Source organism: Stenella coeruleoalba, assembly GCF_951394435.1.
Source record: "Stenella coeruleoalba genome assembly, chromosome: 1".
In the NCBI taxonomy this organism is placed as follows: Eukaryota; Metazoa; Chordata; class Mammalia; order Artiodactyla; family Delphinidae; genus Stenella; species Stenella coeruleoalba.
The window spans coordinates 21,441,639-21,572,526 of NC_137169.1; the positions used below are offsets into that span (position 1 = coordinate 21,441,639).

Genomic DNA, 130,888 nt, shown 5'->3' on the forward strand with positions numbered 1-130,888 from the left:
ATAGCATTGTCCTTGCTTTCTATCTTTTTTTCTTTTTTAAAATATTTATTTATTTATTTGGCTGCGCCAGTTCTTAGTTGCAGCATGTGGGATCTTAGTTGTGGCAAGTGGATTCTTTAGTTGTGGCCTGTGAACTCCTAGTTGTGGCATGCAGGATCTAGTTCCCTGACCAGGGATGGAACCTGGGCCCCCTGCATTGGGAGTGCAGCATCCTAGCCACTGGACCACCAGGGAAGTCCCTGCCCTTGCTTTCTGACATCCAATCTAGAGCAATCCCTCACTTTCTTAGACCTTCCCCCAAGTCACTCAACCTTAGCCCAGATCCTGTAATAGGTTCTTCCTAACACCCTCTGAGACATCCTATGATTCCCAGTGATGTGTATTCTCCCTCACTGCTGGGAGTTATAAATCCAATTCATTTAACTACAGGTGTGTTTCTGCTGGTCTTTGGCTGAAGGGTACTGACACACCTACAATGTATTTTTCTTGATTTTGTTTCAGCAAAATTACTAATATTTTTTCATAATTAAAAATTTCACATAATTTGTGTTCTCTTGACAGCACTGGAAAACTATAACCTGTGGACCAAATCAGGCCTTTTGCCCGTTTTTGTAAATAAAGTTTTATTAGAACACAGCCACATTAATTCATTTATGTATTGTCTATGGCTGCTTTCATGCTACAATGGCAGAGTAGTTACAACAGAGAATGCAATGACCAACAAAGCCTAAAATATTTAGTATCCCTCCCTTTACAGAAAAGTTTACCAACCTCTGATTTAAAGAATTAAAATTAAAATGTAGGGCTTCCCTGGTGGTGCAGTGGTTGGGAGTCCGCCTGACGATGCAGGGGACACGGGTTCGTGCCCCCGGTCCGGGAGGATCCCACGTGCCGCAGAGCGGCTGCACCCGTGAGCCATGGCCGCTGAGCCTGCGCGTCCGGAGCCTGTGCTCCGCAACGGGAGAGGCCACAGCGGTGAGAGGTCCGCGTACTACAAAAGAAAAAAAAAAAAAAATTAAAATGTAATTGTTTTCAGAATACACAAAATTTGAATATATTTTCATCAAAAGATTAGCTAAAAATTAATATTTTATTATATATTTTAAAATTTAAAAAATTACTTCAAAAGATTTAAATCATATATTACAAATAAAAAAGCAAGCTATACATATTAATATAACATTTTTTTTTTGCGGTACGTGGGCCTCTCACTGTTGTGGCCTCTCCCTCTGTGGAGCGCAGGCTCAGCGGCCATGGCTCACAGGCCCAGCCGCTCCGCAGCACGTGGGATCCTCTCGGACCAGGGCATGAACCCCTGTCCCCTACATCGGCAGGCAGACTCTCAACCACTGCGCCACTAGGGAAGCCCCTAATATAACATTTTAAATCAAAATTTGAAGCTGATATATTTTGTTTTGGTAAAGTTTATCAAATCTTATTTTTTTAAAATAAAACTTTCTACCATTTTAGTATTCAATATCTATCTAAATGCTAATAGAAAGAATTTGCTTCACATATAATCTAGAGCTATACATACCCAGGTGAGTAATAATTGTTTAATTGGAAAACATCCCTTTGCTGCCATGTGCAGCTGTTGTGAATGTTGAGGTAATTTATGGGTACGTCTCATTTGGAATTGAAACTGGAAGAGAAGCAAGAAAATGGATATTGGGCACTACCGGCAAATGATGCTTTGTCATGCAAGGATTTATAACTACATTCATGCTATCGGAGAGGAAGGATTTGGCAGGTCAACCAGTTTGTTGTTTCTCTTACCTAAGCTCTTCCATCTCTCAATCTTCCCCAGACACTGTAGCCGTGTCTGTCCCTGATGTTGGCAGCAACGCAACCTGTAAACTTTTACAGCAATCGACACAGTCAACTTTTGTTTTGAGGACATAGGGCAAGAGATTTTAGAAGCATTCCCCAGGGCCTGAATGGTGCTAGTCCTAGAGCGGATGTTTATGATTACGAGCTGTGCTGTGCCAGTGCTGGGCTTCGGATCCTGGGAGTCAGAGGCACTTGTGTGTTCTTTATTTGATGTGTGTTTGTGATATGCAGGGTCCCCTAAAACACAGGGCCTAGGTGGAAGGCTGGTTGTAGTAGTAAGGGCTCAGATACTGAAGGACTTTTCAAAATAGTTATCTGTGTCTTTTTGGTTTCTGAGTTTGGATAACAGGAGTTCAACTAGTGAGGGATACGTAGCCTTTACTGACTGTCCAGATGTGAGATATGAGAGAAAGAGAGGAGTAAAGGATGACACCAAGATTTTTGGCCCAAACAACTGGAAAAATGGAACTGTTGTTAAAAGAAAGGGGGAGGACTCCAGGACTTTTTCTGCCAGTTCAACTCTACATGAACTAGCCTGTGGAAGGAATCTGGGTGCCTGGATGACAACAGAGAGCACAGCCACCAGACGACTTGAATGTTAGTCCTTAGACCGTGATTGTCAGTTCAGGCTGCTATAGCAGAAGACCATAGACTGGGTGGCTAATCAACAACAGAAATTTATTTCTTACTGTTCTCTAGGCTGTGAAGTCCAAGAGCACGGTGCTGGCAGATTCAGTGTCTGATGAAGACACCTGTTTCCTGGTTCCTGTCTTCTGTGTCCTCACATGGTGGAGGGAGAAAGGGAGCTCTCTAGGGCCTCTTTCGTAAGGGCACTAATCCCACTTGTGAGGGCTTAGCCCTCTTGACCTAATCACCTCTCAAAGGCTCCACCTCCAAATACTATCACACTCAGGATTAGGTTTAAACATATGAATTTTGGGAGGACATATTCAGTCCATTGCAATTATACAAGAGAAAAAGAAGCTTCTATTTCGTTCAAGCCACTGAGTGATTGTTCATTCTCTTTGTAACAGCAGCCTAGCCTTAGGTCCTCACACCCAACCCAGTCCAGGAGCAGTGGAAAAGGAATGGTTGGAGAACGTGACTCCTCATGTTTGAGGGTGGCACCGGGAGCAGTGGAACATTTTCTCCAGTGGCCTTGAGCAGAGTAGGTGTGGCACATATTGCTGGCAGGCATGAAGAGGAGGACACAGTAGCAAGCCACATGGGCAGATGACTTCACACCAGGTAGGAAGGAAGATGTCAGTAAGGACAGATGATCAAGACTAGATATTCCTTACCCTGCTCCATTCCACCTGTGTTTGTGGTTCAGAAGACTCCTAGAACTTAGATGCAGGCCCTGGGAAGTGTGTGGGGAAAACTCTAAATTATTCCTCCTGCTATGCCTATAGGCAACTTTCAACTTATACACTGGATCCCATCCCCACTCACCTACTCAAAGACTTTGCTCCTGCAAGTTTCTCCTCCTTCTCCTGTATCACTAATTTCCCCTTTACTGTCATAACCCCTATTTGAGAGAAAGAGGTCAAACTTCCCTTGACCCCCAGGCCCCCCTTCAATTATTATCCTGTTTTTGTTTTCCACTTTTTCTAAATGCTTCTCTATACTCCCTGACTCCACTGCCTCACCTCTCATTCTCTCTCTTTCTCCTCTTCTCCCCCCATTCTGTCTTTAACCCATCCCAAGCAGGCTTTTCTTCCTGCCAACCCAGTGAAACTGGTCATGTCAGGCTCACCAAACACTCTTTACCACAGGTGATCACTTCTTTCTTGAAGCCATTTCTTCACTTGGCTTCTGAGACTCAAAACTCTCCTGGTTTATGGGGCTTTCCTGGTGGCGCAGTGGTTGAGAGTCCGCCTGCTGATGTAGGGGACACGGGTTCATGCCCCGGTCCGAGAAGATCCCACATGCCGCGGAGCGGCTGGGCCTGTGAGCCATGGCCGCTGAGCCTGCGCGTCCGGAGCCTGTGCTCCGCAACGGGAGAGGCCACAACAGTAAGAGGCCCGCGTACCACACCAAAAAAAACCAAAACAAAACAACTCTCCTGGTTTTCTTTCTTCCTAACTGGTTGTACCTTCTCAGTCTCATTTGCTTATTACCACTCTCTCCTTCCTTCATCCCATCCTCAGTTCCCAATCTATTGTTTGGAGCTCCAGGCCTGTCTTTGGAATTCTTTCTTCACTCTTCCCAGATGATCTCACGGCTTTTGAAACCATCTACATGTTCATGACTTCCAGGTTACACTTGCAGCCCTCGCTGATACTCTACACCCCAGGTCTGTATCTCTAACTGCCTATTCATCTTATAATCATCTCAAAATTATGGCCAAAATGGAAGCTTTGATTTTCCCTTCCAAATTAGCACCTCCATGACTCTTCCCATCTCAGTAAATGCCATCACTTTTTACCCAGTTGCTCAAGCCAAAAACATAGGACACACATCCATCATTCCTCTCTATTGTTCACACCAATGTCCAATTCCTTGGCTGGCCATTTAAGTTCTAGTCTCGAAACTTATCCCATCTTCATGATCTTGGATTTGGTAATAGTTTCTTAAGTGTCACAACAAAAGCACGGGCAACAAAAGGAAAAAATAGACAAATTGGATCGCACCAAAATTAAAAACTTTTATGCATCAAAAGACATTATCTTATTACTCAGCCATAAAAGAGAATGAAATAATGCCATTTGCAGCAACATAGGTGGACCTAGAGATTACCATATTAAGTGAAGTAAGTCAGACAAAGGCAAATATCATATGATATCACTTATATGTAGAATCTAAAAAAATGATACAAATGGACTTGTTTACAAAACAGAAGTAGACTCACAGACATAGCAAACAAACTTATGGTTACCAAAGGGAAATGGGGGGAGGGATAAATCAGGAGTTTTGGATTAACATATACACACTACTATATATAAAATAAACAATGACTTACTGTATAGCACAGGGGACTATACTCAATATCTTGTAATAACTTATAATGGAAAAGAATCTGAAAAAGAATATACATATATACATATATATTATATATATATATATATATATAACTGGATCACTTTGCTGTACACTTGAAACTAACACAATATTGTAAATTAACAATACTTCGATTTTTAAAAATGTTTTAAAAAGACACTATCCAGAGAGTGAGAAAAAAAAACCCACAGAATGGGAGAAAATATTTGTAAATTATATATCTGGGGCTTCCCTGGTGGCGCAGTGGTTGAGAATCTGCCTGCCAATGCAGGGGACACGGGTTCGAGCCCTGGTCTGGGAAGATCCCACATGCCATGGAGCAGCTGGGCCCGTGAGCCACAACTACTGAGCCTGCGCATCTGGAACCTGTGCTCCACAACAAGGGAGGCTGCGATAGTGAGAGGCCCGCGTACCGCAATGAAGAGTGGCCCCCGCTTGCCGCAAGTTGAGAAAGCCCTCGCGCAGAAACGAAGACCCAACGCAGCCAAAAAATAAGTAAATAAATAAATTAAAAAAAAAAAAAGAACTACTACACGTTAACAACAAAAAACAATCGAATTTAAAATTGGGCAAAGGATTTGAACAGACGTTTCTCCAAAGAAGATGTACAAATGACCAATAAGCACATGCAAAGGTACCCATCATTAATCATTAGGGAAATACAAATCAAAACCACAATGAGAAGAGCTCTTCAGACCCACTAGAATGACTATTAAGAAAAATAATAGGAAATAAGTGTTGGCAAGGATGTGGAGAAGCTGGAACCCTTATTCATTGCTAGTGGGAATGTACAATGGTGTAGCTATTGTGGAAAACAATTTGGAGGTTCCTCAAAAAGTTAAACATAGAATTGCCATATGATCCAGCAATTCCACTCCTAGGTATGTATCGCAAATAATTGAAAGCGAGGACTCGAACAGGTACTTGAACATCGATATTCATAGCAGCATTATTCACAGTAGCCAAAAGGTGGACAAAACCCAAATGTCCAACAATAGATGAAAGGATAAACAAAATGTGATATAGACATACAATGGAATATTATTCAGCCATTGAAAGGAATGAGGTTCTGATACATTCTTCAATATGGATGAACCTTGAAAATAAGCCAGACACAAAGGGACAAATTTGTATGATTTCACTTATTTGAGATATCTTGAATAGGCAAATTCATGCAGACAGGGGTTAGAATAAAGGTTACTGGGGCTGGAGGGAGGGGGAATTGGGGAGTTATTGCTTAACGGGTACAGAGTTTCTGTTTGGGATGATGAAAATGTTCTGGATATAAATATATAGATGCGTGGATATAAATAGTGATAGTTGCATAACACTGTGAATATATTTAATGCCACTGAATTATAGATCTAAAACTGGTTAAACTGGCAAATTATACATATTTTACCACAATGAAAGAAAAAAAACTTATCCCAAATCTGGCCACCTTTCACCATCTCTACCTTTTTCTCCTGAGTCCCAGGCATCATCACCTCTGGTCATCTAACTGGTCTCCCTGCTGCCATTCTCATCTCAGATCAGCCAGAGTGATCTTTTAAAACGTAAATCAGATCGCACACTCTGCAGTTCAAAACCGTCCAATGACTTAGCATAACCCTCGAACAACATCCAAACTCCTTATCATGGCCCATAAACCCTGGAGGATATGGCTGCTGGCTGCCTCTCTAACCTATCTCCTACCATTCTCCCTTTCACTGGTCTTGTTACTCGGACATGCCCAGCGCTCCTAGCCTCAGGCCCTTTGCACTTACTGTCCCCTTCCTCTGGAATTCTTTCCCCCAGATCTTCACATGCTTGACACCTTCACTTCATTTAGGTGTCTGCTCATGTGCCACCTCCTCAGGGAAGCCTTCTTGACCATTCTATCTAAAATAGAGCCTTTCCCATCATTCTCTGTCCCTTTCTCCCACTTTATTTTATTTATTTTATTATTTCCCCCACTTTATTTTTTATCAGAGCACTTAGCATCACTTGAAATTATGTTATACGTTTGTTTACTCGTATTATCGCCTGTCTCTCCCCTCTCTGGAATGGAAACTTCACAAGAGCAGGGACTTTGTCATATTCATTGCTGTCCTTCCAAGGCCTAGCACTAGATACTAGATGTGCAATTCATGTTTACTGGATAAATAATATAGAAATTAAATTCAGTTATATGTCAATTATATCTCAATAAAGCTGGGGAAATAATTAACTTTAAAAAAATTAATTAATTTATTTTTGGCTGCATTGCATCTTCAATGCTGCATGCGGGCTTTCCCTAGTTGCGCTGAGTGGGAGCTAGTCTTTGTTGAGGTGCGCGGGCTTCTCACTGTGGTGGCTTCTCTTGTTGTGGAGCACGGGCTCTAGGTGTGCGGGCTTCAGTAGTTGTGGCACGCAGGCTCAGTAGTTATGGTGCATGGGCTTAGTTGCTCTGCAGCATGCGAGATCTTCCCGGGCTGGGGCTCGACCCCGTGTCCCCTGCATTGGCAGGTGGATTCTTAACCACTGCGCCCCCAGGGAAGTCCAATAATTAACTTTTTTAAAAAGAAATTGAATTCAGTTTTTTTTAAGTGTGTTGGTATTTGTTTTCACACACACACTGTATTTTATTTTTACAAGAGATAAATAAACTGACACCAAGCATTGTAAATGGATGACCACAACAAAAGCAACAATGATTGCAATTACCAAACACGAAACACACTCATACTATGTCATAATATTGACATTCACTCCAGTAATCCTCCACTGTAACAGGTCCTTTACTTTGCAGTGAAAATTGATTTGAATATTTTTTTGCCTCTCAGCCCTTGTAGGATTTTTCTTTTATTCAAAAAGAAAGTCACAAAAATTATAATCATCCTCATCAGTTTGCTCAGACCCATGTAATTAATTTTTTTTATCTTGATCTTTTGTTAGCACTTTTATGAATTCATCAGTTTTCCATTAGAGTTCTGAAAATGCTTATTCATTCAGTTCAGCAGTATAGTCAGTTACCAGAAATCTGTACTTGTCAGAGTCTTTTCCATGAATTCCTTGAAGATGAAACCCTTTTATAGGAACATTTTTGCAAAAGCATCAGAGTACACCCAGAACTGTCTGTAAATGACAAAAGACTTTAAAATGACCACGTTAAAGATTTGATGAAAGTTCATAATAATGCAATTGACAAGGAAATTTAGTTATTTCTTAGATATACATTTTAAAGTAATAACTAGAATTATGACTTATAACATTATACCAGAACATATAAGATTTTTAGAAATTTCATGTAATGTCTGAAACATTTATATTAACATATTTCCATACAAATAACCCAAGGAAAGTTTAGTATGTTTTTTTGTTTGTTTTTTTATACTGCAGGTTCTTATTAGTCATCAATTTTATACACATCAGTGTGTACATGTCAACCCCAATCACCCAATTCAGCACACCACCATCCCCACCCCACTGCAGTTATCCCCCCTTGGTGTCCATACGTTTGTTCCCTACATCTGTGTCTCAACTTCTGCCCTGCAAACCGGTTCATCTGTACCATTTTTCTAGGTTCCACATACATGCGTTAATACACGATATTTGTTTTTCTCTTTCTGACTTACTTCACTCTGTATGACAGTCTCTAGATCCATCCACGTCTCAACAAATGACTCAATTTTGTTCCTTTTAGGTCTGAGTAATATTCCATTGTATATATATATCACATCTTCTTTATCCATTCGTCTGTCGAAGGGCATTTAGGTTGTTTCCATGACCTGGCTATTGTAAACGGTGCTGCAATGAACATTGGGGTGCATGTGTCTTTTTGAATTATGGTTTTCTCTGGGTATATGCCCAGTAGTGGGATTGCTGGATCATATGGTAATTCTATTTTTAGTTTTTTAAGGAACCTCTGTACTGTTCTCCATAGTGGCTGTATCAATTTACATTCCCAGCAACAGTGCAAGAGAGTTCCCTTTTCTCCACACCCTCTCCAGCATTTGTGGTTTGTAGATTTCTGATGATGCCCATTCTAACTGGTGTGAGGTGATACCTCATTGTACTTTTGATTTGCATTTCTCTAATAATTAGTGATGTTGAGCAGCTTTTCATGTGCTTCTTGGCCATCTATATGTCATCTTTGGAGAAATGACTATTTAGGTCTTCTGCCCATTTTTGGATTGGGTTGTTTATTTCTTTAATATTGAGCTGTATGAGCTGTTTATATGTTTTGGAAATTAATCCTTTGTCCATTGATTCGTTTGCAAATATTTTCTCCCATTCTGAGGGTTGTCTTTTCGTCTTGTTTATGGTTTCCTTTGCTGTGCAAAAGCTCTGAAGTTTCATTAGGTCGCATTTGTTTATTTTTGTTTTTATTTCCATTACTCTAGGAGGTGGATCAAAAAAGATCTTGCTGTGATTTATGTCAAAGAGTGTTCTTCCTATGTTTTCCTCTAAGAGTTTTATAGTGTCTGTCCTTACATTTAGGTCTTTAATCCATTTTGAGTTTATTTTTGTGTATGGTGTTAGGGAGTGTTCTAATTTCATTCTTTTACATGTAGCTGTCCAGTTTTCCCAGCACCACTTATTGAACAGACTGTCTTTTCTCCATTGTATATCTTTGTCTCCTTTGTCATAGATTAGTTGACCATAGGTGTGTGGGTTTATCTCTGGGCTTTCTTGTTCCATTGATCTATGTTTCTGTTTTTGTGCCAGTACCATATTGTCTTGATTACTGTAGCTTTGTAGTATAGTCTGAAGTCAGGGAGTCTGATTCCTCCAGCTCCATTTTTTTCCCTCAAGACTGCTTTGGCTATTCAGGGTCTTTTGTGTCTCCATACAAATTTTAAGATGATTTGTTCTAGTCCCATAAAAAATGCCATTGGTAATTTGATAGGGATTGCATTGAATCTGTAGATTGCTTTGGGTAGTATAGTCATTTTCACAATATTGATTCTTCCAATCCAAGAACATGGTATATCTCTTCATCTGTTGGTATCATCTTTAATTTCTTTCATCAGTGTCTTGTAGTTTTCTGCATACAGGTCTTTTGTCTCCCTAGACAGGTTTATTCTTAGGTATTTTATTATTTTTGTTGCAATGGTAAATGGGAGTGTTTCCATAAGTTCTCTTTCAGATTTTTCATCATTAGTGTATAGGAATGCAAGAGATTTCTGTGCATTAATTTTGTATCCTGCAACTTTACCAAATTCATTGATTAGCGCTAGTAGTTTTCTGGTGGCATCTTTAGGATTCTGTCTATATAGTATCATGTCATCTGCAAACAGTGACAGTTTTACTTCTTCTTTTATAATTTGTATACCTTTTTCTTCTCAGATTGCCATGGCTAGGACTTCCAAAACTATGTTGAATAATAGTGGTGAGAGTGGACATCTTGTCTTGTTCCTGATCTTAGAGGAAACGCTTTCAGTTTTTCACCATTGAGAATGATGTTTGCTGTGGGTTTGTCGTATATGGCCTTTATTATGTTGAGGTAGGTTCCCTCTATGCCCACTTTCTGGAGAGATTTTATCATAAATGGGTGTTGAATTTTGTCAAAAGCTTTTTCTGCATCTATTGAGATGATCATATGTTTTTTATTCTTCAATTTGTTAATATGGTGTATCACATTGATTGATTTGGGTATATTGAAGAATCCTTCCATCCCTGGGATAAATCCCACCTGATCATGGTGTATGATCCTTTTAATGTGTTGTTGGATTCTGTTTGCTAGTATTTTGTTGAGAATTTTTGCATCTCTATTCATGAGTGATATTGGTCTGTAATTTTCTTTTTTTGTAGTATCTTTGTCTGGTTTGGGTATCAGGGTGATGGTAGCCTCATAGAATGAGTTTGGGAGTGTTCCTTCCTCTGCAATTTTTTGGTAGAGTTTGAGAAGGATGGGTGTCAGCTCTTCTCTAAATGTTTGATAGAATTCACCTGTGAAGCCATCTGGTCCTGGACTTTTGTTTGTTGGAAGATTTTTAATCACAGTTTCAATTTCATTACTTGTGATTGATCTGTTCATATTTTCTATTTCTTCCTGGTTCAGTCTTGGAAGGTTATACCTTTCTAAGAATTTGTCCATTTCTTCCAGGTTGTCCATTTTGTTGGCATAGAGTTGCTTGTAGTAGTCTCTTAGGATGCTTTGTATTTCTGCGGTGTCTGTTGTAACTTCTCCTTTTTCATTTCTAATTTTATTGATTTGAGTCCTCTCCCTCTTTTTCTTGATGAGTCTGGCTAATGGTTTATCAATTGTGTTTATCTTCTCAAAGAACCAGCTTTTAGTTTTATTGATCTTTGTGATTGTTTTCTTTGTTTCTATTTCATTTATTTCTGCTCTGATCTTTATGATTTCTTTCCTTCTGCTAACTTTGGGTTTTGTTTGTTCTTCTTTCTCTAGTTCCTATAGGTGTAAGGTTAGATTGTTTACTTGAGTTTTTTCTTGTTTCTTGAGGTAGGCTTGTAGAGCTATAAACTTCCCTCTTAGAACTGCTTTTGCTGCATCCCATAGGTTTTGGATCATCGTGTTTTCATTGTCATTTGTCTCTAGGTATTTTTTGATTTCCTGTTTGATTTTTTCAGTGATCTCTTGGTTGTTTTGTAACGTATTGTTTAGCCTCCATGTGTTTGTGTTTTTTACGTTTATTTCCCTGTAATTCATTTCTAATTTCATAGCGTTGTGGTCAGAAAAGAAGCTTGATATGATTTCAATATTCTTAAATTTACTGAGGCTTGATTTGTGACCCAAGATGTGATCTATCCTGGAGAATGTTCCATGCGCACTTGAGAAGAAAGTGTAATCTGCTGTTTTTGGATGGAATGTCCTATAAATATCAATTAAACCTATCTGGTGTATTGTGTCATTTAAAATTCGTGTTTCCTTATTTATTTTCATTTTGGATGATCTGTCCATTGGTGTAAGTGAGGTGTTAAATCCCCCACTATTATTGTGTTACTGTCGATTTCCTCCTTTTTAGCTGTTAGCAGTTGCCTTATGTATTGAGGTGCTCTTATGTTGAGTGCATATAGATTTATAATTGTTATATCTTCTTCTTTGATTGATCCCTTGATTATGTAGTGTCCTTCCTTGTCTCTTGTAATATTCTTTATTTTAAAGTCTATTTTATCTGATATGAGTATTGCTACTCCAGCTTTCTTTTGATTTCCATTTGCATGGAATATCTTTTTCCATCACCTCACTTTCAGTATGTATGTGTCCCTAGGTCTGAAGTGGGTCTCTTGTAGACGGAATATATATGGGTCTTGTTTTTGTATCCATTCAGCAAGCCTGTGTCTTTTGGTTGGAGCATTTAATCCATTCACGTTTAAGGTAATTATCGATATGTATGTTCCTATAACCATTTTCTTAATTGTTTTGGGTTTGTTTTTGTAGATCCTTTTCTTCTCTTGTGTTTCCCACTTAGAGAAGTTCCTTTAGCATTTGTTATAGAGCTGGTTTGGTGGTGCTGAATTCTCTTAGCTTTTGCTTGTCTGTAAAGCTTTTGATTTCTCCATCAAATCTGAATGAGACCCTTGCCGGGTAGAGTAATCTTGGTTGTAAGTTCTTCCCTTTCATCACTTTAAGTATATCATGCCACTCCCTTCTGGCTTGTCGAGTTTCTGCTGAGAAATCAGCTGTTAACCTTATGGGAGTTTCCTTATACATTATTTTTCATTTTTCCTTTTCTGCTTTCAATAATTTTTCTTAGTCTTTAATTTTTGCCAGTTTGATTACTATGTGTCTTGGCGTGTTTCTCCTTGGATTTATCCTGTATGAGACTCGCTGTGCTTCCTGGATTTGGGTGGCTACTTCCTTTCCCATGTTAGGGAAGTTTTTCACTATAATGTCTTCAAATATTTTCTCTGGTCCTTTCTCTCTCTCTTCTCCTTCTGGGACCCCTATGTGAATGATGTTACGTTTAATGTTGTCCCAGAGGTCTCTTAGGCTGTCTTCATTTCTTTTCATTCTTTTTTCTTTATTCTGTTCCACAGCAGTGAATTCCACCATTCTGACTTCCAGGTCACTTATCCGTTCTCCTCCTCAGTTATTCTGCTATTGATTCCTTCTAGTGTAGTTTTCATTTCAATTATTGTATTGTTCATCTCTGTTTGTTTGTTCTTTAATCCTACTAGGTCTTTGTTAAACATTTCTGGCATTTTCTCGATCTTTGCCCCAATTCTTTTTCCAAGGTCCTGGATCATCTTCACTATCATTATTCTGAATTATTTTTCTGTAAGGTTGCCTATCTCCACTTCATTTAGTTGTTTTTCTGGGGTTTTTATCTTGTTCCTTCATCTGGTACATAGCCCTCTGCCTTTTCATCTTGTCTATCTTTCTGTGACTGTGGTTTTTGTTCCACAGGCTGCAGGACTGTCTGAATTCAGTTTTTTAAAGTTTTATTTCTGAGTTTGCAGATCAAGAATTTACACCTGCCAATAGAAGGCAGTTTCGATTTTTATCAACTCCCCCCTTCCACCCTGGACCTATACCATCCTCCTTAGCATGAAGATTTTTCTGGAGATTGTGAACAGGAGGCAAGCAGTGACACTCTGGGAGAGCTGACCCCGTTGAAGCTAAGTGTCCCCTCCGTGTACTTCCACGATACTCTAAGCACAGCACAATTCAGTCATCCATTATTCTGTCCATGGTTATTCCCTTTTTGTCCCCCTTTTCTTTTGCTACCATGAACAATCCTGCTAGAAATACCCTTTTTTCCTACTGTTCCCACAGGGACACACCCAACTGCTGTTGCCGAAGACACATGGAAGGAAACTTGATAAAGGGAAGGAGGGATAAGGTTTGACAGGCTAGACATTCAGCAAACAGGTGTGTGTTCAGATCAGTTCAGGAAACATCAGTCACTGTCATCACTTTAGTCTCCCAGTAGCTGATGCCACTGTTGACTGATGTCTCCTGCTCTTCTCTTGGCTTCTGTGAAACTACTCTCCTCTCTGAACTCTCTTGCTCACGGCTCCTTTGCAGGCATCTCCTCATGACAAGATCTCTGTTGGATGGACTTTCTCTTGACTCAGGAAGGGGCACTGCTATCTTCTCTCTCTAGGCTTCCAAGGTAATATCGTCCAGTCTCAGGGCATATATGCTGATCATTTCCCCAGAAACTCTCTTCATCCCAGACCTCTCCTCTAAGAGATATACAGACTAGAGCCGCCACCTACATAATGTCTCCCTCTGGAGGTGTCCCATAGGCATTTAGAACTTACTATGTCAAAAATAAAACTCTTGGGGATTCCCTGGTTGTCCAGTGGTTAGGACTTCATGCTTCTACTGCCAAGGGCCCAGGTTTGATCCCTGATCGGAGAACTAAGATCCCACAAGCCATGTGGCGTGGCCAAAAAAAAAGCAAAGAAATAAAACTCTTGGTTTTGTCTCTGAAACCCGTCCTTCTAGTCTTCCCTTTTGCTGGAAATGATACCATCATCTGCACACAGCTGGGCACATAGACCATAATTTCTTTCTTTCCCTCACCACCCCCTAAATCCACTCCACCCCTAAGTCCTGTTGACTCTATCTTTAAAATATATCCTGACTCTTTCCACTTCTCTCCACTGCAAACTTGTCATCATCACCTCTCACCTGGATGACTGCAATAGCCTCCTCACTGATCTCTGTGCATTTATGCTGGCCCCCTACAGTCTATTCTCCTCGTAGCAGCCAAGTAAATTGTTAAAAAAATTTATATCTGTCACTTGACTGCTTAAAAACTGCCTATGGCTTCTTTCCCATTATACTTCATACGCTGTACTTTGAAAAAAAAATCATATGCGCATCAGGGTCTACAGGCTTTGCACATCTGCCCCTGCTGACTCCTGCCAACCTCTCCACTTGCCCTCTGTCCAACTAAGCCCCAGCTATACTGGCCTCTCCTCCATTTCTTGAAGATGCCAAGAAATATTCCACCTCAAGGTCATCACCTTTCCCTCTGCCCAGAACATTCTTGGCTAAGTCATATGTCTAAGTCCTTCTCAACCTTCAGGCCTTGGCATCCCCTGGCCTTCTCTCTACCCAAGTGACTCCCCCTACCTTCTCCCTATCCCAACTTTGTTGTTTATCCCTGCAGCATGTTTATTCATTCATAGTCTTTGCTATTTAACTGTCTTTGCCACTAGACTGTTGGCTTCACAAGGGCAGGGATCACATCTGTTTTACACACCAGCGTATGCCCAGCGCCTAAGCCAGAGCCTGGCACATAGTAAATATGTAAATATTTGTTGAATGAATGGGTTAATTAGCCCTGCACTGGATGAATAGGATACAGAGGACCCAGATATGGTCTTTCTGTTCCATAATGCCATAATCTGATGCATGAAAAAGAAGTAGATAGGTAATTGCAAAACTGGTAAATAATAGAGACCAGAACTGGAGGCAGTAGAAACATAGAGGGGCCCATACCCCAGTGTGGAGTATGCATGTGAGCAGAGAGGAGGCTGTGTTTCCACGATCGATGGCACCAGCATCTCCCTAGAAGAAATTCAGTTTCACCTAATAGCATTTATTTAGTGTACCAAGTTCCATGTACTGTTTCTTGTTTGTTTGTTTTTAATAGGCCCAAAGTCATACAACTTCTAAGTGATAGAATTGGGATTCAAAGCCAGGCAGTCTGGTTCCCAAACCTGCATCTTTTAAACATTTTTTTAAATTAAATTGTTTATTTATTTATTTTGGCTGAGCCACGTGGCGGCTTGCGGGATCTTAGCTCCCCAACCAGGGATCGAACCCAGACCCCCCTGCAGTGGAAGCGCAGAATTCAAACCACTGGACTGCCAGGGAATTCCCTGCATCCTTTTTTTTAAAAAAATAATTTGAGGTGAAATTCACATAATATAAAATTCATCATTTTAAAGTGAACAATTCAGTGGCAGTTAGTACATTCACAATGTTGTGCAACCATCTATCTAGTTCCAAAACATTTCCATCATTCCAAAGTAAAACCCCTTATCCAGGAAGCAGTTTCCCATTACCCTCCATGTACTGTTTCTGATCCCCACAATGACCCAATTGTACAATTGAGGAAAGAGGCTCTGAGAAATTCAGCTATAGTGAGAAGTTCAGAAGTTCAAGGTTACCTAGCTAGTAGAAATGGAGAAGTGATTTTTGAACCTTTGTTTTCTGACCCCAGAGTCTAAATCTTTGATTAATACGGGTCTTTGGGCAAAGTCACAAGTAGCGGGCTGGATTTGGGTATCAAAGAGAGTAAATTGGGGGGGGCACGGATTTATAAGCCATAAATGCGCCCTCGGTTGTTAAAAAACGCACGTTTAGGTAAAACTGCAATTAGCATCGCTCAGGCGAGCACAGTCAAAAGTAAGAGCAGGGTCTTCCCTGGTGGCGCAGTGGTTGAGAGTCCGCCTGCTGATGCAGGGGACACGGGTTCGTGCCCCGGTCTGGGAGGATCCCACATGCCGCGGAGCTGCTGGGCCCGCGCGTCCGGAGCCTGTGCTCCGCAACGGGAGAGGTCACAACAGTGAGAGGTCCGCGTACCGCAAAAAAAAAAAAAAAGTAAGAGCGGCTATAGGGCAGAGACCTGGAAAGGTCAGCACTGCCGGAAGCTTTGCCAAAGCCTCAACAACAAGTTTGTAATTCCTTGGACAGCCCCTAGATGCACCACGCTGGGACCTGAAGAGGCAGAGTAGCTGGGAGGGTGTGGCTTGCCTTCCTGTGGCCGGACCTAACCAGGAAATGCCAGGGAGTTGTTCGACAGAGAAGCTGAGGGTGCAACTGGATTAGGCACAGTAGGAAGCAGTCCTCAGGCCAATTGCATCCCACTCAGAGTGGGCCTCCTGGGCACGAGTACTCTCAGGGGTGGAGGGCCTCGCCTTAGTACCCGTCTTCTCCTTCCGGGAGGAGCTGTCATCACTCTAGCACCCCTCTTCCACAAAATAGGGGTGCTCTCTCTGGGGCTTCTTTCTTCCTCTCGGGAAGTCAGGGACCCTGGAGGTCCCTCTTTTTTAGGGATCTCAGACAGAGGGCTTCCCTCTAAGTTGCCTCTCACGTTTCCTCTCCTCCCTCGAGTGACAGGGCTGTGCGGGCCCCTCCTACTCCGACGTTGGAGGCGTTTTCTCAGAAGCCCCCATCTCCTTCAGGCTCCGGGTGGCGGCCGAGTTCTAGTTCAACAATGCACCGCGCTCGGCTCAACCAGCTGCGAGAGGGCAACTCCATGGAAACCAAAACATCACAACTCCGTGGAGATATCGCGAGAAGCACGGTGGCTCCAGCGCTGAGAGAGGAGGAGCGAGGGCGGGAACAGAGAGCGAAGTGGGAGGAGCCTAGGCACTTCAGAGTCCCCCGCGGGAGACCTTCCCTCCCAGCGGCGCCCCCTCGTGACTGCGCTTTACATAATCGAGGCCGCGCGCGTCATAAGTGGCGTACTCTAGTCCAGACCGAATCAGAGTCGTAAGAAGCTCCGTGTTCCGCCCCTTCCTCCTTGATAGACGTCAAAATGAACCAGTGAACGGGCGTCCAGCGCCGCCGCGCCAGCCCTGGTCCGCTCGCACACGAGAACCCGCCCGCCTGCCGCAGCCCGCAGCCTGCCGCCGCCAGGTTGTGCTTCAGACTGTCAGATAAAGCGGCGGGCCGGGCCGGTAGGGTTGTGAGCACGGCCCGGGCCGGACATGGCGGCGCTCTACGCCTGCACCAAGTGCCACCAGCGCTTCCCCTTCGAGGCGCTGTCTCAGGGGCAGCAGCTGTGCAAGGTGCGCGGGCTGGGGCGGCAGCCGGGAACTGGGACGCTGGAGGCGCGGCCCAGAGCTCCCGGTTCTGTGGGAACGCCCGGCGGGGTCCCCCGGGCAGGGCGTGGCAGGCCCGCCTAGCTGCGGAACCGCACCCGCTCCGCCGGGGGCTGGCGGGGCACGTGGGGGAGACCCGGGCCGTGTCCAGGCCCCAGCGGCCGGCGTGTCCGGGTGCTTAGCAACAGCGAGGGATTGTTCTCGGACCCCGTGAGGTCGGGGGAGGGGACAGCTGGTCCCCCGCTCGCCCTCGACCAGCCGCGGCGGAGATCCCTTTTGGGCTGGCTTCCTCCCGCGTCGGGGTCTGCCGGGTTTCAAGCTTAGGAACCTCCTGCCCCGCCTGGGACAGAACTCCAGAGTTGGGTGCTGTCTGGGACGATCGTGTCGAACTGGGCGCTTCACGGGCACTTTTCAGCCAGTTCCAGAGTCGGAGGTAGCCAGGCTTTATAATAAAGCCCCACAGTCAAACGCACGAAGCAAAAGGATGATATTTCAGCTTCTAGTTAGTGACCTTCTGTCGTCGCAGTAACCAGCTGCTGATCAGTTTTTACCCCTGAAGGTCCAAGTTCTCTTTTTTTCTTTTAAGTTGTTTCATCTTGCTTTGCCTATATAAATGAATAGAGGGGCTGTGAAGCGACAGTTAAAAGTCACCAAGCCGGCTGGAGAGTGATGTTGAGATATCTCCAGATAATCCAGAGTTTGTGTCTCTGGTATGGCTAACTCATAATTGTGTGTCATCAATGCTTTCAGTGGCCATGACTTTGTCTCTTTTGTTTACTAGGTATGAGAGAACTCAAAAAGTCAAATGTCTGAATGCCTTTTTGGCCTTAAAAAATACATATTTGATTATATGTTTGTATATGTATATATTTATTGATTTTAAGGGAGTTTTATATATGTAAGCAATAATGATTTTAATTCAGTACTTTGATTTCACAAGTGAACCTGCTCAAAAATCACACAGTGGCGGAGGCAGAACTGGACTAGAATCCAGGGCTTCTCATTCCCTAGGTCTGAGGCTTATTCATACCTTTGTTTTACAATTTATGACTAGTTCCATATAAATTCTTACTTAACTCCCACATCAATGCAGGGTGGTGGTGCCAGTTTTACAGACAAAAAAAATTAGTCCCAGAAAGTTTAAGTGACTCACTCAAGCACAGTGGCTATGCTTGGAATAGTACCCAGGTCTTCTGCCTCCTACTGAAGACTTTCCATTTCTGACTGCCTTTTAAAATTATATCCTCATTTCATTTCAGGAATGTCGGATTGCACACCCTGTTGTGAAGTGTACCTACTGTAGGACTGAGTACCAGCAGGAGAGGTACAGTTTTCGTTGACCATGAGCTTTTCCTTTGAAAATCTGTAATCGATTGCATTTCAATATACAGATTTGTAATCAGTTGCATTGTAATATATAGATTTGTAATCAATTGCATTATACACAGATTCTGCCATTTCCTGTTATAACACAATGGAAGTAAAATACACATATTTTTCCCTAGTTATTCATTAATTGCTTAAATTATTAGTTACTTATTTTTCACATCCTTGATAATTTTATATTGTGGGGTTTTTAAAATAAATTTATTTATTTATTTATTTATTTTTGGCTGCATCGGGTCTTCGTTGCTGTGTGCGGGCTTCTCATTGTGGTGGCTTCTCTTGTTGTGGAGCACGGTCTCTGGGCACGCGGGCTTCAGTAGTTGGGGCTCGCTGGCTTCAGTAGTTGGGGCTCACTGGCTTCAGTAGTTGGGGCTCGCGGGCTCTAGAGCGCAGGCTCAGTAGTTGTGGCCCATGGGCTTAGTTGCTCCGCGGCATGTGGCATCTTCCTGGACCAGGGATCAAACCCGTGTCCCAGGGAAGCCCTGTATTATGGTTTTGACATTTTTGACACTAAGAAACCAATCCCACAACAGTAAAACATGAGCCTTGTGCTCTAGTATATTTATATGCAGAGTTTGGAGAACTTATAAGCCAAAAGAAGATACTTTTGAAAATGTGACAATCTGATAAAGAGTTTGTTAGCCCTAGTCACATTTGAAAAAACTCACTTGCCTTTACACTTGCCTTGTGTGAATCTCATTTTGAAAAGTGTGAAAAATATTTAGGTGTGAATGAACACACATCTTTGGGGGACTTTTTAATAGCAGCAAAGTGGTTTATTGGTATAGTAAGTTAAACTTTTGGGGAACCGTGGCTGTAGGTAATATTGCCTTAAGCAGGATGGGGTCTGTTTGCCAGCTCACACATGGACCCAGAAGCCTAATTTTGGTCAGCTTCATTTCAATTCTAGGAATATTTTCCCTGATATTTCGTTATGTATATTTTCAAAGAAAAAAAAGCTAAAAAAACTAGATAGTAAACACTCATCTACCCACTACTTAGATTCTACAATTTACACTTACTACTTTTGCATCTATCCATCTCTCTATCCATCAGTGTATTAATCCATCTTATTTGTGATGCAGTTTAAAGTTGGGGACATCAGTGTACTTGACCCTAAACACTTCAGCATGCATATCATTAACTTAGAGTTCAATATTTGTTTATGGTTTTTAAATTTTTTTAGAGGTAAAATTTGCACACATTGAAATGCTCAAATCTTAAGTGCATCATTCAATGAGTTTTACAAACAGTATATATCTGTGTAACCCTAAACCCCATCAAAATATAAAACATTTCTATCACCCCAGAGATTCTAACCCCAACCCAGTCAGTCCCCACCCTCCTTGCTTTTTCCAAGCAACTACTGTTCTGATTTTCCTTTCCACCATAGATTAGTTTTACCTGTTCTAGAACTTCATGTAAATGGAGACACACAGAATATACTCTGGAAGGTTTATATTTTAGCTTTTACATTTAGGCCTATGATCCCTTTCAAATTTATTTCTGTGTGTAGGGTGAGCTTTGAAGTATAACCCTTAATTCACACCATACATAAAAATTAATTCAAGATGGATTATAGAAATAGGTTTTTTTGCATTTTTTCTAAAATGTCAAGAGCATTTGTATATATTGATATATATGTCCCACTCCTTGAGTAATAAATCTAAAATAAACCCAAATGTTCAACATCACAGAATCACTGATGCTAATCCTCTTTCTAGAGGTCTCTTTCAATGTACTTCACTTCCTGAACTGCCTTTTTTTTTTCTTTTTGGCCACCCCGTGGCTTGTTGGATCTTAGTTCCCCACTAGGGATTGAACCCGGGCCACGGCAGTGGAAGTGCTGAGACCTAACCACTAGACCCCACTGGACCACCAGGGAAGTCCCTGAACTGCCTTTTTAAAATGGCAGAAAATTGCCCTGGGAAATATTTTGTTTGAATATCTCATTTTAATTTAATGATTTTTACTTTGAGGTTTTTCTTTTGTCTTTTAAGTTTGTAGTCACTTTGATAGGAACTGTATGGGAAAAAAATCACAAAGTAACAATATACTGGATTTTTATGTGATTTTGTTTTTAGCCCCCAAATATTGTTTAAACTGTTGTTAAACATGAAGCATTCGTTTGTACCTCCCTTTGTGAAGGGTTAGACTTTATTTGAAGATAATATTTTTTCCCCAAGGCAGTTTATCAGTTTAGGCATGTAGGTAATATTATGACTTGGATCTTCACAAGGGAAAGGGCGTGTTTATTTTTGTCAGTGCTTAGCTCTTAGAGAAATTGGAAATATTGAAAAAATATTTGGTGTTAGCATCTATTTCCCCACATCAGGGATTTTCACATACTTTTACTTATAGAGGAGAACATAGAGTAAGGTCAACATGGATAGAGTCTCTGAGCTTATATCCCAAACACAAATACTTTACTCCTCATCTCGAATTTCTCAGCTGCTCATCTGAATTGAGGAGAATTAATTTCTTTTTTGCTAGTCCATTTTGGTCTAACATAATATTCTTTTCAGGGTCCTTTGCATATCTGATAATTTTACTTAGTGGTACTTGGAGATGTCATAATCATAAATAACTCACTCTTCATTTTAACCAAAGCCTCCTTGTATTTGAGCTAATAAAATTTATAACTACAGAATAATTAAAAGAGTTACTGGCCAGATACTCACCCTTCAGTTAATCAAATGTCCAAACCATATTCCACCTTGGCACTTAGTAAGGAACAAATTCCTTGGACTTAAGGAAGAATCAGTTTTCAAATGTTGTAGGTAAAACGATTTTTTTCTTATAAAGCCTTGTGTCTCTTTCTTCCTTAACAGTAAAACCAATACAATATGCAAGAAATGTGCTCAGAATGTGCAGTTGTATGGAACGGTAAGTAGGGTTTCTCTGTACCTAACAGTCAGGTCTCTTGGGACCGTACATTCTGTGGACTATTAATATAATTACAATATTTTTATTAGAAGACCTAGTTATGCGTAAAAATGTTCTCAGAAAAATTTATGTAGTGTTTTAGCTTTCAAACTTAGCTAATACTTAGTATTAAGGAGTTCTGTGTTTATAGTCACTGTGGCAGGATTGTGATTATAATTTTCCTTGAGAAGCTTCAGTAACCAGTATGTAAAGAGAAGGGGAATGATGAATCCTATGACGTGACCTCTTTGTTTGGTAACAGTTGACTATTCATTTTGATGAATGATTTTTTTTCTTTCAGTGTTAGGGTTCAGCATACTGTGTCCTTGCAGGCATTCTCCCCACATGTTTATACACTGATAATGTCAAAGAGGCCTTTTCAGAAATTTGGACGCACTTGCTCATTTCTCCAAGAGCTGGTTCTGTTGAATTGGTTAGAGAAGTCCCAGCATATATGCTAATGGGTTTTTGTTATTTGTTTATTTATTTAAAAATCAATAGTCCTGTGCAGAAAAACACTTTACATGGTGTTAGGAATTGGGCTTTATTGGATCAGTGTAAAAGGAAATTTATGAAGTTGGGAATGCATTTTTACCATGACTAATGAACTGTGTATAATAGAAATCATTGCTTTAAAAAATGCACTGGAAAAAAAATTGCACTGGTATTTTACAACATACTTACTTGACACTTTTTTTTTTCTCTTTAAGCCCAAACCTTGTCAGTATTGCAACATAATTGCAGCATTTATTGGCAACAAATGCCAACGCTGCACAAATTCAGAGAAGAAGTATGGACCACCATATTCTTGTGAACAGTGCAAGCAGCAGTGTGCATTTGACAGGAAAGATGATAGAAAGAAGGTAAATCTCTGTGTTTTTCTGGATATTTTTTTCTTTCAGAGAAATTCAGGTGGGCCAATTGTGTTAAAAAGACATATAACCAAGATTGATTTCTCAGTTCCTCTCCAAATTCTGTTATTGACTTTGAAGAAGATATTCAGCCTTTGTTTTCTTCATTTATCAAATGTGGACCATTATATTATAACATTTCATAGGTTAGTATTTCATGAGAATTTGAATTACAGTGTTCAACATCCCTTATAAGTGAAGTGGTGATTGGCAAAATTCTACAAAACTCTTTAAAGGAGAGATTGTGACTTAAGCAGGATATAGTCTGTTACCAGTTTTACTATCTGGCTCTTTAAATGTTTCTATCTGTTGAAGTTAAAGACCACAAGAAGATGATATAGATAAACCTCTATGTGGAATGATGGTACCTTGGTGGAATTAAAATGATTTAGATTTGGTCTGTTTAAAACCCTCAACTGGCTTCCAGTTGCACTTAGAATGAAACCCAAACTCCTTCCATAGCCTGCAAGGCCCATACCTGACTCTCAGTCTCATCTTCCATCACACTCCCCTCCTCCTCCCTTGGTCCAGCCACACTGGCCACCTTTCAGTCCTTCAGATATACCAGTCTCATTTCCACCTTTGTGCCGGCTGGATTTGCCTGATACACAGCCTTCTCCAGAGTGTCATAACTTGTTCCTTGCGTCAAGTCTCAGCTCAATTGCCAGCTTCTCACAGAGACCTTCTTTACTAACTCCCCCGATCACTCTATCATAGTACCCTGTTTATTGTCTTCATAGCATGTAATGTTATGAGAAATTATCTTGTTTGTTTACATGTTTGTCCACCCCCACTAAAGTATGAGTTCTTTGTCCATCTGTTTTCATGCTGTATTACCAGCAGCCTGGCACATAGTAGGTACTTGATAAATTTTTTTTGAATGAAAGAATGTAGTACAGAAACTCTCAGTTTCCAGAGATGCTTTTCAGAGATGCTTAGGCTCTCAAAAGCTGATTCGTGGTAACCAAATTCATTAATTTACAATGGGAGGAAGTAACTTTCCAGTGACTAGAATACTCCTGCCTGCCAACCAGGGCACCTCTTCCCTGAATCAAGATACTAGAGAAGCTGAATTAGTAATCAGAAGGTAACATATAATAATAGTTGGAGCACAAGCTTTTTAGTCCCATAGATCTGGGTTCCAGCCCACTTCTGGCTTAGCTGAATGATCCTGGGCAAATTATTTACTCCTGTTATGCATCAGTTTTGTCATCTTTACTGTGGGAATAACCGTAGCCACTTCACAAGGGCATAGGGAGATTTAATTGAGATAGGTATATAAAACAATTTTGAGCCTAGCATATACTATACTTCATTAAATGGTACCTATATTATTATTATTTGGATTACACTAGAATTCATTGTTTCTACTTTCTAGTTACAATCCTATCATAAGAGTTTGCGTATTTGTAGGCATCCTCAATCATCTATTTATAAACTTTAGGAGGACCAAGCTTAGGGATTGAGAGTGGATGATCTGGACTCAGAGTGCCTGGATTGAAATCTTTGTCTGTCACTTATTTGTTGTGTGACTTCAGGTGAGTTAATCTATCAGTGCCTCAGTTTCCTCATCCGTAAATGAGGCTGCTCAGACCTCATCGTTGTTATGAAGGTCAAGTGTAAACCCCTTCAGAAGGAATCCGGCACATGATAAGTACTCAGTGTTATCTATGGTTATTTCTTTATGATAGTTTAATTCTGAGAGGGTGATTTTATATTTTTAAAGTTTGTGAAGGAGAGATCTGAAATAAAGTGTCCTGTGGTTCAGTGTGTGATTTTCATGTTTAATGTTGGCTCTCTTTCAGTGTAGTTGCTTTGTTTTCAAACCCTTCTTCAGTGAAAGCTCTTTCGTGGAGAAGGTCTCCTATTTTTTTTTTTTTTGGCTGCATTGGGTCTTTGTTGCTGGGCGCAGGCTTTCTCTAGTTGCGGCGAGTGGGGGCTACTCTTTGTTGCAGTGTGTGGGCTTCTCATTGCGGTGGCTTCTCATTGCAGAGCATGGGCTCTAGGCATGCGGGCTCAGTAGTTGTGGCTTGCGAGCTCTAGAGCGCAGGCTCAGTAGCTGTGGCGTACGGGGCTTAGTTGCTCTGCAGCATGTGGGATCTTCCCGGACCAGGGATCAAACCCGTGTCTCCTGCATTGGCAGGTGGATTCTTAACCATTACGCCACCAGGGAAGTCCTCCTAAAGTCAGACCTTCAGGCCATATCCCATAACCATGAAATGCAGCAAATTGAAGTTTGGTTTCAAAATTCATTTATACATTCGTTAACAAATAATTAGATGCTTATCATGTCTCAGACACTGCTCTGGGTGTTGGAAATACACTGATGAACTAAGCAGAAGAGACCTTATTCTCTCAGAGCTTTTATTTATGTGTGTAAGAGATGGATGAGAACAAGGAAATAAATGAACACAGATTTTAGGTGTAAGTGCTATAAGGAAATAGGGTATATGGTAGAGAGTGACTGGGGAGGCCAGTTTTGATTGGGCAATCAGGAGGACCTGCATGGAGATAAAATCTGAGCTGAAACAGGAAAGATGAGAAGGAAGCAGCCATGGGAAGCCCTGGAGGGCAAAGATCCTGGAAAGAGAGACCAGCTATGAAAAGACCCAGAGGCAAGAATGAGCTTGGCAGATGGGAAGAACAGAAAGAAGGCAGAGTGAACGGAGAATGAGATTATAAAGGCAGGCAGAGGCTACATTTAAGTCAACATAGGCTATGGTAAAAAGTTTAGATTTTATATTTTAAGGCGAGGAGAGACATAATCAGATTTACATTTAAGGAGCCCTCTTTGGCAGCTATGTGGAAATGGTTGATCTGGAGAAAAATAGATCATTTGGGTGGGTCTTGCAGTTGTGACAAGTAAGAATGGCTTTGCTTGGGTGGAAGCAGTGGAGTTGGAAAGAAGTGGGTAGATTCGGACGGATGACTTGCTAATAGGTTAGGAGAATAAGGTGCAAAGAAGCTTTTGCTAACAAGACAAATACTTTAGGTAAATGATGGTCTGGCTTACCCATGTTCAAGATGGGGCAGAAGATGTAATTTAGAGGCAAGACATGAAAACTAAGATTCCATGAAATATCAGCACACTCCCTCCTCAACCTGAGTAACTGCAACCAGCTCTGCTGCCCTGCCACTTGTACCAGGCCACCCCACAAACTTACTTTTGCCATCTGAGTGCTGTACAGAGGCACCCCAGCTTCAGAGGATTGTGGAAGCCCCATTCTGCTTTCCTAGCCCTGTGCCCTGCACCCTGGTACAGAGCTGCTTCTGCCCAAAGTGATCAACTTTTTCTAAATCAAACAAAGTGCCATGGTAGGCCACGACCAGGGATTGGGGCCCTGGAAGCTACTTGCCCATCAGTCTTTTTCTGGAGACATTTTTTTTTTTTTTAACAGAAGATATTGGGGGTAGGAGTTTATTAATTAATTAATTGATTTTTGCTGTGTTGCATCTTTGTTTCTGTGCGAGGGCTTTCTCTAGTTGTGGCAAGCGGGGGCCACTCTTCATCGCGGTGTGCGGGCGTCTCACTATCGCGGCCTCTCGTTGCGGAGCACAGGCTCCAGACGCGCAGGCTCAGTAGTTGTCGCTCACGGGCCTAGTTGCTCCACGGCATGTGGGATCCTCCCAGACCAGGGCTTGAACTCGTGTCCCCTGCATTAGCAGACAGATTCTCAACCACTGCGCCACCAGGGAAGCCCTCTGGAGACATTTATTTCCATCTGAGAAAAGATATCCAGCATACCATTTTATGAGCCATTTATAAGGTATTAAAGCTAAAGTATAGGGCTTCCCTGGTGGCACAGTGGTTAAGAATCCGCCTGCCAAGGCAGGGGACACAGGTTCGAGCCCTGGTCTGGGAAGATCCCACATGCTGCGGAGCAACTAAGCCCATGCACCACAACTACTGAGCCTACGCTCTAGAGTCTGCGAGCCACAACTACTGAGCCCATGTGCCACAACTACTGAAGCCTGCGCGCCTAGAGCCCGTGCTCCACAACAAGAGAAGCCACCGCAATAAGAAGCCCATGCACCGCAACAAAGAGTAGCCCTCACTCACCACAACTAAAGACAGCCCATGCACAGCAACAAAGACCCAATGCAGCCAAAGATAAATAAATAAAATAAATTTTAAAAAAAAGGAAAAGGAAAAGCTAAATTAGAAATTTTATGTTTCATCTTCTGTCTTCTCTTTTCCCTGCTGTGTTTTCCTTGATGAGCACCATAGAGATATTTGTGTCTTTTGAAATTCTTATGGGAACTTTGCTCTGGTCTGTGTTAAGTTGAAGAAAAACAAAATTAAAAAATATATAAAATTAGCAGCTCATTTTTATTTTATTTATTTATTTAAAAAATTTTTTGGCCATACCACACAGCATGTGGGATCTTAGTTCCCCACCAGGAATCAAACATGTGCCCCCTGCAGTGGAAGTGTGGAGCCCTAACCACTGGACCGCCAGGGAAATCCCCAGCTCCTATTTTATTGAGCAATTTTTATGTACCTTGCACCATGCTTTACCTACATTATGTCACTAGATCCTTGCACCAGCCCTCTGAAGTAGGTTCTATTATCCTTCATTTTATAGATGAAGAAATTGACCCCATGAGTACCCAGCTGACTTCCGTAAGGTCACACAGCTTGTAAGTGGCAGATCTGGACTTAACCAGAGGTTCTAGCTCCTAATACCCATGTTCTCAGCCACTGCACTAGCACATTCCTTCTTTATCTTTGTCTCCTCATCTTCCAGGTAGATGGGAAATTGCTATGCTGGCTGTGCACACTTTCATACAAACGGGTCCTTCAGAAGACCAAAGAGCAGAGGAAGCACCTGAGCAGTTCTTCCCGTGCCAGCCACCAGGAGAAGGAGCAGTACAGTCGACTGAGTGGTGGCAGCCATTATAACAGGTAACCCCGAGATGCATGAGATAGGACTAGAGGTGCTGGGAGGTCAGATGTAATACTCACACAATTAGCCGTGGAAGATAACATTTTGTCTAAATTTTCCTATTTTCTCTCTAGTTATTAGTCTATAGAGGGAATCTCCTTTGTCGTAGTTTGTAATTCATGTATCATCCAAGGGCCAGAGAGACTTCCATAAGGCATCAGGATTTTCTGACTTGGTTTCTGTTGTGTCTTAAAAGTTTGTGGAACTTACTCCACTTCAACATGTAACGTTTTCCCCTCCGTTAGAGTGGGTTATCTCCCTAGAAGATTGGACATTTCACAGTCTGAGGGATGCAGCTTTTTTATGCATATTGGCTAGGAGATTGATAGATATTCTAGGTTTGTCCTTGTGAGATCCAGTCAAAATGATGTCCTTTCATTATTGTCTTAAGCTTCTTTTCAGAGTATCTGTAGAATTGTTAAGAGTTCTGGCTTTGGATTGAATCCTGGGTCTGCCAAGTTTTCTGTATGGGATATTGGGCAAGTTTTTTCATCTGTGAAATGAGGGAAATAATAATATTACCTCATGGAGTTGTTGCAGAAATAAATTATATAGTATGTATATAGTGATTAGTTTTATAACCGGCATATAGGAAGCTTCAATACATTTTAGTTATTCGTGTTATTATTACCATTGTGACTTTCTTTGTTCATTGTTAAGTACTTTCATGAGCCAGGTTCTCTGCAAGGAATGCAGAGATAAGTAAAAGACTCACGCTGCTATCCAAGAGTATGCAGTCTGGTAGGGAAGACAGACCTGTAATCAAATCATTGCAGGATAATTCGATGGGCATCACAGTGGAAACATGTCAAAATACAGGCATAAGAGGCAGTGGTAATTAACTGCCTCGGGAGGTTAGGGAACGAAAGATCAGAGAAATGCTGGTGTTGGAGCTAGATCTTAGGATGGGTCAGAATCATCAGATAAGGAATGGGCAGAGACATTCTAGGCTGAGGGAATAGCATTTGCAAAGACATGGAGGGCATGAGACCACACGGAACTTGGAAACAGCAAGTCCTTTTATTTTGCTGGAGCTTATGATTGGGAGCTGGAAAATGGGAGGAAAAGGAATCCAGCAGACCTGGTAAGGAACATGAACTTGATCTTAGTGATCTTAACGGGAAGCCACTGAAAGGATCTATGCAGGGGAGGGGCCAAATCTGCATTTAAAAAAAAATTAACCCAGACTACTGGGGAGAATGCATTGGAGGAAAAAGAGGCTGGGGCCTAGTTAAGAAGCTTTTTTGGTAAGAGTCCAGATAAGAGATGTTAATAGAGAACCTCAACTTGAGGCAGTGACACTGAAGAGGCAGATTCAGGAAGATACTTTAGAAGGAGATTTTTGAGTAAATTAGATAATGTGATGAACAGATAGATGGGCAGGAGCTGGGTGAGTAAAGGACAATTCTCAAATTTCTTACTTGGGTGAATGGGTAGATCCTTATCTGAGAGAGAGTATAGGAAGGGGGAAAAAGAAGTTCAGTTTTGGAAAGTTGAGTTTAAAGCATCAAGAAGAATTATTTAGCTCTTTTCCGTAGCACCTTGGAGGTGAACGGCTGCTTCAGGATGAAGCTGAACATCTTTCCCAGCCACTGTCTGCCAGAAACTCACTGAAGTGAACTATGAACGCAAACTTTGTACCATCTGTGAGAAGTTTATGGCCATGGAAATTGCTGCTGATGCTCCAGGTGAAGAATGGACGGGTTATGTGGTCCAAATCAGTGGTGAGAGTGACAAACAAGGGACCATGAAGCCGGGTGGCACGACCCACAGCCGCGTCTGCTTGCTACTGAGTAAACAGCATTCCTGTCACAGGCCAAGGAGGACTGGAGAAAGAAAGTGCAGATCTGTACAGGGTTGCATTGTGGATGCCAATCTGAGTGTCCTGAATTTGGTCATTTTGAAAAAAGGTGAGAAGGATATTTCTAGATTTGCTGATACAACTGTGCTGCATTGCCTGGGGCCCAAGAGCTAGAATCCGCAAACTTTTTAAGCTCTCTAAAGAGGATGATGGGGCTTCCCTGGTGGCTCAGTGGTTAAGAATCTGCCTGCTAATGCAGGGGACACGGGTTCGAGCCCTGCTCCGGGAAGATCCCACATGCCGTGGAGCAACTAAGCCCGTGCGCCACAACTACTGAGCCTGCGCTCCAGAGCCCATGAGCCACAACTACTGAAGCCCGCGCACCTAGAGCCCGCGCTCTGCAACAAGAGAAGCCACCACAATGAGGAGCCCAAGCACCGCAACGAAGGGTAGCCCCTGCTCACCCCAACTAGAGAAAAGCCCGCGCGCAGCAACAAAGACCCAAGGCAGCCCAAAATAAAAATAAATAAATTTATTAAAAAATAAATTAAAAAAAATAAAGAAGATGATGTCTACCATTATGTTGTGAGAAGGCCCTTAAACAAAGAAGGTAAGAAACGTAGGACTGAAGCACCCAAAATTCAGCGTCTTGTTGCTCCACATGTTCTGCAACACAAACATCGGCATATTGCTCTGAAGAAACAGCATGCTAAGAAAAATAAGGAAGAGACTGCAGAATATGCTACACTTTTGGTCAAGAGAATGAAGGAGGCCAAAGAAAAATGCAAGGAACAGATTGTCAAGAGACAGAAGCTGTCCTTGGTCAAAAAGAAGATGTTCTAAGAGTAACAAATAAATAGATACGACATCCAAAAAAAAAAAAGAATTATTTAGTGGAAGTTTAGCCTAAACTCACAAGAGAGGTTTGAACATGAGCCATTGGTAGCACATAAGAGTCAGTGGTAGCAGAGATTAGTTTAAAATGTGGATTTCTGTGGCCCTACCTCAGAGTTTAATTCAGTAGAATCTAGGATAGAGTCCAGGAATCTACTTTGTTTTATAAACATCTCAGATGATTCTGATGCAGGTGATCTGGGGAACATCATTTCTAACCACTATGATAGATAGTTGTTAAAACCATGCTCTTGAATGACACGACTCAGGTTGGAGGCTGAGAACAGATTCTAGAAGCACTCAAGAAGGATGGAGTGAATATTTGAAAACCAAATATCTGATCAGGGTTAATATCCAAAATATATAAAGGACTCAACAGTATGGTGTTTCCTGAAAAAATTAAAAATAAAACTATCATATGATCCAGCAGTCACTCCTGGGTATATATCTGAAGGAACTGAAATCAGTATCTCATATTCATTATAACTTTATTCATAATACCTAAGATATGGAAGCAACCTAAATGTCCTTCGAGGGATGAATGGCTAAAGAAAATGTGTATATATATACAATGGAATATCCAGCCATAAAAAAAGAAGGAAATCCTGCTATTTGCTACAATAGATAAACCTGGAAGGCATATGCTAAGTGAAGTGAGCCAGAGAGAGAAAGACAAACACCATGTGGTATGACTTTTATGTGGAATCTTAAAAAAAATAAAGCTGATTTCATAGAAATAGAGAATAGAATGGTGGTTGCCAGGGGCAGGGGGAGAGGGAAATGGGGAGGTGTAGGTCAAAGGGTACAAACTTTATAAGAAGAAGTAGTTCTGAGGATCTAATGTGTAGCTTAGTGACGATAGTTAATAATACCATGTTGTATGCTTGAAAGTTGCTGAGAGTAGATCTTAAGCATTCTCACCATTAAAAAAAATAAAAGAGGGAATTCCCTGGGAGTCCAGTGATTAGGACTCTGTGCTTCCACTGCAGAGGGCATGGGTTCAGTCTCTTGTCGGGGAACTAATATCCTGCAAGCCACATGGTGCAGCCAAAAAATAAAGTAAAAGAATTAAGTATTCGAGGTGATGGGTGTATTAATTATCTTGATCTTGGTAATCATTCTATAATGTACATGTATATCAAATTGTCACCTTGTACACTTTAAATATGTACAATTATATTTGTCAGTTATTCCTCAATAAAGTCAGGGGGGGAAATGGATGGCATGGTCAGTGGTATCAAATATTGAAAAGAGGCCAAGTAAGAAAAGGTCTGAAACATCCTTTGGGCTTGGCGATTGGACATCCATCAAAGTAAAAGGGTTGCAGACTAGTTTTAGGGGGTCAACTTATTGGGGCTAAAACTGATCTTTAGTGTTGTTGTGGGACTCAGACACCAGAAGATTCACAGAAATAGAGTGAGGAAGAACTGGACTTGGAGTTCAAATATGTCAGCCTGGTGTCTAGTCCCAGCTTCACTGCTAACTAGCTGTATATCCCTGGGTAGGTCAGTTAACCTTGATGAGCCTCAGTTTATGCAAAATAGAAACAATCCCTTGTATATACCTCACGGTATTATAAGATACATGTGAGACAATGAATGTGAAAGTACTTTTTAAATTGTAAGATAGATTATACTTCTGAGGTTTTATTGACTCTATTCTCATAGTTATTAATAAAGCAGATAATATTTAATCAGGCCAAGAATTTGGGGGAGGACTGTAGAAACGAGCTACCCATGCATCCAGGACCTATGAAATCAAGACTTTGGTGGATTTTGATGATCAAGAATAATTAGCTCTTAGATCTTAGATCAGGCCACCTGGACATTTGTGCTTGTTGTCTGTTTCATGCGGACAGCGTGCCCCACCTGACCTCAGAATTGAAAGCTTTACCCCCTTTAAGTAACAACACAGCTTCATGTGTGTTCCTTGTGTTATGCTGTATTTTTTTAAGTAAAATAAATGAAAGAGAAAAAAAATAATAATTAGCTCTTGCATAGAATGGGTACAGTATTACATTGGTCCCATTTGACAAGACTTTCATTGTGATGTTTTATTAATCTTTGATTTCTAAAGTGTGTGTGTCTCTCTCTCTCTCTCCTTTTTTTTTGCCACTAAAAGTCAGAAAACACTTTCTACATCTTCAATTCAAAATGAAATCCCAAAGAAAAAATCCAAGTTTGAGTCGATCACAACCAATGGAGATAGGTAAGCCAATTCAAGTGTGTGTGCATGTTCCTGTTTGAAATGCATACACAGTTCCTGAAACAGGAATACATTTTAGGGTGTGTCATGGAGCTAGTCTGTGGTTGTCAATGAACTTCTCAGGTTCGCTACACTAGCCACTTGATATCTTATAAATAAACAGTACTGATATTTGTTTATAAATCTAATCTTGTCTAGAACATATAACTGGATTTCATAGCAATTGAATTCTGCAGTCCACAAATAACTTCCTCACACGAATTCAAAGAAGTCAATAGCTAGATGCTTTTTATTGTGATCTGTGCCTGTAGCCTCCTCCAGGCAGGGCAGGAGTTGGTCTCCAGAGGCAAAGCAGAGACAAGTTGGGATTTTTTTTTTTTTTGGCTGCACTGCACAGCTTGTGGGATCTTAGTTCCCCGACCAGGGATTGAATCTGGGCTACGGCAGTGAAAGCGCTGAGTCTTAACCACTGGACCGCCAGGGAATTCCCGACAAGTTGGAATTAAGGCAGTATTGCTCAGTCTGTGAGGGATAATCCATGCTTCCTTAGCATTAACAGAGATAGCCCAATGCAGATGCTGGCTCAGGAGAGAAGGAGATGTGTTTAAATATTTTTGTTTCATTTTAAGCCTTTCTAAATGCATTTTTATTCCTCACTTTCCCCTCTCCTTCTCAGTGATGCTTCGCTTACGAGCTACTTTCTCCTCATATCCAGGGTGCCCCAGCCATGTTGGTGCAGTGGGCGGCTTCTCAGCAGAGTCTTGGGGCCACCTGTTTTCCTGTTCCTCCAGGCCTGGGCATCCTGAAGTGAGACCACCTGACACACTGTTCCCTAAAATCCTTGGAATCATCTCCGTTCTGAAAACTTCCATTCTTGGTTCTCCCTCCCAGGCAGTGGTGGGTATGGGAGCAGACCAGCATATAGGCTTACCAGCGCTGAATTTTATTTATTTAGCTGGTTACACAGCGTCTATGAAGTTGGCTTTTTCATTAACTTGATTTGAGACTCTGCAAGCTGTCTTCTTAATGCTAGTATTAGTGACTTTAAACTTCTTGAATTGATCCTTCTAGAAATGTTTAATTTAGATATTCTGATTACATAGGGGAAGGAACCATAAAGACCATCTTTCTGGTCAGCTTTATTGTTTATTCTCTGAGCAGCTAGTTTGACCATTCTGAAGAAAATAGATGTGGCACTGATTGTCCCATCACCTCTGCCAGGATTCATGATCCTGTAAAAACTACTTTTTAAAAGAGTGAACCATTCTGAATGCCCTGCTTTATAAAGGCCTAAGCCAAGACCTACAGCCTTTAGATTCATCATTTCTGTTTTGTGCTATTTGTGACGCAGGCTATGTTTGAATGACCCAGAAAAGCTCATTTAGTTTAACTTTTAGTTTAACCAACAGTCCTTAAAGTTTGCCTTCTATTAGCTCATTTTGTTCTTGAGATACTGCCACTATTCTTTCTGACTATTGTTATGGATACACCAAGCCAAAGACTTAAACTTTCTGCTCTGTTTTATTGCATCCGGTTACCAGCAATGATTGTTTTCCTCAAGTAGGATGCCGATCCTTAACTTAGGTCTGTAGTCTTTCATAATGTCCTCTGGGAAAGATCTTTAAAAATAATTTTTCCTTTAAATGTACATGGTAATTAAAAAAATAACTTATCCTAATAACCTGAAAATTTGGAAAAAAATTTTCTGCTGCCAAAAAAATTATTTTCATATACAAGTTCCATTTGAATGTTCCTGTATTAGCAATCTTAACAATCTATTCCACTTGTTTACATTTCTGTCTTTTAAAAGTTCATATACAAGGTAAATTACATTTTTCCTTTTCTTTTTACTTTTTGTGTTTTTTTCCCTTGCTTTTCCTTCACTTAGAAAACATTCTGACAAGACTTTTTTTTAACAGTCCTTTTTTTAATGTCATGCAAACCAAAAATTTTTTCCTGAGTATCCATTTTGAATTCAGTTCTGTAGTAAATGTTACCGGTTTTGTTTCCTAACTATCTATTGTGACTGCCTCCCAGTTTTTAATTAATCACAATCCACTTTGCTTGTCCCACTCTTAAAATATCCATATACTTTTTATTTTACTACAGTAAAGTTGCTTTACAATGTTGTATTAGTTTCTGCTGTACAGCAGAGTGAATCAGCCACACGTAAGATACATATACTTTTAAATTTATGCTTTTATTCTTTCATTTTTATCCCTTCATGTCTTCTGCAGGTTGCTCTCTAACAGTTTTCCATTGACCTTTCTATACTACCATATTCTCCTCTTTTTTTTTTTTTGGCCGTGCTGCACGGCATTTGGGATCTTAGTTCCCCAACCAGGGATCAAACCCGCGCCCCCTGCAGTGGAAGTGTGGAGTTGTAACCACTGGACCATCAGGGAAGTCCTCTTTTTTATTTTTTAAATATCGAGGAATATTTGATTATTTTTTCTCGTCTTTTTCTTTTTTTTTTTTTTGCGGTACGCGGGCCTCTCACTGTCGTGGGCTCTCCCGTTGCGGAGCACAGGCTCCGGACGCGCAGGCTCAGCGGCCATGGCTCACGGGCCTAGCCGCTCCGTGGCATGTGGGATCTTCCTGCACCGGGGCACGAACCCGTGTTCCCTGCATCGGACTCTCAACCACTGCGCCACCAGGGAAGCCCTCTTCTTTTTCTTTATTCATTAGCCTTCCATATCATAGAGAACCCATTACTTTAGGGGTTTTTTTTAAAAAATAAAACCATTCTTCTCATGGTTTTATACTTATAAAATGCCTTAGTCTTTTTATTTTTTAGTATCCTATAAAATTCACAGCCTCCATCTCAATATTTTATAGTTTGTCAAAACTGTAACGGAAACTCTTCAATTTGAAGAAAATCGGAGTTCATTTCTAGCTTTCCTTCCCTGAGAAATGCACTTTTTGATCATATTTGTTTATTGTTCTATGGGCAGTAAAAGCAGTGGGTGGCCTCCAGGCACACCTTGTGGTTTATTGTTTCTAAAGGACATTCTTTTCCTTTCCTTATAGTTTTATTTTATTCTCCCTCTGAAATATGCCTGAAAGATCAGACTTACTCTGTGTGGCCTTTGAGGACAGACCCAGGACTAATGGATGGGACTGATAGGGAGGCAGGTTTTGGCTCAACCTGAGGAAAGGTGTTCTCTTAAGCTTTTGGAAAAGACAAGAAGATTCCTGGAGAAATAGTGAGTTCCCTGTCTTTGGAGGTATTTAGAAAGAGACTGGATTTGATTTTCTGCCTTGGTAACCTATTATCTTTTTTCATTTTGATACCCAGCAGTTCTTATTAATCAGGAGTTACAGAGTTAGAGAGGTCAGGACCTAACACAAGAAAGACACAACTAGTTTTGTCAACGATCTATTGGTATAGGAAGACTCCTTCCTCAAGAAGCAGGTAGAGCCAAAGCAATCTTGAGAATGAAGAACAAAGTTGGAGGTGTCATGCTTTCTGATTTCAAACTGTACTACAAATCTGCAGTAATCAAAACAGTATGGGATTGGCACAAAAACAGACACATGGACTGATGGAACAGAATAGAGAGCCCAGAAATAAACCCACACTTATATGAGCAATTAATCTACAACAAAAGAGGCAAGAATATACAGTGGGGAAAAGACAGCCTTTTCACTAAATGGTGTTGGGAAAATTAGACAGCTACATGCAGAAGAATCAAACTGGACTACTTTCTCACACTACTTACAAAAATAACTCAAAATAGATTAAAGACTTAAATGTAAGACCTGAAAGCATTAAACTCCTAGAAGAAAACATTGACAGTATGCTCTTTGACATTGGTCTTAGCAATGTTTTTTGGATATGTATCCTCAGGCAAGGGAAACAAAAGCAAAAGTAAACAAATAGGACTACCTCAGACTGAAAAGCTTTTGCACAATGAAGGAAACTATCCATAAGGTGAAAAGGCAACCCACTGAATGGGAGAAGATATTTGCAAACGATATATCCGATAAGGGGTTAATATCCAAAATGTGCAAAAAAATCATATATCTCAACATCAAAAAAGCAAACAGTTCTATTTAAAAATGGGCAGAGGGGACTTCCCTGGTGGTGCACTGGTTAAGAATCAGCCTGGCAATGCAGGGGACATGGGTTCAAGCCCTGGTCTAGGAAGATCCCACATGCTGTGGAGCAACTAAGCCCGTGCACAACTACTGAACCTGCACTCTAGAGCCCGCGAGCCACAGCTACTGAGCCCGTGTGCCACAACTACTGAAGCCCGCCCGCCACAGAGCCTGTGCTCCACAACAAGAAAAGCCACCGCAATGAGAAGCCCACGCACCGCAACTAAGAGTAGCCCCCGCTTGACACAACTAGAGAAAGCCCGCACGCAGCAACGAAGACCCAATGCAGCTATAAATAAATGAAGTTTATCAAAAAAAATAAAATGGGCCAAGGACCTGAATAGATGTTTTTCCAAAGAAGACATACAGATGGCCTACAGTCACATGAAAAAATGTTCAACATCACTAATCATCAGGGAAATGCAAATCAAAACCACAATGAGATACCACCTCACACCTGTCAGAATGGCTATCAAAAAGACAACAAACAACAAGCGTTGATGAGGATGTGGAGAAAATAGAACCTTGTGCACTGTTGGTGGGATTGTAAGTTGGTGTAGCCACTAGTATGGAGGTTCCTCAAAGAATTAAAAATAGTACTGCCGTATGATCCAGCAATTTCACTTCTAAGTATTTATCCAAAGAAAACAAAAATACTAATTCAAAAAGATAGGGCTTCCCTGGTGGCGCAGTGGTTGAGAGTCCGCCTGCCGATGCAGGGGACACAGGTTCGTGCCCCGGTCCGGGAAGATCCCACATGCCGCGGAGCGGCTGGGCCCGTGAGCCATGGCCGCTGAGCCTGCGCGTCCGGAGCCTGTGCTCCGCAACGGGAGAGGCCACAACAGTGAGAGGCCCGCGTACCGCAAAACAAAAACAAAAACAACAAAAAGATATATAGACCCCAATGTTCATTGTAGCATTAGTTACAATAGCCAAAATAATGAAAGCAACCTAAGTGACCATTAATGGACAAGTGGATAAAGAAGCTATGATGTGTGTGTGTGTGTGTGTGTGTGTGTATGTATACACACACATACACACACACACACACACACACACACACAGTGGAATATTACTCATCCATAAAAAATGAAATCTTGCTGTTTGCAACAACATGGATGGATCTAGAGGGTATTATGCTAAATGAAATAAGTTGGAGAAAGACCAGTACTGCATGATCTCACGTATATGTGAATCTAAAAAACAAACAAAGCAAAATAAAAACATGCTCATAGGTACAGAGAACAAACAGGTAGTTGTCAGAAGGGTGGGGGTAGGGGATGGGCAAAATAGGTTGAAGGAGATTAAGAGGTATAGACCTCCAGTTATATAATCAGTAAGTCATGGAGATGTAATATACAGCATAAAGAATATGGTCAATAATATAATAATGTTATATGGGGACAGATGTTTACTAGACTTCCGGTGATCATGATATATGCAAATGTCAAATCATTATGTATGAAACTAACATAATATTGTACGTCAACTATATTTCAGTTTAAAAAAAAGAAGAAGCAGGTAGAGCAGAGTATTAGGAGCTGTGAGGACAAGAAGAAGTTATTTATACTAGCCCATTACTCTATTTCATTTGTTGCTCTGCTTATGGGTTTACCTAGATTCTGTTGGGTTGAGGGAAGACAGTCCCTTGGTGAGCATGAAAACCGGTGGAGACAATGATGGGTCCTTTCAATATTTTCTCCTGCATGCCTTGTTTTATTATTTTACATTTACTTTTTGTTACCCAGTAATTCTGCATGTTTATCAGTTAGAAAAGCAGTGATCCATTCTTCCTCTGACATTCTTCTCATATGCTTCGTGTAGACAGAGGGGGAACATTCTTATCAATGGAGTGTGTCTTCCCATTCTAGCCATAGAAATGTTTGACTTGGTAACTATGAGGAAGTTTGTCCAGTGGTTCACCTTGTTATTTGGAGTTTCTACCTGTGTAGAGAATTATTAGTTATTAGATGTTGTTTAAGATGTAGGAAAGAACCAACAGCAGGGGGTATCTAGAGTAGTTGCTATATTGATATAGGGAGTTGGGAATCAGCATTGCAGTATCTGTTAGGAGAAACAGGTTTGTGTTTTACTTTAAAGGTTGCCCTGGGAAAAGTAAAGAGCTTCCTTTGGGAAGTCTGTAGAGAAGGGCAGGATTTGACTCTCTTGGCCGTGATTCCTTAACTTGTTTGGGTCTAAGACACCTCTGACCAGCCTTAGAAAGCTATGGATCCTCACCCTAGAAACCATCCATTGTATGTATACATAGAATTGTACATACAATTTCAGAGCTTTACAGATTCCCTGAACGTGTCCTGGTTACTCTACTAAAAGGATGGAGTTCACCTGGCACTTTGACAGAGTGTAGTGCTCAGAGACTATTACTGGGAGGAATCTGTTGAAAACCCCAGGTTGTGGTGTGGCTTTGCAGTTTGCCACCTCTTTGTTCTTTTCCTAACTAAATATTGCAGAATTCTTGATATTGGAAGTGACAATGAATAGGCCAGTTGTAGTGGGGGAAGTTGGCTTCTTTCCTATTAATTTCATCTTCTTTCTATCACTTTTTAAAAAAGACTGACTGCTCCTGGGGCAGAACACAGCAGCTGCACCACATCGTGGGCTTTGGAGCAGAAAACAAAGAGTCAAAAACTCTATGGGTAGCTTTAAAGAAAAACGCATGAACTTACAATTGATAATTTATCCAGATTCTAGGGAAATTATCTAATCACAAAAAAATTATGACTCTCACCCATAAATAATCGGAGATCTTCAGTGAACCTGGAACAGAATATCCTTGGCTGTTGTGAGAAGGCATTTATTTTAGTCCTGAATGTGAGCAAAGATGCTGCAGGAATGCTGTGGGTTGTGGCTTTGGTTGGTATAATTATCTGATGGCTACCTTACCTGTGCAGTTTAGCAAATACTCTCAAGTCAGGTGTGTATTTTGCTTAATGCTGGGAATTCACGTAGTTGCTCCTGCTCTTGCACTTGCAGTCAAGTGGCCTACGATGTGTACTCAGGTAGAAAAAAGTTTATCAATCCAACTGATTTTCTCCCCCTCCATTTTTCCACTCAGCTTTTCCCCAGACCTGGCTCTGGACTCACCAGGCACTGACCACTTTGTCATCATTGCCCAACTGAAGGAAGAAGTAGCCACTCTAAAGAAGATGCTGCATCAAAAGGATCAAATGATTTTAGAGAAAGAGAAGAAGGTACTGTTTAGTTAGTGCTTCCCAGGTCAGAATGAGACAGGCGGGTAAGATATGTGGTGCAGGGCATGATGCTGTTTTTTTGGTTTTGTTTTTTATAAATTTATTTATTTATCTTTGGCTGCGTTGGGTCTTCGTTGCTGTGCACGGGCTTTCTCTAGTTGCGGTGAGCGGGGGCTACTCTTTGTTGCGGTACATGGGCTTCTCATTGCAGTGGCTTCTCTCCTGTTGTGCGGTTTCTCTCTTGCACCTGGGCTTCAGTAGTTGTGGCATATGGACTCAGTAGTTGTGGCTCGCAGGCTCTAGAACGCAGGCTCTCAGTATTCGTGGCGCATGGGCTTAGTTGCTCCGTGGCATGTGGGATCTTCCCGGACCAGGGCTCGAACCTGTGTCCCCTGCATTGGCAGGCGGATTCTTAACCACTGTGCCACCAGGGAAGTCCCGAAAGTTGATTTTTCTTTCTTGCATTTGGAGGAAGCTTCCACTTCTAAGGGAGGACCGATGTTGACCAAGCTTACAGAGATGATGTGTAAAACTATAATGTCTGCCTCTTAATTCACAACTATAATGTCTGCCTCTTAATATAACAGAGTACTACTCTTTTCAGCATAAGCTGTCTAGGAAGCTTGTAATCAGAGGGTGCTGAATGAGCACGGAGTTGGGACAAGAGGAAGTAGTTACATAATTGGAATTTTTAGTGCTCTCAGGCTAGGAGAACCTGATGCCTCCGTCTCTATTATTGGGATGGCTGTGTCCAGGGGACAGTAATACTCAAAATATGTGGACCAGGTCTCTCTCCTCCCTGGACAGTGTTCAGGTAGGCCTTCCTCTGTAACTGCATCACTTTGTTTCTATTGCTGATAACTCCCTTCCTGAGTGACCTACTCTTTGAGCTCATTAATATCTTCAGTAAAGCCTTACTCTGGTCTAAGAGCCATCTCCCCCTCTTGCGGGGAATTTTTTATGTCCTTGTTCTGATTCATATCTATTGTTTCTTATTTTCAGATTGTTAGAGAATATCTCATTTTTGCCTTAATATTTTAATAACAATAAAAATAATAGCTAACTTTTTTGGAGGCTTACTGTGTGCCTGACGCCATTCTAAGTGCTTATATATATTAACTCATTTATCCCCATAACAACACTTGGAGGTAGGAATTATTATTTTCATCATTTCATAGATAAACAGTACCTTCAGTATTTTTCCCCTTAGGGTTCCAGTCCCTTCCTCTAGCTCTGTTTTCTTCCGGAGGCTGTTATGTTGTTTTGCACTGTGTTCGGAATGCTATGATTCATTCTGAATGGCTAACAAAGACATTTATAATGTTAAAATCTTTACGTGCATTCTTTGCATCTGATTTCTACCTCATCTTACAGATGAGGAAGTGGACCCAAGAGGATTAAACGACCAAATTAAATGTCCGAATCACACAGCTGATAAATGACAGAACAAAGGAATGAACCCAAATCTTCCTGACCCTACTGTGCTGTGTTTCTACTCTGCCAGTAAGGTGGAGATTCATGGGAAGAGACCAATGTTCTTTCCAATTTACTACATGACTGTCAGATGAAAGCAGACCCAAGTATATTTTCTTCATGAACTAGATCAGAATGACACATAAAAGGATTTTTGCAAAATAGAGACAAAATGAACACTTGTTTCTAATGCTTTGCAATTGCGGGATCTTAGTTCCCTCACCAGGGATTGAACCTGGACCAGGGCAGTGAAAGCGCTGAGTCCTAACCACTGGACCGCCAGGGAATTCCCACAAAGTTAAGGTTTTAGAAAGAGCAAAAACAAGTAGTAGATTAGTTCCCATAACTTTCAGGATCAAGGTCACACTCTTTGGTTGGAACACAGGCTCTTCCACATCATGCCTGCCTATCAGTAGCCTCATCTCCTGACACTGTCATCAGTCATTTGAACACGCTCTCAATTATCTCGCACTCTGCCTGTGCCCATACTGTTCCCTTTGCTCGGATGGCCTTTTCCTTACCTCATCTGCCAGTTGCTGCTTGTACCTCAAAACTCAGCTCATACATCACTTCTCTGATTTAGATACCTCTTCTGTGTGTTCCTTGAATAGCATAGTCAATAGAAGGCCTGGAGTTTGAATTCTAGCTCTGCTACTTGCTAACATGTATGATCTTGGCCACTTTACTTAACCTTTTCTAAGGCTTTGATGTTCCCATCTATAAAATGGGAAGAGTAACATTACTGTCCCACAGGGTTGTCATAGGATTGAATGAAATAATATAATCAAACAGTTTGCCTGGAACAAGGTAAAAATTCAGTAAATGGCAGCAGCTGTTATTCTCATGGCTTCTCTCAAACTGTCAGTCATATTTGTTATAATCGCTGATTTATTTGGAGGTATTTGAAAGATTATTGCATATATTAAATACATGAAATATCTAAAACCTTCTAGTAAGTGGTTCAGTATCAAACATGCTATTTCAGGATTTTGTGTAATTTTCAGGAAATCATTAGAAAGAATAGGATACACAGTTCCCTGGCTTTGATTTAGGTATGAATCTTTAGGAGAGCCCTGGATTTCATTAATTTGGGGGACCATTTAGCACTCTGGTACCAAAACATTTCTCATTGCACAGAGATTTCTTCTGGTCACTCTGCCTTTTTTTCCCTCAGATCACAGAGCTGAAGGCTGATTTTCAATACCAAGAATCTCAGATGAGAGCCAAAATGAACCAGATGGAGAAAACCCACAAAGAAGTTACAGAACAATTGCAGGTGACTCTTCCTATTTAATATGGTAACTCTGGTTTATTTAGCTGATGGTATTTTAAGTGGTCATCTCTTAGATTTCTTTTTTCTCAGAGAATTGACAAATCACATTAATCCACCTTATAGATGTCTTTTAATATTTTCTCTTGGATGTGTTCTGATCTTTTTCTCTCAAAAACAGTGGAATTAATAAATGTATTCTTTGATTTTTGGGTAAACCAGATGTGATTCCAGATGTCTGAATTGTAAATTCTGTTTATCCAGCACATTAAGGCACTCCACGGTTCGTTTGTGTTGCATAAAGCATCCTTTTGTGATAGTGGATCCCAGGAGATTGAAGTACACTGATTAATCTCCAGCAAATACTTTCTTCCCTCTGAACCAAACCCTAGAGCTTTCTGTTGTTTTCTGCCTCTAGAATTTGTTCACCTCTTCCTGACCTCTGCATTGTCTCCCTTAGCATCTGCATGAAAAACATAGCCTATCCTGCTAAAACGTCTTGTGTGCACTGATTTTTTTTTTTTTTTTTAAAAGGCCAAAAACCGAGAGCTCCTGAAGCAGGCAGCTGCCTTGTCCAAGAGCAAGAAGTCAGAGAAGTCAGGAGCTATAACCTCTCCATGAGAGACCACAAGGACGCTCCTGGCAATAGCAATGGATTCCTGGGTTAGGGTGGCAACGTAGCTGTTCTCTGGGAATTGCAAGCTTTCTTAAGAAATCTCTATTTTACTATAGTTATCCTTCTTTGTGCGATTGCAGTGAGGCTGAGTGGAAACACCTGGTTTGTGCTATATTATGACTGCATGCTTGAATGTTTGGGGTTTCAGGCTCTCTCTCTCTCTCTCCCCCACTCTCTCTCACTCTCCCTCACTCCCCTCTCTACCCCCAACCCTCCTCTCAGTACTACTGTCTCTCTGTCTGTCTCTATTTTGTTACTTTTTTATGTGTGTGTGGTGTTCACTGCTCAGTGTTATGTGCAGAATGGTTTGGTTTTTTTTGTTTGGTCCATCATGGCATCCTGCCATACCCATGAGCAAATAGTTGGCATTAATTACATATCACTGCCACCCTCTGAACTTTGAAAACTGCCACCTTAAGACTTGGTACAGTGGAAGAGAATTTTTCTCTCCAGTAAACCTTTTGCTTCAGGGTATACTCTTGGGTTTTTTTCCAGGTGTATTATGTACTTTGTACTATGTATAGCCAGAGTTTTATTTATTTTTTAAAAAAAGAAACTTTTTCTTGATAAAGGAGTAATGGTAGCCTAGCGTGTTCTTCTTGTAAAAGTGATGCCTCTTAAAAAAAAGTCCTACTCTCTAGCGTTTAGTAAAAGAATCAGATCTTTTCTTTCTTGTTACCTTGGAGTCTTAAAAACTGATTGCTAAGGTGAAACAATTCAATATATAAGTATGGAGTTAAGTGCCTTTTGGAGGATTTCTTGGAAGACCATGTAAGAAGATACTTAAGGGAGGTAGCAAAGATTTGGGCAGTCTGTCTTTCTAAGTAAAGGCAGAAAGAAGGGTTGTCCAGGTTGTACTGGACACTTCTCTCCCCCACCCCTTTCTTGATTGTTTTACGTGACTGATTTTAAATTCTCACACTGCCACCTCTTTTTTAAAAAATGCCCTTTACTTATATCAGTTGTCATACTGGGCCATTTTCAGGTAACTTTTTTTTTTACATGATTCAAAATGGGATAATACTCAGACTACAGAGCATTTTGGAGGTTAGTATGAGCTGCTCAAGTATGGACTGTAAGTCCTGGGAGAATGATATCACTGTACCTTTTCCCCACTCCTCCTCACCCACCCCAGCCTGTACACTCCCTGCCTTTAATGGAAATGTGTTGAAAACAGCTGCTTCTCAAAAGCAGCTTGGCCGCAGCCTGAACTGTGTCCTGTTTTCCCTTCTTGACCCAATAGGCACATGGATTCTCTTTTCCAGGTGAGAGGATAGATTTGCATTTCTAGCTGTACTCTCAGGTCCTCTAGATGATGTTTGTGAAAGGAACTAGAGATGTGTAGTGTGCCATGAAACAGTAAAACCAGCTACCTTGGAATCATTGATGCAGGGGGTGGTACTAGAGTTAGAGGTAATCATAAGGGCAGATGACATTTGTACCTCAGTCTACCAAAAGTGTAGCAGTAAGTTTAACTTGCTAGGCATTTCCTAGGAGCAAATGCTTCTAATCTGTGAGCATTCTCACAAGTGGAGCCATGCACATAATTGGACAGAGATGTGGCAATGAGTGGCTTCCTTCTGGTAAGAGGAACAATGGACCATGTTACTTATCTATCACTCTAGTAGAGGATGTAATTTTCCCTTCTAAGCAAGGGAAATGGCGTGCTAAACAGTTTTGTAACTTTTTGAATGAGAAACTTTTAGGTAAAGATAAACTGTCAGATAATATTTTCAGCTGCATTTACATTGACTATGGGGAAAAGATTGTGAAAATAGTTACAGTCATTTTTTTTTTTTAATTTTAAAGACTTGAGAAATTCTGTTACGTGAAGTGACAATGTAAAAACACATTTAGTTTTATACTAAATCTTTTTTTAAGGTCTTGGCATTTAATATAAAGCAAATCCACACATTTTCTAACTTTCCACAAGTTCCAAAAAGGGAAGGAAGAAACCTCAGTCTTGAAATTTTGGTTTTTAAAAATCATGACACTGTTTTACCGTGAAATTGAGTAGCTAACTTTTGGTAACACCTTTTGTTTATTTGTATGTTTGTAATAATGGACCTTTTAAAACACAGGAATGTTTTGGTTTGTACAGACTTTGAAAAATGTGTGTTAATAAAAATTCATATTGACTTAAGTATAATTGTTTCTTTTTTCATTTCTTGCTGGTTCACCAATAGACATATCTCATAATCCCCTTCAACCTAGAAAAGAGTCAGTTTGTCTTGCTTGTAGAATTTAAACAATTAAAAACCTAACAGTGCTAATAGGGAGTTTTGTGTCCATAAAATCATTCTCTTTCTTCTTTGAGTTTATTTATTCAGTTTAAGTGCTTGCTTTGTTATAAGCACTGGTAGGCAATGAGGATACAGCAGTGAAGATAATTGACAAAGTTACTCTCCTCATGAGGCTCCCATTTAATGGAATATTGGACTACACCATTGTTCCTTGATTTTATATTTACCATTATTACTCAAAATTAATACGGGATGAATCTTTATAAGGTATGAGTGAAAGGTTTTTGAGATGTCATCTCAAGGAGGAAATGTATTGGTTTGAAACATTGGTGCTAGTAGGTTTCTAAATAACAGGTGCCTTTCAGACATTATTACTGTCACATCCTGGTCATTCTGTTCTATAGGTGCAATGACAACTTACTTTCTCTAAATAAAGATAGTTTTATAGGTGCTATGGTCTGAATGTTTATTGCCCCTCTCCTCTCTGCCAGATTCATATGTTGAGATCCTAACGCTTAGAGATGGTAGTGTTAGGAGGTGAGGACTTTAGGAGGGGGCTTAGGTTCTGCCCTCATGAATGGGATTAGTGCCCTCATAAAGGATGCTCCAAATAAATCCCTTGCCCCTTCTACCATATGCCAGCTATGAATCTGGAAGAGGGCCCTCATCAGAATGCTGACCCCTTGATCTTGAACCTCCCAGCTGCCAGAAATGTGAAAAATAAATTTCTGTTGTTTATAAGCTACCCAGTCTGTGATATGTTGTTATAGCAGCCCAAACAGACTACAACAGTAGGTTATGTTTATGACCGCATTTATTGTGTGAATTACCTTAATTTACCCATTTACACAGCCGTATGAACGGCTGTAGGGGAAGGATATAGTATAAACAGAGAAAGATATCTAGTTCTTCAGGAAGTTCTTCAACCACTCTAACTAACCTTAAAAGCAACTTAGCAGGATTTTGGTTGCATCCTTTTCAGTTTAAGACCGTATGTTACCTGCAGTATAGCTATCTTCAGCTAACGGTCAGTTCGAGGATTTGGGGGGAGGGGCCATTTTCGGGAAGGTCCAAACTGTCAGGACCTACAGAGTGTTGTGGTTATTATTCCTGCATAACAAATTACCCCCAAATTTAGGTGTTTTGTTTTTGTTTTGTTTTTTGGCTGTGCCGGGGGCTTGCGGGATCTTAGCTCCCTGACCAAGGCAGTGAAAGCACTGAGTCCTAACCACTGGACCGCCAGGGAACTCCCCAAAATTTAGTGTTTGAAAACAACCATTTTAATATGCCCACAAACTCTGTTGATCAAGAATTTGGACAGGGCACTGTGGGGACGACTGGTCTTTGTTCTTTAATGTCTGGGTCCTCAGCTGGGAAGATTCAAAAGCTGAAGGAAACTTATTGGAACTGAAATCATCTCTCTGAAGGCTCTTCTTACTTGTGTATCTAGTGCCTGGACTGAGATGACAAAGTCTAGTAATGCTGACTGAAGCACCTATGTAGGGCTCCTCCATATATACCTTGCCTTCTCCAGCATGATGGGCTCAAGGTAATCAGACTTCTTCCATGGTGGATCAAGACTCCAAGCACAAGTGGACAAATCTGAAGCTGTGTTTCATCATCTGACCTGTCCTCAGAAGTCACATTACCTCACTTCTGCAGCATTTTATTGGTCAAAGCAGTCAGGAGTCCATCCAGGCTCAAGGGGAGGGGACATAGATCCCTTCTCTTGATGAGAAGGTGACAAAGTAGAAGAGCATGTGTGATGGAAGCTACTGTGGAGGCTATTTTAAAAAATATAATCTGCCAGACTTCCCTGGTGGTGCAGTGGTTAAGAATGCGCCTGCCAATGCAGGGGACACGGGTTCGAGCCCTGGTCTGGGAAGATCCCACATGCCGCGGAGCAACTAAGCCTGTGTGCCACAACTACTGAGCCTGCTCTCTAGAGCCCGCGAGCCACAACTACTGAGCCTATGTTCCACAACTACTGAAGCCCGTGTGCCTAGAGCCTGAGCTCCGGAACAAGAGAAGCCACCACAATGAGAAGGCCACGCACCACAGCGAAGAGAAGCCCCTGGTCGCTGCAACTAGAGAAAGCCTGCACACAGCAACAAAGACCCAACGCAACCAAAAATAAGTAAATAAATTTTTTAAAAAATTACTGACACTATTCAATGTGGAATGGGACTACCCATGTGCATTCATATCAGGAGGCGGAACCACTGGGGTCCATCTTGGAGACTGGCTACCACATTGACCTTTGACCAATAAGATTGATTAACAACTATGTGAATCTCTGGATTTTGAAGGCAGGAATGACAGTTGGCATTTGGGGGAAAGGAGTTCATATTTCTTAGTTATGACTGGAGTCAAATAACCACTTTGCCTGCCAGTGCTTGTCAGGCTGTCACTGAAGCAGATTATCAACTCTACTTGAAAAGTGAGACTGTGTCAGGCTGTGGTTAGCTCTAAAGTCAGACTGCCTGTGTGTGAGTTCTATCTCTGCTTAGGGTTGTTGTGAGGATTAAATAATGTATGTAGAAGTCTCTAAAACAGTGCTTGGCACATAGTAGGCACTCGATTTTTCAAGCTATTATTATCACAGAATCTACATTTTCTGTTTCTTGAGAGAGAAAACAGTGACAAAATAGAGTGAACATATATGTTCACTTTTTTAAAATTTATTTTATTTATTTTTACTTTTTTGGCTGCATTGGGTCTTCGTTGCAGCGCACGGGCCTTCTCCAGTTGCGGCAAGCGGGGGCTACTCTTCGTTGCAGTGCGCAGTCTTCTCATTGCGGCGGCTTCTCTTGTCGCGGAGCATGGGCTCTAGGTGCGCGGGCTCAGTAGTTGTGGCTCACGGGCCTAGCTCCATGGCATGTGGGATCCTCTCAGACCAGGGCTTGAACCCGTGTCCCCTGCATTGGCAGGCGGACTCCCAACCACTGCGCCACCAGGGAAGCCCTGTTCACTTGTTTTTTGTTTCCAAAGTTACTTTATCTCCAGATCACTTTATCCCCAGATTCACGCAAGACACAACTTTTATATCTTTTTTTCAACTCCACATTACCCACCTCATGCGTGCCACTTCATTACACTGATCCTTAGAGTGCCATTTTTCTTTACGTTTAATAAGATATAACTTGCATATGGTAAAATTTATCCTTCTCAGTGTATAGATCAAAAAGATTTTGATGGATGTATGCAGTCGTGTAGTCACCACAATCAAGACATGGAACATTTCCATCAGCACGAAAACTTCCCTTGTGCCCCTTGGCAGTCAGTTCCCTCCCCCAGCTCCAGCCCCTGGCAACCATTAATCTGATTTCTATCCTTATAGCCTTGCCTCTTCCAGAATGTCATATAAATGGAATCAAACAGTATGTAGACTTTCATGTCTGACTTCTTTCATTTAGCATATGCGTTTGAGATTCATCCACGTTGTTTCACGTCCCAGTAAATTTATTCCGTGTTTCAGTAGTTTGTTCCTTCTTATAGCTGAAAAGTTTTCCATTGATAGATGTACCACAATTTGTTTATCTATTCAGCAGCTGACGGATATTTGAGTTATTTCTAATTTTTGGTTACTATGAATAAAGCTAACACATTTGCATATACATCTTTATATGAACATGTGCTTTCATTTCTCTTGGGTAAATACCTGGCAGTGGGATTGCTGGATTGCGTGATAAATTTATGTTTAATTTTCTGAGAAACTGACAAACTTTTCCAAGTGGTTGTACAAGTTTGCATTCTCACTGGCAATATATGATGAGTGCTAATTTTAACACAGTCTTCTTTGCAAACTTCTTTGAATTTCTCCACTGACTCTTCCCTACGTTTCCCAGAAAGCTTGTTATATTGGTGATAATGATACTTTATTTTTAAAATATGAGATGTATTTACTGAAGTGTAGCATATATACAGAAGAGGACACACATCACAAATGTATGACTTGATGAATTTTCACAAAGTAAACACAGTTATATAATCACCATCCGGATCAAGAAAGACTGCTACCAGCACCCTAGCCCATCTCATGTGCCCATTCCTAGTCACTCCCTCTCTTCCTCAAAACTGAGAGTTCCATGGTGGCCTAATGCTTAGGATTCCAGGTTTTCATTGCCGTGGCCCGGGTTCAATCCCTGGTCGGGGGACTGAGATCCTGTATAGCTGCACAGTAAGGCAAAAAACCAAACAAAACCAAAAAACTAACTACATGCTACTCTGAATTTTAATAATATAGATTCATCTTGCTGGTTTTGAACCTAATAAATATGGGATAATACAGAGTGTACTCATCTTTGTCTGCTTCTTTTGCTAGACGTTATGTTGGACAAGGTCACCCACATTGCTCACATAGCAGTGGGCCATGAATTTTCATGCTCTATGATACTACAATTTATCCATCCTACTGTCGATGTACATTTGGGCTGTTTCCAGTTTGGAACTTGTGAAAATAAATGCTGCTCTGGCCATCTTCATAATAGCTTCGAACTGGAAACTATCCAAATGCCCATAAATAAGAGAATGGATAATCAAATTGTAGTAAGATCATATGATAAAATACTACTCAGCAATAAAGACCAAACCACTGACATATGCAATATCATGGATAAATCTCAAAAACATTATGTTAATTGAAATAAGCCAACACTAAAGAATACATAACGTATGATCTCTTCTTGATGGAGCCTGAGAATAGGCAAAACTAATCTGTAATGATAAAAATCAGACAGTGATTTCTGGGGATGAGGAGAATTGATTAGAAAGGAACACAGCCTGGACTTCCCTGGTGGCGCAGTGGTTAAGAATCCAACTGCCAATGCAGGGGACACGGGGTCGAGCCCTGGTCCGGGAAGATCCCATATGCCGCGGAGCAACTAAGCCCGTGTGCCACAACTACTGAGCCTGCTCTCTAGAGCCCGCGAGCCACAACTACTGAGCCCATGTGCCACAACTACTGAAGCCTGCGCACCTAGAGCCCATGCTCCACAACAAGAGAAGCCACTGCAATGAGAAGCCTGTGCACTGCGACGAAGAGTAGCTCCTGCTCGCTGCAACTAGAGAAGCCTGCGTGCAGCAACGAAGACCCAACAGAGCCAAAAATAAATAAATTTAAATAAATAAATAAAAATAAAAAAGACATTGGTGACTTACAAAAGAAAAGCATCTCTTAAAAGAAAAAAAAGAAAGGAACACAGCCTGAGGAAACTTCCTTGGGTAACAGTGAAAGTGTTTTATTTCTCAGTTTGGATGGTTGTCACGTGGGTATATACAAATGTCAAAATTCATTGAAATGAACACTTAATACCTGTGTACTCTATTGTGTGTTAATTATGATGAAATAAAAATTAATACAGAGAAATGCTGCTTAGTCGTAAAAAATGCTGTCATGAACTTTCTGATACTTGGTTTTTGGAACACATATGGATGCACATCTGTTGAGTATACAGGTAGGAGTAGAATTGCTGGGTCATAGAATATGTATGAATCATGGCTCTGCAATTTAATAGCTGGATGACATTGGGCAAGTGCCCAGAACCTCTAGAGAACACCAGTTTCCTTATCTGTTACCAAGGAGCTAATCTCACCTTGATGGGTTCGAACCATGAAAACTGTTTTTGTCAGTTAGCAAAAAGACATAATGCTGAGAAACCTCATTTTCTAAAAGCACTGCTTTTTCAGAAAATTTGCTATTTGAAATATCAGTAAGAACGGAATATTCCACTCTCGCCTGGAGGATCTGAGTAACTTTGACACAGAGAAGCAGCCTCAATTTCCAACCCAGGTGCAGAGCTTCAGATAAGGGGTTTCCAGATACAGCATTCCACATTTATCTTCACGGGGTAGTTTCCAAGGAAACAGGATTCTGAATCTTCTTGTTAGCTCAGGCCTGACGATAATCCCTTTACACATAGCCTGGTGTGCTTTGAGGCTATCAAAAACACTGCTTCTTTTAAATTTTACCTACACTCCATCTTTCCAAATCCTGGAATAATTCTCTCTCTCCTGTGCTTGGTGAGATACCCCATGATTCCTCTGGTGTGTAGTCCCCCTTGCAGCAGTAAGTTAATAAACCTAACTTTGTCAGACCATATAAAGATAAAGCCACTTTATCAGATGGGCTTTATCTTGGGTATTACCAATAACTTCGTAAAATGTGTTCACATTACCTGGATGGACATTAAGAAATGATAGTTATTTTTTATTATTCATGTATAAATTCAATATATGTTCATTTGACATCTAGTATTTGCGAGGCACAAATGTATTGCTATGAGAGATAGCACAAGATAGCCATGGCACAGATGGAAAACCACTTTTTATTTTAGCTGGAGAAAGAAACCAACAATAACAACCACCACTATGTTTTCAATCCTAGGAGAAAAATACCTTTACTGAACTTCACTTTAAATAGAATCAAATGTAAATGAAAACATTCTCAAGACTATTTTATAGGTAAAAAAGTACAATGTACACGATTTACTATAAGATAGGACATAAAACTATGGATTCTAAGAAATCGTATGGTTTTAATAACCAGAATGAGAGGACCCAAATGTCGTCTGACCTTTTCTAAAGAGAAAAAATTGCTCTTATAAACGCTCCAACGAAAAATAGAGACAGCATTGCTTACAAAAGCTCTAAGGCTGAATGCAGGCTCATTCACCCATTTAGGGTCCCCTCCTACACAGGCAAGCAGCTTCCTCTCTTGGTCATTCCCCAGAGATTGCAAAGCAGACTGGAGTGAAGTGGGGTGGAGAATACAGGAAACAAACACTGCCAGTTCCCCTTCACTTCTCTCTATCTTGATCTCCTCCCAAAGCAAAATCCTACTCTTGTCTTTCCATCTAACATACGCTCACAAAATGCAGTCTTCTATGGGAACATTGAGGTCATACACTCCAAATTACTTAAGAGAATGATTTTAAAAATTTGACAGTCTAGTTCTCCAAGAAATCCTGGTTTGGGATATAGATGAAGAAGTTATTTGGGAGGGATTTAGATGGAGAATGAATTTGGTAATATGAGAATGCGTTTTAGGGACATAGCAAGATGACAATACAATTAGCTTAGTGTTTGGGTTTTGCAGTCAAATCTCAGAAAAACAAATTAACCTCTATGGTCTTAACTTTCTCAACTGTAAAAGGGAAAATAATAATGCTTGCTCTGTCGAGTTACTTTACTTCAACATTAAAAAAAATCGATTGTCCGTTATCTAGTCTGAAGGTAAAAATATAGTTAGAACATCGTCCCTTGCTGTGAAAGAGCTTATGAACAACTGAATTGCAGTGAGGGGATCACAAATAATACGTGCTCAAGAAATCTTATTATTATCATTTTATTGTTTAGACTAGAAGAGGGGTGGAGGGAGAAATGAAAGTAATTTGTAAACCATAAAAGTGCACTCCGATAAAGATGTAAAAAAATAATAATAGTAAAAAAAAGTGCTCCACAAATCCTAACAAAGCCCTAGAGGATGGAAGCAGAGTGAGGAATTTCAGGAGTTTGGTTACGGATCTGGGTTTCAAGGCTGTCGAATTCTCCATATTTGGGCCTGAATGCTCAGAATAGAACAGAATAGGATGTTAGGGCTGAGATCATCTGGTACAATTTTATGCTAATCGAAAAATTCTTGCCTTCTGTCACCGTGCCCTGGCGATAAACAACACCGCCACCTCAGATTCTCCAATCCGAGCCCCAATGGTATGATGTCATCGCCCCGCCCCGCATCCCCAAGCTCCAGGGCGTCACGTCTCTAAGCTACCGTGCCTACACCAGTTCCAGAGGCGCCTGCGCAATGTGGGGGAGCCAGGGCGGACGTGTGCGCGCTGCGAGGGGGCGGGGCTAGCGCTCACGCAGCTTTAGCCCCTTCCCCGCCCTTTCTCTTCCCGGTTTCCCTGTCAGCCTGCTGGTCGGGTCTGGCGGCTGCTTCCGGTAGGAGCGCGGTGCAGGGCGAGTCGGTCTCGGCTCCTCGTCATGTCCTACGGTCCCTTAGATATGTACCGGAACCCGGGGGCCTCGGGGCCCCCGCTCCGGGACTTCAACAGCATCATCCAGACGTGCAGCGGCAACATCCAGCGGATCAGCCAAGCCAGTGAGCCGGGGTACCGGGCTGGAGGGCGGGGGCCGTCCCGGGGACAGGCCCGGGTGAGGCTGCCGGGACGCGGAGCCCGGCTAGGGCTACGGCCAGGGCCACACCTGAGGCCGTCTTGGGTGCTCTACTCTGGGTACGGCGGGCTGCTATCCCCGAGTCTGCCAGGCCCAGGCACCCCGAGGGTCCGGAGCCCCAGCTGCAGCTCGAGTTTCTTAGGAGTTCTGCTCTTACCGTGTTGGGGCCAAGACAGCAGTCCTGACAGCCGCAGGGTGGGAGGGTGTGTGTGTGTGTCCCCTCCAGGCAGTGAATGAGTCGACTGGCTCCAGTGGTCAGCCTAGTTTTTCCTGTCATCTGCCTCCCTCCACCCACCTCTCTTTCCTCTTTGGCCAGCTTGGATCGGGAGCTGTTTACTGGTTTAGACTTTACATTCTGCTGAGCTTCTGGCTTCTTGGAAGTCAGAACCTTTCAATTAAGGGAAGTGGAGAGTGCATGTGTTTTGGTGACTTTAATACAGTTCTTCCTGTAAGGAATTTGGAAATCAGATACAATGACTTGGATTCGAGGGGTGAGATGACTTCTACTTTAATAAAGAGAATTCACCAAAAACATTTTAGTTTACATTCTTTTGTCTTTTGTAGCAAAAGATTTGCATATATTTTTGGATTTCAAGCCAATGAGGCTTTTGTTTTCCTTCCCCACCTAGTTACTCTTTTGAACAAGCATGATACACAGAGAAGCTCAGGGACATGGCCACAATCACATAGCAAGTAAGACATGGTAGAGGTGGTGGTGGATTTCAGAATGTCATTGCTTGTCTTAAAACTCCCTCCCCACCATTAGGGTCTGAATGATACTATAGTTGAATGAGTCAAATACACGTTATTCCTTGTGCCTGAAAATTAGCTCAGAGCCTTATAAACAGGAGGTCAGCAGCAGCAACTACTTGGAAAGAATGGTATCATGATCCTTGTTGTTTATTATTGTGTTTTTGTGAGCTTGGCTGTACCCTGTTAATAGGTACAACTAGTTGGTCCTGAATTACAATTATGTTCTATATTTTAAAGAACAATCTATCACTTAGCTTTTAAATTTAAATATATAATGAGAGAGGGAAGTTTCTGATGGAAAGCGTTTGAATCTGGGCACTTTGGAAGTGGAAAGAAGAATATGTGGTCTGTTAAATCCAGAAATTTGAAACAAAAATTAATGTGACCACTGGTTAGAAAGTATAGTACTTTGTGTTCCAGTTTCCTTTGTGAGGGAGCTGTAATACAGGTTAGATCAGAATATTCTGGTTCAATACTGAAAGTTTCTTATTGAGACCAAATATAATTTTAATGTCTATTTGTGAAATTTTCATTCTGCATGTATTTGAGTATGAGGCATGTAGTATGTATAGGAACTGACACGGATTCCTTCAACAGGGAACCTGTGGCGTACATAATGACTGAAAGCGATCGCTACTATAGAAGAGATATAATAAAATTATAGATATTCAGGAGAGAAAGACACCTTTTTCACTTGGGAGAGGCCAGGGAAATGCATTATTGGCATTTGAGCTAGGTCTGGAAAGATGGTGGAAAGTATTTGAACTTTCGAGAGTAAAGAAGGGAAGAGCATTCCAGGAGGGAATAAAATGAACAAGGCATGGTAGTGGGAAAGCATGTGGTGTGTATAGAAAAGTAGAGTGATTTAATCTGGCTAGACTGGTGGAGTCCAGAAAGTAGTGGAAAATAGGATTGGAAAGGTAAGTTGGGGCCCAAACATGAAGTGCTTTAAGTGCTACACTAAGGGGGTTTGGATATAATTCTTTAGAAATGTGTAAATTGAGTTGGAAGGGAGAGAGACTGGAATCAGAGACACCAGTTAGGATCTGAAAATGAAAAGAAGGAAAGGATAGGAGAGGTGTCTGGTGATAGAATTGTTAAGGTTTAGCTGTTGATTAGGCATCAGGCTCAAGGGATAGTTGGATTCATTTCATTAATAACATTAATAGCTAACATTTGAGTACATACTGTATGCCAGGCAATATAAGTGCTTTACATGCATTCTCTTAATTTTGTAACAAACCTGTGAAGTAATTACCAATATTATTTCTTTTTACGGGTTAGGAAACAGGCTGAGAAAGGTTAAATAATTACCCAGCTTACAAATGGCAATACCTAAATTTGAAACCAGATCTGTCTCTTATGACCAGCATTCAGCCTTTTTATAATTTTTAATTAATATTACAGTTTTATAACAGTTAACACTTCAAGTTACAAGTGACTTTTCTTTCTTTTTTTTTTTACTCTTCATAGGAAGCTATGGGGAATACCTGAGGCTGTGGAACTTTCTCTTCTTGTGGTGTGTCTGCCTCTCCTGCTAGATTGTTAGTTCCTTTGAAGAAATGGGACATGACTTATTCATCTTTATATTTCTAGTACTTATCTCAGACCCAAGTATGTGTTAGATTCATTCATTCACTGTTCAACAAATATTCTATGAGCACCTGCTGAGCACTGGGGCTGGAGTGATGAGCAGGACAGACAAAACCCTGCCCTGATTGTGTGTATGTGTGTGTGTTTGTGTATGTGTACGTATACACACATATGCATACATGCACATATATAAACAATATTGAGAAATAATAAGTGCTATGAAGAAAAAAATAAGGGGACAGAGAGTGAGGAGAGCAAGAGGGTGGGTGTGCTATTTTATATTTTTACATCAGTTGGTCAAGGAAGGCCTCTCTGAGGGGGTGATGTTTGAGTAGACACCTGAATGAAGTGAGGGAGGGAACCTCGTGAGTAGCTGGGGGAAGGCATCCTAGGCAGAGAGAATAGCAGGAGCGAAGACCTCAGTGCTTTCAAGAATAGCAAGGAGACTAGTGTGGCTGGACTGCAGTTAGAGAAGGGGAGCGTAGTAGGAAAAGAGGCCAGGGAGGTAGCCAGGGATCATATCATTTAGGGTCTTGATGCTTAGTAAATTGTATTTAGTAGATTTGAATGAACGAGGTTTCTCTACCATCTTGGAACTCTTCCTGACTCATTTACCTTGTGCTGTGTGGTTCCTACCACATCTTATGACCCTAGTCAGTGTGAGTTGGAATTCTCCCCTTGGGATTGTTTACTGAGGCACTGGGAATTTGAAATTGGTAGGGTGACATTGCTTCTACCCACTTATCAGGCTGGTGCCCATCCCCCAGACGTGGCCAGCATACCTAAGTATACAGTCTGAATGTGACCTCCCAGACATATGCCCACATCCATAAAGTCCTGCAAGGACCTGTATCTATTGAAAATTTGAGAGAATAGCTATTCTTTTTTTCTCAACTGTGGGTTTTTTCACATACGTGGGTTTGGAATTGCTGAGCATATCAGCCTGAAATACGGCAGGCCACTGCATGGGTTGTTATAGGTACAGCTAAGGTTGACTGCCTGGTACAAGGGGTTGTTACCAGTATGTGTGGGCTACAGAAGAAAACTGCTTGACTCTGTCTATTGTGAAACAAAGGGTCTGGGCAAGTATTGCTGAGGCAGATATAAGGAAATAACCTTAACAGGCGCCAAGTTATCTCTGAAGAGATTTAAAGAACATCATTTCTGTTCTTTAACGTTGCTAATTTTTTTAAAAAATTTATTTATTTATTTATTTTTGGCTGTGTTGGATCTTCGTTGCTGCGCGCGGGCTTTCTCTAGTTGCGGCGAGCGGGGGCTACTCTTCGTTGCTGTGTGCAGGCTTCTTATTGTGGTGGCTTCTCTTGTTGCGGAGCACAGGCTCTGGCGTGCGGGCTTCAGTAGTTGTGGCACGCGGGCTCAGTAGTTGTGGCTCACGGGCTCTAGAGCGCAGGCTCAGTAGTTGTGGTGCATGGGCTTAGTTGCTCTGCAGCATGTGGGATCTTCCTGGACCAGGGCTTGAACCGATGTTCCCGGCATTGGCAGGTGGATTCATAACCACTGCACCACCAGGGAAGCCCAACGTTGCTAATTTATTGATATGGTTCTGTTTACTAAAAAGATGAAAAGCAGTTGAACTTTTAAAACTGATTATCGTGTGCAATCCTCTGGGTTGTTCTTTCAGAGTTATTTTCATATTGGCCCCTTGCTCTTTATTTCATTGTCCTCCTCATAAGTCTTCATGATCTCAGCCTCTGTCGTCCAGCAGCATAGTCTCAGTGTCTCTGTTCCCATTCTAGTTCATCCTGATAAGGCTATCAGCAGTTTGTCTAAAGTCCTGTTTTCATTATACCACTCACCTCCTCAAGAGCCTATGGCTCTTGTCTCTGTTGTCTGCTGTATCAGATCTTAACATTCCACCTTGCTTTCACTGTCTCTGTCATCTTAACCCAAATTAGCCATATTTTCTACTTCTCTTTGTTACAGGCAGGCTGTTTTTCTTAACATCCCTAAACACGGGGTTTTGCTGCAAGTTTTTGCTCTTTCTGTTCCTCCTTTCTTTAATCTTTCCCTATCTCACTAGCTACCTAAATTATAAAAATGCTTTGAGTTGCGCTTAAATCCTGCCCCTTGTAACTAAGCCTTCCTTTGCTTTTGAAAGAGTGAAGTCAGGAAGAGCCTGCGTCTTAAGCTCAGTAGATCTGTGACTGAGTCCTTGCTCCTCTGTGTTGTACTGTTCACCTTGGGCAGGCTAGTTCCCCTTTCTGTCTGTTACCCCATATGTAAAATGAATGGTGTTGTTAAAGTGGGATGTTTGAAAGTGCCTAGTCTAGTGCCCGGTACATAGTAGACATTCAGTAAATGGTGATATCATTGGTTGAGCCCCCTGCTCCACTATAGTTTAGTAGTTAAGTGAGCAGGCTCAGGAGTCAGACTGCCTGGGTTTGAGTCCTAGATCTGCTTCTTACTAACTATGTAAACATATTGCTGTACCTCTCTATTTCACAGCTTCCTCATCTATAAGATGGAGTTAGTGATAGACTCTACTTCACAGGATTGTGAGAATTAAGTGAGGTAATTTATATAAAGTGCTTAAAGCAGTGCCTGCAACATTGTTTAAGAAATGTTAGCTATCATTTTGGTTTTTTCCTTTGAACTTGCAAGCTTAGCACTTACTTTATTCTGTAGTCTTTAATTCATGCTTTTTGACCTTGTTATTCCAACTGAGAGATTACTATTAGTTTTGCTGTGGGGATAGTGATCACACATTGTACAGCTGTCTTTAACTTCAGTGCCTGGCACAGCAGTGGATATGTAGTTAGCATTCGATATGTACTTAATTGATTTTATCATTGCTAAGTACATTTTTCTTGGTCTCGAGTTTGATAATAATAGCTATCCTTAATTGAGTTCTTTTAAGTGCCAGACGTGTTATAAATTTAGCTTCATATTATCTTAGGTCATCCTCACAACAACCATATGAGGGTTCTCTTGTTTTTCCCATTTTTTAGGTGAGGAAACTGAGGCACAGGGGAATAGAAACTTTTGCTAGGAAGTGGTGGAACCAGGAATAGCACACAGCAGTCTTAACTGAGAGTCTGTGCTCCTAACGAGTTCGTGTCCTGTCATGGGTATGGTAAATAGAAGATTATACCTTTGAGGTTTAGTATTCATGTTCAGTTTAGTTTAGAGCTTTACTATTGTAGTATAGTGGCTACTTTTTTTTTTTAGTTGTTTTAATTTTTTAGCTGCATTGGGTCTTCGTTGCTGTGCGCGGGCTTTCCCTAGTTGAGGTGAGCAGGGGCTACTCTTTGTTGCGGTGCGCGGGCTTCTCGTTGCTGTGGCTTCTGTTGTTGCGAAGCACGGGCTGTAGGCGCATGGCTTCAGTAGTGCGGCACACGAGCTCAGTAGTTGTGGCACGTGGGCTCAGTAGTTGTGGCTCGTGGGCTCTAGAGTGCAGGCTTAGTAGTTGTGGCACACAGGCTTAGTTGCTCTGTGGCATGTGGGATCTTCCTGGACCAGGGTTCGAACCCATGTCACCTGTTTTGGCAGGCGGATTCTTTTTTGTTGTTGTTGTTGCTAGAAATCTCTCCTGTCTTAGGAAGTTGACAGAGAGATGCTACTTTTTTTTTTCTTGAATTTTATTTACTTATTTATACAGCAGGTTCTTATTAGTTATCCATTTTATACATATTAGTGTATATATGTCAATCCCAATCTCCCAATTCATCACACCACCACCCCGTGGCAGGCGGATTCTTAACCCCTGCGCCACCAGTGAAGTCCTATAGTGGCTACTTTTAAAAAGTCAGGTCATTTTCATCGTAGCTTTGCAAAAGCAGTGCAAACCTAATTTTCAAAGACACTGAGATGACTTCATTGTAATAATGACCACATAGGCTATCACTTTCTCATTTAATGTAAATATTGCTCTTTCTTTTTTTTCTTTTCTTTTTTTTTTTTTAATGCTCTTTCTTTGAATTTATATTTGCTTGTTTAATATACTGAATTAGAGCATTCGAGTCTCTCAGATGAAGAAATTTTTACCTGTATGGTAGTTGCTTTTGATATGACTAGACGTTGATTTGGATTAAGGTTCATTTGGAGATTCACATTCTGCCTATATCAGCTAAAAGCACACGAAGAGTGTTCAGTTTAGAGTAGTTCCTAGTGTGGATGTTAGCTGTAATGTGCAATAAATTGATTTGCTTCGTAGTCTTTTAAAAATTTTAGCCAGGACATGCTTTTAAAAGTGAGAGGTCAGTGATAGGAGAAATTGAGGCCTAGTTTTAAAAATAACAAAATTGCTTACACGGAACTGAGGCCTAGTCATCTGGTTTCCAGGATTATGTAGCATTTCATAGAGAATAGATACCCAATTATTTTCATCCAAAATATTGTGACAAATCAATCTAAAGTAAAACTTTTATTTACTAGAATGCTTAGAAAAGGAGTTTTCTCATTAACCAAGCTGACCAGAAAACCCTTTTAGATGTAGCCCATTTTGGTAAAAATTGTTCCAAGAAGTATCACTGTACTTTTTGACATTTTAAGTACATTCAAGTGAAAATAAGCATGTATGTAAACATTCACACTATTCTATTTCTTTTTGTGCTTTAGGTTTAAGGGATACATTTCTTAGTTGTAAAACAGATGGGTCATTAAGTCACTATTTTCAAATAAACCTCTGATGTTGGTGGTTATGGAGGGCGGTATACAAAACAATGATACTTCCAGTAGATGTAGACACCACTGTCTTTATCGTTTGAGTTTTGGGGCATCTGATACCTGAGTCTTGCTGGAAACTTTTAGGAAAATATCAATATGCAGGAATTTAGATAGAATTGATGGAGGCTTGGATTCATTCTGGTGCTAAACTAGTAAGTGACCCTATAAAGTCCTCCTCCGCCCCACCCCCCATCCCAATTCAGGTAATCTCTGCAAACAAAAGAAGTCAGAAAAGTCTAGATAAATAAAAGTTCTCAGCTGAGAATATACAAAGAGCAGCTGAATTTCAATTGATTTTTTCCCCCCAAAGTCTGTAAAGTCCCCTTTGCTCTCTAGGGCATTTAATATGGTTTGATAGATGATTAACAACTTGAAACTTTGACATACCTGTAGAGTTTCTAAGGAGAATGCTCTATATAAAGACAGTCAGTAAGATGAAATGTTTCCTTGAACTGCCATACCAGTAACATTTCCCTTTATATGTCGCCCTGTAACCAACTATTTTCTGGAGGGGTATGTATGTGTGTGTGGTTATGCAAAAATGAGTAGAATGTGGTCAGTGCCATCAGAGGCATATAGTCAATCCAGTCCCATTTGTACACAGGCAGAGTCTCTCTAAGCCAAACTCTGGCTTAAAAACACTGCTTGGTTACACAGCATCATTCTGGGACTAGAGCTTCTTCATTATTGCTGAATTTTAGCATTGAGCAGTGGTGGGAGTACTTAGAGATCATTTAGTCCTTACATAGTTGTAATAATTTAATGAATACAAAGCCCCACACAAATAGTAAGTACTGTGACAAATAGTAAGTACTCAATATATGTTAGTTAAACCTGAATATCATATACAATTGGTGAAAGAGACCCAGCAACATGAAATGACTTGTCTGGTGCCATACATGTAGTTAGTGGTCGAACCTGGCTTAGAGTTTAGGTCTCATTATTCCTAGCTCATGTTTATTCATATCTTCTGCCTTGAAAGTGGCATGACATAAAACAGAGGCTAACTCAATTAATCAGCAGTTACTTATTACCCGCTGGGTGCTGGCACTCTGCTGAACTCTGGTGAGTACACAGGAACCTTACCAAAGGTGGGAGGGAGTCCGGGAAGGGAGCAGGTTAGAGCAAGGGCATCAGCCTACCTGGAGCAGAGAGCTATTAAGTTAGGAAGCTATCAGATAAGCAGGTGGGGCGAAGTGGAACACTGGGAAACGGAGGCCTGCCCTAAGTCACTAGTTCTGTGTATTTCCTTTAAGCGTCAGCCTTTTGAGAGAACCTAGTGTGGCATAAAATATATAGTCATTGGGGGCTTCCCTGGTGGCGCAGTGGTTGAGAGTCCGCCTGCCGATGCAGGGGACACGGGTTCGTGCCCTGGTCCGGGAAGATCCCACATGCCGCGGAGCGGCTGGGCCCGTGAGCCATGGCCGCTGAGCCTGCGTGTCCAGAGCCTGTGCTCCGCAAGGGGAGAGGCCACAACAGTGAGAGGCCCGCATACCGCAAGCAAAAAAAAAAAAAAAAAAAATATATATATATATATATATATATGGTTATTGGAATTAGCCCTCCTGGGTTTGAATTCTGGTTTTTATGACACTCTGCTCAAAACCATCAGTGGCCTCACATTTCTTTAAAATTCGAAGTCCTTGCTCTAGTTTACGAGGCCCTATGTAATCTGGCTCCCCTCTCTCTCTTACCTCTCTTTTGCTCCCTGTAGGCCTCCTGTGCCTCCATCACAAGTGCTCTTGCCTTGGGGATTTTGTGCTTAATGCTCTCTGCTACAGAGCTCCCCCAGAAATTTCGCATGGCTTGATCTTTCACTTCCTTTAGGTCTCTGCTCTGTGTCACCTTATCAGAGAAGTCTCTGACCGCCCGTGTAAACTAGTACCCCCTCCCTACCAGCCTTTATCTGAATTTATTTTTCTTTATAGCACTTATCACCACCTGATATATGCTTATTATCTCTTTTCCTTAAAATGTAAGCTTCTCGAAAGCAATATCTTATAGAGCATATAACAGTGTAGAGCAGGTATTCTAAATGAATGAATGAATGAGTTTTGTAACACTCAGTGTGAGCCTCAGTGTGCCCATCTGTAATAATGCTTATTTAATAAGATAATACTTATCAAGTGTGAAGGAAACACACTTCTGTGTTTCCTCCACTGTCAATACTTCTGACACCAGATGTGTGGATTTACCATACACCAAGCAATTATCATATTCTCTGGACTTCAGTTGGGTGTCCTCCAATTTAACTCAATTCTGACACTACCTGGAGTTAGCATCAGATTCCACAAATTAAGGACTTAGTCCCACAAGACTCCCCCCACCCCACCCCCTTCAGATGCCAATTGTAAGTCCAAGTTCTTATCTGTGCTTCTGACCAGTGAGCCATATTGGAGGTTCCCATGAGCCCCTCCTCAGGTTCAGCTAGTTTGCTAGCTCAGCTCACATAACTCAGGAAAACATTTACTTACTAGATTACTGGTTTATTATAAAAGGATATAATTCAGGAGCAGCCAGATAGAAGAGATGCATAGGGCAAGGTATGTGGGAAGAGCTCAGAACTTCCTTGCTCTCTCTGAGCGCTGACACCCTCCCCGCATCTCCGCCCCCCCCCCCCCCCCCCCCCGCCCCCCGCCTTTCCAGAGGTTGATGGGTGGAACTGAAAGTTCCAACCTGATAATCACTTGATCTTTCTGGTGACTAACCCCACCCAACCTGAGCCTATCAGGAGCCCTACCCTAAGTCACTTCAATAGGTAAACTCAGTGTGCTCCAAAGGAACCCTTTATGAATAACAAAAGACACTACTATCACTCAGGAAATTCCAAGGGTTTTAGGAGCTTTATGCCAAGAACTGGGGACAAAGACCAAATATATTTTTTATTATACCACATCAAGTATGTAGCCCAGTGTCTGGCACATGGTGAATGCTCAGTAAATGCTAACGTCTGTCCTCTTTCTTAAATTATTTGTTTGGCCACCCAGTAGATAGCTTTGACTCTGATTCCCATTTGACTTAGGTAAGAAGGACATTATACATCTTAGTGATGAAAAATGATTATTTATATCTTACATAGTGTTTTTTTTAGCAGAATGCAGTATTTTATAGTGCTTACATTTTCCAATGGAACCAATAAGCTAAAAACCCTCATTTAATAGAATAGATATATTTTAGGAAAGTTTGTCAAAAGGCAACTTTTTAATCAAGTGAATTCTATATTTCTATTGTAAAAGTGGAGTTATAGTTTTACTTAAAAAATGGCCTCAAAATAAGATAAAATCATAATTTGAAGTGTTAAAAACCAATATATTCTTGACTTTGCAAAATTTTGCTTTGTTACACCCATGATGACACAGAGATTTGGGCTAGCGAGTGTTGACCTAAAACAGAGACTGCCAGATATTTCTTCAGCAAAGAGGGGTTTATTCACGGTCAGCAGAGAGTTGCAGTTTGGGGTCTGCAATCATGGCTAGCCAAGTGGAATCCCCCTCCTGGCAAGGGAAGGGGAAAAGGAAGTTGGGAGGGGTATAGCAAACAAAGAGTCCATGGCTTTTCATTGGCTGAGAGGAGTCTTCTTCATAGCAGTTGGGCTTGGCTGTTGTGGCAGGGTGTGCGAGCTCCCCCTTCTGGTCTCCCAACTCTGTTTAACTGAAGTTTCTGTTTATTAATTTTTTACAGGAGAAATAACTTGTACATGCTGCTAAGGACTAAGTTGTTCAGTTTCTACTTAGGAGAAGAGTCACTCAGCAATCACCTGGAAGATTTTGCTTAATTATTGTTTCTTAACAGACTTAGAGGCTATTAACACATCTGTGTTTTTGTAAGGTAACTGGTACTTAATAAACTTCGGCTTGCCTTTTTACTACCCTTGGTGACCGAATAAGGGCCAAGGTTATGACTCTGACCCCCAAATTTTGTTATTTAAGAAGCATCTTATCATAAGAAACAGTTAATTTTTATTTATTAATTTAAAAAAATATTTATTTATTTTGGTTGTGCTGGGTCTTAGTTGTGGCAGGTGGGCTCCTTAGCTGCAGCTCACGGGCTCCTTAATTGTGGCACGTGGGCTCCTTAGTTGCGGCAGGTGGGCTCCTTAGTTGTGGCACGTGGGCTCCTTAGTTCTGGCGTGCGAACTCTTAGTTGCGGCATGCGTGTGGGATCTAGTTCCCTGACCAGGGATCGAACCTGGGCCCCCTGCATTGGGAACACAGAGCCTTAACCCCTGTGCCACCAGGGAAGTCCCAGGAACAATTAAGTTTTAAAATTTAAAATTCTAATAAGTGCAATTTCGTTTTCATTGGACATTGAAGCTTTGTTTATATATTGTTACTATGAGATATATACAAATGATACAGTATACAGTGGTTTCCTCATCTTCTTCCACTAAGCCAGTCATTTAGCAGTCTGGTGTTTCACAGGTGAAACTTGGGCATTAATCCTGAGAGGGTAGGAAAGGCCCTCACAAAGGACACTGTCTTTTGGCTAGAGGAGCCATATATTACCTATTGTGTTATAGTATCTCTTGAAGTTCTAGTGAAACTTGAAGATAATTAATTGTGTTTCCCCTGGGCAAAAAGTACTCTATTATTGTGTTCTGTATTCCAGCTACTTGCAATAGAAGACAGGGAATGCTCTTAAAATGCAAGCGTGTAAACAAACAAAAAAGTCGTACAATAAAATTCCAAGCTCTGCAAATGAATGAATGAATGAATCTCCTTCGTCCTCCCTACCAACCAGAAAAAGAAAATAGAAAGCAGGACATGGGAAATCAGGGACTCTATTCCTGTTGCAGAGGTCAGTGAGGGACAAGGGTGTTCAGATTCCCAGGCAGGCTGGTGTTTCTCCTTATTGAGAGATAATCCATTCCTCTGCTTTCCTAGTCCAGGACTAGGGGCTTAAACATCTAGGATTCAAACATGACCATTCCAAATCTTAGCACAATATCTAGGTAGAGTAATCTGAACAAAACAATACACTGTCTACAGACAGCGTAGTTAAAATATAGGCATTGCAGTCTGATGTACCTGGGATTGATTTTTTTGCCCTGCTACTTTTTGTGTGCCCTTATATAAGATATTTAACTTCTTTAAATACATTTCCTCATCTGCACAGTGGAGATACATCTGCTTCAGACTGTTGCTGTGAAAATTAATAAGATTATGTATACAAAGCTCCTAATATAGTACTTGGCACATAGAGGTGCTCAGTTAGTGGTAACTTAATAATAAGGGTACATTGTCTTTCCGAAAATGTTTGCCATATAAAATATTGTGTATGAGTGAATTTAAATTTTTATTGTTGTGAATTGATATTTGGTATCAAGGCCATTCCAAAAGCAATGAACATTTTAACCAGTGCCATGGGAAATCTGGCAAAATGTGGGAGTTCTTTGGGAGTGACGAACAAAACCACCACCCTCTACTTAGTGGCACAGTTACTCTAGAGGAGAAAGGCGGACCTTATAAGTAACTTTAGACGGGAATATATATGCCAAGGTCTTGATCATAGCATGCTTTCTATTAGTTGTATGTACTTATTCAGGATGTGGAGAGAGACCAGTGATCTGAGAATTAGGATGCTCGTGATGAATGTATTTTTCTTTTTTTAAAAAATTTATTTATTTTATTTATTTATTTTTGGCTGTGTTGGGTCTTCGTTGCTGAGCGGGGGCTACTCTTCGTTGCGGTGCACAGGCTTCTCATTGCGGTGGCTTCTCTTGTTGTGGAACACGGGCTCTAGACGCGTGGGCTTCAGTAGTTGTGGCACGCAGGCTTCAGTAGTTGTGGCTCACGGGCTCTAGAGCGCAGGCTCAGTAGTTGTGGCGCACAGGCTTAGTTGCTCCACGGCATGTGGAATCTTCCTGGACCAGGGCTCGAACCCGTGTCTGCTGCATTGGCAGGTGGGTTCTTAACCACTGTGCCACCAGGGAAGCCCTGTGTTTTTCTTTTCAATAAATCTTTTTTTCTTCTCTCCCCAGCTGCTCAGATAAAGAATTTGATGAGCCAACTAGGAACTAAGCAAGATTCAAGCAAGCTACAGGAAAATCTGTGAGTAGCTTCCTAACAAGGTTGGGATTTGTGAGGACCTTTTGGGGACACACTTAATACCCTTGCTGCCTGGCAGCTGAGGTTTCAGGCCTGTGATATCAGAATGAGAGGCAGTGGGATATGAGGTCATAGCTGGATCTAGAAGGGGAGCAACAAAATATATTAATGGGTTGTGATCTCCGTTGCCTCGCAGAGTCCTTGAACGCTGCTTCTTTCCTCCCTTGGGCAGTTTAGCAGAACAATTTAGGGAAGCAGAGAGGGAATCCCTACCACTCTTAAACTACATTCTGCCTAAATGAGCTTCCTTGTTGGCAGAGGCCTCCTGATGAGCTACAGCGCTCGTCTAATCTGGTTGGATTTCCAACTGTCTATCATATTAGAAAAATGTATTCAGAATGACCCGAGGAGAGTCTGAGGGAGAGAATAGTGGAATAGATTCTTTTTATTATGTCCTTCTTGACTCCATCTCTGCTTTTAGAAGTTCTAGTTTTCATCTTTAACACGCACTGAACAATATTCTTTGTTTCCTGACCTAGACATTGTGAAGTGAGAGAATGACTTACTACTTTGAGCTTTTTCCAGGGAGATGTGAGATAGCTCTGGGTATGTTAGTACTGTCTACGATGCTCAGGCTTCTGATTGACTTCCCTCTTGGGGTTTTTTTGTTTGTTTGTTTGTTTTGTCTCCCTCTTGGTTTTGACTCCTTTGTTTTATTTATTTTTTTATTTTTATTATCTTGGAGGCCCCTTTGCAGTGAAAAAAAATTAGTAATTAGTGGTGTGGTTTCCCTGTCCTCCCTTAAACCCTTTGTACAAATGGCCAGATAGTAGAGGAAACCATGACTAAAGGAGCCTTTTTTTTTTTTTTTTTTTTTTTGCGGTACGCGGGTCTCTCGCTGCTGTGGCCTCTCCCACTGCGGAGCACAGGCTCCTGACACTCAGGCTCAGCGGCCATGGCTCACAGGCCCAGCTGCTCTGCAGCACGTGGGATCCTCCCGGACCGGGGCACGAACCCGCGTCCCCTGCATCGGCAGGCGGACTCTCAACCACTGCGCCATCAGGGAAGCCCTAAAGGAGCCTTTTTTGTATTTCTACTACCTTTCAATCCCACTTAATATAGCACACATTCTTCCCTCTTTAATTTCCTTCCCCCTCTGCTCGTTACATTTTTTTACACAGTATAGGGCTTCTTTGTTTTGGAGGGAAGAGCCAGAAAGTCAGGCCTAAGGGACAGGTAGGGAGCCAAGGATAAAGCTGAAAAAGCATGAGCTTTAAGCAAGAGCGTGGGAGTAGATCTTTGGAGGTTGTTCCCTAGGGTGGACGCTGTGCTTCTAATGCACATTTCGTCCAACCTCCAGTGCCTGGATTCTGTCACTGGTCAGTGGACTGTGACAGACAGTACCCATGCAGAACTCCTGGGCAAATCAATACGAGAGTTTTGAGAGAGCGTTCAGTGTGTTAAAACTCTTAGATTGAGGTGTGGGGGCAGCTTCTCCTTCCTCCCCGAGGAGTTAAAATACCCAGTCAGCAGGTTTCCTTGAGGCAGGTTCTTTCTACTCAGTAACTTGAAGACGACTTGAGGTGAGTATGACTGGGTAGTATTTCCGGAATTTTGTTGTGAACCTGGGCATCTAGGAACCCATTTCTTCAAGTGCCCTTTCATTCCCTGCGTTGTGAGACACTGAGAATGAACTGATACCAACAGCTCTCAAGAAGTGAGAATATCCTAAAACATATCTTTTCTCTCTTAGGCAACAGTTACAGCACTCTACAAATCAGCTTGCCAAGGAAACAAATGAATTACTGAAGGAATTAGGGTCCTTGCCCCTTCCTTTATCTACTTCAGAACAGGTTGGTATTTTGTGGGGTTTTGGCTTGTTTTTTAATAAGAAAGGACTTTGTTTTTGTGGAGAGGCAGTGTGTGAAACAAAAATAACTTGGCCTTTGGTTCTAGATAGACCTTCTCTGAACCTCAGTTTCCTTATTCATAAAATGGATAAGTGTCTTTTGTGACAACAGAAAGAACGCATGCACCAGATCTTGCAAAGTGCCTAGCATTTAGTAGGTACTCAATATGGGTAGTGGCTGCTGTTATTAGTAATAATATATTAGTAAAATGGGTTTAACTGGAGAAGAATGTCCATGTTTGCATCTTGTTGGGGTTTGACCTGCAGCTTTATGCTTTCGGGCTTGATCCTAGTTTTCTTGTATCCTGTATCTATAAATTTCAAGCAGACGTCTTCTATATTTTGTGGTCACTTTCATGTCGCATCATGAATCATTTATAGGTCTCAGGTTGAGGAAATGCTCAGGGAAATAGATTCCTCTATTTAAGTCATTTTCTTCAGTGGCCATTTAAATCCTTTAAAAACACACAATTTTTACTGGAATTCATTGTTCCCTTGATATGCGTGCCTTTTCTTCAGACGTTCCTGAAGTCAGATGTGCCCCCTCCATTGTGACTTGACTTTTTAATCTATTATTCATGGTCTGCCTCAGGCCTCAGATCCTCTCTCTTCCAGGGCAAAAACCTTCTCCATCTATCTTAGCCTATTATGATTCTATTTTGCTTTTAGTTTCTGTACCATTCATGGGAGCACTTAACTTACATTTCTTTTTATTATTGAATTTTTTTAAATGATGGTATCCTATCTCTGATGGCTCTTAAAGATGAAGCTTACCACCTCCCTATCCCGGGTTGTCTGTGCATTGTGACTATTGGAACATAAAACAATTTTGGTGTGTTGTGATCATCATTTATAAAAATGAAACCAAGTAGAAATATCAGAGTGTGTAACCATGTAATAAGGGTAAATACTGTTAATGAAACTTTCATACATATGTATATATATGGTGCTAGGTCAAGATGTCACATTCTTATTCTGTGTCTCCATCAAAAAAGTTTGAAAATCATCAGTTTAACCCATTCCTGGCAAGTCATTTAATGAAGTATACGTTCAGTCTTTGGAGTTTTGGCATCCCCTTGCACAAAAGAAAAGAACCAAAACTAGGTGCTTTTGTCATCCTGCTACAAAGTAGTAACCTTAATGTAATCACCCTTTGACTATCCGCATGTGCTGTTTGTTTTGTTACTCATCCTGATATTTCACCTATGGACCAGTTCCCCCTTGCCATTCATTATCTCAAATTGTTCCCAAATCACCCCTTTCCTCCTCCCAGCTGTGCACTTAGGGAATACACACTTGCAGATAGTTTTAGCAGTAATAAAAAGGGAGTCTAAGAGTCTGATGTAAACAGAGTATTGAAAGTACTTAAGTGTTAAATAGTAGCCTAAGCAAAATATAAAGTTCAATCTGCTTAAAAATAAATCTAACGTATTCCAAAATCAAATAGAATTTAGTTTTGGATTATGCATGCTCTTGTTCCCTTACGTTATCTTGGATCATTAAGAACATGAAATAAATCTACAGACATATTCTCTCTGGTGAAATACAAATCCTTGATTCCCTTCCTCCTATTGTGCTGAATATTCTTTGCACTTTCAATTGTTTCTTTAATTAATGTTAGCCCTGTCACCCATCTTTTTGTTACTGGACTATCAAACCATACATCCTACTCTCAGCATTTTTCTCATACTTACGTGCTATCATCAGTAACCTTCTAGTTGCTAAATCCAGTGGGCTTTTTTGAGTTTATTCACTTTTCTTTGTTTCATTTGATCCTCTTGCCCATCCTGTCTTCGCTGAAACTTTCTTCTTTCCATGATCTCTGTAGTAAAGCCTACAAAGTAGTTTTCATGTCTCCCAACTCTGGTGATCCCTTTCTGGCCTATTTTCTCTTACCCCAGGTTGAGTCTCAGCCTCCTTCTCTGACTTTATATCTTCCTAGAAGTGGGTGTGCCCCAAGGCTCTGCCATTGATCCTGTAATTTTATTACTCTATGCTTTCTCCCTCAGGAGTCTTTTCTACTGTACTTTTATGAGCTTCCTGTCACCTTTATGAATGTGATCCCCAGATCTTTTTCAAGCCCTAGCCCCTAAACCTCTAAGTATTTGGCCCATATTGCCAATTCCTGCTCTAACATCTCCTCTTGAATATGCTGCCTTCATCTAAAATTTAATGTGTTGTCTTATACTGAATTCCTCCTGTTTCACCCAAACCCCTTAACTAAGCTGATTAACAATGCTTATTGTCATAAAAACGTTTGTGCCTTTTGACCTAATGTTCCCACTCATGCAAATGTGTCTGCGTTCTAAGAAAAAGAAACCAACTATATACTCTGGAGCCAAATTTCCTGGATTTAAATTCTACCCCTGCCATTTACTGTGTGATCATAGGCAAATTGCTTAACCTCTCTGTGCCTCATTTGTCTGATCTGTAAAATAGGTACTATAATAGTACCTAATTTATAGGTTGATGGATGGATCAAATGAGTTATTATATAAGGTACTTATAACAGTACTGGTACATGATAAGCACTGTATAAATATTAGCTGTTACAATGGGGCTCACTTTAGCTTTATTTATAATGGTTAAAAATGGAACAGTCTAGAAGGAATATTTACCTAAAATTTACTAGATCAACTTGATGGAGTATTATATAACAAAGACCATAATTGTGAAGAGTATGGTAACATGGAAAATGTTAATGATATACTTAAAAGATAGTACTTTTGTATAGTGAGATTGGGGAGTGATGGGTTTTTTTCCCCCTATTGTTATAATGTTTATGTAAAAATTAAAATCCAAGAAAAGGGATAAAAAGTCCCTTATCTAAATTTGCTTTTCAGTATTACCATCGCTCTCCCAGGTGTGAAATTTGAGTCATCCCTTGACTTTATACCCCTTTCCCCACAGCCAGTCACATAATATTCCTTAGATTCATTTCTTTGTGTTCCCATTACTGATACCACGTCTTCCTAACCTTAAACCTAGATTATTGCAGTCATCTTTTTGACTTGTTTCTTTTTCCCATTCCATCGCCATCACAGACTAATTTTTCTAAGTTATCATTTTGTACCCATCGTGTTCTCCACACAGAAATCTTCGTTGCTCTTTGTTCTGTAGAGGTTGAATCCCAAACTCATTATCTTGGCATTTAAAACCTGCCGTGGCCACCCCCTTTCCTCCTTTTCCAATTTTATCTTTTAGCTATGCTCATGAAAAAGCCTTTGGTTCAAGCCAAACTATCTTTTTCTAGATCCTCTGCAAATTTCTGCCACCATGCCTTTGCTCACACTGTTGCCTTGCCTGGATTCGCCTTACCCCTTCTCTCTGCTCTTCACGGCTTACTCTTCCTTCAGTGCCCACCTCCTCTGGAGGCCTTCTGATCACTTAGATTCTTACTGATCATACTTGCCTCTGTATAATGTGTACAGTACTCTGTATAGTACTAATTGAATATAGCAATTATTTGTATTGATTTGTTATTTGTATATCTAAATTCTTTATCTCCAAATAGATGATAAGCTGTTTGAGGTCAGGGGTGACTTTTTACTTCTGTGTTCTCAGCACCCAGCAAGTGCTCTCAGTATGTGTTTTTTGAGATGTAGCATCAGTAAGCTTAGTAAAGGTAGCTTGTAACTCTACAAAGTAGTTTTCAGGTTCTCAAAGATTTTGAACCTCACTACAGCGTGAAGGAAAATGATTCCATGGTTTTCAGGTAAGCTGCGAACTCAGTATAGATGAATACAGTTTTAACATTTTAGCAAGAAAACAATCTCTGTTGGGTATTCTGCTTTTAGATTCTCCTGGGAGCTAACATTTTGAATTGTGGTTCCCTCTGAGATTCCCTTACCAGGTAAATGATACCCAATTCCCAGGTTTGTCAGAATGAAAGAAGGAAAACTCTGACTTGGCCTATAGTATTAACCAGGGATTTGAGTTAGAAAAGGACAAATTTATTAATTTAAGGAAGAGCCTATTTCATAGTAATTTTCCTAGTTGGAACTCTTTAGGAGGTATAATTTTGCTTTTAATGGGAATTAAAACCAAATGATTCTGGGTTAATGTGAAATTTCAAGTTCTTATTTAATTTCCTTAGCGCCAGCAGAAACTTCAGAAGGAACGTCTCATGAATGACTTCTCTGCAGCCTTAAACAATTTCCAGGCTGTGCAGAGAAGGGTATCTGAAAAGGAAAAGGAGAGTATTGCCAGAGCAAGAGCTGGATCTCGTCTTTCTGTAAGTTTATTTCCAAAAGAAGACCTTTGCAAATTTCAGGATGTTCTTTCCTAAGTTTTTAAAAATTTTTTGACCATTTTCTTTGCTTACTATCCCTCCAAATAATAAACATAGACATTAGCTGCTGTGAAAATGTCAGATTGGTTTACCCTTTGTTTAAAAAAAAAAAGTGTACATATGGTCACTTTGTACACTAGACTAGAAAAGAATGTGCCCAAAGATTTACAAAAGTGACAGGTAGAATTGTGTGTAATTTTCTTTTTCCTTTTTTCTTGTCATGTTGATCTTATGTTAAAAACTTAAAAAAAGAAAAAAGAATACATCTGTTTCCTAGAATATCGCAGGCTAGGTTATTTGGACAAGCCTTCTCTTTGAAAAGAATTAACAAATACTAGACTTTAACAACCCAATTTCTTAAAAATATTAAGAGCCATGAAAATATTAAGGTCAAAGTCTAAGAGAAGGTGTGAACCCATAGACATGAGCAGAGCACTGAAACTGCTTTTCCACTGAGTGCATTTACTGAGGGCCAACTTCAGTTTTGATGTCCTCATGGCATGAAGGGGGACAAAAGTCAAAGCCAAGGATCCATGCATGGTGGATAATCTAAAACAAGGTGCTCCTCAAATTAAACTGGGCCCTAAAAACTGAAAAGTAAGCCCTCCTTTCCCCTAGCAGACTGCAAAAAAGGTCGCATTAGCACTGAGGATGGCAGGAGGGAGGGGAAATCCAGACAGTAAGTTGTACCACAAAGTAACCTTCAGGCAGATTTACTGCCCAAATTCTACCTGAATGGTCCAAAAGCCTAAAGCTTCAAGTAGTCCTGGTCTGGTTGAGTACCTACATGCCAGACAGAAGCAAATAGAAATCCTTTCTGTTTAGAGGCCTTTATCCTAGCCCTAAAAGAATACCCTCAAATAATTTTTGAAGTGTAATGAGCAGCCCAGGGTACACAAATAAACAAATAACCCCGGACAAAAACTAGTAGAAACAAAAGTGAGGTGAAATAGACCTATAAAGACTTAATGTATTAGAATTATAAGCTAACTATACTTATTGGGTTTAAAGAAATAGAAGATCTTGAACACATCTACAGGAAGAAGGAAACTACAAAAAGCTTTGTAAAGAGTCAAAAGATTTTCTAGAATTGAAAAATATAATGTGGAAATTAAAAACTTAACGGGTGTGTGGTTTAACTGGAAAATAGGTTAGAAGATATTATCCAGCATGTAGGACAGAGGGTTAAGAAGTTAAATAGGGAAGAAAGGTTATGAGAAATGGAGACTGAAGTAAAAGGATCTAAAATAGTTTTTTTTTAAATAAATTTATTTATTTATTTATTTATATTTGGCTGCGTTGGGTCTTTGTTGCACATGGGCTTTCTCTAGTTGTGGCGAGTGGGGGCTACTCATTGTGGTGTGCGGGCTTCTCATCGTGGTGGCTTCTCTTGTTGCAGAGCATGGGCTCTAGGCACACGGGCTTCAGTAGTTGTGGCACACGGGCTCAGTAGTTGTGGCTCACGGGCTCTAGAGCGCAGGCTCAGTAGTTGTGGCGAACGGGCTTAGTTGCTCCGCGGCATGTGGGATCTTACTGGACCAGGGCTCGAACCCGTGTCCCCTGCACTGGCAGGCAGATTCTTAACCACTGTGCCACCAGGGAAGTCCCTATAATAGTTTTAATTAGAGTTACAGAATGAGAGTAGAGCAGACATAGATCAGAAGTCATATTTGAAGAGATAATGGCTGGTAATATTTCAGAACTGATGAAAGTCACTACTCTACAGTTTCAAGAACCCCAACAAATCCCAAGAAGGATAAATTTAAAAACTCTCATTCTATATCAAAGAGAAACTTCAGAACACCGAAGACAAAGAGAAAATCATAAAAATAGCCAGGGAGGGCTTCCCTGGTGGCGCAGTGGTTGAGAGTCCGCCTGCCGTTGCAGGGGACACGGGTTCGTGCCCCGGTCCGGGAAGATCCCACATGCTGCAGAGCGGCTGGGCCCGTGAGCCATGGCCACTGAGCCTGCACGTCCAGAGCCTGTGCTCCGCAACGGGAGAGGCCACGGCAATGAGAGGCCCGTGTACCGCAAAAACAAAACAGCAACAACAACAACAAAAAATAGCCAGGGAAACAATAGAATATCTTCAAAGATGCAATAGACAGACTTCTCAACAGCAACACTTGAAGCCAGTAGAGTGTTGTCTTTAATGTTATGAAGGACGATAATTGCCTCCCTAGGATTCTAAACCCAGTGAAAATAGATAACCAGAATGAGGGCTAATTAAAGACGTTTTCAGTCAAAAGAGAGTTTGCTATCAGCACACCTTACTTAAGAACATTCTAAAGAATGAACTTCAGGCAGAAGGAAGGTGATCGCAGATAGTAAGCCTGAAAAGCAGAAAGGAGTAAGAATAAAGAAAGTAGTAAATATGTGAAAAGACAAATCACAAACAGGGAGAAGATACTGCTGTTTGTACAACTGTTTGTACAACAATATATAAAGAATTCTCAGGAATCAATATGAAAAAGACACAACCCAACAGAACAATAGTTTCTTAAACTTTTTGATTTCAGGGCCCCATTATACTCTTAAAAATTATTAAGGACCCCAAAGAGCTTTTGCTTGTATGAATGATATCTATTGATATATATTGTATTAGAAATTAAAACTGAGAAGTTTTAAAAATGTTTATTATTTCATTTACAAATAATAATAAACCCATTACCTACTAACATAAAAATATAAATGAGATTTTAATTAATACTACTTTTCCAAAACAATAAAAAAAGTTTTAATGAGAAGAGTGGCATTGTTTTCATTTTTGCAAATCTCTTTAATATCTGGCTTGACAGAAGGAAGCTAGATATTCATACCTGCTTCTGTATTCAGTCTGTTACGATATGTTGTTTTGGTTGAGGTATCTGAAGAAAATCCAGCCTCACAAAGGTAAGTAACTGGAAAAGGAAGGAGTATTTTAATTAACCTCTTCAGATCATTGTTGATATTTTTCCTTGATACTACATCAAAACTGGACAAAACTTAGTTGCATTGTGGAATCGAAAACCATTGTCAATGACTTGTTCATACTCTGACGCATTAAAATCTTGGTCTGTCTTATGCTTTTATTGGATCTTTTATCCGTGTATGATTTTTATAACATCATGTATTTATCATTTGGAAAATATTGGTTCCCTGACTTATGCAGGTCTTCTAAATGTTGATATATTTCATTTTACAATATCAAAAAATCATGTATTATCTTCAGCTTGACCAGAAAAGTCTTTAAATATTGAGAATCTCTCAAGTTCACAAGCAGTAGATACAAGTTTTCCAGAATTATTTTTTTTTTTCTATTTGAAAGCTAGATTTTTATCACTGGCAACAAACACTGTGCATTATTTTCCTTGAAGTGACAGGCTCACATTGTTTATCTTGAAGACCTTGTCTTTTGAATACCCATCTGAGTAACCATAGATTGTTAGTTATTCTTTTATATATATCATATATAATATATGTTTGTGTATAATATATATGTGTATATATATATACACAAATTGTATTAAAAGTTTATATATTTTAAAAGTTTTATATATAAGTATAAACTATATTGAATAAGCAAAAATGCTATTCCCTAAAAAAAGTAGCTAGTTCACCCAGCAACTCAATTACACAAGTGCTTTTCCTGGAGACAAACATCGTATTGCTGTTTGTAGCAGGAGGGCTTTATGTATACTTCCCATTTCATCATACAGAATATTAAAAAGACGTACTAAAAAAAAAAAACGAGACATGTACTGAGATTTAGTTAATTAATACATTTAATGGCTTCATTAAGGACGAACTGGCTTTTATCCCCCTATGTGTGGTGATAAAGAATAGAAAACTAGTATGGTTTGGTGCCACTGCCTTGATTTGTGTTAAAGTGCAAGTGGTAGTTTTGTCCACCTTTGTTTTTGTCAACACAGTGAAAAAAGCAAATAACATCTTAGTATTGCTTTGAATAATGGTCAAATGGACCATTTTTAGTAGTCATGGAATTACAGATTAAAACCACCCTGAGATACTATTTCATGTCCAAAATAAGGGCAGAAAAAAAAAAAGGCAGAAATTTTAAATTCTGTGAACAAGGAGGGTTGTTGCCATGGATATGATGCACAGGAACTTTCCTATCTGGCCAGTGGTAGTATGAGTTGGAACAACCACTGGAAAACATTCTGGCTGCAACTTCAGAACACATGCACACCTTATGACCCAGCAGTTCTATGCTAGAGAACACTGTAAGTCTGTACCAGGGTATATGTACAGGAATGTTCATAGCAGCATTATTTGTAGTACTCAAAAATCGGAAACATCCAAATGTCAATTAACAGTAGAAGAGATAGGGCTTCCCTGGTGGTGCAGTGGTTAAGAATCCACCTGCCAATGAAGGGAACACGGGTTCGAGTCCTGGTCCGGGAAGATCCCACATGCTGCGGAGCAACTAAACCCATGCGCACAACTACTGAGCCTGCTCTCTAGAGCCCGTGAACCGCAACTACTGAAGCCTACGTGCCTAGCGCCCATGCTTTGCAACAAGAGAAGTCACTGCAATGAGAAGCCCGCGCGCTGCAATGAAGAATAGCTCCTGCTCGCCGCAGCTAGAGAAAGCTCGTTGCACAGCAACGAAGACCCAAGGCAACCAAAAATAAATAAATACATTAATTAATTTTAAAAAACATAAAAAATACAAGAAAATGATGATCACAAAGTCAGGATGATGGTTACTCTAAAGGAGAGGGAGGTGGTTGTAACTGGAGGAGGGCACATAGGTAGGCTTTAGGACACTAGCAGTGTTCTGTTTCTTTTTTTTTTAAATTTATTAAATTTATTTATTTTTGGCTGCATTGGGTCTTTGTTGCTGCGCGTGGGCTTTCTCTCATTGTGGCGAGTGGGGGCAACTCTTCATTGCTGTGCACAGGCTTCTCATTGCGGTGCCTTCTCTTGTTGCGGAGCATGGGCTCTAGGCGTGCGGGCTTCAGTAGTTGTGGCTCATGGGCTCTGGAGCGCAGGCTCAGTAGTTGTGGCTTGTGGGCTCTAGAGCTCAGGCTCAGTAGTTGTGGCGCACGGGCTTAGTTGCTCCGCAGCATGTGGGATCTTCCTGGACCAGGGCTCAAACACGTGTCCCCTGCCTTGGCAGGCAGATTCTTAACCACTGTGCCACCAGGGAAGCCCTTGTTTTGTTTCTTGATATGGGGAAAGAGTAAAAATGTTTTTTAAAAAAACCCACAGTGTTCCTCTGGGTGGGAAGAATTTTGAAATTTTCTTTATTTTGCTTATCTTTTTAATTATTGTTATCATAAAAAGGGACGGCTTTTTAAAAATAGGAAAAGATTGCTCTTTTAACATTTTTTCTTGGTTGTTAAATTACAAAAGTAATACATAATTAGACTGATTTTTTTAAGTCAGTTTGCCACTTTAGTACCTAATATGCTTTAAATGTCCATTTAAAAAAATCTTCACATATTCTGAAAATTTGTTTCCTAGCAAATTTTCAACTCCTTCCCTTAATCCACCTGCCTCCAAATTTTAAGATAGGTTATCATTATTATTAATTTTTATTCCTTTCTCCTATCCATGTTTTCTCCGTCCTACTTATTATGGTTTCTGTTCTGAATCCAAATTGGAATGCAGATTTGCTTTCAACTACTTCACACCCATTTCCTGGTCCAGTCAGATTGCCAGAGCCCTGTGTCATCTTACAGAGTCTGTTGGAGCCAAGGGATGTTACTTCTTTATACTGTAGCTAAAGGAAGCCATTTTGTGTGTGTGTGTGTGTGTGTGTGTGTGTGTGTGTGTGTGTGTGTGTGTCTGTGTCTGTCTGTCTGTGACATGTTTCTGGATAACAGCAGCAATAATACCATCTGCTTTCTAGGTGGAGGAGAGGCAAAGAGAGGAGCAGCTCGTCTCATTTGACAGGTAAAGGAATTATTCTAATGTAGAGAATCGAGATGGGATTTTATACTTAATTTTAATTTTAAAAATCAATGAGAAAAAAGGAGGAAAAAGAAAGGGAGTCCTGGAGTAGGTAATTTATAATCCATCAAATAAAAAAGTCAAAACTGTGGGCTTTTCCAAGATCTTTGAATTATGGAAGGAATAATTTCAAAGTGAATAAAAAACTTACAAGAAATCTCTGATGTCTATGTGTTGAGGAGAGGGTGTGGCTCAATAAGAATAAGTATGAGCCCCCAAATCTACGGATTCGGAGGTCTAAATAATTTTACCTCAAATTCAGATTTAAATTATTCAAAGTTCTTGGGTCTGTGTTTACTCATCCCTAAAATGGAGGCAACCCATCCTTCTAGGAGTATTAAAAGAAGAAGCAAATAATTTGTATCTGAAGAACACCTCCTTTCTTAACTTCTCCAAACTGAATTAACTAATTCCATAAAAATGTACTGATGGTATTAGTTGAGAACATAAAATGTTTTCTTATAGGTATGTATCTATCTCCCCCCCACTATACTGTGAGCACCTCAAAGGCCTGGGGTGCTGTCTTATTCAGTTTTGTATCTCCAGCACATGGAGGAAATTCTTTAAATATTGTGGAGATGATTTGTGATTTATGTGTACTGTTGGAAAATGCTTCATACTGAATTTTCAAAGTGTTACATTTCTAGTATAAGATGTTGTATGCGTTTCTTTTAAATATGGTACCTGAAAAGAAGAGTTATAACATTTCACTAGCTTTTTACTTTGGCTTTCTGTTAAGAGACATTTAACCTAAAGCATAACCTCAAAGAGATTCTCGAAAACCAGGGGGTGTGATTCTATCGGACTAATTGGTGAAGCACTGACTGGTCACTTAACCTGCTCTCCTCCACCTGTCTAGTATCTGAGATACCAATACAGCTTGCACTTTGAGAGTGCCCTGGGAGAGAATGGGCCAGTGTACTTTGTTGATTTCAAACCTCTGTCCACTTCTGTCTAGCAAGCCCTAGCAAGATTGTAGAGTGTACCCCTGAAGGGAAACAGCAAGGAGTCCCATCCCTTATAATTCTGCTTCCTCTTAGTTTTGCCCAGGAAAGCTGAGACTTTGTTTTCTTGGTATTACCAACTCTTTGTCTCTGGATGTGAAGAATGTGGCCTCTGACACTTGTATTGATACCAGAGGAGTTGGAGCCCTGGTACTGTCTTTGGGCAGGCTCTGCTGGCAGCAGAGGTGATGAAGGTATGTCTTATGCACACCTTAGAGAGGAGGAATCAACTAGTGTGCTTGTCTCCCTGCAGCCATGAGGAGTGGAACCAGATGCAGAGCCAGGAGGATGAGGTGGCCATCACTGAACAGGATTTGGAACTTATTAAAGAGAGGGAAACGGCAATTCGGCAGCTGGAGGTGAGAGCCAAGTCATGTTTTTTGTTTAACTCAATGTAGATGCAGTCTCTTAATTCACTTGGTTTTTCTCGCAGTGATTATGAAAAAGGATGAAATGAGTTGTTGTATGGCTAATGAGACATATTATGTCTCAGTGTAATCACAGTGAATTTGAACTACTCTTATGTTGATATTGGCCATGGCACCTGAGAATACCCGAATCCTCTCCTCAGTTACTATATCTTATGTGGTCTCCATGAGACTATGCATAGAGAACAGAGCAAGGCCAACAAATATTTTATTGCTCATTAAGACTTTGTCCCCAAACCTCAATGCCAACCTCTAGGTTAGGTAGGGCTCTATGGAGAGCCCTTTGCTTAGTCTGAACAGCCCAGAATAAAGATAGGCCAAAAAGGTTTGCTCCATTTTTGTGTATCCCAAAGTCCACTCCCAAGTTTTGGATATCACGTCAGTGAGTCAGAGAAACAGGAAGAGTTTTTGAGGTGGGGGTTGAGAGAGCGGTCTCGAGGCCTCTCTTCCCTGAGTTCCCAACTTTAATCTTGCACAGTGACCAGTAAGATATCCTTAAACCTGAGTACTTTTCCCCTCCATGGAGGTAGAAAACTGCCATCCCTGGGGGCAGTGGGGAGGGGAGGCTTGAGAGAGGAGAAACTTGGAGCTCCTCCTTGACCTTCATCTGTGGCAGTTGTTCTGAACCATGACTGCACTTTAGAATCACTTGGAGATTTTTTTAAAATTCCCCAGCTCTCCTCCTCCACTACCAATTACTATGTTTGGACTATATGATTTGCCTATTTTTCGTAGATTAAAAATGGGCAAACATCCACAAGAGGCCCTGGCCGTGGACACTTTTCGCCTTACAAACTTCGCAGGTGATTACAATGTGCATCGAGGTTGAGCCCCACTGCCCGAGAGCCCATCAGTGTCAGTTTTTTTGATGGGACAGCTCATCCTCAAGTTTGATTATTACCTTCAAAAATGTCATGTCTTTTCTCTGTTTCACCTATTGCTACTAATCATTGACTTGGTTCTTTAACATGAGAAATCCTGTTATAGCAGGGAGTAGAGTGAGATACGTGGAGCTAAGGAGAAGAATGTAATGTAGTAGATGTCAGGAGTGTAATGGGCACTTCATTCAACAGAATTAAGGCCAAATTCCTTAGCCGGGGCTGGATTTTCATATCCAGTCATTTCCTGCATCTAACATACAAACCCCATTCTAACGGTGAAGCATCACACTCCTGTGTGTCTCTTCTACTGTTACACTACACTTCTGACACTTCTGGCCCCTAGATGTGTGGGCTTATTCCCACATCAAGCAGTTCTGCCACACCATCGGGATGTCCTACAGTTCAACTCCATTCTGGCACTATCTCCCTGGAGTTAGCCTCAGATCCCACAAGACTGACCCCCCTCCCTGTGACTTCAGATGCCACTCCCAAATGCAGGTCGTCACCTGTGCTTCTGACTGACAGGCTGGAAACTGGAGGTTCTCACGACCCCGTCCTTGGGTTTGATTAATTTGCTAGAGCTGCTCACAGAACTCAAGAAAACAGTTTACTCACTAGATTACCGGTATATTATAAAAGGATACAGCTCAGGAACAGCCATATGGAAGAGATGTATGGGGCAAAGTATGTGGGAAGGGGTACAGAGCTTCCATACCCTCTCCAGGCGCACCACTCTCCCCAAATCTCCATGTGTTCACCACCCAAGAAGCTCTCTGAACCCTGTGGTTGCATGAGCATGATTGATTAAATAATTGGCCCTTGGTGGTTGATTTAACCTTGAGCCCTCCTCTCCTCCCCAGAGGTCAGGATTGGGGCTGAAAGTTCCAACCATCTAATCACCAAGTTGGTTCCCCTGGCAACCAGCCCCCATCCTTACTGGTTTTCCAAAAGTCAAGCCATTAACATAAACTTAGCAGTGGTTGAAAAGGGCTTGTTACGAATAAAAAAAGACATCTTTATCTCTTTTATCACTTAGAAAATTCTAAGGTTTTTAGAAGCTCTGTGCTGGGAATGGGACAAAGACCAAATATATATTTCTTATTATGCATCACAATATCACACCTTATGTTATAGCCAAACTGGGCTGTTTGTTCTTTAACCCAGTTACCTTTCTGTGTATATGGCTTCTCTTTTGCTGTAAGGCACAACTCAAGTCCTACGTCTTCTGCCATAGTCTTCCTCCTCTGCTAGACTTCCTATACCATTTATTAGTCATTTACCATGTAACACCCTTTCTTGTTATTTATCTTATTGTATACTGATCCCTCCCCGCCCGCCCCCCCCCCCACGTTAGCTATTATTAAGCCCTTTTATATTCACAGCAATTAGCAGACTCTCCCAACTATAGTAGACTCTTAGCAAGTAATTGAGGTTCTGGCAAGAACTATTCTTGCAAGTTATGATTAGGAAGTCATTGCTTTGAAGACATCATTTTTTATTATAGCATTCTGAGAGGCAGTACACTTTGAAAGAGCGTGGGCTTTAGGGATATAATCCTGGCTGCAATGCTTAGTTTCCTCACTGACGAGTTGTATGACTAGACAAGTTACATAACCTCTCTGAGCCTCATTATCCTCAAAGATACTTAATTCATAGAGTTACTGAATGATTAATTCAAGTATCAAGGAGGCATAGTAACAAAAGATCATGAACTTTTAATTCTCAGTTCTGCCACTTGCTAGCTGTGAGACCTTGGGACAAGTCATTAAACCTCTTTGAGCCGTGATTTTCTCTTCTGTAGAATGGGGATAATACATGTCTCATTGGGTTGTCATGAGGGCCAATTAAGTAATAGTTAATAATAGCTGACCCTTATGAAGTGGTTATTTCACAGTTCTAAGAACTTTTTATTTAGTACTTCTGAAAACCCTATGAGATGGGTACTGTCATTGTCCACATTTTAGAGGGGAGGTCCAGAGAAGTTCTTAATTTAAGGTTGGACAACAAAACTGGAGGATTAACAGTCCTCTGTAGCTGACAGGCTCCAAGAGACTGTGCTTTTAATTACCTACCTGGTATAGTACTTGGCACATAGTAGTCATTTAGTAAATGTTAATAATTAACTATTTTTCATTTTCTGTTCATGGAGAAAACATGATTTATAAGCTTTAAAAACACATGTGTTGTTACTAGACAAAACTTTAGGTAAGTAGAGGAAATGAATCTTCTAACATGTTGCTTAATGTTAATTGTTTTTTTGTGTTCCTTAGGCTGATATTTTGGATGTCAATCAGATATTTAAAGATTTGGCGATGATGATCCATGACCAAGGTGATCTCATTGGTATGTATTACTGATACCTTTAACATGAAGGTGAGTTGACAGTATTTGTGTGCAAAGAAGTCAGTAAGATGTGTCTTAGGAATTTTGGAATACCATTTAAAAATCATTAAATTCATTTTCTTAGCAATTTTCTTATGTTGTCAAATGTGTAAGTTAAAATGAGGCTTCCGTGAATAGTCAGCTCCATTCACTTGCCATAGCCTCTTGGTAAGTCTTTGGCTGTTTAGGGAAATATTAGCTGTCAGCTTCCCAGTTTTTATCTCCAGAAACTTGCACAACTATGGGCTTAGAAACCCTTTTTTTTAAAGCTTTTTATTTGGAAATAGTTTCAAGTTTATAAAAAGTTGCAAAAATGAAAATAATAAGGAACTCCTTGGGCTTCACTGGTGGCTCAGTGGTTAAGAATCCACCTGCCAATGCAGGGGACATGGGTTCGAGCCCTTGTCTGGGAAGATCCCATGTGCTGTGGAGCAACTAAGCCTGTGTGCCACAACTACTGAACCTGCGCTCTAGAGCCCGCGAGCCACAACTACTGAGCCCATGAGCCACAACTACTGAAGCCCACGCGCCTAGAGCGCCTGCTCCGCAACAAGAGAAGCCACCACAGTGAGAAGCTTGTGCAACGAAGAGTAGCCCTCGCTCGCCACAATTAGGAAAAGCCTGTGCACAGCAACAAAGACCCAACACAGCCAAAAATAAATAAATTAAATAAATAAAAAATAAGGAACTCCTTTATAAACTTTACCCAGATTTACCTCTTGTTAACGTTCTACCCCACTTGCTTTTTATTTGTACTCACTCTTTCTCACTCTATGTATATACCTGATTTTTTTCTGAACCATTTGTGGGTAAGTTATATACTTCATAACCCTCCACCCCAGTATTTATTTCCAAAGAATAGGGCTATTCTCTTACGGAGTTAGTAACTTTTGATTTCATGCCTGGATAGTTGGAATGATGATGGTGAACCAAGACCCATAGCATCATAATTGTCTTCAGTTTGCAGTCTTGAGACATCTGAGTGTGGTAAAACATCCACTGCCCTTCTTTTTTGCAGACAGCATAGAAGCCAATGTGGAAAGCTCAGAGGTGCATGTAGAAAGAGCCACTGATCAGTTACAGCGAGCTGCTTACTATCAGGTAAAAGCAGGTACTAAAGAAAGTCACTGTGTGCTGTAGACTTTTTGAGAGCAAGCTGCAGCCTTTTGCTTAGACTTAAGCTGGAGACAGGTAGTCATAATTGCAGTCCCAGCTCCATTTTTAGTATTTTTCTTTGCAGAGAGATCTACAAAAAGGCATCAAACTTTGAATAAACTGACATAGAAGCCTCTTAGCTGCAAAGCTAACCACGTAAGCTAGCATGATACCTAATCTGGTATAAGGCTACGTTTATAACCTAAACAGCTGAAGTTTGTTTCAATTAGGATAGTAATAGGTACAAAGTAGAACTTTGCAGATGGTTTATGTTGACCTTTGCCACAGAGGATGGACAAAGAATCAACTCCGACAGCTATTTATGAATTAATAGGGGCTTATCATTTTGGGGTTATTTCGTATGAATAAATAGGGGTTAATCGTTCCACTTTCTGTAAAGTGATATTTTTCTACATATGAGTTGAAACCCTAGTTTTATGACTTTTATTTGGGTCTTTACCTCAGTTTACAAATATTGTGAATGAGGTCCCTCTCATTTCTCCTCAATTTGGTGTTGCATGGCTTTTTAGAAATAAATAGCATTCAGTCAGTTACATGTTCCTAAGATAGCTGTATTTCACCTGGGACTGTTCTTAAAGAAATTCATATTTAATAATAGTGTTTCCCTTTAAAACTGAATGATGACTTTAATATCCAACAGTAAAGGAACAATTAAGTAAATTATATACATCCACTCAATGTTATGTGGGAATTAAAAGAGATGTTTATGAAGAGTTTATAATATCAAAATTTTTATGCTAAAATATTAAGTGATAAAAACATCAAACATCATACAATATGGTCCCAATTATGTCAGATAACAATATGCATGGATAAAAGATCAGAAGGAAATACAATCAAAATGTCAACTGTTTTATTATCTGTGGGTGATTATTTTCTCTTCTGCTCGTGTGTATTTTTTACAGTGAACAAAATTTTATACTAGGTATAAAACCTTTATTAAAATACACATGTACGGATAACTTATTTTATTGCAAATAATGCCTAGCAACATAGGTATAAACAGTTCCTTTGCAAAATTGTATTTGGGAGCCTGGAATTAGAACTTGCGCTGCTGCCTAGCACTGGTAATTAGAGATTTTTGAGAAGGTGTCCGCATAGTCATACATGGATAGAGTTAATTTTGAATTACCAGGAGGCAGATTGATGAAGCACTCTTGGGGTCTTAGACTGAAACATTTTTTACTTGTTTCATGAGTGTCTTCTTTACATATTTCTCTCCTCAGAAAAAATCTCGCAAGAAGATCTGTATCCTGGTGCTTGTCCTGTCAGTGATTATTGTAATCTTGGGACTTATTTTGTGGCTAGTTAATAAATGAAGTGATTGCCTCCGAGCCTTCTCCTGCTGAGATGTTTTCAAGGGCAAGTGCTTGCTGGAGTCTTGCCAGAACAAACTGATCACAAGAAGACAGAATACACCAGAATGTCCTGTAATAATTTAGTTAGAAACTAACTACTAACTAGTCCTTGGAATTAGTGACCTGTGGAGACAGTATTTATCAATTTATGTGTACATTTTATTGATTTCTCAAATTAAGAATTAATTTATGTGGATTTTGCTTTCTCTTATACTCTGATTGCCCTTCGTCCCAAGTGTTTACTGAAAATTACATTCTAGATATTCTTGTTTTGGTAGGTAACACTATAGTCTTGTAATAATTGTCTTTCTATGTACATACAAGATTTACCTTTTTACTAGCAACTGAGATAGAATTACTTTCTGTCACCCAGCATATTGGAGTCTGTCAGAAACTGTATAATAAGCCAGCAATTTTTATTATTTAATATTTGTTTGAATTTCTAAGAAGCCTGCCCCCTATATGCTTTGGAAGGTTTTGGCAATGTATTTAACTAGAGAATAAAAAATTGCACAGGTGATCCAGATTAAATGAGAAGTAACTATTTGAGCTGGTCAGCTGTTGGGGTGTGTGTTAATCTGGGTTTAAGTTTATTATCTGCTAGTGTCATCGACTGCAATTCATCCATATATACACTAAATGATCTTGTTCACTTTTTGAAGAGTTTCATTTAATTAACATTATGATTCTCTGTGGGGTTCCTCTCCCACCTGTCTGTATAGAAGGGGAGAATTAGACAAAGCGTTCTTCTGGAGAGCAAATAGGAATTGTTTGGAATGATTTAATCTTTTGTTGTTGTTGCTCAGTTGTGGTTCTGCATTCCTGGTAAATGATGAATGTTGCCATCAAAAGGCTGCCCCCTACCCTAATAAGGTTTGCTGGGCATTTGATGGCAGGAAGATTTTAAAAGCTAGACTGAAGTTGGTTTAAAATTTAGTCCTGTGAACCTGGCGATAAAGCAAAGGTTCTTTTTTGTAAATAATACTGGTTTGGAATAGTGATGTTAGACTTATCCTAATTTATGAACAAGAGATTAATCTCTCCATGAATAGTTTTAGACAAAAAATGTTTCAATAAAAGATTGCTGTCTTGTAACATAAATGTTGTCCACTCCCCTTTTTCACAAGTGTAGGGAAGTTAAAGGGAAAGTAATTTCTCTAGGCTCTCACATAAATGTGAATTGGGCCGACGATTTCAGTTCATCCTTTAGTGAATCAGAGGATCTCACTACCCTGGATATATTTATACTTATTTCTTCCATTCCCTTTAATGTTACTTAATCTTCTTTTACTAAACTAATGTGAACAGCAGGGAAACAGGGCTAAATGCATAAGTTTCTTTGCACTCTTGCAGCATTCCACCCACATAAGACAAATAAACACTTGAAAAGCTTTTGTAGTAAGTTTTTATGAGTTAACATCCTAATGCAGTAGATATTGGGTAATGTGCTGTCCAGAGAAAAATTGAGACCTGCAAGAAGACTGGAGATCAGGTGAGGATTGGTTTAGGGGTGGAATAGGTCCTTTCCTTGAGGAACAGGATAGAGCTATTGGGGCATCAAGTGGCCCAAGCAGCAGCTTCAGAGGTAATTCCTTGGTTATACAATCACTGCCCCTTCAGCTCTAAATTATGGTTGGACTTGAATACATCATTTGTAACATTCCAGGCAAGAAAAAAGTCTTGACTGTAAAAAAATACCAAACAAACAACAAAAAAAACACGAAACCTTTCAGTTTGGGTAAAATGAAGCCACCATAGTTCTGTTCTGTGTTATCCAATGGTGGTGGTAATAGTAGTCATGGATAGCAAATATGACCTTGGCCTAGAATTTCAATGGCCTGGAATTTGTAGTAGTCACCAAGAGGTTCTGCTAAGTGGTCCTAACAAACCTGTTCACAGAATCCTCCTTGACTGTGCTTTGTCCACCTTTAGGGCACCATGGTTTAGGGCAGTGGCTCTTAACCATGGCTTCACATTAGAAACTAAAAAAATACTGATACCTAGGTGACCGTGCCACAAGATTCTAATTTAGTTAGTTTGGGTTATAGCCTGGGTATAGAGACTTCTAAAAGCTCCAGATAATTCTCAGGTATAACCATGGTTGAAAACCATTGGTTTGGAGGTCAGAAACTAGACTGGGGTACAGAAGGCCTGGGGAATCTTAGCTCTGTCATTAACTTGCTGTAGGTATTTGGACAAGTTATTTAACGCATAGGCCCCTAGTTTCCTCAGTAGTTCTCTTAAAGCTATAAAATTCTTTGATTATAAAGACCATAGGGATGTGGTCTGAACATACCAACTGTATGTTTGTCTCTGTATTCCTTTCCTTTTCTCTTTCTTTCTCCTTTCTTTATAGAATATTTTCTCTTCAAGTGAATTAAAACAGTAGTACTGTAGTATAGGGTAAAGTAGAGGTGTCATGCTGTCCACTTCCTCTGCGAATGTTCCAGAACAAGAACTTGCTAGCTGCTAGACCAATGCTCCCTGGGTAGGTTTTGTTTTGTTTTGTTAAGGGGTGGTGATACACTGCCTTGCACCACTGGGGAAAAAATACCAAAATGAAATCATGCTTCAGTCAGTGCAAACTAAAACATACCGAGCCTCCTCCATTCAGTGTTTTTGTTTTTTGGGTTTTTCCCCCTTCTTTTGTTCAGGGGCAGTTCTTAGTCATGGGAATGAAGCTTTTGCTTTTGGTCACTAAATGCAGACCAGAACCTCACTCAGATTTCATTCTATCCTGTTTCCTAGGGCTAGAAATCTGCTTCCTCCCTTTTCTAAGCATGTTTAGCGTATCCCTAGGTTTCAAGGAATTTTTCAGTATTGCTTTCCAGTACTATGAATTACATCTACTACTTTAGAATCTCCATTTAGCCAGGAAATAGCTTGAAAGGTTTTAATTCCAACCCTTGATCCTGCTTTTAGGCCAACTGAGTAGTTCATTTTAATACGTATCCAAAATGAAATTTGATTAACAATATACTACTTAATTTTTAAAAGATAAACTTGAAATAATAGAATTTTTAATGTGGGACTCTGATTAAGGACCAAGTTTTTACAGTCCATGGAGAAATGAGAAAAATAACATAGTGGGCTTTTTAAAGTACCATCTTTGAATCTGAGCTAATGGCCTTCTCACTTTTTAAAAAAATTATGAAAAGGTGGTGATGTTAGGTGACAGTCTTCATTTAAAAATCTCAGTTGGCAAAATAAAAGTTGACACCCCTATAATACTTATTTTCCCCTGGTCCATGACATCTCGAATATCTGAACCACTCATCTATAGACTAGCTGCATCGCTTTACAACTGAAGAAGCTGAGGCCAGGAATGGCAGTACACTGCAGGAATTTAGAGGCTTGAGGAAGTACTCTGTATGTGAATGGTCATTTGTGGGGTAATACTGGAGCCCTCACTACAAGCAATTTACTATGCTGAATGTTTTACATTTATCATCTTACACTCACAAAACTATCGAGGAGATATATTTTTCTCGCCCTCTTTTTATGGATTAGGAAACCGAGGCATAGTAAGTAAGTGACCTGGCCAAGGGCACACAGTTTAGGAGCAGTGGAGCCAGGATTTGATCTCAAGCACACAGACTTCAAAACCACACCTTTAGACACTATACACTGTCTCCATTCATCACTGATACAAACTATCCTGCTCACCACGTCTTTCATGAAGCTTTAACAATGCGGAGTAGTGGCAATTTCTATTCAGTTTTCATGAATATCTTTTCTTTTGTTGGCACCTTGTAAACTTTTCATTCACCACCCTGCTAAATGAAGTCTCCTGCTGTACCATCTCTACACAAACACACAATTTTTTCAGTGTCTCCATTTGATCACTCATATATAAAAGATGTTCTAAGAAGGTTTTTGATATCAATATGCTCCTTATGTCTTTAGATTCTATTCTAAGGAAGTCTCAAAGTCTAAGAAATTAATGTCTTTGTTGAGATACCAAAATCCAAAGGCAGCTAGCCCATCAGTCTTTACATTTCAAAAGGTTCATGTCCTAGACTGCTGTCCTCCAGTTTGCTGATCTCTATTGACATCATTGGTGCCCAAAGAGCATTTTGCTTTATAAGGCCCAGGAAAGTGTAAGGTGCCATTACATCAGAGGTCAGTGTGAATATCAGCTATGCTGGAAACAGGGAACATGGCCAAGGAATAAAACATTATAAGGGTAAGAATATAGCTTAGGTTTCTTGGGTGTACATTCAGCATTATAAGGGATTAAATAATAGACCACCCACAGAAGCTGAGAAATTGAAAGGCAAAGCTGACATAAGATGGTATTAGGTCCCTGATAGTTAGACATGGCTTCAATACCTCTTCATGCCTGGAAAGGGCATGGGACCTTAAAGGCCCACACAACTCTGTAGATACAAGCACCTTGCTCCTTTCTGTTACACTCAAATGAAACTATTTAATTCTTTCTTAAGAATCAAGTCCTTGTGCTCAAAGGAGGAAGCTATAGCCTGGTTTCCTGAAACCAAGTTTAGAGCTATCAGCCTAGTCTATTTTTGGAATCACAAAGCTGGAAAGTAGGATATTAACCAGTTTGTGGGATAAGTGATCTGAGGGAATTCCCTGACAGTCCAGTGGTTAGGACTCGGCGCTTTCACTGCCGAGGGCTGGGTTCAATCACTGGTCCGGGAACAAAGATTTGCAAGCCCCGAGGCACAGCCAAAAAAAAAAAAGTGATCTGATCAGTTAACATCCTTGCTGGATGAGTTCACTGTGCATTTGAAGACCAGGAGAAAATGTGATCCTCCTGCCTAAGAGTTGATGATTTTAAATTCTAAGTTAATATTATGCTGCAGCTAAATCTTGATGCCTAGAGATGTCACCAAGGGCAAACTCTTTTGAACAGGCTGATGTTCGATTTAAAATCTAGAGGAACAGTAGCAAGCAATCAAGAAAAGAAATAACTCCACCATAGAAGGAGATAACTTGCTGTGCAGTCAGTGCCTCTTTATGGGTGAACAATAATTTTGCATTCGGTTTCCTTAAAAGAAAGAAAAAAAAAGGTCAGATAATCCTCCCATGTTTTCTACAAAAGTGAAAAAGTGTTGGGCTTTAGTTGCATGCTAATATGATCACACCAACATCAAAATGTGACAGATAGCGATGATTAAACAGCATGGCCTTTGGCATCACACTGATTTAGATTTGAATCCCACTCACCACTTGTTCTAGGGTGAGGCTGGGTAGCTCAATCTCTCTGACCCACCCCTCAGGAATCATAATACCTATTTCAAGAGAGTTGTGAGAATTAAATGAGATGATTCATAGAAACTATATACTTGCACAGATAAGTAAGCACTCAATAGACATAAGCCATTACAACCAGAGGACCTGCTGCTGGTCTCTTTCACCCAGCTGTTGGCCTAAAGCATGCCTGAATCCTCATTCTTCCTTACACTATCTAGTCACTGTGACCAAAGTTTTAAAATCCAAAGGGGCCTCAACTTGATTAACCATTTCATTCATGCACACTGAAGATCTGGACGCCTGCCATCTGGTTGGATCCGTCCCTGGCTCCTGTTTGTCCAGAGTTTAGATGACCCCCAAAGGTAGCTTCCCAGATAAACTACAGAAGCTCTCAAGTGCCGGATTTGGGTTACAATGGGGAAGGGAGTACGGTGCATGCAGCTCTACGCAGAAGGACCGGAAGAAGAGAAACAGAAAAGTTGGAGTTTTTCCAATCTCTGAGCTCTACCCTCTAGCTTCTCTCCAGACTGGGGTCGAAAGGCTGAGGGGGCAGGCCCAGAGCAAGGGTGGAGTCGCAACATTTTAGAGCCTGGGAGCGTGTTTGCAGAAAGAACGTAGAGGGAAACCGAACCCCTCCTTACGAGCCCATTTTCCTCAAACAACTCCCGGCCAAGGAAAACCCTGACCTCTGTAAATAGCGAACTATCAAGCACTGAAAAAGACCTCAAAACCCTATCCCTGTTCCCCCCGCTACTAGAAGCGCCCTGTGCGTCTGCGCGTCCATGCGTCCGTGGGTGGGCGCGCGCGCGCATACGCACAGGCTGCTGGGAAGCCGCCTCTCTCCTCTGGGTCTTCCAGTTTCCCGGCGTGCTTCAGGCCCGCCAAATGGGAGGGGGAGAAGCAAGATGGCAGCAGCCGCGAACTCCGGCTCTAGCCTCCCGCTGTTTGACTGCCCGACCTGGTGAGTGGCGGGGCGACCAGCGCTGGAGTGGCCTAGCCTACGCTGGCCAGGGCTGGCCGGGCGGCTCGTTTCTCGTAGCGAGCCGAGCGGCCCAAGGATCCTGGGACTGACTGAGGGAGAACTGTCTGTAGGGCCGGGCGGCGTGTGGAGGAACCGGGAACCCGGAGCCCGGGCCCAGGAACTGGGGAAACCCAGAGTTGGGGGCTCTGAGGCGCTCGCTTAGGCAGCCCCTCGGGCAATCAGCTGGTTGCCGGGGCGCTTCGGGGCCTTGACCCCGAACTTACCCCAACTCCTGTCTGGTGCTCTTATGGAGCATCGTATCTGCCCCCCTGCTCTCTGTCCCGAGCGCGCACGAGCTAGCTTCCCGGCCCCGGCGCCCCGCTCAGAGCCCCGCATCCCGCGGTTGTTGATGCAGCCTGGGTGCGGCACTTGCCTGTCTCTCGCAGACTGGGAGCTCCCTGAGGGCAGGAACGGCTCTGACCTACCCCCAAGCTCGCCTCAGCGACCAGCGCGAAGCCGGGCAGCAGAGGGCATCATTGCTTGTTAGGATGAACCCCTTTCCTCCTTTCGCAAGTTCTTGGGAATAATGGAATAATTTTAGTCTTTGAGTAGAGTACACGATGAATACGTATGAATTGCCTTGCAAGGAGACCCATCCGAGTTGGGGCTATTTCTGCTCATCACAGTGTATTGTTTGTGTTACTCTCTGGCCCTCGTTATATAGAGATCCTCAAAGGCAAGGGCTGCCTAACGCATCTTTATATTCCGAGTTCCTAGACCTGAGCCTGGCACGTAGTAGGAGTTCAGAAAGCATGTTTTAGACATAACTTGGCTTTCCCTGTTTTCCAGACAAAATGGGCTTTTGTCCAATGCACTTGTCTTACTGACAACCTCCATAGAGGAGTTGGGTCAGGATTGTGAGATGACTGTGTTGCATCTTAAGTTAGATGTAAACAGGTGCATTTTTGTGTGTGCATATGTAGGGACTCTGGCAAGATTGTTCATCCTTCAAACTTCAAAGGAGCAAACACAGGAAGCAAGTGAATGTGTGGCTATTTTCTGGGTCCCTCTGCACTTTTGTAACACCCAGTTGCTTCAGTCTACAAATTCTGTGTCCATTTTGGTTCCTTGCTGCATTGATTTCAGAAGTTGGGCCAGGACAGTAAACTTATAGTTAGAAGAGGCTGTATAAGATCACCTACCATTTCCTCAGCGTCTGTTAGGCACCGGGCACTGTGTTAGGTGCTTTGACATACATGTATCTCCCTTGGATGGTGTGGTTACAGGAGTGTAGAGAAAAGTTCCCTTACCCATGCCATTGTAGAATGACCTGTTCAAGGTTAACAAATATGTCTTGTATTTATTGGTACCTGGTTTCATGGGCATAGTTTTGGATTGCCTTAGCTCCCTAATTACACTTCTCTGATTTGGACTCAGAGCTCAGGACAGTACCCTCTGCTTATTCTGTGATGAGTCTAGTCTTGATCAGCCCCAGACACCAACTGATTTATTCTGCCTTTATATGGTATTAATTAATGGTAGTGGCAAATCTTAGATTCAGACTCCAAGTGACCAGACAACCCCAGCTATAGTACTTGCAGTCTTTGTGCTGCTTTCTCTCCAAGGTGGATAATCCAGTGCTAAAATATGGGTTTCTTTGGTGCTGCTCTAAATACAGATCCACTAAAATATGTTTCAGAGCAGTTGAATCACTGGGGAAGTAAGTGTCAAATGTAGAAAGGAGCTATAATAACAGTGAAGTAGATGGCATTTCTGCTTGAACGTGAACTAATTATAGGCTAGTAAGAGAGCTACAGTGTTGAATGGGATAATGATTGTAAATAGCATCTACAAACTCATCCTGAAAATGTTTTTTCACACTTATTTTTCAGGGCAGGTAAACCCCCTCCTGGTTTACATCTGGATGTAGTCAAAGGAGACAAGCTAATTGAGGTATGGAAGTAACATGTCTTCCCTTTTTTTCCCACCACACTAAAGATTTTTGCCAGTGACTCACTTTTCCACCTCCTCTCCTGTGCTTTGTTTTACAGAAATGCTACTTTCGTTCATCCTGATTTTTTTTTTCTATTAAAAGCACATGGTGATATAACACATTAAAACCATGTATCTCCACAGACACTCAGTTTTTTGTGACTCCTCTCACCTTCCAAATGAAGGGTTTTAGTAGATCATGGCCTTGTAGGCCTCAGTCAAACTGGATGCCCTATAACTTGGTGAATTCCTTCTCTCTGAGTATGTGGAGTTGTATGGAAGGTGCAAGATCTGTAGTAATTGAAGAAGACAGTGAATGATGTAGATTGAATTTAACTTTTAAGTTGCTTTTATGAGATTCAAGCCAAAACTCTTCAAAGAAGATAGTAAACTACGATACTTGCTCAAAAAAGAGAATGGAAATGGTGACAAAATTCATTCATTCATTCAAAACATTTACTGAGTACTTACTATGTGCCAGTCATTGTGCTCGGCATAGGACTATAGCAGTGAACAGAACAAATGTGGTTCCTGTCCTCAAAGGAATCATCTGATGGGAACAACAGAATCAAACAAAAATTTGCATGATTATAATTGAAATAAGTACTATAAAGGACAAGTTGAGCAGAATTCCAGCTTTTCTACAAGTCTCTAGAATGAAAACCACATAGAACTTCAAGAGAACATGAATTTTGATTAGCTGTTAGGTTGTGTACTTTTTTTAAATCCTTATGTTACCATTTATTTACCAAGAGATGGAGATTAAGCCCACTCTGACTGTGGAGTTGTGAGTCTCTGTGTCTTCAACCAATTTTATGTTTGCTTGCTCAGATAGAATTTAAGTTCAAGGCCCTATTATTGAGTGCAGTTATTTTTCTTTGGTATATATAGTAAAAACATTGCACTCCATAATGAAAAGCTGTCTTTGAGGTCTCCTGCAGGATGTTCTATAAATACAGTGTTTTCACTTTCAGGATGTTGTAGAGATACCCACGTATTTTGCAAAGTATTAAGGCATGAGTTGTGATGAATTCTCTTATTAATTCATCAAGCCCTGAGCCAGTCACTTAGAGCCCCTTTGTCATGTGTTCTTCTGTCTTAAAGATTACAGAGTACCAAGATTATTCAAGGGAATAAGTTAGCTAAAATATTTTTTGTTTTGTTTTGTTTTGTTACACTGTAGACTGTTCCACACATATAAAATATTGTTGCTAAATAGACATATAGGAGTCTTTTTTTATATATAACCAGAATTTAGTAAATCTTTACTTTACTACAGGAAGAAACAGACAAGGAGGGCTAGCTTTAATGATAATGTCATATTCCTCTGCGAAATAATTTATACTTTCAAAGCACTCTGACTTGTCAAACATCCTTCTAATTACTGGTTTCCATTAAGTGATAATGTTCTCTTTCAGTGCTCTTAGGTGTGCTGAGTTGCCACGGAACTGTCATGTTACAATACTTAGACATCACTGTATTGTTTCCGAGAGGAATAGACACGAGATGTGCTTATTTTTTAAGGATTTAGGCAGCACTTGATACTAACCGAGCTATCTATGTCCTAGCCTTATGTCAGAGGCTTGTGATGTGTTGTGATAGCTGGGTTTAAGAAGTGCAATATTAAAACAAAAGCCATGAGTCTTTTAAGCCCAGTGTGTAAAGATACACTCTGAGTTATAACTCAGAGGCACAACTGAATAATGGTACTAGCCATAGCTAGTTAAGAAATTGTGGCTTAGTGGCTATTGAAAGACCAATGCATTATTTCATTCACTTGGACAGAAGAAGCATATTGTCTAAGAATTCACACATTTTCTTGCTTCTGAGGCATACTTTTTTTCCCCCTACATTTTCACATTTCTATAATTGAGATGCCTTTAATAGTGAATGTATATATTTAATTTGGAGGCCCTTTCTTTTTTTTCCCCTCTAAACACCTAAATCGCTGGTACTGGCAGCTTAGAATCATAGAAATGTGGTCAATTTTATATTAGAGCCCAAGTGCTGGTGATCTTATGTACTGTTTCTTTAAGTCTAGCCTGTGAACACTTTGGTTAGCAAATTTAAGCTTATGAGGACATAATCTATGTGCACATAAATATGAATGAGAAATGCAGTGAGATTCAACCTGCATAGATATTATCTAGAGAGAATAAGATGCTGAAATTTCAGGGCTCTCTCAATTCTGAAGCATTGTCTTATTTTTAACCCAAATCTTAATACTTGGGTCTGAGCAGACATGGGGATGCTTGTGTGACTGAGCTGTCAGGCTGTTGTTGAATCTTGGTGCTCCCTAGCACTAGGGGCCTGGGACAAGCTCTGCCAGCAGCAGGTGGGCACTGTTGGACAGGGTTTCCCAGAGGTGACCCCCATACCTATTTTGAGCCTTAAAGGCTAAGCTGGGAAGGAACTGGGTAAGTGATTGTTTAAAAAACAATTAAGAGTGTGACCCATAGTACTTGTTCATTCCTTAAAATGTTTTTTGCCATATGGTGGATTTTTTGACGCAGGAAGAGTGAAGAAAATATATAATGTAGTGGTTTAAAAAGCTTAGACTCTGAAGTCAGACAAACCTGAAATTTCTAATCCAGTTTATAAATATCTAGCTGTGTGAACTTGCGTATATTAATTAATTTCTTTGTGCCTCACTTTTCCTATCTATAAAAATAGGAATAATAGTGCCTGCCTACTTCACAGAGTGGTTGTGAGGATGGAATGACATAGCATAAAACTCATAGCACATAGGCACATAAGTACTCAGCAGTTGTTAACAGTTATTAGTACGTGAGGTGTATTTCTGGTTTTGTAAGAACCAGAACCAGCTACATAAAGCATAGGGGAGAATTGTAGCCCACTGTGGATTCAATGACATAGCCAGGAATGAAATATAAGCCTCTTGATTCCTAGCCTGGTACATCCTAGTTTGACTATACTTCCCTACTCAACTTTGTGTTGTCTTCTCTCAGGGATTTTAGAAGGAGCATAGTGTGAAATGTGAACTAGAGCTTAGTGAGACCTTGTGTTTAAAGGAAAAACAGGGAATTCCCTGGCGGTCCAGTGGTTAGGACTCGGCACTTTCACTGCCGAGGGCACTGGTTCAGTCCTTGGTGGGGGAACTGAAATCCCTGCAAGCCGCGTGGCACAGCCAAAGAAAACCCCCAAAACTTAAAGGAACAACATAATGTATATGAATGAGGGTTATTCTTCAAGTACTCATATTGTAGACTTTAAGAACTGAAAGCAGTGTTAGCGAAAATTTATCCAGAGTCCTTCATCTATGATGGCCCAGTCTACAACCAGTCTGTGGCAAAGGCTTTACTGATCATGGGCTAAAAGAAAAATAAAGACAGTGTAGTGAGTTTTTCATAAATTCAGCACGAAGAGTGGTCCTTTATCCCTCTTCTTACTTATTTGTTAAAATGACCTATCTTTCATAAAATGATTATAATACTGATTGGTGACAATTAAAAAAATAGTTCTCATATGGCAAAAGAAAAGTTAACAATACTGTGTCACCCCCTACAATTTTTAAAATAATAGATTGCTGGTCTGCGAAATCCTCTTTTCTGCTATTATATTGGGGCCTTATACAGTTTTGTTTTTTCCAGTACCACAGCAGTGGCTAGAAACATTTTGGACCTCTTCTCAGAATTGTTTCAGACCCATGGCACTGTTGTTTAGAATGTTAGCATTGCAGGTCATTTCACACCTGAGTTTAAACCCCAGATCTGCTACTTAACCAGCTGGACTGCCTTGGATACGTGGCTTCATCTCTCTGAATCTATTTTCTTATGTTTAACAGTAAAGGTGATACTTGGTTCACAGAGTTGTTTTGAGGATTAGATGACATAATACTTAAAAATGCCTAGCAATAGTAGTTCTTCAATAAATGTTTAATCCCTACATCCCCTAACCCCCAAACCTGGAAAATCTTTGCCCTGTGAGGTTGTTCCGTATTTGGACACAGCAAATACTCATTTAGAGTTAACTTTGAGTAATGCTTTTTTGTGGGCAAAATGAAATGGGACAATAAAGTTAGATTTAGAGGCTCATACAATGATGTCTAATGTAATTCTAGTTTCTAAAGAGGGTTCCAGAAATACTCTGGGTCTCTGGCAGCATGATTAGAATATAGATAGGTGTTTCTATCCCCTTCCTTTTTGAACCAATTGATAATCTTCATTTGAATATATATTTTTCTAAAAAGCGGTCTTATTACTTTATAGGCATGCTTTGTGTTTCCTGCTTGACCTAAAATTAAGATTCAGTGAAATCTTAAATTTCCAATGGTCAGAAGACAACCACTCTTGCATGCCATTTACATCTAATACGATTAGGAAAGTTCTTTTCATATCAACACTAAACATTTGACCACTACATTTGGGGAGATTAATTGCCATCCATCCCCCAATGTTCGTAAATTATTCTGAGCTCTTTATCTTGAAGAATAATAGTAAATATAAATACTTCCTTTGACAAGGAATTTTATCTTAAGATGCTCTACTTAGTTTATTGGAAGAATTTTTGCTAAACCCTGTTGAAACAAGCTTTAAGTAATATTTAATTTAATTTATTTAGAAACTGATCATTGATGAGAAGAAGTATTACTTATTTGGGAGAAACCCTGATTTGTGTGACTTTACCATTGACCACCAGTCTTGCTCTCGGGTCCACGCTGCCTTGGTCTACCATAAGCATCTGAAGAGAGTTTTCCTAATAGATCTCAACAGTAGTAAGTAACTCATATCCCATCCTATTTCACACATTGTCTTTTGGGCAGTGTGAAAATGCTCTTTGGGTTCTTCAGTTTTGAAATTGTGTTTTGTTGCTTATCAAGGAAGTTTATGTTTGGTTTTTAAATTAGTTGTTCTCCATTCCTGTGATATTTCCTATTTTACTGGAATAATTGATGACTGGAGAGAGAAGAGGGTTTTGGGGAGCACTTTCCTGGAGAGAGCAATAAGTATATACAGAGAACAGAAAAAGCATCCAGGAACTAAGGAATGTGTTTATAGGCCCATGATAGATTGTGGTCCAATTTAAGCAGAAGCTGTGATTAGCTCCATTAATGTAGTAGAGTTGTAGTACAGTAGGACATTAAAAAAAAAACAAAACTTGTTTTGACCAAAAGTTAATTTTTTATAATGGGCTCTTTATCCCAGCTACATTTTGCTGTGATATTAATAATATCAATTTTAATTCTATGAGCATACTCCAACTAATAAGATTTTCAAGTTTGTCAAAGATAATCCCAGAAATGCAGTTGAGACTTGACTGCATGGGGCCTTGAAATTTGTTCATTTTTGCCTATGTATAATTACAGCTTGAAATGTAAAGGATCTGCTTCCTGGGTTGATCGTGTTTTACTCCTTTCCCCGCTCCCCATACACACGCACACATCACCCCAGTATGCTTATATAATGGTTTTGGAGAGCATTGTCTCATAAGTACTTACTTGCAAATTTATCTCATCTTTTCTCTCCATTTCATAATATGCAGAATGCAGACATGGAAAGATATCCAGACTCTCCAGTAGGATTTTGGCTTGCCTTGCCATTGATATTGCACCTGTTTCAGCCAACCTCATTTCTTATCCTGGGGAAACCCCAAACATAACTGCCACCAGGCCAGCAATTTCTATGTTCCTTAGACTTGGGGCTGGAGAGGTCAGACCATAGCAATTCCTGTCTCCTGCCTTAGCGGGCATGCCTATTGCTGGGTTGGAACCATTCCTGCTGGACCCAGAATGGAGCCAAGCCTGTCTGGCAGCAGAGAGCAAGCAGTGGTATTTGTTATGTGGGGTAACAGCAGGTCTGAAGATGTGTAAGAAATCCACTGAAGAGATTCAAGATTCAGTGAAGGAGTTTCCTTTTCATTGTGACCCATGACAAGGGATGCAAAGTGGACCCAGTGCCATTTCCATTTTAAAAAGCAAAACTGATGTGCTGGCAGGAGCTACATTCCCTTCTACAACTCAGGTTTGTTTGTTTGTTTGTTTGTTTTCCTCTCTTACATTTCTGATTTGGTTATTCCCAGCACACGGCACTTTCTTGGGTCACATTCGGTTGGAGCCTCACAAGCCTCAGCAAATTCCCATCGATTCCACGGTCTCATTTGGTGCATCCACAAGGGCATACACTCTGCGTGAGAAGCCTCAGACATTGCCATCGGCTGTGAAAGGAGATGAGAAGATGGGTGGAGAGGATGATGAACTCAAGGGCTTACTGGGGCTTCCAGAGGAAGAAACAGAGCTTGATGTAATTCCATTGTCTATGTCATTGTTATGTCTTTTGGGACGCTGGCTTTTGCAGTGTGTAGCTGTTCTGTGTAGTTTGAAATGCCAGTGACTTAGCAACTGGAGGTTTTCTTGAGCCCAGTGATAAGCCTTTGCCACTTTGGCAGTGTGGTGTGGCCCTTGGAGAGCTGCATTGTGTGGGTTTGGTTATGTATAACCAGGGCTAACTAGGAGACTGGGTCTCCTGCCAGTAGACCTTTATGGTTGTCTTGTGCACTTTCAGTGGATGTTAGAAGCCAAGGCTGGGAGTTACATTTCTCTAGAGCTGCACTGTCCAATGCAGTAGCCACTAACCACATTCCAAGTTCTCAGTAATCACATTTGGCTAGTGACTAACCATATTGAATAGCACTGATAGAAAACATTTCTATCATCCAGAAAGTTTGTTTGAACAACACTAGCTCACAGAGATTGAAGCTTTCATTCATTTATGTAGCTGTTTTTGATATTGTCCAGTCAGCCCAAGAATCTTCTGAGTAGAACTTGATTACTTTTGCTCTGGGCCTGGCTGCCCTGAAGGCCATGAATTTTACAAGATGTAATTTTAATGTGCTAAGGTTTTCTTTTCTAGAGCTGACCCCAGTAGTTTGTGATGTAGCTTTTGTCTTCACGTGTCTATCACTGCATTGGTGTGGCTGGTCTATCCAGGTAGATCAAACGCCAGCCTGTCCTTAACCACCCACATGCATTTACTATTCTTGTATACCGAGACAGTTTCCCAGCCCTTAGGAAGAAAAGCACAGTAGCAGTCTTACAACTTAGAAGTTATTTTGTTCTAAAGAAGTAGCCTGATAGCCAGGGACCTGGTTGGCAGTCACTCTTGCACATTCTCTTCCAGGCTGCTTCCATGCCTTCCTGTCTTTTAGTTCAGTATGTTAGGTCATCTCTGGGTCCTTGTTCTCAAGACATTTGGGATGTCTCAAACTGCAGTACAGATTGGAATAAGTCCAGGTGATTGGGAAGAGGCAGGCAGCAGTGATGAGGCCAAGTTAATCACTGAGATGGATAGATAGTTATGAGTAGAAATGGGGCCAGATGAAGGGATGGGGAGTGACAAAACATTAATGCCAGATATTCAGTGCACTGGTAACGTCCTTACAAGTTTTAAAGGAGAGAGCTACTGGGAAAGAAGCTGTCAGTTGTCCTTTCTCGTCTCTGTTACTTAAAAACAATTCTTGGATTTCTTCCCAGTTGTATTCTTTTAATTCTCAGCATGAAGACATGATAAACTTTATTCAGAAAAACCCAAAACCTCAACTCAAGGGTTTTTGCACAGATGACCTGTCTTCATCTCAAGGTCCTTCACTCCCTTTTGAATATCACTGCCGCACTAGTCAATGAAGATGTTCCACATTCTGTCAAATTGAGGCTTGCTGGTATTAGCTGTCTAGGGACGGTAATGAATCTTTTCTGAATGCAGAAAAGAATCTCATCTGTGTGGAGAGGTCAAGGTTAGCTCCTAATATCTTCCTGCCCTTTATTTGGTAATATTCTCCTTCAAATTCCTTGTGTACTTATTCCTGTCTTTCCTGTGTGAACCCTGTCCCAGAACCTGACGGAGTTCAACACTGCCCACAACAAGCGGATTTCCACTCTCACCATTGAGGAGGGGAATCTGGACATTCAGAGACCAAAGAGGAAGAGGAAGAACTCACGGGTGACCTTTAGTGAGGATGATGAGATCATCAACCCAGGTGAGGTATCTTCCTAGTTTTTTCTGATGAAAAAGCTGTGATGTCAGAGAGTAGTGTACACAGCCTGTAGGTCAGTTGTAATGTTTCTGTACAAGGTTTAGGATAACAGGTGCTATGTTGAGGGGAGATATTTTTGTACAGAACAGGCATACCTTGGAGATATTTTGGGTTCAGTTCAAGCATTGCAATAAGGCAAGTCACATGAATTTTTTAGTTTCCCAGTACATGTAAAAGTTACGTTTACACAACTTCAGTCTGTTAAGTGTGCAATAGCATTATGTCTAAAAAAGACAATGTACGTACCTTAATTAAAAAATACTTTATTGCTAAAAGATGCTAACCATGCTAGTCTGAGCCTTCATTGAGTTGTAATCTTTTTGCAATAGTAACAACAAAGATTGCTGATCACAGAGCACTGTTACAACTATAGTAATAATGGAAAAGTTTTAAATATTGTGAGAATTACAGAAATGTAACACAGAGACACGAAGTGAGTGAATGCTGTTGGGAAAATGGCACTGATAGACTTGCTTGATGCAGGGTTTCCACAAAGCTTCAATTTATAAAAAACTCAGTATATGTGAAGTGCAGTAAAACCAAGGTATGCCTGTACATTGATGGAGTGCCCTGAAACTCAAGCATTATCCAGTTGCAGTGTGAAAGAAGTAGATGAAGGAAGGCTGTAATTCTCCTTTGCTGATCCAGGTATAGTGGAGCTTAAGTATAGGTCAGAGCAGACACTATTGTCATAGGGTTCCATGTATGATTGGTAACTCTAAGATTGGAGAACTTTCTGCTACTATTAATCGCATTGAAGACTTGCCTCTGTAAGGTCCTAATTTATAGATAGTTTGTATGGAAACGTCAGCAAGATGAGAGCATCAGTTTCTGGGAAGGCCATTGAGTTTACCCATTTGTTCCGTCATTCACCATTCGTTTATTGGGCTCATGTTATATCTCAAGTACTCTGGGAGGTGGATGGCATGGAGCTGGGAGGTGCAGTTTATACAGTGAAGATGGAATTGGGATTCCAAAAATCTTGTTTGAAAATAAACCTTCATGGATGGAAACAGGGATCCCAGACTAACAAGTTGCTTTTATATCCCAAATTGAAATGCAGTGAGAATAACTTTCAAGTCCTGCATTTAGTTTCAGAATGTCAGTTATTTAAATGGAGAAAATCTGCTCCAGTGACAGCTCATGTTAAAAAAAAGGTATAAGGATTTTAGTTAGTTAAAAATGCAGTCTGAGTCATCAGGGGGATATGGAAACTAATCAAGTACAGTTTAAAATTGCATTAATAGGGGCTTCCCTGGTGGCGCAGTGGTTGAGAGTCCGCCTGCCGATGCAGGGGACACGGGTTCGTGCCCCGGTCTGGGAAGATCCCACATGCCGCGGAGCGGCTGGGCCCGTGAGCCATGGCCGCTGAGCCTGCGCATCTGGAGCCTGTGCTCCGCAACGGGAGAGGCCACAGCAGTGAGAGGCCCGCGTACCTACAAAGAAAAAAAAAAAAAAAAAATTGCATTAATAGAATAATGGGGGACAGTAACCCGGTGGCCTGTGTTCTGAGCAGAACTCACCCAAATGTGTTACTAAATGCAAGCATGGCCTTAAGTACTAAATGTGTTATGTAGTCTTGAGGGAAGGAGACTCCCAGCTATGGAAAGTGGTCCCTAAATGCTGGGAGCTGTACGTGAGGGAGAGTAGATTGGAGGGAGGCACCCTGAGGTGGATGTTTGCAAGGCTGACCTTCGGGAGGACGGAGGAGGCGAAACCAGAGCCTGTGAGTAGCAAATATTTGGCTCAGCATGAAAAGCAACAACGAATCCTTCTTATATTTAGAAGAAGAATTAAAAGAATTCCTGTGAAAGAGATTGGGGCATTCATTCTAGTGACTTTTGTTCACTTTTTGATGATGTGTGAAGTGGAATGAATTACTTCTCAAGGTACTGAATGCCCAAGGGAAATGTTTGGGCAGGAGCTGGATGACTAATCTGGGAAGTTTATTTCTGAGTGCCAGATAAGAGTTTCTAGGGGTTGGACCTAGACATTTGTAGTTTTAATAAGCTCCTGTTTGTACTGATGAACAGCCAACAGTTTGGGAATCACTGAACTAGATAATTTGTTAAGTCTCTTTCAGGACTCGGGGTCTGATATGTTCTGTTTTTCTCCTTGAAAATTATTGTGGGACTTCCTGGCGATTCAGTGATTAAAACTCTGCACTCCCTGGTTGGGGAACGAAGATCTCACATACTGCACGGCATGCCCAAAAAAAAGAAAAAGGAAAAAAAAGAAAATTATTGTCTTGCAGCTTTATTAAGGCAGTACGTTCAGACAGAGTATGGCATAGTGTTTAAGAGCGTGGGCTCTGATCAGAGGGCCTAGGTATGAAATCCACCTCTCCGCTTAGTAGCTCTTTGACCCTGGCCAGTGACATGACTACTGGTCTCAGGATTGGTGGGGAGATTAAATGATTAATATATGTGAAAATACCTCATATCTGTGCTTGGCACTCAGTAGCCCTTGGTAAGTGTTAGCCATTGTCCTCATCATCATCCGCCACCCCTTTTGCCTTTACCTATGCAGACTTTCCTATACTAGAAGTAGACTTAGCAAGAAACTTCTCGGTAGATCTTCCAGGAGCAGAGATTTCCTGCAATGGGCAGACCCCCTCTCTAGGAGTCGAATGGCTAGAGAATGAGGAGAGGGTGAGAGGCCTGAGCACCGTTCAGCCAGCACAGGACAGGGTCCCCCAGATGGCTTAGCCCCCACTTCCGCAGGCCTCTTGTGTTTGTGGGCCACATACCCCGTTAGCCATGCCTCTTGGGCTCCAGTTGCTCTTGCACTTGATTTAGCTTTCCTGAAGGGATGATTGGAGCAGGGCTGTTACGGTAATGAGAGAGAAGATAAGGGTGCCTTTTTTAGAGACCTCTCCTTCCTGATGAGCCTGGATATCTTTTCCTCTTTCTTCTTCCATATAGAAGCTATTCATTCATTGAACATCGATTGTTTGTGAAAATAATTCCAGGGTATGTTCCTTAGAGGCACCCTAATATGTGAAAAGCCAGACTTAAAACGAATAAACCAGGGACTAATTATTCAAGTTAAATAAGGAATCTTTGTATTCCAAAGGGACTCACAAGAGTGTTTCTTAAATAGCAAGTGCCCTCAACACATTAAAATAAGGTGAACAACATCTATTAGGGAAGCAGCTCCTTTCCTGCCACTGCATTAAGATAAAAGGGCCCTCGAGTAGTGTTTCTAGTAATGATAATAAGTCTATGCTTGCCTGTTTCCCCACACTCAGTCTTCAGTGAGAAAACTGTTCATTCTAGGTGATCCAGCCCAATCTCCCCTCTGTGCTCCAAGAAAACTATTTTTGCACCACTCTTCAAGCACCTCCATTGTATCCTAGCCTGTCTGGCTTTACAACTGTGAACTCCTTACAGGCAGGACGGTGTCTTGTTCTTTATTTCCGTGCCTGATGTCCAGTAAATGAGAGACTGACTGACTACAAGCATGTCCCTTACTTGGTCTTAGTGCATTCTTCTGGCACAGTGAATAAATGAAGCTAGAAGCTTCGTAGGGTTCAATAGTGTGTGTATAAGCTGTGAAAAGGGAGCCGCGGTCCCACCCTGCCTGGACAGGGGCTTCAGATCCTTTAGTGAGTCTTAATTGTACAGGCACACCTTGGAGGAATTGTGGGTTTGGTCCCAGACCACTTCAGTAAAGTGAATATCAAAGCTAGTCACACATATTTGTTTGGTTTGTCAGTGCATATAAAAGTTATGTTTACATTATATTGTAAACTGTTAAGTGTGCGGTAGCATTATGTCTACAAAAGCAGTGTACTTGTTTCTTTACAATGCCTTAATTACAAAATACTTTATTGCTAAAAAATGCTAACCATCGTCTGACAATGCACGGTTGCCACCAACCTTCAATTTGTTGTTTTTTTTTTTAAAAAAAACAATATCTGCAAAGCACAGTAAAATGAAACTCAATAAAACAAGGTATGCCTATATACAGTTGTTCAGGTTGAAAGGCGAAGTTAAGCTAGAAGCCTTGGGTCTGAATCCTAATTCTGTTATTTGCTAATGAGCGGGTGTTAGCAAGGTATGTGGTGTGTGACCTCTTTTTATCACTAACATGAGATTATTGATGTCTTCCCTCAAAAGAAGGAGGTATGTGGAATGGGAAAGAACCGGGGGGAGCCGGTGTAGCACATAGTCCGGAGCACAGGCCTGTTTCTGGCTGCTTAGATTTATATCCTGGCTCCTCTCCAGCAAGGTGACTGGGCCGGTCACTTTCCTTCTCCAAGCCTGAGTTTGTTTTCTCATCTATTAAATGTTTATTGTAGTGGTACTTACCTCGTAGGGTTGTTGTGAGGATTTAACACAGTACCCAGTAAACACTTGAAGTGTTAGCTGTATTTTACTGTTTTAATATGAATGACTGTGATTGCTTTATTCGCATTGAGCCCTATAACTTTAATCCTCCCAGCTGGTTACTGAACTAACCCTGCCCTCGTGTCTTTTTGCAGAGGATGTGGATCCCTCAGTTGGTCGCTTCCGGAACATGGTGCAGACTGCAGTGGTCCCAGTCAAGGTAGGAAGCATGTTGTGACAGTATTTGAAATGTCATATAGTCTGGTTTAAAAACCCACTCTTTTATATGTAGGTACGTGTTAAGTGTGTGCTTAATTTTAAAACATTCTCTGCTCCTTTCCCATTTTTCATACTGTGGAAATCCATTTACCCCATCTATGTGTAGGGATCCTGGAGTGCCATAGAGAGGCTGCAGGTGACCAGCTAGCTTGATCCTGCATGTAAATTATGGTGTGATGTGGGTCTGTAAATTTACCTCCCAGCAGGGTGCAGAGAGACCCACCTTTCTTTAACCTTCCCTTCTTGACTCAAAGTAAGCTATTAGGCAAAGAAGAGACATTGTTGCATTTCTGCATGGCACCTCTGGCCTTTACCACATCTTTATTTTGTGAATGGGGATGGCACAGATAGGAAAGCCAGCCCACATTGGATTAGGTTTAAAGAGCAGCTCTGTTGAAGAACCAAGAGGTGGAAGTTACAGAGGTGTTCTGATTGCTCAACATGTGGAGAACCACCTGCCAGCTAGGGCTCCAAAAGGGAGCAAGTGGCCCCTGGAAGTAGATCCCTATTAGTAGAGGTATTCAAATGTGATTGGAAGATGCTGGTCAGAGATGCTATAGGGAGTTTTATTTTTTTAAAAATCTTTAGAATATATTAGAATAGATTGATAAAATGTGTCAAGTTCATGCAAAAGGAGTAGAGGGGTGAGGGAGGATCTTTCATTGAACTTTAGTCCAGTGTGAAAAAGTATAAGATGAAATTTTTCCATACAACTCCATAGTATTTGTGTTACATTTCCCCTTGGGCACTTTTCTCTTTTTTCTTCACCCTTTGGAATTTTCTGTTGCCTTTAAAGTATAATTTGAATTTTGACAGATACATACACCTGGGTAACCACCACCATAATCAAAATACAGATTTCCATCACCCCAGAAAGTTCCCCTGCGTCCCTCTGCTGTCGGCTTCCTCCCGCTCCAGGCAGCCAGTAAGCTGCCTGCAGCCACCACAGATTTGTTCTGCTCTCAGATTAGGTGCCCAACAGGAAGACACTAACTTTTTACTTTCCCCCCAAAAAAGAAAAATGGAAATACTTACTCCATCTATTATCACCTCTGATTCCTGAAAGGGCATTTTAACATTGAAAACAAGAGGGAGGAGTATGACCTTAGGGTAAAGAATGGTCACTTAAACTGGATAAATCTTACTTTATGGAAAGTTCACACACTAGCCTCATTTTTCTCAGTTTGATGTAGGATGGTGACCACTTTGTGTGGGGCAGTGTTTGGGAGCCGTGATGTTACATGACCACTGTAAGGTCTCTTCAAACCCTGAGATTTCAGGACAGTGAGATGGGTTGTTTAAGAAACAAAACAAGTTAGAGGTTTAGGGGCCTTCCCCAGTTTTTCGAGGACTGCAATAGAACAGGCTAACAGCACTCTTGTGTCTCACTTCTTGTCTTCTCTATAAACCACAGAAGAAGCGGGTGGAGGGCCCTGGCTCCCTGGGCCTGGAGGAATCAGGGAACAGGCGCATGCAGAACTTTGCATTCAGTGGAGGACTCTATGGGGGCCTGCCCCCCACGCACAGTGAAGCCGGCTCCCAGCCGCATGGCATCCACGGGACAGCACTCATCGGTGGCTTGCCCATGCCATACCCGAACCTCGCTCCTGACGTGGACTTGACTCCCGTCGTGCCGTCAGCAGTGACCATGAACCCTGCACCAAACCCTGCCGTCTATAACCCTGAAGCTGTCAACGAACCCAAGAAGAAAAAATATGCAAAAGAGGCTTGGCCGGGCAAGAAGCCCACACCTTCCTTACTGATTTGATATTTTTGGTAATGGAGGAGGGTGGGATTGGGTGGGAACAGGGTGGAAGGGTGATGGGGGAGCTAATGAATTAGGGAGAAAAACTTTCCATGTGTGCAGTATCGTCTTTCAGAATGTCTCCTGGGGTCCTAACCATGTAATATTAAAACTGGGGGTGGGGTTGAAGTATCCCAGAAAGACCTGTCTTCAGAACACTTTCATTGAAGAGAAATGTTTCATACATCCTTTTAAATAGACTGCCCTGGCTCTTTTGCACTCTTTCCATTATCTCCTTTTTTCTTTTCTCCCTCTTTCTAGGATCACTTTTTAAAAAATTATTTACCCCAGGGAGAGACTCCAGGCCCTCAGGTTGAATGTAGAGCTGTGGAGGTGACAGTAGCATTGCCAGCTTTGTGGGATTAGCAGCCTGATTTATATTTACTATCCTGCAAGTCCCAGGTAGCAGAAGGGTTGCCACGGATTCCAGGTTAACAAGAGGGTTTAGAATGCTTCAGTTAAGCTAAGGTTTAAAACAACTCAGAAGTTTTCCTGGGTCGGTGGTTTTGAGGTCCAGTAGTTAGGCTTTTCTCTTTTGTCCTTTCTGTTAGAATGAGAACATTTTGATTTTTCTTCATCTGTGACCAGTGCCATAGACACAGGTTGATAGTTTTAAACTTACAGTATTGTTTGAACTTTACCTGTTTTTCTTGTCAAACCTGAGTACTCTACTTGCTGAAGTTTCTCATTTGATTCCAGAGTACTGTCCTCTACTCTCTAAGGCATTACTTTCCTTTTCAAGTGTGTTATGAAGGCAATATAAAGGATATGACCAGTTAGAGCAATGTCAATTAAAAAGGAAAAGATTTTACTTTGAAGTAATGGATATCTCGAAGAGGACATCTTCAGATGTTGATTTGGAGGCTCTTTCCCCCCCTTGACTGAGAGCTCTCGTTGTCCAGAGCTCCAAGACTAGACCTGGTTAACAAACATAGGAGACGAAGGTAGGACACATTGATGTGAGCTTTGTACAGAGATTTGTACATTTGTGTAATAGGCCTTTTCACGCTTTATGTGTAGCTTTTTACCTGTAACCTTTATTACATTGTAAATTAAACGTAACTTTTGTCATTCGGGTGCAGTCTGTGATTCGGTTGCCATCACCTATTTCTACTGCCATTAGGGAATATTTGTCAATACAGCTGTCAGGCTTGGGAGGTGATGCTCTGTCCCCATTTTATTACTACAAATAAAGATGCCCCCTGATGAACGTGGAAATTCTAATTAGAGATTCCAGTCCCCAGACTGAAGCCTCAGCGAGCAAAGTGGGTTAAGAAGTGCTTGCTGCCCTTCATCAGGAGGCAGAGCCGCAGGTCTGACGAGGAAGACTGGGCTTTGAGGCCCTTGTCCTGGGTGTAACCATTGCCCTCTGGTTACAGCTGCATGCATTTGCGCTATAGCTCAGGAGGCACAGGAGTGAAAGGAAGCTAAAGATGAGTACATTTAGAAGGGATTTCAGCCAGAGTTTGGATTGGATGGGTGGGTTTTGCATACTAGAACCTCGTGTGCAGGAAGCGCATTTGTGTGTGGTGAGACTTAATATATGTGGCTTTGTGGTGAAAATGCCAACTAGGTTCCAGATCCCTTAGATTGAGAGTGTGGACTCACGGCAGGAGCAGCCTGTTAAAGAACAGATCTGTAAAATCACAGACAAGTTAACTTCTCCACTGGCCTCCGCAACAGTGAGTGTCCTCGTCTTCATGAGGGTGCCTTCCTCTCGTCACAGCGAAGGTTACTGTTAGTGCTGGTTAACTGTCACTCGTTGAGCACCTGCCTACTGTGCCAGCCATCTACAAGCATGTCATTTAATTTTCATAGCCCTAAGAGGAATACTGTTTTTATCCCCATTTTACAGATGAGAAAACGGGCTCAGAGCTAAAGTAAACTTCCTTATGATTTCGTGTAGTAAAGTCAGGATTTAAACTGTAGCCTGAATCCAGAGCCTGAGCACAGGTTTACACGGCCTCCGGGATGAGTTAAGGGGAAGGATGTGCCGGTCTTAGGTGGCTCGTCATTGTGCTCCGTAGACTGGAGCTAGGTGTTTGTTCTGAAGTTTGAAAAAAGTATTTTTGGGACTTCCCTGGTGGCACAGTGGTTAAGAATCCACCTACCAATGCAGGGGACACGGGTTCGAGCCCTGATCCGAGCCCTGGTCCAGGAAGATCCCACATGCCACGGAGCAACTAAGCCCGTGTGCCACAACTACTGCGCCTGCGTGTCACAACTACTGAAGCCTGCGCGCCTAGAGCCTGTGCTCCTCAACAAGAGAAGCCACCACAATGAGAAGCCCACACACCACAACTAGAGAAAGCCCGCGCAAAGCAACGAAGACTCAACGCAGCCAAAGATGAATAAATAAGTAAATAATTTTTTTTAAGAAGGGGAAAAAAAGGTTTTTTTCCAAACTGGACAACTTACTAGAAGGTATAATAAGGGATTTAGGTCTAGTTTAGATAATAAAATAAATCCTTCCTGGTGAGAGAAAATAAAATCCTTCCTGGTGAGAGATGTCATGCATTATTCGGTTTCAGAATTTGAGTTGCAGAGTAAAACGAATTGGTGTCTCAAAGAAGGCTCAACAGAGAATATCCAAGCCTACAAAGCTCTGTCTTTCTCTTCAAAGGTCCATTTGCCTTTAGTGGAAGCAGGACTGGCTGAATTTGGTGGTTACACAGCATACGGAGGCATGTGTGTATGGAAACCTGGCTCTCCTGGCACCAGATTTCTGATTTATTCCTATCATGTTTTAGTGCCCCTCAAAGATGAACACTGCAGGAAGGGGCTCAGCTGTGCCTTGCCCCTAATGCAGCTCTAGACGATGACTGTGGGTAGGTAAGCCCCTGCTGTTCACCACCAGGATCAGCAAATGGTCTCTATCACTCAGGTGAGCACAGTGCTGCTGAGGGATGCAGGGATGAGAAGCAACTGTTGGTTTCCACAGAGTCCTATGCCCCTAATAGACCACCTGCTAAGGAGGGAGGAGATGACTCTTCCCCTCCCCAGGGTGGGAGAGAGTGATGAACCCCATGGAGAAGGACCTATTGACAGAAAGCAATAGGTGATCACAGCTCAAGCTGTTTGGTGACTGCTTGCCTAAAATATGCTCATCATTATCAACTCAGAATTTTGGAGTCTGGAAGGGTTTGTAAGATCCTGTCTGGATCCCTCATTTTGCTTGCAAGCAAACCATGGCAGCGGGGACTGACTTCTACTTCTTTCAACTAATATGGATTGAACATGTGTGAGTAGAGATGAGTGAAACCCGGGGTGTCAGGGAGGCTTCTAGGGAGATGATGTTTGAGCTGAGCATTGAAGATCAAGGAGGGATTTGCTGCGTGAAGGACTGTGGGCCGTGGTTCTCCAGGCAGAAGAACCAGTGTGAGAGGCATGGAAGGAGGACGAGGGGATGGCTGGGGGGTGGCAGGAGGGAGGAATCAGAAAGGCAGAGTCCAGGTCCCACATGGTGAGCTCTGCTGGGGAATTTGAATCTACCAGGGAGCCAATGAAGGATTTGTTTTCCTTACTTAAAAAAAAAAAAATGTATACAGACATTCTTATACAGCAATATTGGAAAATCCAGAGACATATACCTCACACAGACACGCACCCTCCTCACCCAGAGTGGGGAGACTTCCTCGGGGAGATTTCAGGCAGGGCAGCGACTGATCGGATTCAGATGTTAGAAAGTCCCTCTGGCAGCAGCTGAAGGTGAGTCTCGAAGCAGGGGAGACAGGTGTTCTAGTGTACTCTCTCACACAGTTTAGCAAACCTAGAGGTAAGTCCAGATGTAGAGAGAATAGGGAAAAGAAAGTTCCTTAGTAGTTCTATCTGTGAGAGGGAGGGGTGCTAAGAGGAGAGGGTCATGGAAAGCTTCAGACCTTTGATGTTTCCATATGGCGGAGGTGGGGGCACTCCAAGCAAGGGCAGCTGCAGGAGTAAAGGGGGTTGGGGTGGATTAAAGGCCCTGGCGATGATGTTGGGGGTGGTAAGAAGGCTGGAGTGCTCACCTACCGAATTGGGGTAGTATCTGTAGCCATGGAATGAAATTGCTGGAGGAATTGTATGTGGAGGCTTCTACCTCTGAACTGGGGTAGAGGTGCAGTTCCAGAATCAGCCAGCAGGCAGGGCCCTGCTCCCATCCTTGCAGCCGCCGTAGGAGCCAGTGTGAAGACCCAGGGTTGTGGGTGGCAGAAGATGGGAAGGGAAAGCATCTGGCTCCTTGTCAGGCACCTGATGGCACTTTACGTGTTTTACCTCCCTAAATTCTCCCAACAGCCCCGAGAGGAGGTTGGTTGAGTCTGACTTTATACCTGGAGAACTTGAGGCTCACAGAGTGCACAGCGGGCAACTGATAAACCAGCAGTTTGAACCTGGACCTGCTGTTGAGGATGACGAAAAACACAGGGGAGCTCCTGACTCAGGTTGCTGTCCCTGCCTGTGCCTGGGGTCTGTGAGAGACTCTGGATTTTGGTCCCTTTCTGATTTTTCTCTTTCTCAGTTTCCTAACCCTTCTATCTCCATCTCTGGTCCCTTTTGGGGTCCATGGAGCTCCAAGTGCTGTCTCCATACCTGGGCCAGGCTGGGTGACTGAAGCCCCCTCCAGACACTATTGCACTCATGGCCTGGGGACAAGGTTACTGACAGGAAGTGCAGGTGAGATGTGGAGAGAGGCTCTCAGGAGAGAACCTCTGATGACCAAGTCCCCCAGCCTGCCTGCCTCGGCCTCCCCTCCACCCCCACCATTACCACGGTCTTCCTCCACAGCCAGGCCGCCACTTGGGCCTGGAGCCTGTTTTTCTGCGGTTATGCCCTCTCCAACTGACACCATCAAGACAGTCTCTCCTCCAGACCTTCCTCAGCAGTGTTCTGTTCATCGTCACTGTTCTCAAAGGGAAACAAAACCAAAACCTCTTTATTCCACTTTCTCACCAGGTACCACAGCTTCCTCCTGTTTCTCTCTTCCACCTTGCACTACAACTTCTGGAAAGAATTGTCTCATCTGTGTCTTCATTCTCCACTTGCTTGTGAATCGACTTCAGTCAGGTTTTTGTCCTAACACTCCATCAAAACTGTGCCTGCTGATGACTCCAGTCCGTCGTGTTCACTGCTCTGCTCAGAACGCTCCAGAGGCCCCTCATTTCCTCTGGCCTGAGAGCCAGTCTTTTCACTGCTCTGCACCCCCTCCCATTGCCTCTCTGTCCTCCTACCTCTCTCCCCCTTGCTCATTCTGCTGCAGCCACCACGGGGTCTGGCTGGCCCTTCAGCCCTCAAGGCACACTCCCACCCTGCCCCTGTGGCTGGAACTCTTCTCCCAGATGGCTGCCTCCCTCACTGCCTTCAAGCTGAACAAGAGGAAGGCAGGCCCTGACCTCCAGAGGCTGGCCTGGCTCACACAGCTGGGCCTTGGTGCTCTCCTGCTGAACATATACAGTTTCACAGAACATCAGTGTCAGACAAGGCCACTCTGTGACCACGATGGATCAAGACAAACAGGACCACTCTGTAATGATGTCTGAACACAGACAAAAACGTGAACATTGTCCAAACCACAGAAAGGAATAATTACCTTAAATGTCAATGGACTGAATGCTCCAATTAAAAGACATAGAGTGGCAGACGGGATAAAAAAACAAGAGCCTACGATATGCTTCCTACAAGAGACCCACCTTAGGGCAAAGGACACATAGATTGAAAGTGAGGCAATGGAAAAAGATATTTCATGCAAATGGAAATGAAAAGAAATCAGGAGTTGCAATACTCATATCAGACAAAATAGACTTTAAAGCAAAGTCTATAAAGAAGGACATTATATAATGATAAAAGGATCAATACAAGAAGAGGATTGTACACTTGTCAACATATATGAACATAGTTTAGAAGCACCCAAGTGCATAAGACAAATACTAACAGACATAAAGGTAGAAATTGACGGGAATTCAATAATAGTAGGAGAATTTAACACCCCACTTACATCAATGAACAGATCTTCTAGACAGAAAATCAACAAGGCAAGAGCGATCCTAAATGATACAATAGAACAGTTAGACTTAATTGATATTTTCAGGACATTACATCCAAACCACAAAAAGGACCAGCCATCCCTGTACTGGGTTGACTTGTGGCCCCAAAAGATACGTCCACCCAGAACCTCAGAATGTGACCTTATTTGGAATAAGAGCCTTTGCAGATGTATTTAAGGTAAGCATCTTGACATGCGATCATCCTGGATAAGAGTGGGCCCTAGATCCAATGATGAATGTCCTTGTAAGAGACAGAAAAGGGAAGACACAGAGACAAGGAGGGGAAGCTTGTGAAGAAGGTGGCAGAGACTGGAATAACATGTCTATAAGCTCAGGAATGCCAAGGGCTGCCAGCAGCCACCAGAAGCCAGGAGAGAGGTATGGAACAGATGCTCCTTCAGAGCCTCCAAAAAGAACCAACCCTGCCAACACCTTGATATCCAACTTCCAGCCTCCAGAATTGTGAGAGAATAAATTTCTGTTGTTATAAGCCACAAGTTTGTAGTAATTTGTTATGGCAATCCCCCTAAGCTAGCTAATATGGGAGACTTGCTTTTTGCTAATAACAGTGGTAGCCTTGGTCTGGTCTTCCCTCCTTCTAGCTAAAGTTAATTAAGATCCCCAGTCATGAAAGTAAGGGGATGGAAAAAATATTCCTTGCAAATGGAAATCAAAAGAAAGCTGGAGTAGCAATTCTCATATCAGACAAAATAAAGACTTTAAAATAAAGACTATTACAAGAGATGAAGAAGGACACTACATACTGATCAAAAGATCAATCCAAGAAGAAGATATAACAATTGTAAATATTTATGCACCCAACATAGGAGCACCTCAATACATAAGGCAAATGCTAACAGCCATAAAAGGGGAAATCGAAAGTAACACAACCATAGTAGGGGAATTTAACACCCCATTTTCACCAATGGACAGATCATCCAAAATGAAAATAAATAAGGAAACCCAAGCTTTAAATGGCACATTAAACAAGATGGACTTAATTGATATTTATAGGACACTCCAACCAAAAACAACAGAATACACTTTCTTCTCAAGTGCTCATGGAACATTCTCCAGGATAGATAATATCTTGGGTCACAAATCAAGCCTTGGTAAATTTAAGAAAATTGAAATCGTACCAAGTATCTTTTCTGACCACAACACTATGAGATTAGATATCAATTACAGGAAAAACAGTAAAAAATACAAACACATGGAGGCTGAACAATATGCTACTAAATAACCAAGAGATCACTGAAGAATTGAAAGAGGAAATCAAAAAATACCTAGAAACAAATGACAATGAAAATACGATGATGCAAAACCTATGGGATGCAGCAAAAGCAGTTCTAAGAGGGAACTTTATAGCTATACAAGCCTACCTCAAGAAACAAGAAAAATCTCAAATAATCTAATCTTATACCTAAAGGAACTAGAGAAAGAAGTACAAACAAAACCCAAAGTTAGCAGAAGGAAAGAAATCATAAAGATCAGAGCAGAAATAAATGAAATAGAAACAAAGAAAACAATAGCAAAGATCAATAAAACTAAGAGTTGGTTCTTTGAGAAGATACACAAAATTGATAAACCATTAGCCAGACTCATCAAGAAAAAGAGGGAGAGGACTCAAATCAATAAAATTAGAAATGCAAAAGGAGAAGTTACAACAGACACCGCAGAAATACAAAACATCCTAAGAGACTACTACAATCAACTCTATGCCAATAAAATGGACAACCTGGAAGAAATGGACAAATTCTTAGAAAGGTATAACCTTCCAAGATTGGACCAGGAAGAAATAGAAAATATGAACAGACCAATCACAAGTAATGAAATTGAAACTGTGATTAAAAATCTTCCAACAAACAAAAGTCCAGGGCCAGATGGCTTCACAGGTGAATTCTATCAAACATTTAGAGAAGAGCTGACACCCATCCTTCTCAAGCTCTTCCAAAAAATTGCAGAGGAAGGAACACTCCCAAACGCATTCTATGAGACCACCATCACCCTGATACCAAAACCAGACAAAGATACTACAAAAAAAGAAAATTACAGACCAATATCACTCATGAATAGAGATGCAAAAATCCTCAACAAAATACTAGCAAACAGAATCCAACAACACATTAAAAGGATCATACACCATGATCAAGTGGGATTTATCCCAAGGATGCAAGGATTCTTCAATATATGCAAATCAATCAATGTGATACACCATATTAACAAATTGAAGAATAAAAACCATATGATCATCTCAATAGATGCAGAAAAAGCTTTTGACAAAATTCAACACCGATTTATGATAAAAACTCTCCAGAAAGTGGGCATAGAGGGAACCTAACTCAACATAATAAAGGCCATATACGACAAACCCACAGCAAATATCATTCTCAATGGTGAAAAACTGAAAGCATTTCCTCTAAGATCAGGAACAAGACAAGATGTCCACTCTCACCACTATTATTCAACATAGTTTTGGAAGTCCTAGCCATGGCAATCTGAGAAGAAAAAGAAATAAAAAGAATTCAAATTGGAAAAGAAGAAGTAAAACTGTCTCTGCAGATGACATGATACTATACATAGAGAATCCTAAAAATGCCACCAGAAAACTACTAGCGCTAATCAATGAATTTGGTAAAGTTGCAGGATACAAAATTAATGCACAGAAATCTCTTGCATTCCTATACACTAATGATGAAAAATCTGAAAGAGAAATTAAGGAACCACTCCCATTTACCATTGCAACAATAAGAATAAAATACCTAGGAATAAACCTACCTAGGGAGACAAAAGACCTGTATGCAGAAAACTACAAGATACTGATGAAAAAAATTAAAGATGATACCAACAGATGGAGAGGTATATACCATGTTCTTGGATTGGAAGAATCAATATTGTGAAAATGACTATACTACCCAAAGCAATCTACAGATTCAGTGCAATCCCTATCAAGTTACCAATGGCATTTTTTATGGAACTAGATCAAAAAATCTTAAAATTTGTATGGAGACACAAAAGACCCCAAATAGTCAAAGCAGTCTTGAGGGAAAAAAACGGAGCTGGAGGAACCAGACTCCCTGACTTCAGACTATACTAAAAAGCTACAGTAATCAAAACAACATGGTACTGGCACAAAAACAGAAATATAGATCAATGGAACAGGATAGAAAGCCCAGAGATAAGCCCACACACCTATGGTCAGCTTATTTTTGATAAAGGAGGCAAGAATATACAATGGAGAAAAGACAGCCTCTTCAATAAGAGGTGCTGGGAAAACTGGACTGCTACATGTAAAAGAATGAAATTAGAACACTCCCTAACACCATACACAGAAATAAACTCAAAATGGATTAAAGACCTAAATGTAAGGCCAGACACTATAAAACTCTTAGAGGAAAACATAGAACACTCTATGACATAAATCACAGCAAGATCCTTTTTGACCCACCTCCTTGAGAAATGAAAATAAAAACAAAAATAAACAAATGGGACCTAATGAAACTTAAAAGCTTTTGCACAGCAAAGGAAACCATAAACAAGGCGAAAAGACAACCCTCAGAATGGGAGAAAATATTTGCAAACAAAGGAACTGACTAAGGATTAATCTCCAAAATATACAAGCAGCTCATGCAGCTCAATATCAAAAAAATAAACAACCCAATCCAAAAATGGGCAGAAGACCTAAATAGACATTTCTCCAAAGAAGATATGCAGATTGCCAACAAACACATGAAAAGATGCTCAACATCACTAATCATTAGAGAAATGCAAATCAAAACCCCAATGATGTATCACCTCACACTGGTCAGAATGGGCATCATCAAAAAATCTACAAATAATAAATGCTGGAGAAGGTGTGGAGAAAAGGGAACCCTCTTGCACTGTTGGTGGGAATGTAAATTGATACCGCCACTATGGAGAACAGTATGGAGGTTCCTTAAAAAACTGAAAATAGGGGCTTCCCTGGTGGCGCAGTGGTTGAGAGTCCGCCTGCCGATGCAGTGGACGCGGGTTCGTGCCCCGGTCCGGGAGGATCCCACATGCCGTGGAGCGGCTGGGCCCGTGAGCCATGGCTGCTGAGCCTGCGCCTCCGGAGCCTGTGCTCTGCAACGGGAGAGGCCGCAACAGTGAGAGGCCCGCGTACTGCAAAACAAACAAACAAACAAAAAAACTAAAAATAGAACTACCATATGACCCAGCTGGGCGTATACCCTGAGAAAACCATAATTCAAAAAGAGACATGTGCCACAATGTTCATTGCAGCTCTATTTACAATAACCAGGACATGGAAGCAACCTAAGCATACATCGACAGATGAATGGATAAAGAAGATGTGACACATATATACAATGGAATATTACTCAGCCATAAAAAGAAACGAAATTGAGTTATTTGTAGTGAGGTGAATGGGCCTAGAGTCTGTCATACAGAGTGAAGTAAGTTAGAAAGGGAAAAACACCATATGCTAACACATATATATGAAATCTAAAAAAAAAAAAAAAATGGTTCTGAAGAACCTAGGGGCAGGACAGGAATAAAGACGCAAACGTAGAGAATGGACTTGAGGGCACGGGGAGGGGGAGGAATAAGCTGGGACAAAGTGAGAGAGTAGCATGGACATATATACACTACCAAACGTAAAATAGATAGCTAGTGGGAAGCAGCCACATAGCACAGGGAGATCAGCTCTGTGCTTTGTGACCACCTAGAGGGGTGGGATAAGGAGGGTGGGAGGGAGACGCAAGAGGGAGGGGATATGGGGATATATGTATATGTATAGCTGATTCACTTTATTATACAGCAGGAACTAACACAACATTGTAAAGCAATTATGCTCCAATAAAGATGTTTAAAAAAATAGATCCCTAGTCATAGAATTGCCCCCACTCCTACAGCATCCAATCCAGAGCAAAGTCCTACTTCCTGAAGCCCTCCCAAATCATCTAACCGAAGTCCAAATCCCATAGTAATTCATTTCTAACACCCTCTTACTGAGTGACCCCCCGGTCACCATGGAGTACGCTGTCCCTCACTACAAGTCAGAAACTCAACTTGATAACTGCCCTTTCTGGTGGTTTTTGGCTGGAGGTCCTTCACAAAGTCTTTACCCAGAGGTTACCATCTCCAGTGAAAACTGCAGCCTGCCCCACCCCCCAAGCCTCCCCATTCCCTTGCTCCGTTTCCATCATAGCATCCATCGCCTTCTCCCACACTGGATCGATTTCTTATTTGCTCTATATTGTGTGTGGTCTGTCTCGCCCGTCCCCAACCCCATCTGAATGTGAGCTCCACTAGGGGCATGGATTGCTGTCAGGATTGTTTCAGGTTGTATTCAGGATGGCTAGAACAGGGCCTAGCACATCGTAGGCACGTGGTAAATATTTGTTGAATGAATGAACCATTGCTAGGACCAGAGGTCCTAAGCAGCTTGGCCATCAGGAAGGCTTCCCTGGAAATGGGCTATGAAGGCTGGGATCTGATGGGTAAATAGAGGTAATCCTACCTGACAGTGGGGAGGAGCGTTTCCAGCATGTGCAAAAGGCCTGGGGAAGCGAGGGGATATTTCATGATTGGGGGATTGCAAGTGCTTTGAGATAGCTCAAGAGGGAGTTCTGGAAGGGGAAGGCAAGAGATGAGGTTGGAGAGTTGTCAGGGGCCAAGAGGGCTGGGTCACTGGGAACTCAGAGTTTACCCTGAGGGCCACCAGGAGCCATGGAAGTGCTTAAGCAGAAGGCAGCATTTTAAGAGCAGATGGCAGGAGGGGGACAGTGCCGTGGAAGAGGTGAGGCTGGAGGTGGGAAGACCAGTGGCAAGACTGTAGGAAAATGAGATGATGCCACCTGGGTCACGGTGGTAGCTGGAGAGAAGGGGCTGAGTCCAGGGAGAAGGAGAAAGACCCAGGTGCCTCCTGGGTCCTGGCCTGGGCATCCAGGTGATCAGAGGTGCCATTCACTGCAGAGGGGGAGGTGGGAGGGACACGTTACGGGGAAGGTGCTGAGTGTGAGACACTTCGTGCTGTGGAACATCAGGGGAGATGTCACGTGGGCAGTTGTATGTATACCTGGAGCTCAAAATTGGACTGGAGACACAGGTTTGGAAGATGGACACAGCAGTGCTGAGAGGAGTGGTGGAGAGAGGAATTCTGAAGACTTCTAGCTGAGAAGCCACAGCCTTGGGGGCTCAGGGCAGACAGGGTTTCAGGGAAGGCAGAGGAAGGCCCACTTCCCCCCGCCACCCCTCTTCCACTCTCTCTGGGGTCTCTAGGTCTCACCTTGCTCCCTGGAACTCCCAGTGGCTGGATCACTCGCTGGGACAGAAGAGTCCTCCCTCTCCTAATAATTCACCGCTCCAGGCTTGTTTAGAAAGCAGAGGGGGAGGCTCTGTGCTGCACACAGGCCCTGGGACCAAAGGCGCTCTGGGACCAAAGCCCCACCTGGAGGCGGAGATGGCAGCCCCTCCCCAGGACACAGGCCCCCATTATTCTGGGAAAGCTCAGAAGGGGGGGCTGAAGTCGGGGGGCGGGTAACCAGAGGAAGTCCAGGCACAATGTCACCATCAGCAGCTCACAGACAGCAGAGCCGGGGGGCAGGCCTGGCACTCTCCCTCCTTGTCCCAATGGCCCCAGCCACCTGCCCCCAAGACTCCGACCGGAGCTGACGGCAGCCCTGCCCGATGGAAGGGCTTAACCCAGACTCCCTGGGCTCCATTCTGCCTCCTACATGCCTCTCCCTTCCATCTGCCCACAGCCAGGTGGGACCTCCCTCCTCCCTCCTCCCTCCTCCGAGCACTGCTGCAGTGCCCTTCTCTGCCCACCAAGCCATCTTCCACATTTCCCCGGGGTCTTCTTCCTAAAATGCAATTCACAGCACATCACTCCTCCTTCAGATGTCCCTGAAGCAGGGACTCATCCCCAAAACATTTGGGTCAAAGGCCAATCTCCCTCCTGGGGCCTCAAACCCTCCCATTTGACTCTTTTTTTAGTTCCTTAGTGTGCATCCTCCCTGCTGCCCTCCCCCTTCATCTGCTGTTCACTCTCGGCTCACTCATCACTTCCTCTGGGCAGCCTTCCTTGGTTCCCAGGCTGCGTAAGGAAGGTCTGCTTGAGTAACCCCCACTCACTGGGTTTTTCCCACTCGGGTGCTGGGAGGGCAGAGTCTGGGTCTATCGTATTCACCACAGCTTCCCAGCAAACCCACAGTGGGCCAGCCGTACAGACAGCATTGAGTTGGAATGCGTCATGAAGCTCTTTCACCCTCCTCCCCTCCCCCATCCTTGGATCCTGCCCCCGCTGGATCAGGTGAGCAGGAGGTGTTATTCCCCATCTCAGCGAGAAGGGGCAGCTGAGTGCAGAGCCGCGTCCCTTCACCTGTGCCACCTAGAGGGTCTCAGCCCTGAACCCAGTGACGTCCCAGGGGTGTTGGGAGGAGACACCAACAACAGAAGTCGTGTTTCATCAAGGCTCCCAAACCCTCAGGGGAAGTAAGGGCAATGAGATAGAGCAGGGGGAGGGCCCCTGAGAAAGGGAAATTGCCCTGTGGCTTCCTGCTCCGAGCAGCAGAGGGGATGCTGGCTCCTGGGAACCTGGTTCGGTCTCTTCCTGGCAGCGGAACTTGGGCACACCGCTTACACTTTCCCACCTGTAAAATGGAAAGCACCAGAGAACCCTGTCTCAGGTATGGTGAGCTTAGCGGAGCAGTGCGTGGAGAGCCCCTTGCACAGCGCCTGCCGCATGGGGAGGCAAGTTCCCCTTCCCAGGCCCCCAGGCCTTCCCATCAGCTTCATGCATATGAAAATTCAAGTGTGCGCAACATCCAGGCCGAGGGTGGATGGGACGGACCCGGCTGAGGGGACAGAGGACACAGGGGCAGAGCTGCTGACTAAGGGCTGTGGGACAGGGCCCTGGGGCTGAGGAAGAGCAGGAAGTCCTAACAGGAGGAATAGGGAGGGGACCTGTGGCCTCTTTCAGCCCCTTTTCATTGCAGCTGGGGAAACTGAGGCTTAGAGGAGGCAGAGCCAGGTTTGCGACTGCAGCTCTCCTGAACCTACCGCGCTGAACGCAAGCTTCGAGGCACACGCTTTAGACGCAGACAATTGTTTGACTCAAGATCACAAGGAAGAGGGTGTGACAAGCCAGGAACCCAGGGTCCTGACTCCCCAGGACCCTTCCCCCTTCCCCAGGAGGCCATCCTCACAGGGTCTGGAGGAAGATGTGGAGGCTGGGAGTGAGGGCAGATCACACAGTCCAGAAGCTTCCCATCATCTAGTCAACAAACGCCAGGCTCTGTGGAAATAGCAGAAAAAGAGACGCAGGCAGCTCTCAGGGAGCATATAGACTACTGGGGAAGAGATATTAAGAAATCACGAATGAATGTAACAGTATAACTGTAATGAGGGCTATGGAGAAGGGGTTCATGGGACTGTGCAAGGATGTAGTAAGGGACCACACTCTACCTGGGAGGTCAAGAAAGGCTTTTGAGGATGCGGTGCTTAGGCTGAGAATGAGGATGAAAAAGGTTACTGTGAGATAATAATTACATATCTATATCGATACCTGCCCCTGGTTCCTGGCCCAAGGCTCCTATAACCCTTGTAATTTCCTGACTGATGAGGACACTAGGAGCATCTTTTGTTTTACTGAAGTCACTTGGCTGGGGGGAGTGGTGGTCCCGAACGGCTCCTGGAGGGGGGCTGTCCACCAGGAAGACCAAGCCTTGATTAGAAGCTTGGAATTTTCACATACGCACTCCTCAATGCCAACTTCTCCAGAGAGGGGAGAGGGCTGGAAATAGTTGATCGTGTCTACACAAAAATCCAAATAGCACGGGTTTCGGGGAGCTTCTAGATGAGTGAACACATCCACGTTCTGAGAGGGTGACACAACCCAGCTCCACGGGGACAGAGGCTCCTGCGCTTGGGACCTTCCCAGACCTCGCCCTATGTGTCTCTTCATCTGGCCATTCATCCGTATCCTTTGTCATAACCTTTAATAAACTACAAAATGTAAGTGCTTCCCTAAGTTGTGTGAGCCACTCTAACAAATTGATTGAACCCTAGGAGGGGGTCGTTGGAACTTTCAATCTGTAGCTGGTTGGTCAGAAGCACAGCTAATTACCTGGGCTTGTAACTGGCCTCTGAAGTGTGTGTGTGTGTGGGGGGCAGTCTTATGGGACTGAGCCCTTAACCTGTAGAATCTGATTATATCTCTGTGCAGATAGTGTCAGAATTCAGTTGAATTGTAGGACACCTAATTGGTTTCACAAAGAATTACTTGGTGTAGGGGAAATTCCCTGGGAAGATGTTTTTTTTTTTTCCCCCACACAGTTACCCAGGCAAGAGGGTGGAGTGCATTCCAGGCAGAGGGAATGGCATCTGCAAATGTCCTGTCATAGGAGGAAGTACAACATACTCTAGAAATGTGCTCCAAGTTTGCCTTTTCAGGAAGGTGGAGTAAAGGCATCTTCTTCCCCTTTTCTTCTTGAAAATCACCCCATCACACACAGACAGACAGACAGACAGACAGACACACACACACACACAATGAGAACAAGAAACAGAAACTCCATCTTCTAAGAAGATATTTCTGACCTCAAAGTACAATATTGTAGAAAAGCATCAAATGTTCTAGACTCTAGTATTGTTAAATAATGGAATTATTAAACAATTTTGTCTTCTCTCTAGTTCTAGAACTTGGCTTCCTCAGCCCTGCTCTTTCTTATTGCATTAACTAATAAAATTCCAATGCCTGGCCCTAAGAATGAAAATTTTAATTAACAACTTCTATGAAAACAAGCCTCAGAAAGATGGGAAGTACCTGTCTTTTCTCCCCTGAAGCTGTAGAAACACAAATACTTATTATACTCCATCATAAAAATGAGTTTAAGAATCAGACATGATTGGGAATTCCCTGGCGGTTCAGTGGTTAGGACTCCACACCTTCACTACTGAGGGTGTGGGTTTGATCCCTGGATGGGGAACTAAGATACCGTGAGCCGTGGTGCGGCCAAAAAAAAAAAAAAAGAAAAGAAGAAAAAGAATCAGACATGATACAGATCAAAACAAGAAATTTCACGAGTGTGTCCATCTTGTTTTTCTGTCCAATGTGGAGACTGTGGAACTATGTGTGAAAAACATGTTAGCTCTGTTAATACAAATCCATCCTGAGTGGGACTTCCCTGGTGGAGCAGTGGTTAAGAATCTGCCTGCCAATGCAGGGTTCGAGCCCTGGTCTGGGAAGATCCCACATGCCACAGAGCAACTTAGCCCGTGCGCCACAACTACTGAAGTCTAAGCGCCCTAGAGCCCGTGTGCCACAACTACTGAGCCCACGTGCCACAACTACTGAAGCCCACGCGCCTAGAGCCTGTGCTCCCCAACAAGAGAAGCCACCACAATGAGAAGCCCATGCACTGCAATGAAGAGTAGCCCCTGCTCGCTGCAACTAGAGAAAGCCTGCATGCAGCAACAAAGACCCAACACAGCCAAAAAAACCCCCAACATCCTGGGAAAGGTTGTTTGCACAGAGAGTCTTGAAAGACAGCCAGACTTCAGGTTGTACAAAACTCTGTGGAAGTAACTTTTAAATTCCAAAAATAAGACTGGGATGGCAATTGGCTATTTTAACTGATAATTTGAGCCAGGATAATTATGTTACAATTGTCATCTGTACGGCCCTTATCATAACTGACACCATCTTGGGCCCATTCAGCTCCTCCTGTCCTTCCACTGACCCTAGCCAGGACTATGCTGTCCTGTCATCAAGGACTTTGTAGTTAACAGATACTGTTTAATAATTGTGATGTCCAGGTGGCTCTATATTCTGTCAGTCTCCAAACAATGATGAAGACCTGCGCTGACTCTTCCCGGTGCCCATGCGACTAGTTACCCATTTATAAATCTTGACTAGAAATGCACTTCCTGTTTCCAGGCACCTACCCCCAAACCCTAAGTTCACTATAAAATTGTCGCAGTGGCCCCTTGGTGGTGCAGAGTGCAGCTGCCAGTGCTTCTGTATCGTTGTCTGCCCCATCCCACCTTGTGGTTACTCTGTAATAAACTGGTCCTCTGATTATATGGAGTTGCTTGCCTCATTTTTGGTCTCAAGATAACTTCTCAAGGAATTCCCTGGTTGTGCAGTGGTTAGGACTCGGCGCTTTCTCTGCTGTAGCCCTGGGTTCAGTCCCTGGTTGGGGAATTAAGATACTGCTAGCCATACGGCATGGCCAAAAAAAAAAAAAGATACCTTCTCAGTTTGGTTTTTGTTACCTCCTACAGCCAACAATTAGCAAACCAGCCAGGAGACTGAAAACGACAGAGAAATGGGTAAAGGGATAGTGTAGGGGGGCTGGGGCGGGGGAGCCCATCTCTGGTGGGGGAAGCCCAGGCTGGCAAGCCACGGCCGCGTGGGGTGACCTGGCTAGGTTTCTGGAATGCTTCCGGAAGGTGTATGAGCATGGGGATGCCAGGAAAACACCAGAGGGCTTACTAGATATATTAATCCAAGCTGTGGGAAAGTGAAAGTGGAAAAAAGAAAGTGAGCAAGCTATCAGGTTGTTGCATTACCTTTGTTGTGTGTTCTGAAGATTAGCACAGACAAGGAATTGCGGCTCAGCAGTGGAACTAGAGCCAACTAGAGAGGCGCAGGGGTTAGAGAGGGATGTCCAGACGCCATGGTCCACCACCTCAGACGTTATGTCAAAGAAAATACAACAAGAAGAGCACATTGAAGTGATGCATGTAAGATGGCTCAAATGAAGGGCTGTGGGCTGCCCCATTCAAAGGTGTTATTTCAAAGGTGTTATAAATCAGAAGATTGCCTCTCTGTCCCTTTCTGGTTTATGTTTCGCCCATACCTGATTATGCCGTGGGTTTGGATGTCCTACAGGACTTGGACCTCACAACCACCACGGGCGAGTTCCGGTTCCCGAGATCTGTCACTAGTGTCTCTGTGGAAGAATGATGGATAAGAGTGTATGGCTGTCATACACTCAAGATGTCAGGGGTGGAGTGTACGGCTGTTGGCATAACCGATGCCATCTTGGGCCCATTTAGCTCCTCCTGTCTTTCCACTGACCCTAGCCAGGACTTTACTGTGCAGTAAATGACTTCTCTGTCATCGAGGATTTTCTAGTTAATAGATACTGTTTAATAATCCTTAGGACCAGGTAACCTTTATGCTCTGTTAGTCTCCAAACAATGTCAAAGACCTTCGATGACATATTCCCAGTGCCCACCAGACTAGTTGCCCATTCATAAATCTTGATTTGGGAAGGCACTTCCTGTTTCCAAGCACGTACCTCCATACCCTAAGTTAACTAAAAAATTGTCCCAGTGGCCCCTCAGCCATGCAGAGTGCAGGTGCCAATGCTTCTGGATCATTGTCCACCGGATCCCACCCTGTGAGTAAGTTACCTTATAATAAACTGATCTGTTGAGTACATGGAGCTGTCTGCCTCGCTTTTCAGTCTCCAGATAGCTTCTCAGTTTGGTGGGCACTTTTCATTATCTCTATCCTCCAACAGTCATCTCTTAATTACTTCTAAGGTTTTCTTCTCTGGAAGAGTGAATCAAAGCAGAAGATAATCTTTGGCAACTCCCTCTCTCCCCATGAAATAAGAACAGGATGAATTAAAAGTAGAATTTTAAAGAACTGTTACCAAACCAAACTTGAATCCACTCGCCCATGCCCAGTAAAGCCAAGCTGCTGACACTGGGTTATGGTGAAGGAAAGTGCAGTGTTCATTGCAGGGCACCAAGCAAGGAGTCCGGGTGGCTAGGGCTCAAAAAGTCCAAACTCCCTGATGGCTTTCAGGGCAAGGTTTTTACAGACAGGGTGAGGGACAGGGGTTATGGGGTACACGATTAGCTTGTGGATACTCTTCTGATTGGTCAGTGGTGAGAAAATCAGGAGTCAACGTCATCAACATCATCAACCTTCCAACCTCTCTGGGGTCTACATTCTTTTTTTTTTTTTTTTTTTTGACAGATGGGGCAAGGGAACAAAACTAGCAAAATGAATTGTAATAAGGGTAAACATAGGTACTGCATTTAAAATTAAGATTCAACTCCATAACTGTAAGTGGGAAATACAGGTATTTTTTTTTTAAAACATCTTTATTGGAGTATAATTGCTTTACAATGGTATGTTAGTTTCAGCTTCACAACAAAATGAATCAGTTATATATACACATATGTTCCCTTATCTCTTCCCGCTTGCGTCTCCCTCCCTCCCACCCTCCCTATCCCACCCCTCCAGGTGGTCACAAAGCACCGAGCTGATCTCCCTGTGCTATGCGGCTGCTTCCCACTAGCTATCTACCTTACGTTTAGTAGTGTATATATGTCCATGCCTCTTTATCGCTTTGTCACCGTTTACCCTTCCCCCTCCCCATAGCCTCAAGTCCATTCTCTAGTAAGTCTGTGTCTTTATTCCTGTTTCACCCCTAGGTTTTTCATGACATTTTTTTTTTCTTAAATTCCATATATATGTGTTAGCATACGGTATTTGTCTCTCTCTTTCTGACTTACTTCACTCTGTATGACAGACTCTAGGTCTATCCACCTCATTACAAATAGCTCAATTTCATCTTTTTTTATGGCTGAGTAATATTCCATTGTATATATGTGCCACATCTTCTTTATCCATTCATCCGATGATGGACACTTAGGTTGTTTCCATCTCTGGGCTATTGTAAATAGAGCTGCAATGAACATTTTGGTACATGACTCTTTTTGAATTATGGTTTTCTCAGGGTATATGCCCAGTAGTGGGATTGCTGGGTCATATGGTAGTTCTATTTGTAGCTTTTTAAGGAACCTCCATACTGTTCTCCACAGTGGCTGTATCAATTTACATTCCCACCAACAGTGTAAGAGGGTTCCCTTTTCTCCACACCCTCTCCAGCATTTGTTGTTTCTAGATTTTTTGATGATGGCCATTCTGACTGGTGTGAGATGATATCTCATTGTCGTTTTGATTTGCATTTCTCTAATGATTAGTGATGTTGAGCATTCTTTCATGTGTTTGTTGGCACTCTGTATATCTTCTTTGGAGAAATGTCTATTTAGGTCTTCTGCCCATTTTTGGATTGGGTTGTTTGTTTTTTTGTTATTAAGCTGCATGAGCTGCTTGTAAATTTTGGAGATTAATCCTTTGTCAGTTGCTTCATTTGCAAATATTTTCTCCCATTCTGAGGGTTGTCTTTTTGTCTTCTTTATGGTTTCCTTTGCTGTGCAAAAGCTTTTAAGTTTCATTAGGTCCCATTTGTTTACTTTTGTTTTTATTTCCATTTCTCTAGGAGGTGGGTCAAAAAGGACCTTGCTGTGATTTATGTCATAGAGTGTTCTGCCTATGTTTTCCTCTAAGAGTTTGATAGTTTCTGGCCTTACATTTAGGTCTTTAATCCATTTTGAGCTTATTTTTGTGTATGGTGTTAGGGAGTGATCTAATCTCATACTTTTACATGTAGCTGTCCAGTTTTCCCAGCACCACTTATTGAATAGGCTGTCCTTTCTCCACTGTACATTTCTGCCTCCTTTGTCAAAGATAAGGTGACCATATGTGCGTGGGTTTATCTCTGGGCTTTCTATCCTGTTCCATTGATCTATATTTCTGTTTTTGTGCCAGTACCATACTGTCTTGATTACTGTAGCTTTGTAGTATAGTCTGAAGTCAGGAAGCCTGATTCCTCCAGCTCCATTTTTCGTTCTCAAGATTACTTTGGCTATTCGGGGTCTTTTGTGTTTCCATACAAATTGTGAAATTTTTTGTTCTAGTTCTGTGAAAAATGCCAGTGGTAGTTTCATAGGGATTGCATTGAATCTGTAGATTGCTTTGGGTAGTAGAGTCATTTTCACAATGTTGATTCTTCCAATCCAAGAACATGGTATATCTCTCCATCTATTTGTATCATCTTTAATTTCTTTCATCAGTGTCTTATAATTTTCTGCATACAGGTCTTTTGTCTCCTTAGGTAGGTTTATTCCTAGGTATTTTATTCTTTTTGTTGCAATAGTAAATGGGAGTGTTTTCTTGATTTCACTTTCAGATTTTTCATCATTAGTATATAGGAATGCCAGAGATTTCTGTGCATTAATTTTGTATCCTGCCACTTTACCAAATTCATTGATTAGCTCTAGTAGTTTTCTGGTAGCATCTTTAGGGTTCTCTATGTATAGGATCATGTCATCTGCAAACAGTGACAGCTTTACTTCTTCTTTTCCGATTTGGATTCCTTTTATTTCCTTTTCTTCTCTGATTGCTGTGGCTAAAACTTCCAAAACTATGTTGAATAAGAGTGGTGAGAGTGGGCAACCTTGTCTTGTTCCTGATCTTAGTGGAAATGCTTTCAGTTTTTCACCATTGAGGATGATGTTTGCTGTGGGCTTGTCATATATGGCCTTTATTATGTTGAGGAAAGTTCCCTCTATGCCTACTTTCTGCAGGGTTTTTATCATAAATGGGTGTTGAATTTTGTCAAAAGCTTTCTCTGCATCTATTGAGATGATCATATGGTTTTTCTCCTTCAATTTGTTAATATGGTGTATCACGTTGATTGATTTGCGTATATTGAAGAATCCTTGCATTCCTGGAATAAACCCCACTTGATCATGGTGTATGATCCGTTTAATGTGCTGTTGGATTCTGTTTGCTAGTATTTTGTTGAGGATCTTTGCATCTATGTTCATCAGTGATATGGGCTGTAGTTTTCTTTCTTTGTGACATCCTTGTCTGGTTTTGGTATCAGGGTGATGGTGGTCTCGTAGAATGAGTTGGGGAGTGTTCCTCCCTCTGCTATATTTTGGAAGAGTCTGAGAAGGATAGGTGATAGCTCTTCTCTAAATGTTTGATAGAATTCGCCTGTGAAGCCATCTGGTCCTGGGCTTTTGCTTGTTGGAAGATTTTTAATCACAGTTTCAATTTCAGTGCTTGTGATTGGTCTGTTCATATTTTCTATTTCTTCCTGATTCAGTCTTGGCAGGTTGTGCCTTTCTAAGAATTTGTC

The 130,888-nt window shown here is 41.6% G+C and overlaps 3 protein-coding genes and 1 pseudogene across 6 annotated transcripts; all 4 read left to right on the forward strand.

Moving 5' to 3' along the window:
* The first annotated feature begins 17,316 nt into the window (after positions 1-17,316).
* Positions 17,317-45,552, forward strand: FAM76A (family with sequence similarity 76 member A). 2 transcript variants are annotated; one of them, XM_079924511.1, is made up of 9 exons: positions 17,317-17,517; positions 18,810-18,874; positions 21,768-21,822; positions 22,572-22,724; positions 27,521-27,678; positions 32,535-32,621; positions 39,796-39,931; positions 42,579-42,680; positions 43,209-45,550. In XM_079924511.1, exons 1-9 carry the CDS (start codon positions 17,437-17,439, stop codon positions 43,293-43,295), a joined length of 924 nt encoding a protein of 307 aa, XP_079780637.1. In that variant the 5' UTR covers positions 17,317-17,436; the 3' UTR covers positions 43,296-45,550. The 2 variants fall into 2 exon arrangements, with proteins under 2 accessions (XP_079780637.1, XP_079780638.1); XM_079924512.1 differs by lacking the exon at positions 32,535-32,621 and having other exon boundaries at positions 43,209-45,552.
* LOC307187950 (small ribosomal subunit protein eS6-like) lies at positions 29,285-30,389 on the forward strand (annotated as a pseudogene). The gene is made up of 2 exons: positions 29,285-29,750; positions 30,110-30,389. The product of its transcript is annotated as a small ribosomal subunit protein eS6-like (transcript).
* A 7,806-nt stretch (positions 45,553-53,358) lies between the features above and the next one.
* STX12 (syntaxin 12) lies at positions 53,359-88,231 on the forward strand. 2 transcript variants are annotated; one of them, XM_079918765.1, is made up of 10 exons: positions 53,359-53,694; positions 66,781-66,850; positions 68,601-68,700; positions 72,853-72,990; positions 78,905-78,948; positions 80,263-80,368; positions 83,589-83,661; positions 84,719-84,801; positions 84,941-85,011; positions 86,103-86,223. In XM_079918765.1, the coding sequence occupies exons 1-9, from the start codon at positions 53,577-53,579 to the stop codon at positions 84,968-84,970; spliced, it is 762 nt and encodes a 253-aa protein (XP_079774891.1). In that variant the 5' UTR covers positions 53,359-53,576; the 3' UTR covers positions 84,971-85,011; positions 86,103-86,223. The 2 variants fall into 2 exon arrangements, with proteins under 2 accessions (XP_079774891.1, XP_079774890.1); XM_079918764.1 differs by lacking the exon at positions 84,941-85,011 and having other exon boundaries at positions 86,103-88,231.
* Positions 88,232-92,310: 4,079 nt separating this feature from the next.
* On the forward strand, positions 92,311-109,938 carry PPP1R8 (protein phosphatase 1 regulatory subunit 8). Its single transcript, XM_079915459.1, has 7 exons — positions 92,311-92,412; positions 94,305-94,365; positions 98,986-99,139; positions 100,444-100,664; positions 102,252-102,396; positions 106,940-107,004; positions 108,478-109,938. The coding sequence occupies exons 1-7, from the start codon at positions 92,357-92,359 to the stop codon at positions 108,829-108,831; spliced, it is 1,056 nt and encodes a 351-aa protein (XP_079771585.1). The 5' UTR covers positions 92,311-92,356; the 3' UTR covers positions 108,832-109,938.
* The last annotated feature ends 20,950 nt before the right edge of the window (positions 109,939-130,888 follow it).

Bases quoted from the DNA above. Each gene is read 5' to 3' on its own strand.
- PPP1R8 (XM_079915459.1), top strand. From the start codon at position 92,357: ATGGCAGCAGCCGCGAACTCCGGCTCTAGCCTCCCGCTGTTTGACTGC. The intron at 92,413-94,304 runs GTGAGTGGCGGG...CTTATTTTTCAG, and splicing joins CTGTTTGACTGCCCGACCTG to GGCAGGTAAACCCCCTCCTG. The intron at 99,140-100,443 runs GTAAGTAACTCA...GGTTATTCCCAG, and splicing joins CCTAATAGATCTCAACAGTA to CACACGGCACTTTCTTGGGT.
- FAM76A (XM_079924511.1), top strand. From the start codon at position 17,437: ATGGCGGCGCTCTACGCCTGCACCAAGTGCCACCAGCGCTTCCCCTTC. The intron at 17,518-18,809 runs GTGCGCGGGCTG...ATTTCATTTCAG, and splicing joins AGGGGCAGCAGCTGTGCAAG to GAATGTCGGATTGCACACCC. The intron at 27,679-32,534 runs GTAACCCCGAGA...TGCCACTAAAAG, and splicing joins GGTGGCAGCCATTATAACAG to TCAGAAAACACTTTCTACAT.
- STX12 (XM_079918764.1), top strand. From the start codon at position 53,577: ATGTCCTACGGTCCCTTAGATATGTACCGGAACCCGGGGGCCTCGGGG. The intron at 66,851-68,600 runs GTGAGTAGCTTC...TTTCTCTCTTAG, and splicing joins AGCAAGCTACAGGAAAATCT to GCAACAGTTACAGCACTCTA. The intron at 72,991-78,904 runs GTAAGTTTATTT...TCTGCTTTCTAG, and splicing joins GAGCTGGATCTCGTCTTTCT to GTGGAGGAGAGGCAAAGAGA.